The sequence below is a fragment of the Ambystoma mexicanum genome, chromosome 12 (assembly GCF_040938575.1).
Source record: "Ambystoma mexicanum isolate Mex_15411 chromosome 12, UKY_AmexF1_1, whole genome shotgun sequence".
NCBI lineage: Eukaryota > Metazoa > Chordata > Amphibia > Caudata > Ambystomatidae > Ambystoma > Ambystoma mexicanum.
In genome coordinates, this window is record NC_090936.1 from 1,239,362,845 (window position 1) to 1,239,507,023 (window position 144,179).

Sequence of the window (144,179 nt, forward strand, 5' to 3'; positions counted from 1 at the left end):
ATTGCGGGCTGCCTGCGTGGTGGTAGTGGCTGTGCTGGCGGCCCTTGCTGGCCCTGCCTTGGCCTCCTCCTCCTGCGTCTCCTCCGTGCGGCCGGTTGTAGTTGGTGTTCGTCTTCTTCTTGGAGTCGGAGCACTTGCAGTGCTATCAGGTCCCCCAGGGCCAACATCGCGAGTCCTGCCGGTAGCATTTCGGTGTGGTTGTGGGAGGAGACTGGCTGTGCAATTCATGTGTTTTCAGGCTGTATGGCCTCCACCTGTGGTGATTCATTCCACCTGTGCAAACTGCTCTCCCCTTTGGCCGAGCACGTCACGCGCACAACGCTGCAAATCGGGGAATGGTATCTTGCTATTGCTATCATGTATTTGTACCCGATGGGCGTGTTGGATTGGTTGTTATGTTCATTCGGCTATGGTCCCATTGTTTCCCATTCTATCTGTCAGTCGCGAACAGACTTGTGAAGGGTCAGTGGAACGTAGTACTCGAGTAACGGTGGGCCCTCATGCATCACTGTACCGAGTTGCAACGACGGGCGGGGCGTCCCATTCGTGGGTGAAGGCAGTTGCCATTTTCACACACAGCCGCACTCGATGGAATAATTAGTGATTTCAAACGGCCACAGATGCCTTTTCGACGTGATGTTGCAAATGAGGAATTCGAAGGGCGGCGCTTTCGGTTATCAGCTGGCGGCGAGGAGATGCCCACAGGTCTGACTGCAAATATGACGTTCTATTGTTCAATGTCCTTGAGACAGGGCCCATGGCGAGGGAGCAATGACTGATATGAATAGTTTGGGATGCGCATTAGCTACGTGGCCGATGAGGCCGGCCGTTCCCAAATACATGTTACTTCACGACACTTGAATTACGGGCTGGGGCACTGTGGATTTTGCAGGCTGCATAACGCACAGACTCAATGGATGTTTCTAATGTCATGTGAGTAAATATTCAGGCGTTTTGATCCCGGGATGAGGGAATGATGAATGGATGCATGGGCAGGTGATTTGATACAGAGTTTGCCATGTACAGGGCTTCTTGGGATCTATCCGCCTCCCCTACGCTATGTGATGCAGGGCTGCCATAGTGGGACCATCGTCTATCTGGCCTTGTTGAGCCCTCCCTGTCTCGAGGCGCCCTCAGACACTTGTGTCCATGCACGTTGACATTCCCATCTGATGGATTCTGTTTTGACAGACGCATGCACAGGTACACTCGTTTGTGATGGTGTTTGCACCTCGATATAGATGGTTATGAGTCGCAAGTGGTTTTGGGGTGGTGATGATCCTTTTGAGTGGGCTAGCATGCATATGGCTGTGGATTTCGTGTGATCATTGAAGTGAGTTGTTGGAATGTAGTTCTGATGGCCATTCTGTTCTTTTTCTTTTCTTTTGGTTGACAGGTATCTCCTCCCCTTTTGCCACTGCCATCTGTATGCCACTCCTGCAGATGGATTTTACTCCCGACACCTGCTGCTTCGTGTTAATCGGTGGAGCAGCATTACGATCTTATGGGACGATCGCCAATGGCCCACATGCCCTTACGCAGTACTGGTGTCTCGGAGCAACATTTCGGCCTTTCAGCTGGACTAGTGCCTCCCCATTGGGACAGCCCTGCGGTTCTGTGCGCTTCCATGTTGCCTTTTCGTACGTGAATGTGGCTCTGTGTACCATGGGGGTACAGGGCGACACACAAGTAGTGGCTGGTCATTTCTTGCGGATGCAGCCCACAATGGTGATTAGTGTTTTGGAGTTCATGGCCTGATGGCTGTATGGGCTTGGTGTCTTTGATGTGCATAAATTGCTATTCTGATTTGGCCCGTGTAGCGTTTTTCTTTGCAAGTGATGTGGCATATGCCTATTTGGGGGGCGATGTATTGTGAGGGGATCTGCATTGGGTTCCAGCTTCGGGGTTTAGTTGCGTGGTACTGTACTGGGCGCGTTTGCCTACTAAGCCCGTGAGGTCAGGGATGGGGGCTGCCTATATGACTGTTTGGATGTTGTCATGCTCAGGGGCGGGGGATTGGGTTTTGTGTAACAGATGCCGGTCAGCCAGGTGGACTGGTGGAATGATGTGATTTTCGGAATGTTGCTGGGCACAGGTGCCTGTGTTTGCGTGCGTTTCTTGGTGGGGGACTGTGGTCATGTCCATTGGGATGGCTTCTGTATTCGTGCCATCTGTGACCTGCAGCTCCCATTGGCCCCTCTTGTGTTGCTTTTGTTCGTTGGCATGCATGGGTGCTTTGTACATTTCAATGGTTGCATTGTGACTTCATTGCACCTACCGGGAGTTGTACTTTGTGGGCAGGGAGAGGTGTACAGGCACTCAGTGGGGCCGTTTACGGTTGATTCGCGATGCCGTACTTCTCGCCATGGCGGAATGGTACATTCCGCCATGCCTGATGGCGTTAGGTACATGTCCGCTAGGGTCGGAATTGGCGTACCGTTGCACCATGGTGGTGTTTGCGGTTTGGCATGGCGCGCGCGCGCGTGCTTGGTGCAGTTAGCGTTGGCGTTCACTACGGTGTCGCTAATGGCTTCGTACTTTGCGGTGACGGGTCATAGTCGCACCGAGCGCTATTCGATGGCGGTATTGCATTTCCGCCATCGTTTTTCGATTTCCGCCAGGGTCGTAATGAGGGCCAATGTATCTAATCTTTCAGGCCTGGATGGCCACCCATGGCCTCTGCATGAATGACAATAAAACCGAGCTTCTGATCATAGGATCCCCAGCTAACCTGAATAAACTCAACACAGATTATGCCTCCTTCAATATCAATGGGAACAATATCCTAGTGGCTAAAGAGCTAAAAACATTAGGTTTTTCTCTAGATTCCACACTCAATTTACAAAAACAAGTTAACGCCACAGCTTTGGCTACTGCCTATACTGGTAAATTGATAAGGGCTTGCAAACCTCTGCTCTCTAAGGAGTGTTACCTTACACTTGCCAGAGCCCTCTTCCTGTCCAAGTTGGATTATTGTAAGGGACTCTACTTAGGTGCAAGTAAGTACGTTATCAATAAATTACAAATCCTGCAAAATAATGCACTTAGGACTGCTTTGAGTATATCAAGGAAAGAACATATCTCCCAAACAAGAAGACAGCATAAATGGCTGTCGATCAAGGATAAGATCCAACTCAAAAACATGTCTCATGTACAAATCCCTGAACCATGTAGCCCCTCCATTCTTAACTGAAAAATTCAACATCAGATCTTCAGTATGGGTCACCAGGTCATCAAATACCTCCTGTCTGGTAGTCCCAGGTACAAACAAAAAAAGCAGGAAGAAACAGTTTCCCAGTTATGGCAGCCCAGCTATGGAACTCACTCCCACCCTCCCTAAAGATGACCCAGTCTTTCTCTGACTTCAGAAGAAAATCTATCTTATGGCAAACTAAGAAGTACCTACGCCAAGAATAGGTTTTCAGCACCGCCAAGGGCACATACTGTACATAATCTATCTCTGCACTGCTATTGTTCCCATGACTGGACATCACCTGTAACCAATTGTCCTACTCATTGTTTTATTGTATTTTTCTGTATTCTGTGATCATGCCTATCTGTAACACTTGTAACGGTTCCAAAGCGCCCCGATACCTCCAGGTTCAGTGCGCTATAGAAATAAAACAAACAAACAAACAAACTTCTACAGAGTTCCTGCAAAGCCTAACAATTAAAGCATTCAGGTGAATTCTTCATTTATCAATGATATGTCTGTAGGGTGACCAGATGCCCCAGTTTTGCCAGGACTGTCCCAAAGTTCAGCAATCTGTCCCCCTGACCTCAGGGTTTTTGATTTAAAAACCCCATCCTGGAAGAAATGAGTTTCAACCTCCTTTTTACAAACAGACCTCTTCGTTTTTTTTCTATACATTAAATAAACATAATTGGTGATTTAATTGTAATGCCTGAAGCCAACCGCCCTTGGGTGGACTTGAACCACCATCCTATCAGTTAGCACCCGATAGTACTAACCAATTGTACCACAGACACTGCTCGGATAAACTGCTTTCCAGACAGGACTACAATATCAATCTGAGCAAAAGCACCTTTGTATTTAGTGTCCTTAAAGTCACAGGTATATAACAGTATAAGCCCAGAGTAAATGCCTAGAATCACAACACCACTCGCACCCGACCACTCTGTTTTCCCCAGTACTAAAGTGTAATCACAGCTGTCAGTCACTGTCGTGGGTTAGTCCTGCTTTTATATCGTTGGCCTATCCAGTTTCTGCTTAAGAAACACTGTGCTACACGCATACGACTGATCACCACTGCCAAGGCCAATTATGACCAAAAGACCATTGCCAAGGCCAACAATGATAGCATAGCCCTCTTCAATGCTATCAAGAACTACATCAACATTCTGCCTGACCTACCTGTACAATAATCCATAGAAATATCCAATGCAATCAAGCCTTTCTCCTTCATCAAGGTCAGTATGACCTGCCAACACATAGACGCTAACGCCACAACTGACAGCACACTACACATCCCATCTCCAAACACCAAAACTACCTGGACACCTTTCAAGACACTCACTATTGAAGATCTCACTGGCACCTTAGCATCCCTCAAGTCAACATTGCACATGGACGTAATCCTCTTTTTCTGTACGCAAGATCCTTCTGGCTGAAGCACTCCCCCGAGACCTAACAATCATAAACAGCTCCCTTACCCAAGGCATCCTCCCCTAGTCCTTTGAGACTAGACAAATCCTCCCACTTCTCAAGAAACCAACATTGGATCCTGACGACATCAGAAACTACCGCCCCATCACCCATCTTCCCTTCATAGGTAAGATCCTTGAGAAAGCAGTAGCCACTCAAATCCTCCAACACGTCGAGATTAACAATCTCCTTCAGTCCTACAAATCTGGCTTCAGAACAAGATGCAGCACAGAAACAGCTAAGCTATCATCAAGGTGATCAATGATTGCTGTAAAACATTTAATGATGGCCATCCTTGCTTCCTTGATATCTCAGCAGCATTCAAAACAGTAATCAACAAACACTCACCAAAAATCTACATTTCCACATGGGGATATTTGAGTTCATCCTCAGCTGCTTCAAATACTACCTTGCTAAAGGCCGCCAGTTCATACAAATGGATTCCTCTAGATCACCAACCCTACCAATCACCTGGGGAGTCCCGCAAGGATTTGTCCTTTCCCCCGTGATCTTCGATCTTTAGATGGAACCACTTGGAACTCTCCTCACTTCACACAACATCCACACCCACCAATACGCAGATGGCATGCAGATCTTCCTCAAGAGTTCCTCCCTCAAAGGAATCCACAGGCTTAAGGCCGCCTCACATTGATCCTTTCACGGATGTCTAGTGCTTACCAGAAGCTGAACCCCTTCAAGACTGAATTCCTACTGCTGACTAACAACTCCTAACACCCTGACATCCATAACTTGCTCTATGCTATGCTTCTCAAGAATTCAAACCCCAGCTGCCCACCTGCGCCAAATCTCTTAGGTATGACACTGGCAGACACCTCTCCTTTAAACCCAACATACCAAGGAGGACACAAACAGCTTAGTAACAACTCGCTCTCCTGTGAAAAATCAAGCCTTTTGTCCCAGAAAACAACTTCAGATCTACTGTCCAGGCCTTGGACCTCTCACACCTAGATGATGGCAATGCCCTTTTGGAAGGCCTCCCAGTGACTACCATAGCACCCCTGAGAGGTGTCCTGCATGCTGCAGCTCGTCTTATCTCAAATGACTCTGCACATTCGACCACATCACCCCGACACTCATCCTGCTGCATCACCTACTAGGCTGCTACCCTGAAATCCCCAAACTTCCTTAATGAGAAACTCTGTATCTCCTGAGGCCTACAATACACAAGAAGCAATGATAAATGCAGACTTGAACTCCGGAGGTGCAGGAAGGCGAGAACCAGAAGACAGGTCTTCTGTGTCTACAGCCCACGACTCTGGAATCTCCTCCCATCATCATTAGAGTTGGCCTATCACTTCTAAAGTTCAGGGAGAAGATCCTTCTCTTCAGGGAATTTCTCCCCTTAACTCCTAGGTCCACACATTAACCACTTCACACCCTATCAGAGACTAGGTGAACTGTCCCCCAATGTTTCCTCCCCGGTTGGTGTAGATCCCTTGCTGCTAAATAGTGTATACTGTCCCTCCCCTATTAGCTGCCCTTTCCCTCATTGTTCTGCTTCCCTCACCATTTTCTTCCCCCTACAGCCACGCCCGCATCTTGGCATCCTCTTAGAACTCGGCCGTACCTTTCAGAATCTGCAAGGAGCTGGCCAAACCTGCTTCAGTCTCTACCTCTCCTGTTCCCTCCAAGGCCCTTTGCACATCCTTAGCATCTCATTTCACCACTAAAACTCAGGATATTCTGTCCACTCTCTCTTCCTCTACCTCCTCTTTCTCTCCCTTTACCTTTCCAGGCCCCTCTCTGGCTGGTTCTCCTCCTTCCACTGGTTCACTCCCCACAGTGTTTCTAGACAAGTCTGATCTATGAAAGTCTTGTCAAAGCTGGTGCTCCCCTGCTCCTTCAGAACCATCAAGGACCACATTGACACCCTTGCCCCAGCCCTGGCCGATGTCTGCAATCACTCTTTTGCCACTGGAACCTTCCCCTCGCCCCTTAAGCACTCCCTTGCAAACCCCCTTCTTAAGAAGCCTTCTGCCTATCTTTCCTCTCCAGCAAACTATCGGCCAATCTCTCATCCTGGGCAAACTCCTGGAAAAGCTGGCCTTCTCCCAGCTTAATCTACATACTGAATCTGCTGGCTGTCTCCATGACCACCAGTCTGGCTTCAGAGCAGCCAGGAGCATGGAAACTGCTCTCCTGAACACCCATGAAGACTTGCTCTCCAACCTTTACTCTAACCTACATTCTGTCCTCATTCTCCTTGATCTATTCTCTGCTTTTGAAACGGTTAACCACGCCATCCTGCTCAATTGTCTCTGAGACAACCTGGGTATCTTTGGTTAGGCCCTTGCCTGGTTGACCTTCTTTCTCACTGATCGACCCTCCAAGATCCAACTTGGGTCTTTCCTCTCATCTATCTCTCTCTACTTGTGGTGTTCCCCAGGGCTTTAACCTCTCTCCCTGGCTATTTAACCACTACCTGTCACCTCGGGCCTCGGGCCAACTGCATCTCTACTTTCTGCCCTAACTTTCAGTGTTATGCGGATGACAGCCAGTTTTCCTTCAGGCTCCCCTCAGCCTCCACTGCTTCTTCTCTGATACCAGACTGTCTGTCCACTATTCAGGAATGGTGTGCCTCCAACGATCTCTGCCTTAATGCCAGTAAGACTGAGATCCTCCTCATTGGGACTCTTGCTCCAGCCTTCCCGCACTCTGGCCACCCACGCTGGGCCCTCAACCTGCTCCTTCCAGGGAGGCTAAGAACCTTGGGGTCATCTTCGACTCCACCCTCTCCTTCCCTCCTCACATCTCTGACGTCTCTAAGAAGTCACACTATCAGCTGTACCTCCTCATGGGTATTCTTCCTTTTCTCTCTTTCCCCCCGAAGCTCACTGTTTCCAGAGCCCTGGTCCTCTCTAGGCTGTACTACTGCAACAGCCTCCATCTAAATCTGCTTGCCTCTACTCTTCGCCCTCTACAAATTATCCAGAACAGGACAGCGCAGGACAGCGAGACTTGTCCATGGACTCAAGCCCAGGGATTGTATCTCTCCAGCCCTGAAATCTCTTCACTGGCTCCCTGTGGCTGCGAGGACCACACTATGGGCCTCATTACACGGTAGGTGGTAAGGGCACCGGTACCGGTAAACCCTTACCACTCTATTCTGAGGTCCCTTTGCGGGTTCCCACCTTAACGGCTGGTTTTACCAGCCGTTAAAGATTGGACCCGCATAGGGACCTTGGTGCTAATTACGGTACCGCAATTTGCAGTACCGTAATTACCGCCATCCCCATTCCCATTGAGCCCTATGGGGCAAAAATGGGAATGGGGAAGGGCCATGGAGAAAGGAGGAATTACTGCCCCGCCAGCCTTGGAATGGGGTGGTAATTCCCCTTTTCTCCATGGTGGTACCGGTATGGTACCGGCGGAAACCATGGTGCCAATAGCACCATGGTTTACCGCATAACGTGTAATGAGGCCCTATATCCAATGTTGTCTTCCTAAGCATCTTCCTTTTCAAGCCCTCCGTTCATCCACCTCCAACTCTCTTAGGGTCAGACGCTTCTCCAGGCAGAGAGTGGGGGGTAGATCTCTGTCCTCAGCTGGGAGTTCCCTCTGGAACAGCCTCCCTGCCTCTCTCAATCTTGAGCAGGACCACCTAAGGTCCCGGAAGCAACTCAAGACCTTCCTTTTTAATTACGCTTTCTCTCTCCCTCTCCTTTGCTGATGTCCATGTCTGCTGCACATACTGGTTACCTGGCCACCCACTGAATTTAAAGGACCAGGCTCCTGCATGACTGGTTGCCCTTGCACTGCCTTTGGGCCCCGCAACCACTTAAGGGGCTGTCTGCAACCGTACAGTCCCCTGACTCTCTACACTTATGAGCCACCTGCCGCCTACACTTACTAGCTACTTGCACTCTCCCCTCCGGCACTTCTCTCCTCCACCCCACGCACTTGAGCGATCTGAATGACACAAGGCCTAGTAAGATTGTTGTTTTGTCGTCCTTCTGTCCTCCCTTACTTGTCTTGTTGTGCCTAGAAACACTTGTGTACAGGTGCGTTATAAATGACTTATGAAAGGTCAGTGCAGTTGATAGAGCATAATGCATTTTCAGATCATTTTGAAGGACTTCATTTTTATGGAGAAAGCCTACATTATTATTCCTTTGGAAATATTGGCCATGTCAATCACCAATGCTACATGGTAAGCATGCAGTAACGGGAGGGATATGCATGATTCAATAGGTATTCCCACATTTTGGAGTGCCATTACATTCCACTGTGGAAATGTGGTATTAACACATGGTAACAGTATATGCCATAATGCACAGTGCAAACAAACTAGGAATTTGGTGGATGTTATATGTGTAAATGTTTGTCTTCACATAAGTGTTTTCATGTCCAGATGCAGCCCTCCTTATTACTCTACCCTCCACTCACAATTCTCCACAATCACACACTGGGACTTATTACGAATTTGGTGGTAATTTTATTCAGCCAAATTACCACCAAACTCGTTTACCATTACCACCATTTGGTCTCATGGGTTTACTCCTTCAATACAATTGGTGGCAATTTCCCATTTTTGGAGTGCTCAGGGCTCCATGTGGAATTTTGGTGTATATATATATATCAATGGCAGAAGTATTGCAGGTTAAATATGCCATTTTGCAAAGGTTAAGTGACTGTTTTAACTCCAGCTTGTTGCTGTAGGGAAATTGTCCACTTTGCCTCCAAAGTTATAATTTGGCTGTGCGAGAAAAACTGTGGTAATTTCGTTACTGCCAAACATAGTGGGGGTCATTACGACCTGGGCGCAAAGGGATACCGGGCACCGGTAAGGACACCGGTGCCGGTAATCCCTTTGCGCCCTATTCCAAGGTCCCTTTGCGGGTCCCGCTAAGGCCGCCTGGTTTTAGCAGGCGTTAAGGACGGGACCCGCAAAGGGATACCGGGATCAATAACGGTACCGTAATTTACGGTACCGTTATTGCCGCCTTCCCATTGAGCCCTGTGGGGGCTCAAATGGGAATGGGGGTTGACATTTTCAATGGGGAGTTACCGGTCCCGCAAAGGTCGGACTAGACCGGTAAGTCCCCATTGAACCAGGGCGGACACGGTACCGGTAATGGTGCTAGTCATGGCGCTAATAGCACCATGACTAGCACCAACCTCGGAATGAGGCCCAATGGCTGTAACAGAATAACCACAATTTGTTCCCTGCACTGCTGAACTTGTAATGAGACCCAATACATAGGGTTTTTCCCAATGCCCCACATCCAAATCTATGCACTAAAATGGTGTGCCATTAAATAAGTGCAGTGAAATCCAAATTTCCTTATATACCATTTGCAATGCATTGGTGCGCAAAATGTATAAAATTGTCTAACCATAGTAAAAGCGTTAGTACACTGCAATCAAAATGCGAATATCTGCCTTTTCCATTTGCAAAACAACCCGTTTCTGTAGGAAAAATGACCACAATACAATGACAAAGATTAAAAGTGACACCATTACTTAAGTGTTGCTTAGCTTTAAAAATAAAAAAAGCATTATCCAATTTAAGGCTATCAAAATACTGTGCAGCTTTTTGACAACGTTTATTTTCTAAATTAATCACCAACACGTTTGTTTTTGCTCATTTTAGAACAAGCTGAATGCGAGGTTTCACTTGCAACTGCATGTTTTGTTTTCCCCTTGGCTGTAGTGACGCCAGTGTTATCTAGGGAGAGGTCACTTCCAGCCTGGGAAGGGCTATTGTAAAGCAGATGCTCCTGGGCTCAGGGGAATTTAGCACCTAATTACAACACCTGGCTTTGCATTCCTTAGTGCTGTGGAGGAGGGGGGATGGTTGCTGCAGCCATTGCTGTAGAACAAACATTTGCAAACTTGCCTGTTCTGAAAGGTTTCAGTAAAGAAGGCACTTTAAGTGGGCACCCGTGTTTTTGATTTTATCTAATCTGGGGCAGCCGAGGATAGCAGGACTCTCATAGTATGGGTATTTTTAAACAGTATTAGCAGCCCCAGCCCTTTTCTATATGTTTTCACAGAGGCATGCCATTCCTATCTGCATGGCCAACGTTCTGTACTGATGTACTGCGCATGAGTGAAAGGCATATAATACATGAATTGCAGACATAACTCCCATTTTAAAAATAACTGTAACGATGGTTACCAAAATGCAATATAATCATAAATGCTACAATGCTAAAAATGACAAACATTTTTTTGATTGTGACAAAATGACATTTTATTTTTCACACAATTGAATATTTGCATGAAACGATAAGATTTAATACTGGCTGATAGAAGGATCAAATGAACAAAGTTGCTGACATTCTACAGTGTTCAATGGCTCTCTGCTCGTTTATTATACATAGTTATCATGAAAGACTTGTGTATAGGCGCGTTATAAATGCCATATCATATCATATCCTATCATCTTTCAAACCGTTATTTCAAACATTTTCCATTTGGGATGCATCAATGTTGTGAACTTTCTGCAATACGTTGTTCACAATTAATCTTTGCAAACCTTACTAAAAGCTCAAATATATTTTGACCAGAGCTTTCAGGTTTCTCAGCTCCATGTGTGTGTGTAAACCAACCAGTTCTGTCTTTTTCTAAACTTATAGCAGTTGTATGACACTGAACTGAGAAACTTGAAAGCTCTCATTGGTGTGCATTTTAACCCACCATCGCCCAATACAGCACTGTCAACCATTCAACCTTTCAATAAGTAAAATGCTAGACAATAAATGATATAAATGTCTAATTGTCAGCTGCGCAGAGAATATTGATTCTGCTATTCACCTGCTATTCTAAAGTTATTGATAAGGAAACTGGGGTACAGTGAAATAAACAAAAATAAATGGCAGAGTTTGCACAGTATTTCCAAGTCGGAAATTTTGTATTGAACTTATGAGTTATTGTTCCATGGCCATGTCGTAGAAACTGGAGAGGAAGGAGGTGAGGAGGTGCAACCTCCGAGACACCTTTGACTCTCCCTCCCCATTGCCCTGTTGGCGCTTTGAAACAGAATTAATTTGCTGTATTTTCCTTCCAAAGAAGCAGGTGAGTGCAGCCTTCCTTGTTGCTCCATTTTACCCATTGTATTGTGTAAAAATAATTCTAGGCCCTGTGTGCCTGCACCCCCTCGATCCCCGGCGTCTCTTCCTGGTTTCCCTCTCCCTCCCGCCTCCCGACTCGCCCACCGCCTATGATTGGCAGAAAACACCAGTTGCTTCGGGTCTAGCGATCCATATCCCCCCTACCGCCTCCCAGTGTCTCTCACCTGTTGCCCCAATGAGGTGTGCCCTGGTCAATTCACGCTCCCTACCAGCACACACCTTAGATGTGCAAGACCTTATCATTAGGGACAACATTGAATTACTGATACTAAGTGAGACCTGGCTGAATGAAACCTCTGGCCCCGCCCTGGCCCTCGCCATCGCGAGTGGCTACACCTTGTTTCAGGCAGGACCGCTCCTCTCATAGGGGCGGTGGGGTAGCTGTCATTGCTAAGGAGACTCTATCAGAAGGATTGAAGGGGAACTTGTGCAGAATTCAGACTACCTTCAGCTCAAAATGAGGCTCTCCCCCAAGTGTACCATCTCGCTCCATGTCGTTTACCACCCACCTGGCCCTATCACCGATTTTTGTGAAGCACTAATCCACGCGCTCTCCGACAACCTAATAAACACATTTAAAGTCATACTCCTGGGTGATCCCAAGCTAGGGCTTAATGACCCTAACGATGCCCACACCACTGCCCTGAATAAAGTCTTATCTACCCTAGGGTTCACCCAAGCCACCTCTAAGCCTAACCACATTAAAGGTTGCACGCTCGATTGGGTGCCTCACCATAACTGCTCCCTCTTGGTCACCGATATTAATCCCATTCCATGGTCTGACCACCATTGCATTAAATTTGACCTCATTGCCTCCAAAGGGCCCCCTAAGCCAATGATCCCTCTCCCTGCAGCACACTCGAGGAGCTCCCATCAGCTCACCATATACCAATATCACTTTCAGAAATGTGTTCTCTGTAATTGTTAGGGGGTGGCATCAGCGTAGCCCCAGACTTCAGCGCCATATAACACTGCTAGCGCCATATAATGCTGCTGCCTTAGCCTGCGGTACGTATAGCTTCAGGGCCGGGCATATTGCACCCCTTCCGTGCCCAGCATGTTAGGCTTTCAGGGCCCCACTGTTTTGTTTGTAATAGAGTGTTGGCTTTGGCAACCTGACCAACCCAACGACCCCCACGTGAGAACCGAGTTCCCAGAAAATCATACCAACCCACTTCTTCTAGAATTGTACCCCCACCTCGAATTTCTATGGTTTGATTCCAAATGATTTTGATGTAAAGACCATAGCCTTAGTCTTTGAGGCATTTACCTCCAGCCCAAATTTACCACATTCATCTGCTAGAGTGGACAGGGCAAGGCACAGTCCCATAGGAGTGGTGAACAATAGGACTGCGTTGTCAGCGAAAAACAAAACTGGGATGTGGTTCCATCACAATCTTGGCAGATCCGTGCTCACCGCCAACAGTCACTCAATAATAGAGTTAATATACAAACAGAATAATACCGGAGCAAGGACACAACCCTGTGGGACCCCTCGGTCCACTCTGAAAAATGCTGTGCGTTTGCCTCCTCTCCCACAGCAGACAGTTGTGTATTGTCATTATACAAGAGTTGGATCGGTCGCAAAATTCACTGGGGATATTCTTGGCATGCAAAACTGCCCGCAGGGTTTCTCTAGGGACGCTGTCAAATGCTGCCTTGAGATCCACGTATACACCATATAAATTGGTGTTTGCGATTCTCAGTTGTTTTTGGAGCACTAAGTAGAACCGGAAGCACTTATGTATCATGTGCTTTCCTGCCTAGAACCAGGCCTGAAGATGACTCAATTGCTTGGTATCATCCACCCATGCCACTAGGTGCCGCAGCAGGACTTTAGCAAATGTCTTTCCTGTGGCATCCAGTAAGGTAATGTGTCTATAATTTCCCTGGTCTGCCCGGCCATCCTTTTTGTACATGCAGACTATTACTGCTGATGTCTAGGTATTAGTCACCCAGTCACTCTGCATTACAGTGTTAAATGCCATGGTTAATACTAGGGCCCAAATTGCAAGCATGCTTTTATAGAGACCCACAAGCACCCCATCGGGTCCCGGCGCTTTACCTGCCTTCTGTACTCTTATAGCCCTCTCCACTTCTGCGAGTATGAATGTTAAGTTGCCAAGTCCATCATGCACAGGTCCAGTCCCCCTCCAATATGGGACTCATACATGCTCCCTTCCCTTTAGATTGAAATGAGTACAAACCTTCAAAGTGGGCATACCATCTGGTCGGGCTTATACTTTCAGGGTCGATTGCATCACCCTTTATATCCATATCCGTAATAAGATGCCAGACCCAACTTGGTCCTCACTCTGCACACATTTGATCAGGGTAGGCCATCTACCTTTTAGGTACTGAGATTTCTTACTGGCTGTGATCTTCTTATATACACTCCGTAACCATTGTACATGAGCTCCATCTACCTGGCCAGTGCCCCTCAGGCATGTGACCAGGGCCTGCTTTGCTTCCCCGCACACCTTGTCGAACCAGAAGTTCGATTTTTTACCCTCCTGTCTTGGTCACCTTTCCGGCATGGTCAGGGATTCTCCTAGCTACTCAATTAAAGTGAGATAACTTGCACGTTTACTTTCAAGAGAGGTACTTGCCTCACAAATGCACTTGTGCAGCACTATACATTTACTGTATCAAACTGGAGCAAGATCAACCAGGTTCAGGCCCACCCATTTCACAGAGCGCCTGGCTTTACCATGAACCATCACGGACACTGCCCTATCCACTGTCAGGTCTGGCTCAGGTGAAAGGTCTTTAATTGGAGAAGTATCAGCATATGACCGCTCTCTAAGCACCCTGAAACCCTTCTATTATCTGCCAGTCTGATTCTGACACTAGGGCACAATCTATTCTAGAGTGACCTTCCGGGCCCATAAAAGTATACCCAGCTGGTTGGTCAGTAGCAAACCGGCCATTGGAAAGTCTGAGTCCAGCATTATACAATCTTCTATCAATCTCTGAAGCGGCTGGGTGTAATCTATGCGGGGCATACTTTCTCTGGGCCGAATGGCTGCCAGAGAATTGACCTTATTTGGATTAACACTGAAGATTGGCCTTTGATGGTAAATGTCCCTATACTAAATCGCAATGAGAGTGACGGCAAGCCGCTCACGAGTTCCATCTGTTTAGTCACCTGCGTTATAGCACACCAATTCAATGCATCCAGATCTGTAGGGATAGACAGTGTGGAATGCAACAAGAAGGGTAAAATGGGGAGACGTGTTGGTGAAAAAATCTCAAACCCAAAGTGTATCAGACCATCATACACGAAATAGAAGCAATTAGTACCCTTCCATTTGGTTCTATAACCATTTTGGATTATTATAAAGTTATGACACAAAGTCTTCAGGATGCATTCACCAGGCCTGTCAGACAAACCAAGCATAAGGAGTAAGCAAAGGACGGGTGGTTCGACGAGGAATGCAGAGCTGCCAAGTGTGATTTAATATGCTGTCTCAGTGAGGGCACACTGGTAAATCTGCACAATCCCAGGTCTGCATACAAATCTTTGATTCTGAAGAAAAAGGCAGACTTTAACCAGAATAGATGGGACAAGTTGCACTCTGCATGTGTAAATGGCAACTCCCATCAGTTCTGGAAAATGGTTGCACTTTAAGATCGTAATGCTCCCAATGCCCTCCAGTGCATCATACCACCTTCATGGCGCAAGCACTCTGGGAAGCTGTGCCAAGTTAGGGCAGACCAGCTGGAGGAACGCTTAAAATCAGAGAATATGCTCCCCCCATTTGCAAATGCCTTGGTCCTTACAGAGAGGCAGGTAGAAAGAGCTATACAAGCACAAGCTAAGGGTAATCTATACAAAGATGAACCCTCAATATTGGCTCCCTTATGGTGCTGTGCCTTTAATGTAGCAATGGAAAACAGGGCAACACCAAGGTCATGGAGGAATGTGTAAAAAGTTCTGATCTTCAAGAAGGGGACAGGGAACAACCTGGGAATTACCGCCCCATTTCACTTCTAGATGAGGCTGGGAAAATGTTTGCCAAAGCTATCCTGGAGCGATTACAGAACTGGGAGGAATCAAGAGGGTTCATTAGCCACCTACAAGTTGGTTTTTGGAAAGGGTACAGCACAATAGATCAGAGCTTCCAATTCCATCTAATCCTGGATAAATAGTCAGCCCTTAGTCGTGTCAGGATATTTGCGGTCTTAGTAGATCTAAAGGACACTTTTGACTGTGTTCCCAGAAATTCCCTGTGGCAAGTGCTAAGAAACAAAGGTATCCCCCAGAACTTCTTGATCAAAATCCAACAGCTCTATACTGATAACACATTGTTTGTATGCTGAGGTTTGAGGGGCGAGTTGACAGACCCGATTGCTTTTCAGAGAGGTGTCCGGCCAGGCTGCATGCTAGCCCCACTCCTCTTAACATTTATATCAATGAGGTTATTGACCCACCTAGATTGTGCAGCAGCAGGCTCCCTGCACTGTTATTTGTGGATGATGCAGTGTGGCTGGCCACGTCCCCAATGTGTCTTAAGACCACTCTGGCAAAGTTCATTGACAAATGCAATGAATTGGGTCTGGAGCTCAATAAAGAGAAAACAAAGACACTTGTCATCAGACCTCGCCTGGCACAATCCTTGAGCTTGACATTAAGGTGGATTGAACAAATCTAGAACATGTCCTATCCTATGACTACCTTGGAGTCAGGTTCATGGACAACGGTTTGCGGTTGCAGTAGGTAACTAACGCAATGGCCACTCGTAAAATGTGTTGTGGCGGCATAGGGCATTTTTACCAAATGCATCACAGCAATGCCATTAGCCAATTCCTGCTATTACACCGGATGTAGGCCATTTCCTTGTCACTATATGGGGCTGAGATATGGGGACACATGGGTTTCGAAATCTCTGGCCATTGTTGAAAGGACATTTTTAAAAATGCGATTCATATTACCAAGTTCTTCGCCTAGCACTAGTATATTTATGGAATGCAACCTTCAACCGGAGGAAGATCAAGCATTGGATGAGGATTTGGACCTCGCCGGATTTGGCCGTATATAAAGATGCCTTGGTGCATATTTTGTCTCTAGTGGGGTCCAAGTCCCTCCCATGGTTCGGATAAGTGAAAACAGAATTATCTAAACTGAATCTGGACCAGTACTGGAGAACTGAAGCGACAGATCAAATGCGCAGGTGGTACCCTCTCCCATTGCAGGTTAGAAGAGGAATGCACCGCTCTTAATACCGTTTTGTATTATTTATTGTATAAACCTGATTTGGGGCTTGAGCATTACATGGACCTGATTAGCCCGAGAAATGTCTGGCCGCTATATATATATACAGTTCTCTCTCAATACTCTAAAAGTGGGATCTTTTACACAGAATTGGCCAGGGTCAGGGGGTTCTTTGATTCTGTCATAAAATGACTGGAAAAAAGACAGACACTGATTGTTTGATGCAGGTAATGTTATGTTATGAGTGAATATTTTTTTACCACACAGTGTAGTAACTATGTGTTCCACTTTTCTTATCAGCCAATCAATCCGTTATTATTTTGTTTTACCTCAACAGTTATCAAGGGATTGGAAAGTGTAAATTATAGTTCCCAAGCAGTTATAAGCACTTTTCTTGTACAAGTGCTTAATTTCTTCTCTTAGCACCGAGTAATTCACTTAGAAAATGTTCACTGACTGTTTTTTAGCTAATTTAAATGTTCTGCCCTAAACATGCTTGGGTAGGGTTTAGTGTAATGCTTCAATAAGGCATAGAGAAGCAGTTTGTTTGCTTATTCAATTCTTGACAAATGCCTTGTTTTTACTAGAGTTGTGACTTACTGAGGTGATCTGTATTCATGGGCTTGGGGGTTGGCCATCTGAGGAAGAAACACATCCTTTCTCTTTTTGGGGGTGAGGGAGTTAATTATATTTATGTGCAGTCTTTAATATCATTAATATCACACACTATATCTGCTGTGACGTGTTCATCATCATACACCATCTCCATGGGGACTTAAACATAATATGTATCACACACTATCTCTGGGAGGGACTTTAACATCAATGAAAGCCCTCACCATCTCTGTAAGGACGTTATTATCATTATAATCGCATGCTATCTCTGTAGGAACTTGAGCACTAGTGTTATGATACAGAATCTCTCATACGTATCATGTACCATCTCTCTGGGGACATTAACATCATTATAAATCACACACCATAACTGTAGGACATTAACACTATGTTAACTACTTACTACCTCTGAGGGGGACTTTAACGTCATTTTTAGCCCAAACCATCTTTGCGAGGATTATAACACCATTCTAATCAGATATTAAAACGAGTGTTAAGATAAAATGTCACTTTGGTTCTTTGACATCATTGTTCTCACACACCATCTGTGTGGACCTGAACATCAGTATCACAAAAAACAATCTCTACAGGGTCCTCAACATCGCCAACATTGCACACCATTTATATGGGGACATTAACATCATGATAATCACACACCCTCAATGTAGGGACTTAAACATTAGCATTATGAAACAACATCTCTGTGGGATCTTTAACACCATTTTCACACATCATCTATGTGAGGACTTTATCCTCATCACATACCATCTCTATGGGGACCTTAATACAATTTATATCACCTATTATCTCTCAGTGGAACCTCAATGTCACTAATAGTCCACACCCCCTCTGTGAGGACTTTAGCATCATTGTAATCACACACCATCTCTCTGGAGCCTGCAGATATTACTATTAAAACAATCTTTGTGTGGACGTTTACTTTACCATAATCACGTACCATCCCTTTTTGGAAATGCCACTTTTGTCCCAAAGAGGACAGTAACATCTCTATCATCACACCAATCCGAGAGAGGCGATGTGGTTCAGTGGGCAAGTATGTGACCTTGTAGCAATCCAAATCTCTGTTGCCCAGTGGACCACAGTATGTGGTGCTTTATTATTCACCTCATCATTATTTGGGGTGTTGTAATAGGGTTTAATGCCCGAATGAAGTTCTGTTAAGTGAATATCTTACAGGAAGTGCAACAACATTACCATCCATCGGTTGTATGTCTCTAGGATGTGGAACAGGATCAGGAACAAGTTATGTACCTCTGTCAAGACCTGAAAGAATCTTTGCACACCATCCCTGTGGGAATGTATCATTACTACAATCGCACACCATTCTTACAGTTACTTAAACCTCATCATCATCATCATCATCATCATCATCATCATCATCACAGAAATAGGGGGAAGTTATCATCATTGTATTGTCACTTGTTAAGACTAAATTGCCCTCATCACACACCTCTGTAAGGACTTAAATTTCACGGACATCATACCATCCATGATGCAACTCCAATATCCGACATCGCACGCCATCGATGTAGGTACTTCAATTCCACGATCATCACATACCTCTTATCTAATGAATATAACACCCATTACGCACGTCTCTGTGGTGACTTAAATATCCCCAACAAAACACACCATATCTGTGGCAACTCCAATTTCACAGTCATCACACACCATCTCTGTGAGGACTTCAATAGCTTAATCATCACACAACATCTCTGTGAGGACTGTAGCATGTCCTTCTTCATTCACCCCCTCTTTTGGGACTTAAACATTTGTGACATCACACATATTGTCTGTGGTCACTAAAAAGCATCTTTTAAACCTTAATGTCATCCTCATTCACATCACACAACATCCAGGTGTGAACTTTAACACCACAATGTCCACACAACATCTTTGTGGGGACTTCAATGGCATGATCATCACACAAAACCCCTACAAGGACAATAAAACTCAGCTCATCACACATAAAATCTGTTAAACATCCCAAACAACATATACTTTATGTGTGTACACTCAAAATCTCACAGTCATAACACACCATCTCTCTGGGGACTTCCGTAGCACAATCGTCACACACCATCTCTGTGAGGACTTTACCATACCCCTCCTCTCTCAATCCCACTGAGACCTAAACATTTCTAATATCCTACACAATGTCTTTGGTTACTTACACATCTCTGTTGGTCCTTAATGCCATGCTTCACTCTCATCACACAACATCCATGTGGGGACTTTAAAACCACTATATTCACACGCCATCTCTGTAGGGACTTTAATGCCATGATTATCACACACCATCACTGTGGGTACTTTTAGTGCCACCATCATCACACACCAGCACTATGAGGACTTTAAAACCACACTCATCAACAACATCCCTGAGGAGGCATTCATCTCACGGTCAAAATAGATCAGCAAAATACACCATCCTAAATCAGAGAGCAGATAGTAACACCATTATATCATGCCATTCTTGTGGTAGGGCCTATTGTAAAGGTTACATTTATGACTGTGAACCCAGGAAGCCTACATCTCAATCACAGATTCCTCTCTGTATGACATAGTGGGAATCACAATCAAACATTTAAAACCCTGAAGCAAAAGGAATGTGGCTACTGGTCAAATTAAGTGTATTTAAGTGAACATGCAAATGGGACTTGGACCGAAATGAAAAATATTAAAACGATACCTTATTGTCATTGTAATCACACACCATCTCTATGGGGATCTTATCATCATTGTAATCACACACCATCTCTGTGGGGACTTTAGGGTTATCATCATCACTTGCCATATCTGTGGGGACCATATTTTGTATTTGTATTTTTTGTATTGTATTTAGATTTATATAGCGGCTAATGCCCAAGCGCTTAACAGCACCGCCTTGAAACACTTGTGTAAAGGCGTGTTATAAATGCCATATCGTATAATATCACCATAATTACACACTGGTCAAATTAAGTGTATTTAAGTGAACATGCAAATGGGACTTGGACCAAAATGAAAAATATAAAAATGAAAAATATTAAAATATATTCACTGTAAATCGTCTTAGATTCCTTAAATTACTTATATTTGAAGATTCAATTCTGTAATTAGTTTGTGTTGTTTTAAAACAACCATATCTACATTTGAAAATGAATGCCCAAGCGCGAACAGCCACATAATTACACACTGACTGAACAGGGCAAGGCACAGTCCTAATCACACACACCATCTCTATGGGGATCTTACCATCACTGTAATCACACACCATCGTTGTGGGGACCTCAACATGATTGCAAGTACACAATGTCTCTGTGGGGAGCGTTTCATGATTATCGCACACAATCTCTGTGGAAAATGTAACTTTTCCATAAACAAACATGACCCCTATAGGAAAGTTAACTCCACTATTAGTATACACATTCCAAAAGAATAAAGCAACATCATTTCCATTACACCATTTCTAAAGAGGAGATATGAGTTAGCAGGGAGGTGATGCCTGTGAAAAAATGAAAGCTGAATTTGAATTAATTATTCCTCTTTGGCCACAGTGTGCCAGCCTGGGTCAATCGAGTCATCTCCTGGGTCGCAGTTATCTTTTCTGGAACATTTTAAGTGTTTATAATAGTGTTTAATGCCAGAAACTAGGTGCCTTTTTAAGGTTTAATGCAAATTAAACATCTTGTGGGAAATGCCAAACCATCAAAATGCACCTGTTGTGATAGCTATAATGCAGGCAGGTACTCACATGTATGAATACAATTGTATAATGTATATTGAGTATTATAAAGTAAGCATTTATCCATTTGCTTATGGGGCAATCCATCCCAAATAAGAATAATAAAGTAAGTCCCCACAAGGATGGTAACACACGTCCAAATCCCCGCAAAGATGGTACCGGACACGCGAGTAAAAATAAGCATTTTTGCAAATATGAAGTTGGATCCTTTATTGTGAATTTTTTCTGAACCTAGTTCTGCTATTAGCCAATTTCTAAAACATTGGGAAAGGATAGTCCCCACAAGGCAGGTCCCCACACATAGTCCTCACAAGGTAGGTAAAACGTGTATGTGTGTGTGCGTGTCATGATCTCTGCTTCCAAAAGATCAGGACTTGCCCGACTCCCTTGGAAGCAGACCCATAACCCCGGTTCCGAGTGCCAACCAGTCCCAATTGGGACCTTTTGGACCCTGTCCTGGCGCCAGTGGCACCAGGCTCATAAAGATGCCCAGACCCAGCGCTGGAAGCGCCGGGCTCATAATGCTTGGGTGGACTTACCTGCAGCAGAACATGCTGCTTACTTACCTGCCAGTTGAACCCCTGATCCTCTTCCGTTTGGGACTACTTTTCCTGTTGGGTGGGGCAGGAGCCACTCCCTAGGTTCAGAACACTGGAACTCTTCTGGAAAGCAGGAACTCTTTTCTTAGGCGTGGCTGTGGAAGGAGATACCTAAGCACTACAGGAGGCTATTTAAACCACACCCGATGGATGAATCTTGCTTTGCGTTATTCTGCATTCTCTGCAGCAGAACGCTCATCGTGTCTTCTGCTTCTGATCCTGGGCCTAAGGGAACAAAGGCTTACCATCCTGGAATCCAGTCTTCAGCAGCACCTGTAAAGACAAAGAAAGAACAGGTTAGCACTACGGTCTTCAGTGGCAGTGCATCTCTTACCTGGTCCATCGGCTGTCACCAACGCCTCGCGCTGCATTCCGGCATCTGAAAGACAAAGGCTTACCTACTCTTCGCATGCTCCGGAGGTCTTCGCACTGCATTCCGGAATCTGAAAGACAAAAGCTTACCAGCTCTTCGCACGCTCCGGAGGCCTTCGGCGCTGCATCCCGCATCTGAAAGACAAAAGAAGGTGCGTTTAAAGACATTGGGCAACTTTATTACTCACGTGCCATTACTCCTTCCCACGCCGAATCCAGTGGGTATTCCAGCACCCTTCAGCTTCTCTAAAGCTCCGAACTTGTACCTGCAAGATAAAAGGGACAGTTAGTGCGCATCGTGAAGCAGGCTACAAGCGCTTACTTACGTGCTTCCAGGCCCTTCTATTCCTCACGCGGGTTCGATCCTCAACTCTCATCAGCCCGCCATCCGCCATCGCCGGAACCCTGCAAAACAAGAGATATCATTACAAAAGACTTTTAAGACATTTGAAGTGCCCAGAACTTACCGTTCGTGCAGTTAACGATGGACAGCAGTCCTCTGAGGTCAAGAAGCCTGCACCCTTATCCAGTGAAGAAACTGGTTACGGCACCCTGCCCCGAGGCAGATGGAGAGCTCGGCGTTCACTTACCTAAGACATCTTACTCTTCGAGTCAGACATACAGTGCACAGAGGTCCAGCCCAAAGAGCCAACCGTGTGTTACACATCACCTTTGAAGATACGGCATTCACCCAGTCAAGACCGGCGCCTCTGCGGGAATCAGGTGAGCGTTACAGAACGCAAAGCAAATCGCAAAACTCCCACCCAGGCGCTATGGAAACCTCGGATACCGACCAGCTAGCCCAGTTACTTGGGGAACTAAGAGCAGAAGTGCATGCAGCCCGTCAGGAAACGAATGCTCTAAGAAGGGAACTGATTATTTCCAAGGAGCGAACAGACAATCTCGCTAGACAATTGCTACAGTCACAAGCCGGACAAACTCCGTTACCCGCATCAGGGGCAAATCTTCCTTCAACATCCTCTACGAACCCAGTGCAGATCAACCTACCGGGGAATGTACCTCTGGCTCCGCCCGAACGATTTTCTGGTGACCCAAAGAGGTTTGCAGTATTTATTAATCAGTGCCGGTTGCACTTCTTATGCCGGCCAGCAGCCTTTCCACTGATCAAGCTAAGGTAGCTTTCGTGCTTTCGTACCTTAGTGGCAATGCGGCAGACTGGTCGATCCCTCTAGTTAATCAAGATGATACGGTTCTCCATGATTTTCGAGCTTTTCAGCTCAATATGGAAAAACTGTTTGCAAGACATTCACAGGGGCAGGCCTTGGACAATGAGCTCCTTTCATTGCGACAGGGTAATCAAGACCTTTTGGCTTATATTGCGTCTTTCAACAGACTGATAGTGGAAACTCGATGGCCTGAGGACAAAAGGATTACGCTGTTTTATAGAGGTCTACGTGGAGAGCTCAAAGATGTGTTAGCCCAAGTAGTGAATCCCCCGCAAGACTGTTCGGACTATATTGACTTAGTCGTTCAAATTGACCACAGACTGCAGAACAGGAAGGCCGATCGTTCCAAGTTTGATGCTCGAGTATTTTCCAAACCACCAACTCCTACCAAAGGAGTAGACTCCGGGAACCCATGCAAATAGGGGGCCTGAAAGGACCACTAACACAAAAGGAGCGGGAAAGGAGAAAACAGCTGCAATTATGCCTCTATTGCGGAAACTCGGGGCACTTTCTTCGAGACTGTCCGGTGAAACCAGCCAAGAAGGCAGTAGGAGCTGCAGTTACCAGGGTCACAAACTCTGAGCAGGGAAACGACCTCGCCCGACAAGAATAGAGGTCCTCTTACCGAGCGTTAAAACCAGTTCCGTGACCTCGCATTTCGTGATACCTATGGTCCTCATTAGCCCTGAACATCTGGATCGATTACATGCGATTGAAGCTAACGTCGACAGCCGTGCCATCGGCAATTATGTGGATCATGAAATGGTTTTGAGGATGAATCTGACTCTTTGTCCAAAGGCTGTAAAGGACGTCATTACTACGGTGGATGGTACGGAGATAGCCTCCGGACCAGTAACGCATACCACCCAAGAAGTGACGCTAGTAAGTCAAGATGGACACCATGAGAAGATAGTGTTCGATGTGATCAAGGCCCCCCAGTTCCAGATTATTCTAGGAATTCCTTGGTTAGAGAAGCACAATCCTCAGATCGATTGGCGAGCAAGAACGGTTCAGTTTCCAGAATGTGTCTCCACTTGTCACCCTTGACCTGGTGTTGCACTGGCAGCAATTTCCTCGGAGGCTCCTCAGTTACCTCCTGAATACCTAGAATTCCAAGATGTTTTCCGGAAGGATCAGGCTAACTCTCTACCTCCTCATAGGTCTTATGACTGCCAGATAGACCTGATACCTGGATCTACTCCTCCTTGTAGTAGAATTTATGCCCTCACCGAGCCTGAGAATCTTCACCTCCGACAATACCTGGATCAATACCTAGCGAATGGGTTTATTCGTCCTTCCAAGTCCCCTGCTTCCTCAGCTTTGTTCTTCGTTCCAAAAAAAGAAGGGGACCTTAGAACTTGTATAGATTATCGCGCCCTGAACCAGATCACCGTTAAGAATAGATATCCGTTACCTTTGATCCCTGAACTCCTGGACCAAGTCAGAAAAGCATGCATATATACAAAGCTGGATCTTAGAGGAGCCTACCACTTGGTACGAGTAAAAGAGGGCGATGAATGGAAGACGGCCTTCCGCACCAAGTATGGGCTATTTGAATATCAGGTCATGCCCTTCGGACTTTGCAATGCCCCGGCTGCCTTTCAATATTTTATGAACGATGTCCTCAGAGAGCTCATAGATGTGTGTGTTGTTGTTTACATTGACGACATCCTCGTTTATTCTTCATCGGAAACTGAACATCGGAAACACGTGAAAATGGTCCTCGAGAGTTTGCGTCAACACAAACTTTTCGCTAAATTGGAAAAATGTGTTTTCAACGTGACTGAAGTTGAATTCTTGGGATTCATATTATCACCTAGCGGAGTGCGTATGGATTCAAAGAAGGTCGATGCAATTCTCAAATGGCCATCGCCATCCTCCGTAAAAGGTGTTCAAAGCATGTTATGCTTCGCTAACTTTTACCGCAGGTTTATCCCCGAATTCTCTCGAATAGTCCAGCCCATCACCGCCTTGTTAAAGAAAAACAAACGTTTTGAATGGTCTACCGAGGCGGAACAAGCTTTCCAGGATTTGAACACTAGATTTATCTCTGCACCGATCTTAAAACATCCTCGCCCAGAACTCCCCTACATCGTTGAAACTGATGCTTCGAGCCTTGCCATGGGGGAAGTTCTATCACAAAAGGACCCAGTAACCAATCAGTTGCATCCCGTGGCATTTTGGTCCCGCAAATTCTCGCCTCCTGAAATCAATTACACTATTACTGATAAGGAACTTCTAGCTATCAAGTCCGCCTTTAAGGCTTGGCGGCATTATCTTCTGGGGGCCCGACACACCGTTACTGTGATTACAGATCACCGAAACCTGCAATATTTGAAAACCGCAAAAGCTCAATCCTCTAGGCAACTCCGTTGGGCACTATTCTTTGCCGAGTTTGACTTCATAATTACCTATCGACCTGGTACAAAAAACGGTAAAGCTGATGCCCTTTCTCGGATGGGAGTGGAAGAACATTTCATCAATCCTAAACCTGTACCTATCATTCCCGAACAAAGAATTCTAGGTGTAATCGCCACACAATCCATAGAGGAAGTTAAGGATAAAGCCAGGCTACTGGTAACTCCAGCAGACATACAGAATTGGCATCTGCAGGGAAAGGACTTTACGGTGAAGGACAACCTATTATATTTCCAAGAACGGTTATACCTGCCCAGCACAGATTTACAGAAAAAGGTAATCTCTTGTTATCACGATTCTTTAATGGAAGGACATCCCGGTATGACCAAGACCTCGGAAAAGATCAAGCGCTACTTCTGGTGGCCGTCTTGGAAAAAAGATATCAGAGACTTTATAATGTCCTGTGGAGTATGAGCCCAAAACAAGAGTCAAAAGGAAAAACCAGCCGGCCTCTTACGCCCTATTGACATCCCGCCTCGCCCTTGGCATACGCTTTCTATGGACTTCATCACCGATCTACCTCCATGCTCCGGATACAATACGATCCTAGTAATCGTGGACCTATTCTCCAAGATGGCGCATTTCATTCCACTCAAAGGCTTACCAACAGCAGCAACTCTGGCCCGAGAATTTCTCGAAAACATCGTCCGACTGCACGGTTTTCCTTCAGTTCTAATTTTTGGATCGAGGTAGTCAATTTATTTCTCATTTTTGGCGAAGTTGCTGTCAGTCGGCTCAAATTGATGTGAGACTTTCGACCAGCCACCACCCTCAAACCGACGGACAAACCGAGAGGACCAATCAAACTCTGGAACAGTATTTGCGCTGCATGCTACAACAAACTGAAAAAACTTGGAAAGATATCCTTTGGATAGCCGAATATGCCTACAATAACTCTGTCCACTCTGGAACTGGGAAGACCCCGTTTTTTCTTTTATACGGTAGTCACCCTCGAACCTCGGAGTTGGATCCACTCCAAGATCTTGGAACACCAGCAGTAGACCACCTGCATTCTACAATCACCCAAGCCTTTAAGGAAGCCGTTTCTCACCTTCAAAGGGCTAAAGAACAATATAAGAAAGGAGCAGACCAACATCGGAAGGAAGCCCCCCAATATCAAGTAGGAGATCAAGTCTGGTTATCCACCAAATATCTACCTCTAAAAGGACCACGCACATTCAACCCAAGATACCTTGGTCCCTATTCCATCACTACCATAGTAAATCCAGTAGCGGTCAAGTTGGACTTGCCCCCTCACATGAAGATACATCCGGTCTTCCACGTCTCTCTATTAAAACCCGTGCAACCTCAAACCTGACTAACTACATCTCCAAAACCTATTCTAGTTGATGGAGAACTCGAGTTTGAAGTCAAAAGCATCCTGGATTCCAAGATCTCCAAATCTAAACTATTTTACCTGATTGACTGGAAAGGCTACGGTCCCCAAGAAAGATCCTGGGAACCTGCAGAATATGTCCACGCGCCTCGTCTAATCAACAGATTTCATCGAACATTTCCTAACAAGCCCAAACCCCCGGAGAAGCCCGGTTTGGGAGGGGCCTTGAGGGGGGGTGCTGTCATGATCTCTGCTTCCAAAAGATCAGGACTTGCCCGACTCCCTTGGAAGCAGACCCATAACCCCGGTTCCGAGTGCCAGCCAGTCCCAATTGGGACCTTTTGGACCCTGTCCTGGCGCCAGTGGCACCAGGCTCATAAAGATGCCCAGACCAAGCGCTGGAAGCGCCGGGCTCATAATGCTTGGGTGGACTTACCTGCAGCAGACCATGCTGCTTACTTACCTGCCAGTTGAACCCCTGATCCTCTTCTGTTTGGGACTACTTTTCCTGTTGGGTGGGGCAGGAGCCACTCCCTAGGTTCAGAACACTGGAACTCTTCTGGAAAGCAGGAACTCTTTTCTTAGGCGTGGCTGTGGAAGGAGACACCTAAGCACTACAGGAGGCTATTTAAACCACACCCGATGGATGAATCTTGCTTTGCGTTATTCTGCATTCTCTGCAGCAGAACGCTCATCGTGTCTTCTGCTTCTGATCCTGGGCCTAAGGGAACAAAGGCTTACCATCCTGGAATCCAGTCTTCAGCAGCACCTGTAAAGACAAAGAAAGAACAGGTTAGCACTACGGTCTTCAGTGGCAGTGCATTTCTTACCTGGTCCATCGGCTGTCACCAACGCCTCGCGCTGCATTCCGGCATCTGAAAGACAAAGGCTTACCTACTCTTCGCATGCTCCGGAGGTCTTCGCACTGCATTCTGGCATCTGAAAGACAAAAGCTTACCAGCTCTTCGCACGCTCCGGAGGCCTTCAGCGCTGCATCCCGCATCTGAAAGACAAAAGAAGGTGCGTTTAAAGACATTGGGCAACTTTATTACTCACGTGCCATTACTCCTTCCCACGCCGAATCCAGTGGGTATTCCAGCACCCTTCAGCTTCTCTAAAGCTCCGAACTTGTACCTGCAAGATAAAAGGGACAGTTAGTGCGCATCGTGAAGCAGGCTACAAGCGCTTACTTACGTGCTTCCAGGCGCTTCTATTCCTCACGCGGGTTCGATCCTCAACTCTCATCAGCCCGCCATCCGCCATCGCCGGAACCCTGCAAAACAAGAGATATCATTACAAAAGACTTTTAAGACATTTGAAGTGCCCAGAACTTACCGTTCGTGCAGTTAACGACGGACAGCAGTCCTCTGAGGTCAAGAGGCCTGCACCCTTATCCAGTGAAGAAACTGGTTACGGCACCCTGCCCCGAGGCAGATGGAGAGCTCGGCGTTCACTTACCTAAGACATCTTACTCTTCGAGTCAGACATACAGTGCACAGAGGCCCAGCCCAAAGAGCCAACCGTGTGTTACACATCACCTTTGAAGATACGGCATTCACCCAGTCAAGACCGGCGCCTCTGCGGGAATCAGGTGAGCGTTACAGTGCGTGTGCTTGTGCGTGTGCGTGTGTGTGTATGTGTGTGTGTGTGTGTGTGCGCGTGCAATTATTTTTCCAGCATGATCCCGGGCAACAACATCTTCCTTTGTTTTACTTTCCTTTGGACTATTGTCACAACTGTAAGTAGGGGTTTATATGTCGAGTTACTATACCCCGCCGCTGCTTTCAGTTCCTTTAAAGGGTAAACTCCTATCTCTTCTGTAGTTACACTCTTAATCTCAGACAAGGCAAGAGGAGCTCAGGTCTCAATGCCCTCTCCCTAATGCTGATTAAGCATCCACTCCTCCAGTGGTGGGTCCTCCCTCTCCTCCCTCTCCTCCTGGTACATCTTCCAAAGTTCTAAAATTGGCAGCCTTTTCTCTAATTTCTTTCCCGTCTACGCAACGTGCACATATGTGGTCATACCACCTTTGACAATGATCCCTCTTGTGGCAATGGTATGAGCATTTTATCAGCTGTGCCCTTTACCCATTCTGCACTGTACTGTTTGAGTTGGCGCATGTTTTGACAGTGTCTTACAAAAGTGCATGAGAGAAGTGTCCTCCATAATGACTGTCGATACTTACCAGATCGTTAAATAAACCTCTTATTTTATCTTAAATCACCACCTTCCATTTTTTAAAACAACAAATATGAACAAGCACCATCAATTGCCGCTCAATCCGCTTTTAATTCATTAACCTATCTGTCTTTTGATTGGTGCCAATCGTTTACTACACCTTAACTTCAAACACTGTTACTTTCAACCTTTCACAGTTCTATTACTTCTTGATACTTCACACAACAAACAATACTTCAAATAATTACACACTACACATTAATAACCACTGTGATAACCTTTGCTTTATTATTAACAATTTATAATAAGGGGTATACTTCTCTCACCTCTACTTATTTTACCCTATATAGGGTTATAGACGTCACCTTTCACTGTCCTGACCATGCATATTCCCTTTTTATTAAACCTCCCGTTGGAATTTGAGACGTCTTCTTCTAATTCCCTTGAACTAGGAATAATTAGGCGTTTCTTTATCTACAAAAGATTTCCCGTTACTCAAAATGTCAAAATCCCGCCCCTTTATATTGCCATTTCCCTTAGTCTACTTACATTAGTTAATCAACTCGTGGCCTTCGGTATTGACTCCTCCTTCTATCCGACCACTTCACCTTCTGTCCGCAGAGTGCCCGTGGAAACTGAGCAGGGATTTCTTCAAAGAGAGACCTGCCCACCGTCTCGATAGTTAATCCTATCGGCCGCTCTCCACACGAAACTCCCCAATCTTCGAGCTAATTTCGGAGGATGCCCAATCGTCTGAAATACTGTAGCCAAACTGGTTTGGATCTTGAAACCATCCGCACTGCTACCACGTGAGCTTATCACCCTTAGGAACGTGCATATGGAATGGATGGAATCACACCAGAGTAATTCTGACTGCAAATAACAGAACCAACTCAGGAAGATGTCAAAGTACTGTTTTATTAACAATTATCTAAAACTGGGAGGTTACAACGAACATCAACGGACGGACGCTCAATGATCTCCACACAAAATACAATACTTACAATGATAATGCCTCAAAGTGAAGTCATACTACGTGGCAATAGTGAAAAAATCTATCGAGGGTTGGGATTTGTTAAAGGAGACATCTAAGTATACATTTCTATAGTATCTAGGATTGTTACTGGCTGTCCTTTATCAGGTGAACAACGTATGCCTACCTCTAAAAACATGTAATTTCAGGAACATTTCGATACACATTTTCTCATTGGTCTTCAAACTGTAAGGTCCTTTTTTGTATGGACTGATATAATTGGTTGGTACACTTGTGCCATGTCTGGAATATTCAGTTTATTTAACAGCACGTATGCCCAGACCCAGGAGCAAGGAGATAGGACCTGAAACTACCTCACCAACCAATTAGCCCAGCATCCCTCATCTCCAATGCATTCTGCCATGAAATTGTCTTTGTACTTGGCCTTGCAGAGTATCCTTGTCTTGAGAATGCACAGGAGTGAGGGCACTCGCTATTGTGTCTGGAACTCCATGTTCAAGCTCTATTTCCATCCTTGGCTCACGTAACAGAAGACCACGATTTGGTACATTTTGCAGCTTTTAAATGCTCTAAATGAATTAATACTCGGCATCCTTTGTGTTTTTTCTTGCACCTTAAGGTGAGAAGGTTCATCCTCTCCATACTGGTTCTTCTTCAGAATAGATGATCTTGCTTCTTGAATCTTGACTCCAGGCCAGGCAGCCTCGCCATGGAGCCACGAGACTTTTATTCTTGCTGCAACACAGTTTTCCATTCCCGCTTCATGGGTTCTGACTTACTTAATTCATGATGCCAATGTCCAGTTTCTGTCCAATGGTGGCTTTGCCTGCATTCTATTCACTGCTCATAGCTAGCTTCTATGATGACTTAATCTACCTTGCGTTTCAGCGCCTGAACATTTATTGAACGGTTGGTCTCTGCAACACTTCGTGCATGTGTAATCATATTCTTTTATACTTGAAAGTTCACTTTATCCTTACTTCTCCATTGGCCCTCTAGGATCCATACATCATCTTCAGCCAGTGTCTCGAGAGGTCGTGCACAATTTCTTATGACGTCACTAGCTCTTCTTCTTTGCACCTTTTCATATTCCTTCAGGCAGTTCCTCCCACAGGTCATCGTCACTAAAGGGGTAATTTCAATAAAGTTCTCTTAATGGATATCTTCTTCCAAACTCTCTCTGTGGTATTGGCACAATGGCTGGTGTCAAACACGTCACGGTCTCATTTCTCAAAGGGGTGTAGTACACAGCTTTCAGGGGAAGTGTTGTACACAGCTTTTAGGGGAAGGAGGAATTATAGTACACAGCTTTCAGGGGCTGGGGGAGTGCAGTGGGATTCCTTCGAGGGTGAGGTGGAAGTGATGTGCACATCTTTGACGGGTAAGGCGGTTTAGTACACATTCTTCTGGGGTGAGGGAGGAGTCTAGTGCACAGATATTAGGGGGTGAAGGACACAGATTTCAGGGGGCCTACGTTGCCTGTTCTCAAGGAGACCATTGAGAAAGTCTCCCTTTGCCGGGACTCTGACAGCCCTTCATGTTCCTTTGGCCATAGTCGGGGGATATTGCCTGAACTCCAGCCCCAATCCCCAGTCCCCAAATATCATCATACATCTTGGCTTGTCGTCCATGCCCCCACACTGCTCTGCTCCCCCAGTGGGACATAACTGCCCAAAGCGCTAATGACGCAGGTACAGTGGACGTTTCCTTTTTGCAACCAATACTGGGGGCCCTTCAGGTAGAGGGGGAGTGTAGAACACAGCCTTCCTGGGTGAGAGGGGAGGGGAGTATGCAGCCTTCGTGGTCAGGGGTGAGTGCAGTTCACAGTCTTCACTGTTGAGGAGGGAGTCCAGTTAGGATGGTATTTTCCCTGTGAGTGAGAGACAGGAGCAGATCTGGCATAGGTGATAAGGTGTGGATTTTCACAGGAGATTAACTTTATATTGTGTTGCTTGACTCCTTTTGTTAATTTGAGTTTTAAAGTTGACATGTGTGGCAATTTGGAGAGTGGGGAGTTTGGTGTAATGTGTGAGTGATGGGAACGCTTTATAAAGCCATGGTCGCACTTGTGGACGTTGTGCACCTTTGTTGAGGAGGGTTTCTGACATCCACGCCGAACCCTGCAGGGTTCCATGTAGACATTGACCGACTTTGGCCACCAGATGGGATCTTTGTGGGCAGAACATTTGTCTGGCAGCGGGGAGGACCCGGAGGGCACCCCCTGGATGAATATAGTTACAATGGTCGGGTGACATGTGTGCCAATCTAGGCCTATGAGGACTGAACCCTATGATGCTCTGAGGGCAGTTTATATATAGCGCTCCATGGCAGATTCCTCCTGCTTTTAAGGGCTGTAATAAGATCTGTTGGGTAGGGCCTGGTGTTCTAGATGAGTGGTCTCGGGAAAGGAAGAAAGGTGCAGCCTTCATCCGTCAATTGACGCATGGTGTTAGGAAGAAAATGAACCTATCTCACCCCCCTAGGCGCTTTAGGGTGAGGCGAAATCCATGAGGAGACCTGTGATGTGCCAAGGGGCAGGTGGTGCGTACTTAGAGAGAGACCCCGCACAGCCATGATATTATGTGAATTGTAGATGTTTAGACTTAGTGCAGGCATATAAACAGACGCCATTTTGTAGCTATGGCAGAAACCTAGGGCTTTCCATGACAGCCGTTAGACACAGACTGCGAACCTGATGACGAAGTCTGAATTGGCCCAAGCGCTGATGAGAGAGAGAGACCCGCACTGCCAATTTCCACAGAAACCCTCCTTTGTTCTAAAGCTGTTGCCAATAGTTTATTCCGAGAACAATGTATCCTGCAAGGCCATGAGACAGTGCTAGGCACCTCACTGTACGTGTTATCACAACCAGGCCAGAGCAAGCCTCTTACACCACCCAGCCAACTACAAGTTATATCTCCTACAACTGTCTGAGTCCCAAGACCCCTGAATCCCGCGATACCAACTGACCCCAGGCCACCGACCATAAACCAGTCAACTATAAAAGATCTAAGGGAATGGCCCCCCTATCGGTACTTGACAATGGCATGATTTGCAATGCGAGGTGCAGGGAGGGATAAATTATAGTTCAAAAGTGAGGGTGGAAGCCTTGGAAGCCGGACAACGCAACGGGGATGAGTGAAATGTGTGGGGGTACAGTGACCTCGAGCCTCCCCCTCTACCAGTCCATGATCATGCCAGGTGCCCTTTGTAATGATAGAGTAGCACTGTTAGAATAATATCACAAATTGTCTTTTCAACTTTGATTCCCTGGAGACGATGAGCCCAGCAAACCCCACGTGTTGGAAGCCGTAGGTACGGGGCTGGGGCCATTGGCCTGGCATGCCCTATGGAGTAAGCTGATCATGCATAGGGTCACACCAACCAGCCGCGCAGTTTTTTACTGTATATGAATGATGCTGCGTCCCCTTTTATGCTCTTGCTTGCACTCTTTTTGCTCAGAACGTTCCATGGAAGCAGTGTTCTTTGCTGGCACACCCATTTTTTGGATAATTAAAATGTATTATCCTTGCAAGAATCTCTTGTCCTTTTTTTCCTAGGGGGCTGTTTCTTTCTGGTGTGAGCATTTAGGGGCGTACCTTCAATGGTGGGCTCTGTGCTTCACTTGCATGGGTGCCTGCCGGAACAGCCTGCAGTAGGAGGTGTTGGTGATTGTGAGATTGGAGTTGGAGACCCCCGTAGCTTTACACGACCCAAGCAGCCGCTAACACTCAGGTGCTTGCTCCACCTACTTAGGCAGCCCAGGTCCCATTCCTCTACCTTATGTCCCTCTATGCTAAGAACAGTCCCACAAGCCCTGCAGGGCCCCGAAATACAAGAACCAGTGATACCAGTAAAATACACAGCAGGCACCTGGGAAATGCCAAAGCACAGCAGGCCCCTCGAAAATGCCAAAACACAGCAGGAACCTGGCAAATGTCAAAGCACAGCAGGCACCTGGGAAATGTCAAAACACAGCAGGCACGTGGAAAATGCCAAAGCACAGCAGGCACCTGCGAAATGCCAAAGCACAGCAAGCACCTGGGAAATGTCAAAACACAGCAGCACCTCAGAAATGCCAGAACACAGCAGACACCTGGGAAATGCCAAAACACAGCAGATACCTGGCAAATGTCAAAGCACAGCAGGCTGCTGGGAAATGCCAAAACACAGCAGGCACCTCACAAATGCCAAAGCACGGGAGATACCTTGGAAATGCCAAAACACAGCAGGCATCTGGTAAATGCCAACACACAGCAGACACCTCGGAAATGCCAAAACATAGCAGGCACCTGGGAAAGGCCAAAACTCAGCAGACACCTGGGAAATGCCAAAACATAGCAGGCATCTGGGAAATGCCAAACCACAGCAGACACCTGGGAAATGGCAAAACACAGCAGACGCCTGTGAAATGCCAAAACACAGTAGACACCTGGCAAATGCCAAAACAGGGCTGACACCTGGGAAATGCCAAAACACAGGAGGCACCTTGGGAATGCCAAAACACAGCAGGCACCTGGCAAATGCCAAACCACAGCAGAAACCTGGCAAATGCCAAAACATAGCAGGCACCTGGGAAATGCCAAAACACAGCAAGCACCTGGGAAATGCCAAAGCATAGCATGTACCTAGGAAATGCCAAAACACAGTAGCACCTCAGAAATGCCAAAGCACAGCAGATACCTCGAAAATGTCTTCGAAAATGTCACAGCAGACATCTGGGAAATGCCAAAACACAGCAGGCACCTGAGAAATGTTAAAACACAGCAAGCACCTTGGAAATGCCAAAACATAGCAGGTACCTCAGAAATGCCAAAACGCTGCAGCGCCTCATGAATGCCAAAACACAGCAGACACCTCGGAAATGTCAAAACACAGCAGGCATGGGAAATGCCAAAACACAGCAGACACCCCAGAAATGTCAAAACACAGCAGGCATCTGGGAACTGCCAAAACACAACAGACACCTCGGAAATGCCAAAACATAGGAGACAACTCAGAAATGTCAAAACACAGCAGGCATCTGGGAACTGCCAAAACACAGCAGGCACCTGGGAAATGCCAAAACACTGCAGGCACCTGGAAAGTGCCAGAACACACCAGACACCTGCAAAATGTTAACACACAGCAAGCACCTGGGAAATGCCAAAACACAGCAGGTACCTGAGAAATGCCAAAACACAGCAGACACCTGGAAAATGCCAAAACACAGTAGGCACCTGGAAAATACCAAAACACAGAAGACTCCTGCAAAATGTCAACACACAGCAAGCACCTGTGAAATGCCAAAGCACAGCAGGCCCCTGGGATATGCCAAAACACAGCAGGCACCTCAGAAATGCCAAAGCACAGCAGATACCTTGGAAATGTCAAAACACAGCAGGCATCTGGTAAATGCCAAAACACAGCAGACACCTCGGAAATGCCAAAACATAGCAGGCCCCTGGGAAATGACAAAACTCAGCAGACACTCGGGAAATGCAAAAACACAGCAGGCATCTGGGAAATGCCAAAACACAGCAGACACCTGGGAAATGCCAAAACACAGCAAGCACCTGGGAAATGCAAAAACAAAGCAGGTACCTGGAATTTGCCAAAACACAGCAGCACCTCAGAAAAGCCAAAACATAGCAGACACCTGAGAAATGCCAAAACACAGCAGGCATCTGTGAAATGCCAAAACACAGCAGCCACCTCGGAAATGCCAAAACATAGCAGACAACTTGGAAATGACAAAACACAGCAGGCACCTGGGAAATGCCAAAACAAAGCAGGCACCTGGAAAATGCCAAAACACAGCAGGCACCTGGGAAATGTCAAAACATAGCAGGCACCTGGGAAATGCCAAACCTAGCGGGCACCTGGGAAATGCCCAAACACAGCAGACACCGGGGAAATGCCAAAACGTAGCAGGCATCTGGGAAATGCCAAAACACAGCAGTCACCTGGGAAATGCCAAAACACAGCAAGCACCTGGGAAATGCAAAAACATAGTAGGTACCTGGACATTGCCAAAATACAGCAGCACCTCAGAAAAGCCAAAACACAGCAGACATCTCAGAAATGCCAAAACACTGCAGGCATCTGTGAAATGCCAAAACACAGCAGACACCTTGGAAATGCCAAAACATAGCAGACAACTTGGAAATAACAAAACAGAGCAGGCACCTGGGAAATGCCAAAACACAGCAGGCACCTGGAAAATGCCAAAAACACAGCAGGCACCTGGGAAATGCCAAAACATAGCAGACACTTGGGAAATGCCAAAACACAGCAGACACCAGGGAAATGCCAAAACAGTGCAGGCACCTGGGAAATGCCAAAACATAGCAGGTACCTGGGAAATGCCAAAACACAGCAGCATCTCAGAAATGCCAAAACAAAGCAGACATCTCGGAAATGCCAAACCACAGCAGGCATCTGGGAAATGCCAAAACACAGTGGGCACCTGGCAAATGCCAAAACAAAGCAGACACCTCGGACATGCCAAAACACAGCAGGCATCTGGGAAATGCCAAAACACAGCAGACACCTCAGAAATGCCAAAACACAGCAGGCACCTGGGAAATGCCAAAACACGGCAGGCATCTGGGAGATGCCAAAACAAAGCAGGTACCTGGTAAATGCCAAAACACAGCAGACATCTGGGAAATGCCAAAACACAGCAGACACCGGGGAAATGCCAAAACGTAGCAGGCATCTGGGAAATTCCAAAACACAGCAGTCACCTGGGAAATGCCAAAACACAGCAAGCACCTGGGAAATGCCAAAAACACAGCAGGCACCTGGGAAATGCCAAAACATAGCAGACACTTGGGAAATGCCAAAACACAGCAGACACCAGGGAAATGCCAAAACATTGCAGGCACCTGGGAAATGCCAAAACACAGCAGGCACCTGGAAAATGCCAAAAACACAGCAGGCACCTGGGAAATGCCAAAACATAGCAGACACTTGGGAAATGCCAAAACACAGCAGACACCAGGGAAATGCCAAAACATTGCAGGCACCTGGGAAATGCCAAAACACAGCAGCATCTCAGAAATGCCAAAACAAAGCAGACACCTCGGAAATGCCAAACCACAGCAGGCATCTGGGAAATGCCAAAACACAGTGGGCACCTGGCAAATGCCAAAACAAAGCAGACACCTCGAAAATGCCAAAACACAGCAGGCATCTGGGAAATGCCAAAACACAGCAGACACCTCAGAAATGCCAAAACACAGCAGGCACCTGGGAAATGCCAAAACAAGGCAGGCATCTGGGAGATGCCAAAACAAAGCAGGTACCTGGTAAATGCCAAAACACAGCAGACATCTGGGAAATGCCATAACACAGCAGGCACCTGGGAAATGTCAAAACACAGCAAGCACCTGGGAAATGCCAAAACATAGCAGGTACCTCAGAAATGCCAAAACACTGCAGCGCCTCATGAATGCCAAAACACAGCAGACACCTCGGAAATGTCAAAACACAGCAGGCATCTGGGAAATGCCAAAACACAGCAGACACCTTGGAAATGCCAAAACACAGCAGACACCTCAGAAATGTCAAAACACAGCAGGCATCTGGGAACTGCCAAAACACAACAGACACCTCGGAAATGCCAAAAAAATAGGAGACAACTCAGAAATGTCAAAACACAGCAGGCATCTGGGAACTGCCAAAACACAGCAGGCACTTGGGAAATGCCAAAACACAGCAGGCACCTGGAAAATGCCAGAACACACCAGACACCTGCAAAATGTTAACACACAGCAAGCACCTGGGAAATGCCAAAACACAGCAGGTACCTGAGAAATGCCAAAACACAGCAGACACCTGGAAAATGCCAAAACACAGTAGGCACCTGGAAAATACCAAAACACAGAAGACTCCTGCAAAATGTCAACACACAGCAAGCACCTGTGAAATGCCAAAACACAGCAGACACCTGGGAAATGTCAAAACACAGCAGACACCTGCAAAATGCCAAAACAAAGCAGACACCTCGGAAATGCCAAAACACAGCAGGCATCTGGGAAATGCCAAAACACAGCAGACACCTCGGAAATGCCAAAACATAGCAGGTACCTAGGAAATGCCAAAGCACAGCAGGCACCTGGGAAATGCCAAAAAACAGCAGGCTCCTGGGAAATGCCAAAACACAGCAGGCACCTGGGAAATGCCAAAACAAAGCAGGTACCTGGGAAATGCCAAAACACAGCAGACATCTGGGAATGTCAAAACACAGCAGGCACCTGGGAAATGCCAAAACACAGCAGGCACATGGGAAATGCCAAAACAAAGCAGGTACCTGGGAAATGCCACAACACAGCAGACATCTGGGAAAGCCAAAACACAGCAGGCACCTGGGACATGTCATAACACAGCAAGCACCTGGGAAATGCCAAAACATTGCAGGTACCTTGGAAATGCCAAAACACTGCAGTGACTCATAAATGCCAAAACACAACAGACACCTCGGAAATGCCAAAACATAGCAGACGACTCGGAAATGTCAAAACATAGCAGACACCTGGGAAATGCCAAAACACAGCAGGCACCTGGAACATGCCAGAACACACCAGACACCTGCAAAATGTCAACACACAGCAAGTACATGGGAAATGCCAAAACACAGCAGGTACCAGAGAATTTTTTTTATTTGTATTTTTTTTATTTTTTTTTATTAGTTCATTACAAACTTTTAAAATACAAATTTTGAATTACAGGAATTCCACAGTAAAAAATTCCACAGTAAAAAATTCCTCAGTAAAAAAAAAGACAAAGAAAGAGGAATAAGAAACAAAAGAAAGTACAAGAAGACAAGCGAACTTAGAGAAAGAATGAATACGGGTGGTTCTTCCGCTTAATCTAAAAATAGAGAGATGAAAAGTCGTACTATTTCAAATGGTCCAAGAAGCTAATTTTAGGCTGAACAAAGACGGTAGATGAGATGCACCCTTCGTCCAGATTCATATGTTATTTCCCTTCGTTGTTTAGGCACTTTTCCAAATTCTCTAAAAAGAATGTCAGTGCAAAAGTTACTTGTTTGATGTCTCCTTGATGGAGCAGACTTCACACTATTTCTGCGCTTCGGCATGTTGCCAAGACATTTACCTTTTTAAGAATGGCTTGCCTTAGTCCGTCAAACTTTGGACATATCAGGACGAGATGTTTCAGGGTTTCTTTGTCTTTTTTACAAAACCGACATTCATCATCGGTTATTACTGATTTGTTCCAGATGTTTGTTTTTTCCTTAGTGCAGTACAAATTTAGGCGAAACAGCATAAAAGTTCTTCTTTTATGATTAGAAGGGAAGAGTTCCAAATATTTAGGAAGTTTCAAGGTTTGTCGAACTTCTATGGGCGCGTTCTTCATGCAACGATGTGCTCTTCTCAGTTCCGACGTTTCAGTCCAGTCTTGATCCCATCGTTTGTGTTTTTTTTTTTTTTTATTGTTTGGGTTGTTAATGAGTGTATGTAGGTCTGTTGCCAGATCACTTAGAATTTTTGCGCATGATTCTTTCCACATCAGGTACCTGAGAAATGCCAAAACACAGCAGACACCTGCGAAATGTCAACACACAGCAAGCACCTGGGAAATGCCAAAACACAGCAGACACCTGGGAAATGTCAAAACGCAGCAGGTAACTGAGAAATGCCAAAACACAGCCGGCACCTGGGAAATGCCAAAACACAGCAGGCACCTGGGAAATACCAAAACACAGTATGAACCTGGGAAATGCCATAACACAGCAGCACCTGGGAAATGGCAAAACACAGAAGGCACCTGGGAAATGCCAAAACACAGCAGGCACCTGGGAAATGACAAAACACAGCAGGGAAATGCGAAAACACAGCAGGCACCTAGGAAATGCCAAAACACAGCAGGCACCTGGGAAATGCCAAAACACAGCAGGCACCTAGGAAATGCCAAAACACAGCAGGCACAGCAGGCACCTGGGAAATGCCAAAACACAGCAGACCCTGGGAAATGCCAAAACACAGCAGGCACCTGGGAAAGGCCAGAACACAGCAGGCACCTGGGAAATGGCAAAACACAGCAGGCAACTGGGGAATTCCAAAACACAGCAGGCACCTGAGAAATGCCAAAACACAGCAGGCAGTAACAAGCACAGCACTTACAAATACTTGCTAAAGTGCACACTTGGTGGGGGGTGCGCAGCACAGACAGAGAATAAAAACACATGTGAGGGGTCTTGAAAGACACCCGGTTTTGGATTGTAAATGGGGTTGTAAATGACACACTGTAAAAGTGATGTCTACAGAATTGCAGAACACATCTTTATGATGCACAAGTAGATACAATGATGTGCCACGAGCTGGGGTGGACTGGCCTTCAGGGAACTCTGGAGATTTCCAAGTAGGCCATTGCACCCTGGCCTTGGGTTGACTGGCCTTTCAGGGACTCTGGGGATTTTCCAGTAGGCCTCTGTGCCCTGGCCTGGGGTGGACTGGCCTTCAGGGAACTCTGGAGATTTCCAGTAGGCCTCTGTGCCCTGGCCTTGGGTTGACTGGCCTTCAGGGAACTCTGGAGATTTCGTAGTAGGCCATTGCACCATGGCCTGGGGTGTACTGGCCTTTTGGGGACTCTGGGGATTTTCCAGTAGGCCTCCCCACCCTGGGCAGGGGTGGACGGGTCTTTAGGGAACGCTGGAGATTTCCCGGTAGGCCTCTGCACCCTGGGAAGGGGTGGACTGGTCTTTAGCGCACTCTGGAGATTTCCCAGTAGGCATGTGCAAACTGGGCAGGGATGGACTGGCCTTTAGTGAACTCTGGGGATTTTCCAGTAGGCCTCTACACCTTTGGGCAGGCGTGGACTAGTCTTCAGGGAAGTCTTGAGATTTCCTGGCAGGCCTTTGCGTCCTGGGCCTGCCAGGAAACCTATTTTATTTCCATATATTCTCATAACAAAAAGGGCTGGGCTTGCTGAACATGTGTAATGTGGGGCCACTTTCAACATTATATCCAGGGCCTCTTTTGGTTCCCGGTACATCAGCCCCTGCAGATTGCAGGTGAGTGATGGAGTCACTACTGACATGCGAAACTCACAGCCTCGGTATGAGATCCTCCCTTTGGCACTTGAACTCTTAATTGTGAGACTCAGGGGTGGACTGGCCTATAGGGAACTCTGCAGATGTCCCAGTAGGCCTGTGCACCCTGGGCAGGTGTGGGCTGGCCTTTAATAAACTCTGGAGATTTCCCAGTGGGCCTCTGCACCCTGGCATGGGGTGGACTGGCCTTCGTGGAACTCTGGAGATTTCCCTGTAGCGTCTGCACCCTGGCCTGGGGTGGACTGGCCTTCGGGGAACTCTGGAGATTTCCCTGTAGCGTCTGTACCCTGGCTTGGGGTGGACTTGCCTTTAGGGAACTCTGGAGATTTCCCAGAAGGCCTTTGCACCCTGGCATCGGGTGGACTGGCCTTCAGGGAACTCTTGAGATTTCCCTGTAGCGCCTGCACCCTGGCGTGGGGTGGACTTGCATTTAGGGAACTCTCGAGATTTCCCAGTAGGCCTTTGCACCCTGGCAGGGGGTGAATTGGCCTTCAGGGAACTCTAGAGATTTCCCTGTAGCGTCTGCACGCTGGCCTGGGGTGGACTTGCCTTTAGAGAACTCTCCAGATTTCCCAGAAGGCCTTTGCACCCTGGCATGGGGAGGACTTGCCTTCAGGGAACTCTGGAGATTTCCTGGTAGGCCTCCCCACCCTTGGCAGGGATGGACAGGTCTTTAGGGAACTCTGGAGATTTCCCAGTAGGTCTTTGCACCCTGGCCTGGGGTGGACTGGCCTATAGGGAACTCTGCAGATTTCACAGTAAGCCTGTGCATCCTGGGCAGGTGTTGACTTGCCTTCAGGGAACTCTGGAGATTTCCCAGTAGGCCTCCCCAACCTGGGCAGGGGTGGACGGGTCTTTAGGGAACTCCCAGATTTCCCAGTAGGCCTCTGCACCCTGGGCATGGTGGACTGGTCTATAAGGGAACTCTGGAGATTTTCCAGTAGGCCTCTGCACCCTGGTCTGGGGTTGGACGGGTCTTTAGGGAACTCTGCAGATTTCCCAGTAGGCATGTGCACCCTGGGCAGGGGTGGATGGGTCTTTTGGGGAACTCTGGAGATTTCCCAGTAGGCCTTTGCAGCCTGGCCTGGGGAGGACTTACCTTCAGGAAACTCTGGAGATTTCCCGGTAGGCCTCTGCACCCTGGGCAGGGGTGGACGGGCCTATAGGGTACTCTGGAGATTTTCCGGTAGGCCTCTGCACCCTGGGAGGATTTCCTGGTAGGCGTCTGCACCCAGGGCAGGGGTGGACGGGCCTATAGGGTACTCTGGAGATTTCCCGGTAGGCCTCTGCACCCTGTGAGGATTTCCTGGTAGGCCTCTGCACCCAGGGCAGGGGTGGACGGGCCTATAGGGAACTCTGCAGATTTCCTAGTAGGCATGTGCACCCTGGGCAGGGGTGGATGGGTCTTTTGGGGAACTCTGGAGATTTCCCAGTAGGCCTTTGCAGCCTGGCCTGGGGAGGACTTACCTTCAGGGAACTCTGGAGATTTCCCGGTAGGCCTCTGCACCCTGGGAGGATTTCCTGGTAGGCCTCTGCACCCAGGGTAGGGGTGGACGGGCCTATGGGGTACTCTGGAGATTTCCCGGTAGGCCTCTGCACCCTGGGAGGATTTCCTGGTAGGCCTCTGCACCCAGGGCAGGGGTGGACGGGCCTATAGGGAACTCTGGAGATTTCTCTGTAGGCCTTTGCACCCTGGGTCCACAGGCTTACCAGGAAATCTCCAATGTTCCCTGTAGTCCAGTCCACCCCTGAGGGGGGTGCAGAGGCCCACAAGGACATCTCCAGTGTTCCCTGTAGGGCAGTCCCCCGCCCTGGCCAGGGTGCAGGGGCCTACCGGGGCATCTCCAGTGTTCCCTGTAGTCCATTCCACCCCTGAGGAGGGTGCAGAGGCCTACCAGGACATCTCCAGTGTTCCCTGTAGGGCAGTCCACCCCTGGCCAGGGTGCAGGGGCCTACCGGGGCATCTCCAGTGTTCCCTGTAGTCCCGTCCACCCCTGAGGAGGGTGCAGAGGCCTACCAGGACATCTCCAGTGTTCCCTGTAGGGCAGTCCACGCCTGGCCAGGGGGCAGGGGCCTACCGGGGCATCTCCAGTGTTCCCTGTAGTCCAGTCCACCCCTGAGGAGGGTGCAGAGGCCTACCAGGACATCTCCAGTGTTCCCTGTAGGGCAGTCCACCCCTGGCCAGGGGGCAGGGGCCTACCGGGGCATCTCCAGTGTTCCCTGTAGTCCAGTCCACCCCTGAGGAGGGTGCAGAGGCCTACCAGGACATCTCCAGTGTTCCCTGTAGGGCAGTCCACCCCTGGCCAGGGTGCGGGTGCCTACCGGGGCAACTCCAGTGTTCCCTGTATTCCAGTCCACCCCTGAGGAGGGTGCAGAGGCCTACCAGGACATCTTCAGTGTTCCCTGTAGGCATTGATAGAAGTGTAACAAAAAAGTAGTGGAATTGTGACTGCGGCCGGGGACAGAGTAGGAAAGAAGGGAGCAACGTGCAAAACATTTTTCAAGGGTTGCAGTCATGATGGTTGATAGACAATCGCGTTGAACGGATTTCAGTTCAGCTGAAACTGATGTGCTTTAACTTCACAAAGAACAGTCCTGGAATGGTGAAAATGGTTGCAAAAAGTATCAAAGCTGTTAACAGTAAAACTTAAAGTATTTTAATGCCGCTCCCAACCGTTCCCGCTCACTTCGACCACTGTCTGTAGGCCAGTAGGGGGGCTCTGCGCTGCTGTTAAGTTAAAAAGGCTTTATATATTGTTGGAGAATAGAAATGCCTTTTTTCTTTCTGAGAGGGGAGGTGTGGGGGCTGCGCATTGCTCGTGGTGGATGAAAAATAATCCCCGGCCCACCAGCTCACAGCGGGGGCCGCCGGGCCCCTCCCACCACTCACTCTCAATTATCGCATATTATTCAATTAATTCTGTAATTGGGCTGCGAGGGATGCGAGCCCCCCTCTGGCGGGAACACATCCATTAAGTCCCCGGGCCATTATTACAGTGGCTGCAGAAGTTTGTAAAGGAGAATATCTCTCATTAATCACACGGCGGCGGCACTTGGGGTGTCAGCGCGGAGGCTGTGGGGCGGCTTCTGGCGATTGTGGCTCTGACAGAGTGCGCGCAGCGCTTCTCCTGCTCCGGGATATGATGGATGCTTCGCGGCGCTGACCTTTATCCGCGGACGCGCAGTAATAAGGCGGGCCGGCCTTTGTCTGCCCAGGACAATGGGCGTCATTAAGGACGCCGGGTCCCCAATATGCCCCAGTGCTGGGGCAGCGCGGGGTCCCCGATTGGTCGCCATTGCGGGAGGTGTCAGGAGAGATGCATGGCCGCAGTGCTGCACTCAGCACCACTGCTGTGAGGGGACGACGGCCCACCTGACCCAAGGAGACCTGCGCGCAAACAATGGCCCCCCAAGCAAAGGGGGGAGCGCCTCGCCGAAGATGCATCGGCCGGCGGCCAGAGGGCAGCCTTTCAGCCCTTCAAGTCTTAGAAATGTCGCCTGGTTCCGGACAATGCGTACACACCCAATTAATCAAGGGGAGAGGGGTGTTTAGGGCCTACACGGGCACGGCTGTGGATGAGAATGGGGGTCTCATATGTCCTGGCCACTGAGAGCGCGTGCCCAGGCCGCCTTCCCTCTCGGCCCCCCCTGAAGCCAGCCGGCCTTGCGGGAAGACCCTTCCTCTGTGTCGGGGGGTTCATGCGTGGAGGGGGACCGTCTCCTGCGGAAGATCTGCTCTTCTTGGGGTGCCCTCGGGGAGCTGGAGAAGGCGCCACCCTCAGGAAAAGAACAACAAGTTGACAAACTAGAAATACAACGGGTGCGCCGGGAAACACACATCTTACATATGGGAAATAGCGCCAATTTCTTCTGTATGTGATATAGCGCCAATTTCTTCCATATGGGATATAGCGTCAATTTCTTCTGTATGGGAAATAGCGTAAATTTCTTCCGTATGGGATATAGCGCCAATTTCTTCCATATGGGATATAGCGTCAATTTCTTCTGTATGGAAAATAGCGTAAATTTCTTCCGTATGGGATACAGCGCCAATTTCTTCCGTATGGGAAATAGCGCCAATTTCTTCCGTATTGGAAATAGCGCCAATTTGTTCCGTATGGGATATAGCGCCAATTTCTTCCATGTGGTAAATACCGCCAATTTCTTCCACTTGGGAAATCGCGCCAATTTCTTCTATATGGGAAATAGCGCCAATTTCTTCCACGTGGCAAATCGCGCCAATTTCTTCCGTATGGGATATAGCGCCACTTTCTTCCATATAGACGTCACGCTCTTGACAGCCTATGGATCTTTGGTCAGAATTCACCCTGGATGCTCCCATTGGAGCTCATTTGGCGGATTGTAGCCGGTGTCTCCAAACGTTCTTTCCTGTCTGCGGCCTCGCTGCCCTACATCCTGTGGGGTCTGGTAGTGGGAGGGGGCGTCCGATGAGACGCTCTGCCCCCCCCCACCCCCCAGCACCCAGCAATTAGGGCGAAAGTGGGTCAATGTGCGTACATGAGTGCCCATGCCGCCCCCGATTCTGGAGCTTAAATAATGTATTGTTTCGGTCTGGAAGATGCCCCGCAACCTCCCTGTCACCCCCGTTTCACAGCGTCAGCGCCAACGAGCAGTGGCGGCTGTTTGGGGGGCGTAGGGGGGTGGGGTGGCCAGAGGTTCGGCCCACCCTTCTGCTTACGAAACCTTGGGATGCGGGCACTCGGGTTTGGGAGGCAAATGAGGCTTCATAGAGTTGATCACACATTCATGGAGCACGCGTGATGAGCTGGAGCGCGCGGTGAGTGCTGGCGCGCTCGGCACTTTCTCAGCGTAGGCCAGGCCTTCACCTGGGAATGGAGCCAGAGGCGGCAAGGCCCTGTTGCCATGCTTCATGGTACACTGACTGATGCCTCCATTTCACATCTTGAGGTTCAGGGAATGGTCTAAATCTTTATCTGAGTGTTTGTAAAGTGGGCACGCGTGCCCACCTTCAGCGCTCCAGCCTATGAGCACTCAGCCTGGCGGTCGTGCCACCTGCGCACCGGCGACACTGTCGGGACGGGTATTGCCCCCACATCTCGCTAGGAGGGCCATGCCAGATGGGCACGTGGACTACATTCAGGATTGGGCAGCGACACCAATATAACACGCATTGGCAAAGCCAACCGTTTTGCCCCTTGTCTTGGCATGGGATAGACCTGTGCCGGGCACTGTCATAATGGGAATGATTAGCAGCAAAGAAGTGGGCACCACTTTGTAATCTTTACTCGGATACTGATTTTTTAGAAAATTAGTTTCTTATGTGATTTCTTGTCCAAAAATTGTAAGAGGGAGCCAGCTGAGATAAATGAGGAGACACCCAAATCTAAACTCAACTAAAAAAGCAAAAGACCAAGTACACAACTAGGTCACTCAACTGCTCTCCAGAAAACCCAACCGGGTACATTGATAATGCAAATTCATCAAAAGTTTAATGTATTTCCGAAATTATATGTTCACATATAATAACCACGTTAGTCCATTGATTTTTCAAAAAAAGAGAGTTTTTATCAACAAATAGTTGCGTGAAGGCATAGTAATCTGCCTCGTGGTGTGAGGCGTTACCAATATTTCCTTAGCGAGGAAGGAAAAGCCACTTAACATCTCATGTCAGACAAAAACATTTGCCAATGCATTTCGGATTCATATATCCTTCTTCAGGGCAAGTCTGCAAATTGTACATGTGTCATATCATAATATTCCAAAATTAATGTATCGACAATAATTAAATGAATAAAGTAAATAACATACCAATAATTGTTGTGGTGGAAAAGGTCAAAATTGATAGATGCGGATAACAGGAAACAGAAGGAGAAGAAGAAAACAGCAGTGAGAGGGCTGATGCATATAAAATTGGCAAGAAATAAAAATTCGAATAGCATTTACCTGACTGAGTAGTAAAGTGCTTGCATGCGTGGTGGCTTGGTGTGCGAAAACATGTGGACGGCAGTGAACTGCCCGGGAAAATGTCAGCGCCGTAGCGCAGCCTTCGGAATAGGCTGAAATGTAATGAAAGTACCATAAGCTATGGAAGCAGACAGGTACGATCAGTATAGATAAATCTTTAAGAAGGCTTACCGTGTGACCAGCGAGCGATAGAACTGTTCCTCTCGCTAGCTCACTTGAAACTGCGATGCACGCATCGGCGCGTTGTCAGGACAACGCCTCTTGAATCTACCACGTGACCGCGTTCCCGAAGGACTCGCGGGTAGGGATAACAGACTGTGTGTGGATCTCCGGAAGGGAGTGCAAAGTCAAAAAATAATTTACATTCTACCAAAAGGTAATCACGGAATAATGGTGACTCAAAATTATCAATAATGAAAAACATGGAAATAGAAGAAATACTGCCAAAGTAAAGAGGAGTAAAGACAAGCAGTAGCCAAAGGTATGAAAGTGAGATGGCAATTAAAATGGTGTCCAACCCAGAGGCGGGCTGCTAAATATGTTAAGCACAGTATACATAATATTAGTAACACATGGTTGTGCCCACCTTCAGCGCTCCAGCCTATGAGCACTCAGCCTGGCGGTCGTGCCACCTGCGCACCGGCGACACTGTCGGGACGGGTATTGCCCCCACATCTCGCTAGGAGGGCCATGCCAGATGGGCACGTGGACTACATTCAGGATTGGGCAGCGACACCAATATAACACGCATTGGCAAAGCCAACCGTTTTGCCCCTTGTCTTGGCATGGGATAGACCTGTGCCGGGCACTGTCATAATGGGAATGATTGCCATAAAATGGCCACAGGCTGTAAGAAGATGGTATTAGGTCAATAGAGCTTTTTAAAAAAACGAAATAAAAAAAAAAAACATTTAGAAAGACTGCTCTGTGACGGCTGTGAGCTGCTGTGGACTGACAGGCACGACAGGAACCGTCGACCCGGCATATGTGTGTCCTGCATGTGTGTTTGAGTGTGTCTTACGTGTTTGTATATTTTCCGGGCGTGTGGGGGTGCTGTGGGAAGGGGGTTTAGGGGGGAAACCCCCTGATTTTGATCAAATCCCATCGGGCGATGGTGGATAAGGGTGCAGGTGGCGAGTGGGGGTGAGGGATGAGGCAATGTGGGTTTTCGCTTTTCATAGGTTCCAAAATCGGCTAAAAAACATCAGTCTTTTTGTTAAGCGACCTAAAAAAAGCAACATATGACATAGAACCCCGAAGATAGCAGCACCTGGCAAATGCCTGCATACAATCCAAAATTGTTGCCTTTGCCAATGCTTGTTTTTGTCTAGACTCCACTGCAAGGGACTGATATGAATAACTTGGCTGCAGGAACATCAGTTTTAGACATTTTTATTACACAAATTGCACATTTATCGGAAGGGTTAAGCCATTAACTCTCAGCAGACTGCTTCCTAAAACCCACTGGAAAGCTACAGTTTGATGTCACTGCTTGATAGGGGTAGCTAAGAGAGAACCCAGGAGGCCGTGTTTAGGGTAGGGAGGTGCAGACAGTGGGTGGGAAGGGCCAAGGGGGATTATCCTGGGCAGTCAATGGGTGGGTAAATAACCAAACAACACCTACACGCTCTGTGCCCCGCCTCGCATGCCACCTCCCTCCGATCTGCTCAACAAGGCACATGCTCTTGGGCTTTCGTGACAATCTGGGGAGTGCCTGGAGGAGAACCTGTGTGAAGGTTTCTGGCAAAGAAACTTTCAAACACATGGCACTTGTAACATTGGTTAAAAATGCAAGTTGAACAGTAACATATGTCCTAAATCTGTCTCTTAGACTCCCAAAAAACGGTTCCTTTGGGTATTGCCCAATTGGCCTGCAGGCCAGTCTGAGGCTGCACTCACTGATCTTATGTTTTGGGGGGCGGAGGTGAGTGTCAGAACATGCCCCTTGACGGCAGGTGGGTAGATCCCTCGCTAGCCGCTAACAGGCAGACCATGGCCCCTTGACGGCAGGTGGACTTTAACAGTTTATTAAGAAGCCACACTCAACACAGGGAGTTCATTCCCTCTCCACTCACATTCTTATTCAACAAACTATTTAACAGATTTAATTTTTCAGCCTTATCTCAGACGCGTATTATGCCCTTTGAACCCCTCTCTCCAGAGCTAACAATGAGTCGAGCACCAGGCCGGTGTACGGGAAGTACATTGGTATTTAGTAATAGAAATTAGCACGAAAAGGTCCAAACACCACTTTATCAGTGGCACAACACAATCAACTTCTCTCAGCATAAACAAATTTAAAAAAGTGAGTTAAAAAGAACACAGACACAATTCTTCCCTTTCTGTAAATATCACTTCACAAAATAATTACACTGATCAATAAAGAAGGCTCTTATACACTGGGAAGTGAGCTTTGTTAATTTCAGATTTTAACAAAATCTACCCGTAGTGTTCTGCCAAACGGGGAATTAATTAAATTAAACATTTTGTTTACATAGGCTAAGGATCTACACAGTTTTGCCCGCCCGCCCACTGTAAAGGGAAATGATTCAAGGCAAGCAGACTCGCCCACCTTTTGGTTTTCCTGGGCTTAGTTCTACTTACATAGCAAGCCTCTGTTTAAGGTTCAAGAAAGCCAGCTGCATCTCAGGACACTCTGGAAAGATAGGGCAAGGGTCTGGTCACTCCATTCTCAACGATGGCCTCCGGCTTTCCACCATAGGACCCAGTCAGCTTTGAGGCCTTCAAAGAGAAAGACAGCTCCACCCATATTCACTCTCAGCAATGTCCTCTGGTGTCTCCTTACAGCGGTCAGATGGTAAGTTTCAGCAGCATCCCTAAAGGTCTATCTCTTCTCTCTGTCCTCCTGTCTTTCTCCTTTTTTGCTCTCCTCTCAAACCCATCCTCCAAGTCAGGATTGGTTTAGGAGTTTGGAGCAACATATGGCCATTCCCATTTGTCACCATCCTTTGTACTCCTTTCAAAATTTTGGGAAAAATTAGTTACGTATCACAACTTCATAATTTTACTAGCAACTGCCAGACTAAACATATTTTCTGTTTCAGCTAATCATGGGGAATTAGATAAGCCGACCACCAAATCTGTATCATGTAGCACGGCCATGTGGCACCTTTCTGCCATTTCCATAAAAAGCAGAACAGTTATGAATATGTACGTTATTAAACATATCCCTAATTTCTTTTTCCACCCGTTCACCAACTGTCACATTCGGAACATGTTCAGATCAGCCAGAAACCTAGTTTAACTGGCCCTTACAGTTCCCAGAGTCACAGGAAGATCAATTTTATATCCCCAAAATCGCCTGGAAAGTACCTAAAAAATGGCACATAGCAGGCAGACCATAGTCACTTGATGGCAGGTGGGCAGAGTCCCTCGCTACCCACTGGCAGGCAGACCATGTTCCCTTGACAGCAGGTGAACAGAGTCCCTCGTTACCCACTGGCAGGCAGACCATGGTCTCTTGATGACAAGTGGGCAGTCCCTTGCTACCCGCTCAGAGGCAGGCCAAGGCCTCTTGATGACAGGTGGGCAGTCCCTTGCTACCCGCTCAGAGGCAGGCCGTGGCCTCTTGACGGCAGGTGGGTAGAGTCCACTTGCTACCCGCTGGCAGGCACACCATGTTCCCTTGACGGCAGGTGGACAGAGTCCCTCGCTACCCGCTCAGAGGCAGGCCATGGCCTCTTGATGACAGGTGGGCAGTCCCTTGCTACCCGCTCAGAGGCAGGCCATGGCCTCTTGACGGCAGTTGGGCAGAGTCCACTTGCTACCCGCTGGCAGGCAGACCATGGTCCTTTGAGGGCAGGTGGACAGAGTCTTTCGCTACCCGCTCGGAGGGAGGCCATGTTCCCTTGACGGCAGGTGGACAGAGGCTCCTTGCTACCCACTGGCAGGAAGACCATGGTTTCTTGATGGCAGGTGGACAGAGTCCTCTCTACCCAATGGCAGAAAGGTTTTCAGCTGACAACAAAAGATGGTCGTCAATAGCACGAATAAAAGGCAGTTGCCAACCCTGGAGCGCCGTAACCGCCAACCCTGGAGCGCACAACAGCCAACCCTAGAGCGCGCAACCACCAAACCTGGAGCGCGCAACTGCGAACCCTGGAGCGCCGAAACCGCCAACCCTCGAGCACGCAACTGCCAACTATAGAGCTCCGCAACCGCAAACCCTGGAGCGCGCAACCACTAACCCTGGAGTGCCGCAACCGCCAACCCTGGAACGTCATAATCGCTAACCCTGGAACGCCGCAATCGCCAACCCTGGAACACCGCAATCGCCAACCATGGAACTCCGTAACCGCCAACCTGGAACGCTGCAATCGCCAACCCTGGAGTGCCGCAACCGCCAACCCTGGAACGTCATAATCGCTAACCCTGGAACGCCGCAATCACCAACCCTGGGACGCCGCAATCGCCAACCCTGGAGCGTGCAATCAAGGCACCCAGATACAAAGCGCCTTATCCGAGGGAAGAAGTCCAGATGGAACGTAGGGACCACACGTGTCCTGCAAATATTCACAGACGGTTCAGCGATAGCTACACGTGTACCTGTGATCATCATAACGCAGCATCACATGTGTGGCCTAAATATGTTATTGGGTACACACTGCATCATAGAACCGTGTGCATGCCCGCCTCTTAAAGGAATAACCGGCTGCATGCCGTCCCTTCTGGCACAGGATAGCACGCCTCACATTTAAACATGAATTCCTGCCGAGGGGGACATTACTGGGTGGTAACGGCCCAGAGTCCAAGTGAAAGGGCCGAGCGATGAAGCGGCAGTGAAAGCTCTCCTGTGAGGCTATTGTGGCTATGAGCAGGGGGCAAGCTCCCCAGGGTGCTAATCCCAAACGCGCTCTGATTGGGTGATGGTGTCACCACCAGGTGCTAACACTGATTAACATGCAATCCCCGTATCCCCGACACTGCTGCCCAGGGTGCTGTCACCGCCGCGCAGCCGCAGGAGTTCCCTCGGGCTGTGCCCTGGGCAACTAACACAGGTTGACATGTGCTTGCATGTTGGCATCAGAACCCCCACCATCGCCCTGTGCGCCCTATCTGGCCAGCAATCGGGAGAGATTTCAATTCTAATGATGTGTTGGTTATTGAGGGATAATGCCCTTGACATTTTATCTCCACTTCCGGCGGGCCCTTGTTTGCCAGACGGCAGCTGTGCACACAGAGCTCCGCACATTCAGTGCCTGCTACCTTATCTGCGGCCGTAAACTGCTCGAAAACAATCACACTGGGGGCCCTGCGCTGGGATGGCGGGTGGGGGACGGGCGGGGGTCGGGGGGTGGCGGGGGCTTCTTTGTTTTGTTTGGTCAAAACTCCTGGGGCAGACTCTTTAAAAAAGCATTAAGGGGACTGCTTTTAATAGAAAATATAATGTTTTTTTAAAAGACTTGGCCCCCCTCCTGGACATCTTTTGGGTCCTTTTGGGTGTACTAACTCTAACTCCTAGGTAGGGGGGCCCAGAAACAATATTTTATACTCAAGGTGGGGGGGCTCAGTATGAAAAAGTTTAAATACCACTGGCATAGACTGATGTGGGCTGCTGCGTGCACACAGGTGCACAAAGGGGCATGTGCAGGTCTGCTCTGTCCGCTGCACGGGCAGGCCCAGGGATTTGGGGTCTGAACTGCGGCACAGCCACGTCAGCAGGGACATGACCATCAAACTGCTGTGAGCACACGTGTAAGCAGGCCTCATCTCTTGCATGTCGACAATATGAAACAAGTGTCCACGAAAACATGGGTGGCCCGTTGCACATTGGCGTGAATGGCAGCACATGTTACCCCCCCCACTCAACAAATCATGACACATGGGATGTAGATTTGCCAGCTGCTGCTGAAGAGCTGCGAGTGATTAACTTGCTGAGCTATCGTGCTTGCTTCAGAGGTCTCCTGTGTGCAGAAGGTTTGTGAGATTATCCATGCCAGAAAAAAGCCTCAATGCTGGTCCATGGGAAAAAATCTCAGGTGCCACTAACATGTTCTTGTGTCATTGGAGTGGGAATATCAGTTGCTTTAAACCATCAATGTTATGGTGAGTTTGAAAAAAAGTAAGGGTAAACCCATCACCCTGCAATAATATGATTGTAGAAAAAGGCATGTCATCTTAAAATGCACACATGCACAGCGCCAACTAAAAGCCATCCCTGGAACTTCATCTCCAGATCAGAGCCACGCAGCAAGGCATTATGGGTATGCAAATTAGCTGAAAAGCTGGCTCTTACCCCATATAAGGACCCACTGGGGATCACAAGTGCGGTGCATGCTGGCATCCGTGCGATTGAAGCATTGTGGAGAGCGGGACTCAAACGTGGCCCTCTCTACACCATCCCACTCTCAGCCTGGAGACAGTGACATCACTTCCGGGCCCTTCATCCCCATCGCTGATCTAGTGCAGGTGCGAGAAGCGCTACTCACTCAGATAACCGTTCAGACCACACCCAGATGACAGCATTGAAGAGATCCGGCTGTCACCAATTGAACAAGTTGACTGACTGCAACCTCGAAGAACGCTGATGACATCATGACTGACATCATAACCGCAGCTAAAATGAGCAGCCGTGCAAATACAGATGGAAGCCATTGGTCCATTGAAGTGAATGGAAAAAGCAGCACAAACTCAAACACACAGAGAAAGGCAAGCAGCCTGATCTTGCGGGAGAATGCCGGCCAGGCTTCCAGCGCAGACACCATGCACAGCCTCACCAGGGACACTGAGGGAAGATGACAGCTGCAGGGAACACACACCGGAAACCTCCAGAATTTCCAGCAACACAAGACCCTGTTGTGGTCTCCACACACGTGATCTGGACCTTCTAGACAGTGCCTATTCATTCAAACCAGACTGAGAGGCTCGTTCCCATCGAAGCAGAGGCAGGAGGATAGAAGAGTAACACAGGTTCAAAGCTGAATATTCTGTCTCAGGGCCTAGGACATCAGGGATGCGGGAACATGCAGCACCTTTGGGGTCATTCCCACTACCTTGAATAGTTGCACTTGCCCTGGTAACTGCCCAAAGCTCCGAGGCTGAGATGACCCTTTTTGCCTAATCGCTATCCACTGTCCACGCTGAGCCCACACTGTTTTGCACCGGCCAATCACCTTAAGCTAAACTGCAAGCGTGTAGTCTGAACACATAGAGGTGGTCTCAGGAGGAGCCACCAGATTAGGCTAACCCAATGAGTGCGCTAACCCATTATGGAAAATGTATGTAGTTCACCTCCCTAACCAGGGACATAACCTCATTTTTTTGAGGTCAGTCCTTAACAAAACTGGGCGACAGGCGCCTGGAGAACGCTTGAAGAATATTTCATTGTTCATTCTGCAATCCCTGGCATTGATTTCCTGATAAAGACATTGAACTTTGTCCTATGGGCGGGTCTTCCGTTCTTGTGGCAGGGGATTTCCAGGGCCCGGTTCCTCTTGCATGTAAGCGGGGAAACTGATAACAGTTCCCTTGCCACTATTACATTTGCGACATGTTTCCTATTCACCATCAATACCATATTATGGCTCAATATAAAACCGTTTTATAACAAACGAAGGCTGCTTTGACTTTTACTCAACCAGGGGTTGCACACAAGCAATTTATTGAATACACAATTAAAATGTTGACAAGTACAATACATAACAAGAAAATTGTTTGACAGTACATGACAAAAAACATAAATTCAAGAAAGAAGTGCCCAAACTTGTTCAAACTTTGATTGATTGGCTGACCAATAACCCATACCTTCAATTGACAATACTCACAACTGTGTGGGATGAAGGCAATGCAATGTTGTGACATCAATCCAAATGTTTATGTATACATACATTATACAACAGAACCCAACATGTTTCTGCCACACATTGCTATACTGCCTGACATTCTTCAGGGGCAATATGGTATGCACATTCCTCTTCAAGATAGAATCATGTGATCCTCATCCGAATGGAACAACGATCTTCAGTGGACACTAGCAAGAGAGTCTCTCCATTCACCAAACTACAACAGACCAAACCAAATAACATCACTAGACCCCTAGATCACGAGTCAAATTCACTAACACACTCTAAATGCAGACAAGAGACCAAACCAAATTACATCACTAGACCCCTAGATCACGAGTCAAATTCACTAACGCACTCTAAATGCAGACAACAGACCAAACCAAATAAAATCAATAGACCCCTAGATCACGAGTCAAATTCACTAACGCACTCTAAATGCAGACAAGAGACCAAACCAAATTACATCACTAGACCCCCTAGATCACGAATCAAATTCACTAACGCACTCTAAATGCAGACAAGAGACCAAACCAAATTACATCACTAGACCCCTAGATCAAAGTCAAATTCACTAACGCACTCTAAATGCAGACAACAGACCAAACCAAATAAAATCAATAGACCCCTAGATCACGAGTCAAATTCACTAACGCACTCTAAATGCAGACAAGAGACCAAACCAAATTACATCACTAGACCCCCTAGATCACAAATCAAATTCACTAACGCACTCTAAATGCACACAAGAGACCAAACCAAATTACATCACTAGACCCCTAGATCAAAGTCAAATTCACTAACGCACTCTAAATGCAGACAAGAGACCAAACCAAATGACATCAACAGACCCCTAGATCACGAGTCAAATTCACTAACGCACTCTAAATGCAGACAAGAGACCAAACCAAATGACATCAATAGACCCCTAGATCACGAGTCAAATTCAATAACGCACTCTAAATGCAGACAAGAGACCAAACCAAATTACATCAACAGACCCCTATATCAAGAGTCAAATTCACTAACACACTCTAAATGCAGACAAGAGACCAAAACCAAATTACATCAGTAGACCCCTAGATCACGAGTCAAATTCACTAACGCACTCTAAATGCAGACAAGAGACCAGTCCAAATTACATCAACAGACCCCTAGATCATGAGTCAAATTCACTAATGCACTCTAAATGCAAACAAGAGACCGAACCAAATTTCATCACTAGACCCCTAGATCACGAGTCAAATTCACTAAAGCACTCTAAATGCAGACAAGAGACCAAACGAAATAACATCACTAGACCCCTAGATCACGAGTCAAATTCACTAACGCACTCTAAATGCAGACAAGAGACCAAACCAAATTACATCAAAAGACGCCCTAAATTACGAGTCAAATTCACTAACGCACTCTAAATGCAGACAAGAGACCAAACCAAATTACATCACTAGACCCTCTAGATCAGAAGTCAAATTCACTAACGCACTCTAAATGCAGACAAGAGACCAAACCAAATTACATCACTAGACCCGCTAGATCACGAGTCAAATTCACTAACGCACTCTAAATGCAGACAAGAGACCAAACCAAATTACATCAACATACCCCTAGATCACGAGTCAAATTCACTAACGCACTCTAAATGGAGACAAGAGACCAAACCAAATGACATCAATAGACCCCTAGATCACGAGTCAAATTCACTAACGAACTCTAAATGCAGACGAGAGACCAAACCTAATAACATCAGCAGTCCCCTAGATCGAGAGTCAAATTCACTAATGCACTCTAAATGCAGACAAGAGAGCAAACCAAATTACATCAACAGACCCCTAGATCACGAGTCAAATTCACTAACGCACTCTAAATGCAGACAAGCGACCAAACCAAATTACATCAACAGACCCCTAGATCACGAGTCAAATTCACTAACGAACTCTAAATGCAGACGAGAGACCAAACCTAATAACATCAGCAGTCCCCTAGATCACGAGTCAAATTCACTAACACACTCTAAATGCAGAGAAGAGACCAAACCAAATAACATCACTAGACCCCTAGATCACGAGTCAAATTCACTAACACACTCTAAATGCAAACAAGAAACCAAACCAAATTACATCACTAGATCCCTAGATCAGGAGTCAAATTCACTAACGCACTCTAAATGGAGACAAGAGACCAAACCAAATGACATCAATAGACCCCTAGATCACGAGTCAAATTCACTAACGAACTCTAAATGCAGACGAGAGACCAAACCTAATAACATCAGCAGTCCCCTAGATCACGAGTCAAATTCACTAACGCACTCTAAATGCAGACAAGAGAGCAAACCAAATTACATAAACAGACCCCTAGATCACGAGTCAAATTCACTAACGCACTCTAAATGCAGACAAGCGACCAAACCAAATTACATCAACAGACCCCTAGATCACGAGTCAAATTCACTAACGCACTCTAAATGCAGACAAGAGACCAAACCAAATGACTTCAATAAACCCCTAGATCACGAGTCAAATTCACTAACGCACTCTAAATGCAGACAAGAGACCAAACCAAATGACATCAATAGACCCCTAGATCACGAGTCAAATTCACTAACGAACTCTAAATGCAGACGAGAGACCAAACCTAATAACATCAGCAGTCCCCTAGATCACGAGTCAAATTCACTAATGCACTCTAAATGCAGAGAAGAGACCAAACCAAATAACATCACTAGAACCCTAGATCACGAGTCAAATTCACTAACGCACTCTAAATGCAGACAAGAGACCAAACCAAATAACATCACTAGACCCCTAGATCACGAGTCAAATTCACTAACACACTCTAAATGCAAACAAGAAACCAAACCAAATTACATCACTAGACCCCTAGATCACGAGTCTAATTCACTAACGCACTCTAAATGCAGACAAGAGAGCAAACCAAATTACATCAACAGACCCCTAGATCACGAGTCAAATTCACTAACACACTCTAAATGCAGACAAGCGACCAAACCAAATTACATCAACAGACCCCTAGATCACGAGTCAAATTCACTAACGCACTCTAAATGCAGACAAGAGACCAAACCAAATGACATCAATAGACCCCTAGATCACGAGTCAAATTCACTAATGAACTCTAAATGCAGACGAGAGACCAAACCTAATAACATCAGCAGTCCCCTAGATCACGAGTCAAATTCACTAATGCACTCTAAATGCAGAGAAGAGACCAAACCAAATAACATCACTAGAACCCTAGATCACGAGTCAAATTCACTAACGCACTCTAAATGCAGACAAGAGACCAAACCAAATAACATCACTAGACCCCTAGATCACGAGTCAAATTCACTAACACACTCTAAATGCAAACAAGAAACCAAACCAAATTACATCACTAGACCCCTAGATCACGAGTCAAATTCACTAACGCACTCTAAATGCAGATAAGAGACCAAACCAAATAACATCACTAGACCCCTAGATCACGAGTCAAATTCACTAACGCACTCTAAATGCAGACAAGAGACCAAACCAAATTACATCAACAGACCCCTAGATCACGAGTCAAATTCACTAACGCACTCTAAATGCAGACAAGAGACCAAACCAAATTACATCAACAGACCCCTAGATCACGAGACAAATTCACTAACACACTCTAAATGCAAACAAGAAACCAAACCAAATTACATCACTAGACCCCTCGATCACGAGTCAAATTCACTAACGAACTCTAAATGCAGACGAGAGACCAAACCTAATAACATCAGCAGTCCCCTAGATCACGAGTCAAATTCACTAACGCACTCTAAATGCAGAGAAGAGACCAAACCAAATAACATCACTAGAACCTTAAATCACGAGTCAAATTCACTAACGCACTCTAAATGCAGACAAGAGACCAAACCAAATGACATCAATAAACCCCTAGATCACGAGTCAAATTCACTAACGCACTCTAAATGCAGACAAGAGACCAAACCAAATGACATCAATAGACCCCTCGATCACGAGTCAAATTCACTAACAAACTCTAAATGCAGACGAGAGACCAAACCTAATGACATCAGCAGTCCCCTAGATCACGAGTCAAATTCACTAACGCACTCTAAATGCAGAGAAGAGACCAAACCAAATAATATCACTAGAACCCTAGATCACGAGTCAAATTCACTAACGCACTCTAAATGCAGACAAGAGACCAAACCAAATAACATCACTAGACCCCTAGATCACGAGTCAAATTCACTAACGCACTCTAAATGCAGACAAGAGACCAAACCAAATTACATCAACAGACCCCTAGATCACGAGTCAAATTCACTAACGCACTCTAAATGCAGACAAGAGACCAAACCAAATTACATCAACAGACCCCTAGATCACGAGACAAATTCACTAACGCACTCTAAATGCAAACAAGAAACCAAACCAAATTACATCACTAGACCCCTAGATCACGAGTCAAATTCACTAACGCACTCTAAATGCAGACAAGAGACCAAACCAAATAACATCACTAGACCCCTAGATCACAAGTCAAATTCTCTAACGCACTCTAAATGCAGACAAGAGACCAAACCAAATAACATCACTAGACCCCTAGATCACGAGTCAAATTCACTAACGCACTCTAAATGCAGAAAAGAGACCAAACCAAATTACATCACTAGACCCCTAGATCACAAGTCAAATCACTAACGGACTCTAAATGCAGACAAGAGACCAAACCAAATAACATCACTAGACCCCTAGATCACGAGTCAAATTCACTAACACACTCTAAATGCAGACAAGAGACCAAACCAAATAACATCACTAGACCCCTAGATCACGAGTCAAATTCACTAACGCACTATAAATGCAGAAAAGAGACCAAACCAAATAACATCACTAGAACCCTAGATCACGAGTCAAATTCACTAACGCACTCTAAATGCAGAGAAGAGACCAAACCAAATAACATCACTAGAACCCTAGATCACGAGTCAAATTCACTAACGCACTCTAAATGCAGAGAAGAGACCAAACCAAATAACATCACTAGAACCCTAGATCACAAGTCAAATTCACTAACGCACTCTAAATGCAGACAAGAGACCAAACCAAATAACATCACTAGACCCCTAGATCACGAGTCAAATTCACTAACGCACTCTAAATGCAAACAAGAAACCAAACCAAATTACATCACTAGACCCCTAGATCACGAGTCAAATTCACTAACGCACTCTAAATGCAGACAAGAGACCAAACCAAATAACATCACTAGACCCCTAGATCACGAGTCAAATTCACTAACACACTAAAAATGCAGAAGAGAATCCAAACCAAATAACATCACTAGCACACTAGATCACGAGTCAAATTCACTAACGCACTCTAAATGCAGAGAAGAGACCAAAGCAAATAACATCACTAGAACCCTAGATCACGAGTCAAATTCACTAACGCACTCTAAATGCAGAGAAGAGACCAAACCAAATAACATCACTAGAACCCTAATTCACAAGTCAAATTCACTAACGCACTCTAAATGCAGACAAGAGACCAAACCAAATAACATCACTAGACCCCTAGAACATGAGTCAAATTCACTAACGCACTCTAAATGCAGAAAAGAGACCAAACCAAATAACATCACTAGAACCCTAGATCACGAGTCAAATTCACTAACGCACTCTAAATGCAGACATGAGACCAAACCAAATAACATCACTAGACCCTTAGATCACGAGTGAAATTCACTAACGCATTCTAAATGCAGACAAGAGGCCAAACCAAATAACATCACTAGAACCCTAGATCACGAGTCAGATTCACTAACGCACTAAATGCAAACAAGAGACCAAACCATATTACATTACTAGACCCCTAGATCACGAGTCAAATTCACTAACGCACTCTAAATGCAGACAAGAGACCAAACCTAATAACATCAGCAGTCCCCTAGATCAGGAGTCAAATTCACTAACGCACTCTAAATGCAGACAAGAGACCAAACCAAATGACATCACTAGACCCCTAGATCACGAGTCAAATTCACTAACGCACTCTAAATGCAGACAAGAGACCAAACCAAATAACATCACTAGACCCCTAGATCACGAGTCAAATTCACTAACGCACTATGAATGCAGAAAAGAGACCAAACCAAATAACATCACTAGAACCCTAGATCACAAGTCAAATTCACTAACGCACTCTGAATGCAGAGAAGAGACCAAACCAAATAACATCACTAGAACCCTAGATCACGAGTCAAATTCACTGACGCACTCTAAATGCAGAGAAGAGACCAAACCAAATAACATCACTAGAACCCTAGATCACGAGTCAAATTCACTAACGCACTCTAAATGCAGAAAAGAGACCAAACCAAATAACATCACTAGACCCCTAGATCACGAGTCAAATTCACGAACACACTCTAAATGCAAACAAGAAACCAAACCAAATTACATCACTAGACCCCTAGATCACGAGTCGAATTCACTAACGCACTCTAAATGCAGACAAGAGCCCAAACCAAATAACATCACTAGACCCCTAGATCACGAGTCAAATTCACTAACGCACTCTAAATGCAGACAAGAGACCAAACCAAATAACATCACTAGACCCGTAGATCACGAGTCAAATTCACTAACACACTAAAAATGCAGAAAAGAATCCAAACCAAATAACATCACTAGAACACTAGATCACGAGTCAAATTCGCTAATGCACTCTAAATGCAGAGAAGAGACCAAACCAAATAACATCACTAGAACCCTAGATCACGAGTCAAATTCAATAACGCACTCTAAATGCAGAGAAGAGACCAAACCAAATAACATCACTAGAACCCTAGATCACGAGTCAAATTCAGTAACGCACTCTAAATGCAGAAAAGAGACCAAACCAAATAACATCACTAGACCCCTAGATCACGAGTCAAATTCACTAACGAACTCTAAATGCAGACATGAGACCAAACCAAATAACATCACTAGACCCCTAGATCACAAGTGAAATTCACTAACGCACTCTAAATACAGACAAGAGGCCAAACCAAATAACATCATTAGACCCCTCGATCACGAGTCAAATTCACTAACGCACTCTAAATGCAAACAAGAGACCAAACCATATTACATTACTAGACCCCTAGATCACGAGTCAAATTCACTAACGCACTCTAAATGCAGACAAGAGACCAAACCTAATAACATCAGCAGTCCCCTAGATCACGAGTCAAATTCACTAACGCACTCTAAATGCAAACAAGAGACCAAACCAAATTACATCACTAGACCCCTAGATCACGAGTCAAATTCACTAACGCACTCTAAATGCAGACAAGAGACTAAACCGAATTACATCACTAGACCCGCTAGATCACGAGTCAAATTCACTAACGCACTCTAAATGCAGACAAGAGACCAAACCAAATTACATCAACAGACCCCTAGATCACGAGTCAAATTCACTAACGCACTCTAAATGCAGACAAGAGACCAAACCTAATTACACCAACAGACCCTAGATCACGAGTCAAATTCACTAACGCACTCTAAATGCAAACAAGAGACCAAACCAAATTACATCACTAGACCCGTAGATCACGAGTCAAATTCACTAACGCACTCTAAATGCAGACAAGAGACCAAACCGAATTACATCACTAGACCCGCTAGATCACGAGTCAAATTAACTAACGCACTCTAAATGCAGACAAGAGACCAAACCAAATTACATCAACAGACCCCTAGATCACGAGTCAAATTCACTAACGCACTCTAAATGCAGACAAGAGACCAAACCTAATTACACCAACAGTCCCTAGATCACGAGTCAAATTCACTAACCCACTCTAAATGCAGACAAGAGACCAAACCAAGTAACTTCACTAGAACCCTAGATCACGAGTCAAATTCACTAACGCACTCTAAATGCAGAGAAGCAACCAAACCATATTACATCACTAGACCCCTAGATCACGAGTCAAATTCACTAACGCACTCTAAATGCAAACAAGTGACCAAACCAAATTACATCAACAGACCCCTAGATCACAAGTCAAATTCACTAACGCACTCTAAATGCAGACAAGAGACCAAACCAAATTACATCAACAGACCCCTAGATCACGAGACAAATTCACTAACGCACTCTAAATGCAGACAAGAGACCAAACCAAATTACATCAACACACCCCTAGATCATGAGTCAAATTCACTAAAGCACTCTAAATGTAGACAAGAGACCAAACCAAATAACATCACTGGACCCCTAGATCACGAGTCAAATTCACTAACGCACTCTAAATGCAGACAAGAGACCAAACCAAATAACTTCACTAGAACCCTAGATCACAAGTCAAATTCACTGACGCACTCTAAATGCAGAGAAGAGACCAAACCAAATTTCATCACTAGACCCCTAGATCACGAGTCAAATTCACTAACGCACTCTAAATGCAGACAAGAGACTAAACCAAAAAACATCATTAGACCCGGAGATCACGAATCAAATTCGCTAACGCACTCTAAATGCAAACAAGAGACCAAACCAAATTACATCACTAGACCCCCTAGATCACGAGTCAAATTCACTAACGCACTCTAAATGCAGACAAGAGACCAAACCAAATAACATCACTAGACCCCTAGATCACGAGTCAAATTCACGAACACACTCTAAATGCAAACAAGAAACCAAACCAAATTACATCACTAGACCCCTAGATCACGAGTCAAATTCACTAACGCACTCTAAATGCAGACAAGAGACCAAACCAAATAACATCACTAGACCCCTAGATCACGAGTCAAATTCACTAACGCACTCTAAATGCAGACAAGAGACCAAACCAAATAACATCACTAGACCCCTAGATCACGAGTCAAATTCACTAACGCACTATAAATGCAGAAAAGAGACCAAACCAAATAACATCACTAGAACCCTAGATCGCGAGTCAAATTCACTAACACACTCTAAATGCACAGAAGAGACCAAACCAAATAACATCACTAGAACCCTAGATCACGAGTCAAATTCACTAACGCACTCTAAATGCAGAGAAGAGACCAAACCAAATAACATCACTAGAACCCTAGATCACGAGTCAAATTCACTAACGCACTCTAAATGCAGACAAGAGACCAAACCAAATTACATCAACAGACCACTAGATCACGAGACAAATTCACTAACACACTCTAAAAGCAAACAAGAAACCAAACCAAATTACATCACTAGACCCCTAGATCACGAGTCAAATTCACTAACGCACTCTAAATGCAGACAAGAGAGCAAACCAAATAACTTCACTAGACCCCTAGATCACGAGTCAAATTCACTAATGCACTCTAAATGCAGACAAGAGACCAAACCAAATAACATCACTAGACCCCTAGAGTCAAATTCACTAACACACTCTAAATGCAGAGAAGAGACCAAACCAAATAACATCACAAGAACCCTAGATCACGAGTCAAATTCACTAACGCACTCTAAATGCAGACAAGAGACACAACCAAATAACATCACTAGACCCCTAGATCACGAGTCAAATTCACTAACGCACTCTAAATGCAGAAAAGAGACCAAACCAAATAACATCACTAGAACCCTAGATCACGAGTCAAATTCACTAACGCACTCTAAATGCAGACATGAGACCAAACCAAATAACATCACTAGACCCCTAGATCACGAGTGAAATTCACTAACGCACTCTAAATGCAGACAAGCGACCAAACCAAATAACATCATTAGACCCCTAGATCACGAGTCAAATTCACTAACGCACTCTAAATGCAACCAAGAGACCAAACCATATTACATTACTAGACCCCTAGATCACGAGTCAAATTCACTAACGCACTCTAAATGCAGAGAAGAGACCAAACCAAATTACATCACTAGAGCCCTAGATCACGAGTCAAATTCACTAACGCACTCTAAATGCAGACAAGAGACCAAACCAAATAACTTCATTAGACCCCTAGATCACGAGTCAAATTCACTAACACACTCTAAATGCAAACAAGAGACCAAACCATATTACATCACTAGACCCCTAGATCACGAGTCAAATTCACTCTAAATGCAGACATGAGACCAAACCAAATAACATCACTAGACCCCTAGATCACGAGTCAAATTCACTAACACACTCTAAATGCAAACAAGAGACCAAACCATATTACATTACTAGACCCCTAGATCACAAGTCAAATTCACTAACGCACTCTAAATGCAGACAAGAGACCAGACCAAATTACATCACTAGACCCGCTAGATCACGAGTCAAATTCACTAACGCACTCTAAATGCAGACAAGAGACCAAACCTAATTACACCAACAGACCCCTAGATCACGAGTCAAATTCACTAACGCACTCTAAATGCAGACAAGAGACCAAACCAAATTACATCAACAGACCCCTAGATCACGAGACAAATTCACTAACACACTCTAAATGCATGCATATATGGGCTCCTTCAATCACACCTACCTGCATCTATCGCCGTCAGTAAGGTGCGCTGCCATGGAAATAAGAACACACACAATACATGTGTATCATTTAAACAGGGTCACTTTCTGTCTCAACACCTAACATGACGATATATACAACGCAAAAGGAACCGGAAGACCCCTTAATCTAGGGAGCCAACTCCTCGATCTCAAAGCGACACAACCTTACCTAAAAAATGATAAGAACACCCTGGACTATAGTTAACCCTGCTACTTTGCCATTACAGTATCAACATCCGTCACCAGTGAGAGCCACCAATATCACACGTGACCCTTTGATTTTAAAAGTGACATGCATAAATCACATACAACATGTGGCTGTGACTAATTTAGCCAGCAACATGCAAAGGGGACTTAACACCTGTCACCCACATGATGCCTGAATATTTTAGGACGCACGCCCTCACTTGGTGACATAAACCCCCTGCTGCCCTAGAGATAATGGCGGTCTCCTCATGTGAGGTAAACAGCACACTTTACAGCTTCGTTCTTACCCAGAGAGAATGGCTGAGTGGTTCTGATCCGGAGGTGCACTTCCACGGATGGCTACTAGGTGGAGCTGTGTCAGAATCAGCAGAATCAGCCTGTTGCACGGTCCCCTGCCAAGCACTGGCAGTGGGCGAGGCCATGCCATGCTCTGAATGGGATGTGTCTGTTTACCCACTGACAGCTGAAAGCACCAAAGAGCAAGAAATATAGGGCCGACATTCCATGATAAGGGCCAATCATGCATGTGGTGAACAGTCCTCCGCGTGCAGTGTTGTTTTCATGACTGTGTTCTGTTCTGCATTTAAACCCCTGTGTCCGTGCAGAGTATACACCCTACCACACCCGCCTGCCACCCCAAAGGAATGCACAGGAACCGCGCCTCTCCGCTCACATGAAAAGTCGATGCTGGCGGACATGCTGTCGTATATTCTACACGCAGCGGATGGGGGAGGCGGACGTGGCCCTAAAGCTCCGCCACCCGCTTATGCTGAACATTCAGGAACACGGCTGTCACATCGTGATCCGTGTGACAAAGACAATACACACGAGGCGGGGACACGCCTGTGCAAAGAGGTGGGGAGGAGGTGGGCCGCTCGGTGGACCCCGAGATTCCACGCTGGAGAGTGAGAAGAAAGGGTGTACCTGTCCCCCCTCCCACCCTCCCATCCTATTGCTTTATCTTTCCCCAAGTGAACATTTTGAAATGTGATTTTCTGTACCCTCAGAACGAAATACGGCGCGTTAAGTGATTTTTTTTTAACCCTTGAAAAGATAAATGTTTCATTTTCATCCCTAAAATAAAAAAACCATGACCAGTCCGCGATCTGAGGTTACCTCATGCCGTATTACAATCCGAATTCTAAACCAATTGTAATTAAAGAGGCATACTCCCTAAACCTATTCTAATTCCATTCCAAAGCTGTTCTGCAGTAATCCCTTCCCGACACTTGCTTGGCCACTTACCACCCCCTCCCCCTCACAAGGCGTTCCCTGGACCAAACCCTAAACCGAAGTAGATGAGACCTTACAAGACAATAGGCTGGGAAACTATTATGCTGGAAAACAGAAACAGTAATGAAGAAGTATAAAAGACAAAGATGTTGCCGTTTTTTATAAGGAAAACAATGTAGATTGAATGTGAATGATAAAAGTAAGGTTTAAGATGTAAACCAAATGCATTTTAATAAAAAAAAAAAAAAATGAGACAGTAGGCCATCCTTGCTCAAACCCCGAGGTCATCCTTGCTCACGCCCCTAGGTCATCCTTGCTCAAACCCGAGGTCATCCTTGCTCACACCCCTAGGTCATCCTTGCTCAAACCCCGAGGTCATCCTTGCTCACACCCCTAGGTCATCCTTGCTCAAACCCCGAGGTCACCCTTGCTCGATCAGCGAGGTCATATTTGCTCAAACAGAGAGGTCATCCTTGCTCAAACCCCGAGGTCATCCTTGCTCACACCCCTAGGTCATCCTTGCTCAAACTCCGAGGTCATCCTTGCTCACACCCCTAGGTCATTCTTGCTCAAACCCCTAGGTCATCCTTGCTCACACCCCTAGGTCATCCTTGCTCAAACCCCGAGGTCATCCTTGCTCACACCCCTAGGTCATTTTTGCTCAAACCCCTAGGTCATCCTTGCTCAAACCCCGAGATCAGCTTTGCTCTTACCTCTAGGTCATCCTTGCTCAAACCCCTATGTCATCCTTGCTCAAACCCCGAGGTCATCCTTGCTCGATCAGCGAGGTCATCCTTGCTCAAACCCCTAGGTCATCCTTGCTCAAACCCCGAGGTCATCCTTGCTCAAACCCCGAGGTCATCCTTGCTCACACCCCTAGGTCATCCTTGCTCAAACCCCTAGGTCATCCTTGCTCAAACCCCGAGGCCATCCTTGCTCGATCAGCGAGGTCATCCTTGCTCAAACTCCTAGGTCATCCTTGATCAAACCCCGAGGTCATCCTTGCTCGATCAGCGAGTTCATCCTTGCTCAAACCCCGAGGTCATCCTTGCTCACACCCCTAGGTCATCCTTGCTCAAACCCCGAGGTCATCCTTGCTCACACCCCTAGGTCATTCTTGCTCAAACCCCTAGGTCATCCTTGCTCAAACCCCGAGATCAGCTTTGCTCTTACCCCTAAGTCATCCTTGCTCAAACCCCTATGTCATCCTTGCTCAAACCCCGAGGTCATCCTTGCTCGATCAGCGAGGTCATCCTTGCTCAAACCCCTAGGTCATCCTTGCTCAAACCCCTAGTTCATCCATGCTCTATCAGCGAGGTCATCCTTGCTCAAACCCTGAGGTTATCCTTGCTCGATCAGCGAGGTCATCCTTTCTCAAACCCCGAGGTCATCCTTGCTCACACCCCTAGGTCATCCTTGCTCAAACCCCGAGGTCATCCTTGCTCACACCCCTAGGTCATTCTTGCTCAAACCCCTAGGTCATCCTTGATCAAACCCCGAGGTCATCCTTGCTCGATCAGCAAGTTCATCCTTGCTCAAACCCCGAGGTCATCCTTGCTCACACCCCTAGGTCATCCTTGCTCAAACCCCGAGGTCATCCTTGCTCACACCCCTAGGTCATTCTTGCTCAAACCCCTAGGTCATCCTTGCTCAAACCCCGAGATCAGCTTTGCTCTTACCTCTAGGTCATCCTTGCTCAAACCCCTATGTCATCCTTGCTCAAACCCCGAGGTCATCCTTGCTCGATCAGCGAGGTCATCCTTGCTCAAACCCCTAGGTCATCCTTGCTCAAACCCCGAGGTCATCCATGCTCTATCAGCGAGGTCATCCTTGCTCAAACCCTGAGGTCATCCTTGCTCGATCAGCGAGGTCATCCTTTCTCAAACCCCGAGGTCATCCTTGCTCACACCCCTAGGTCATCCTTGCTCAAACCCCAAGGTCATCCTTGCTCACACCCCTAGGTCATCATTGCTCAAACCCTGAGGTCATCCTTGCTCGATCAGCGAGGTCATCCTTGCTCAAACCCTGAGGTCATCCTTGCTCAAACAGAGAGGTCATCCTTGCTGAAACCCCTAGGTCATCCTTGCTCAAACCCCTAGGTCATCAGTGCTCAAACAGTGAGCTCATCCTTGCTCAAACTCCGAGGTCATCATTGTTTGAACAGTGAGGCCATCCTTGCTCAAACCACAAGGTTATCTTTGCTCGAACAGAGAGGTCATCCTTGCTCAAACCCCGAGGTCACCCTTGCTCAAACAGAGAGGTCATCCTTGCTCGATCAGCGAGGTCACACTTGCTCAAACAGAGAGGTCCTCCTTGCTGTTACCCCTAGGTCATCCTTGCTCAAACCCCGAGGTCATCAGTGCCCAAACAGTGAGATCATCCTTGCTCAAACTCCAAGGTCATCATTGCTTGAACAGTGAGGCCATCTTTGCTCAAACCACAAGGTTATCTTTGCTCGATCAGCGAGTTCATCCTTGATCAAACCCCGAGGTCATCCTTGCTCACACCCCTAGGTCATCCTTGCTCAAACCCCGAGGTCATCCTTGCTCACACCCCTAGGTCATTCTTGCTCAAACCCCTAGGTCATCCTTGCTCAAACCCCGAGATCAGCTTTGCTCTTACCCCTAAGTCATCCTTGCTCAAACCCCTATGTCATCCTTGCTCAAACCCCGAGGTCATCCTTGCTCGATCAGCGAGGTCATCCTTGCTCAAACCCCTAAGTCATCCTTGCTCAAACCCCTAGGTCATCCATGCTCTATCAGCGAGGTCATCCTTGCTCAAACCCTGAGGTCATCCTTGCTCGATCAGCGAGGTCATCCTTTCTTAAACCCCGAGGTCATCCTTGCTCACACCCCTAGGTCATCCTTGCTCAAACCCCGAGGTCATCCTTGCTCACACCCCTAGGTCATTCTTGCTCAAACCCCTAGGTCATCCTTGATCAAACCCCGAGGTCATCCTTGCTCGATCAGCAAGTTCATCCTTGCTCAAACCCCGAGGTCATCCTTGCTCACACCCCTAGGTCATCCTTGCTCAAACCCCGAGGTCATCCTTGCTCACACCCCTAGGTGATTCTTGCTCAAACCCCTAGGTCATCCTTGCTCAAACCCCGAGATCAGCTTTGCTCTTACCTCTAGGTCATCCTTGCTCAAACCCCTATGTCATCCTTGCTCAAACCCCGAGGTCATCCTTGCTCGATCAGCGAGGTCATCCTTTCTCAAACCCCGAGGTCATCCTTGCTCACACCCCTAGGTCATCCTTGCTCAAACCCCAAGGTCATCCTTGCTCACACCCCTAGGTCATCATTGCTCAAACCCCGAGGTCATCCTTGCTCGATCAGCGAGGTCATCCTTGCTCAAACACTGAGGTCATCCTTGCTCAAACAGAGAGGTCATCCTTGCTGAAACCCCTAGGTCATCCTTGCTCAAACCCCTAGGTCATCAGTGCTCAAACAGTGAGATCATCCTTGCTCAAACTCCGAGGTCATTATTGCTTGAACAGTGAGGCCATCCTTGCTCAAACCACAAGGTTATCTTTGCTCGAACAGAGAGGTCATCCTTGCTCAAACCCCGAGGTCACCCTTGCTCAAACAGAGAGGTCATCCTTGCTCGATCAGCGAGGTCACCCTCGCTCAAACAGAGAGGTCCTCCTTGCTGAAACCCCTAGGTCATCCTTGCTCAAACCCCAAGGTCATCAGTGCCCAAACAGTGAGATCATCCTTGCTCAAACTCCAAGGTCATCATTGCTTGAACAGTGAGGCCATCTTTGCTCAAACCACAAGGTTATCTTTGCTCGAACAGAGAGGTCATACTTGCTCAAACCCAAAAGTCATCCTTGCTGAAACCCCTAGGTCATCAGTGCTCAAACAGTGAGATCATCCTTGCTCGAGCAGTGAGATCATCCTTGCTGAAACCCCTACGTCATCCTTCCTCGAACAGTGAAATCATCCTTGCTCAAACTCCGAGGTCATCATTGCTTGAACAGTGAGGTCATCCTTGCTCGAACCACAAGGTTATCTTTGCTCAAACTGAGAGATCATACTTGCTCAAACCCCAAGGTCATCCTTGCTGAAACCCCTAGGTCATCAGTGCTCAAACAGTGAGATCATCCTTGCTCGAGCAGTGAGATCATCCTTGCTGAAACCCCTAGGTCATCCTTGCTTGAACAGTGAGATCATCCTTGCTCAAACCCCGAGGTCATCATTGTTCGAACAGCAAGGTCATCCTTGCACGAACCACAAGGTTATCCTTGCTCGAACACAGATGTCATACTTGCTCAAACCGTGAGGTCATCCTTGCCCGAACAGTGAGGTCATCTTTGCAAGAACAGTGAAATCATCCTTGTTTAAACCATAAGGTCATCCTTGCTTGAACAGTAAGGTCATCCTTGCTCAAACCCCGAGGTCATCCTTGCTCGAACAGTGAAATCATCCTTGCTTAAACCATAAGTTCATCCTTGCTTGAAGAGTAAGGTCATCCTTGCTCAAACCCCGAGGTCATCCTTGCTCAAACAGTGAGATCATCCTTGCTCGAACAGTGAAATCATCCTTGCTTGAACCACAAGTTCATCAGTGCTTGAAAAGTAAGGTCATCCTTGCTTAAACAGTAAGGTCATCCTTGCTTGTACTGCAAGGTCATCCTCGCGGAAATAGCGATGTCATCCTCACCCGAACAGTGAAGTCACTGTCACTCAAACAGCAAGATCATCCGTGCTCGAACAGCAAGGTTATCCTTGCTCAAACTGTGAGGTTGTCCTTGCTCGAGCAGCAAGGTCATCCTTGCTCGAACAGTGATCTCATCCTTGCTTGAACCATTAGGTCACCCTTGCTCGAACCACACAGTTATACTTTCTCAAATTGTGAGCTCATCCTTGCTCAAACTGTGAGGTTGTCCTTGCTCGAGCAGCAAGGTCATCCTTGCTTGAACAGTGAGGTAATCCTTGCTCGAACAGTGATCTCATCCTTGCTTGAACCATTAGGTCACCCTTGCTCGAACCACACAGTTATACTTTCTTAAATTGTGAGGTCGTCCTTGCTCAAACTGTGAGGTTGTCCTTGCTCGAGCACCAATGTTATCCTTGCTTGAACAGTGAGGTCATCTATGTTTGAACCTCTGTTGCATGAACCTCAAAGAAAGTGTGAAAGCTGCAACTGGGTCGAACAAACTGCAATGTGGGTGATTCGAGTTTTGCTCAAACTAGTCCAAGCAGGCCTGTGCTGGCTACCCTCAATTGGCTCACGTGTAAATAAACACGATAACATAGATCATTGTGTGCGTGTGCAGCACGTGCTGTGGCAGATATTAGGCAGAATCCTGTGCAGTGCCCTTAGGGACCACTACACACAATTAAGACTACAGGTGGCAATACAAATTTTACCTTTGGTACAAACCTAGACTACTATGTTAAAGTGGTAGCAGTAGTGGGAGCAGCCAGGCTTATCTCAAGAGTATATGAGCAGTAGCAGAGATTACACAAAGGGACCACAATTACTGTGACTCAAGGATTCAGGTAAAAATTATAAGTACATTTATTATTAAACCATTTGTTATAAACACAACACTTCTATTAATTCGAAATCACACGTAAAATATACTACAACCAACCAATTCACTTTGGTACACTCTAACTCAAGGTAAGTACCCTACATTTTAACGGACTGGTGTTGCGAAACAAAAGACGTTACCGGGAATACGAATGAAATCACTTTTTGACAGTAATGACAATTCGGTCTTACTAAAGAAACGCGTATCCGTGGCAAGAAATGTTACCAGGGCAAAAACACACTTAGCACCTGAGTTACCCAGAGAGAGTTGAGGGCAAAAATCATAGGCAATACTTTTGTCAAGGCAGACAGGATCAGAGTACACTCTTAGACAGAAATTCAAAAGTCAATAGGCCGGAGCCAGTGTCAAGTGGAACCGGGTTCCTGTTGTCGAGGGTCACACAGTCAGATAGTTCACGATTCAGCATAGCCAGGAGTACTTAGATATTGTCAACAGAGGAAGCAAAACTTATAAGAAGGAGGGAAGACAAGGACAAGCCTTGGAGGCGAAGAAAAGGGGTTCACCCGAATTCTTCAAGCAGAACACAGTACCTTATTCAATGAAGAAGCTGGTGCCATGGCAGTTGTTCCTGGTAGTTTCCTGCAGACCCGCGGTTCCTGGAGCTTCGGTGCGAAGGAGGACATCTGGAGGGGTCTGCACCACACAGGGATGAGTCCGGCAGCAGCGACGGTGAATAAAATGTGCGCTCCTTAAAAACAGGAGAGGCTCTTCAGATGGCTATCTGGACCACTACAACTGTGTGCAGCGATTTCGACCAAGAAGAGGATCCTCTGGCTGTGGAAGATGAGCTGGTTATCCCCACCAGGCCCAAGGGAAGAAGACTCCGGACTGGATCTTCTCTGGTCGTCAAAGGGTAGATAGCTCAGGACTGCAGCAGGGCTTCACCTGGACGGGGTAGTTGCAACAGCCGTCTTCTTCTCCGCTTCTCTTCAGTTCCTTGTAGTTCCAGTGGTGACTCTGACTTCTAGCCCAGGGGACCTGCCTTTTATGTGAAAATCCCCCATTCACACAGCCTGGCTGTCAATCACGCAGCAGGGGGGTTGTCCAGCCCGGCCAAACACCTCACCCAATCATGGCAAAGTGTGACTTGGGTTTCCTAGGATACCCTGGGCCTCATTACGACCCTGGCGCTAAGGGGTCTGCGCCAGCGTTAGCTGCGCGGACCCCTTACCGCCAACTACGAGTTCCCGGAGCGCCATGGTCATTTTTCCGCCCGCTTTTTGCGGGCGGAAAAATCCATGGCGCTCTGGGACCTTGGTGTTAATTACGCCACCGTACTTTACGGTGGCGTAATTAACTCCTTCCCCACTCCCATTGAGCCCTATGGGGCCGAAATGGGAATGGGGAAGGGTAAATGGGTCAATGGGGACTTACCGCCCCGCCGACCTCGGAATGGGGCGGTAAGTCCGCCATCCGCCATGGCGTAAAGGGACTTTGCGCCATGGCGGAAAAGTCCGCCGATGGCGGAAAAAATCCGCCAGGGTCGTAATGAGGGCCCCTGTGCAGGGGATGACTACACCCCTCCCTCACATTCAGCCCACCTAGACACCCAGGCGCCTGGAGGAAGGCTTCTTGGCAGAAGCCCGCAAAAAGACAGTGAACAAAGAATGCAAACCTGGTTTGCCGTGCAAAGTAAAACACAAGAAGCACTTTAACAAAAATAAATGGCGAATAAACACGACCGGAGCCAAAAGAAAGTGTATTTGGTCAAGCGGGTTCATGTTCGAGGCTTATATAATAGTCTAAAACAATACCATGTTTATATAGTATAATCGTGGTAGAAAAGTTAGGGTAGATACCACTGCCACCAGCCAAGCCTAAATGTTAAAAGAGCGAAACAATGCTCTAGGAGGTACAGATAAAAAGGGCTAAGGATTAACCCTTTCCGGTACTCCATGTAAGATGGGGTGTACTGGATCTGTGGTTAAATGACTAGGTAAAGGGGGACTGTAGTCAGCCTCAGAAATGGAGTTGGTGGGAAGTCTAAAAGACAACCCTGTGTCACTGCACTGAAGGTGCTGTGTAACACGCAAAATAAGTGGGCTACTGAAGTGGTGTACTCCAGAGTCCACAATCACAAAAACAGATGAAATACACATGGCAAAACACAGGAAAGAGTGGGAAAAAGAGGCACACTCTTACCAGGTGAAAACAAAACTCCAGAAATCCAGCAAAGCTGCTGGGGGACTCACTAGGTGAGGGAAATTAGCCATAAAATGAGAATTCTCCCTAACACTTGCCCCCCGGACTAAGGGACAGGAGGATTTAATCCACTCCAGGATGGATCTTATACCTCTAGTCGGTTATAAACACCCTAGAGAGACCATCAGCATTTTGGTGGTGACTTCCTGCTTTGTGCTCAATGGACAAATCAAATCCTTGTAGGCAGATTGACCATCTGAGTAAACTTGGGTTTTCCCCTTTCATTTGCATCAGCCATCTCAAGGGTTGGTGGTCAGTCTGAATGATGAAGGTAGATCCATACAAGTATGCTATAAACCTCTTCAGTGACCACACAATAGCAAAACATTAGCGTTCTATTGTTGCCCACCTTGTCTCAGGATCCTTTAACTTCCTGCTGATGAAACAAATGGGGTGTTCCCTACCTTTCTCATCCAGTTGACTAAGGACTGCACTTATACCCACATTAGAAGCATCAGTTTGTACAATGAAGGGTTGGTGATAGTCAGGAGCTCCTAGGACTGGAGCTTGACAAAGGGCTTTCTTCAGACCTTCAAATGGCTTGATTGCACTCCTCATTCCAGCTGGCCTTTTTTGGGAATTTGGGAGAGGATATGACATTCAAGGGAGAAGCTATGGTCCCATAGTTCTCTATGAAGTTCCTGTAATACCCAGTGAGACCTAAGAAGGCTCTCACTTGGGTTTGAGTAGTAGGGGTGGCCCAGTTTTGCACAGCTTCAATCTTACTGGGCAAAGGCCTTATTTTATTTCACCACCTCCTACCTCATGTCCAAGGTAGACCACTCTACTCTGACCAATTTGACATTTGCTTGCCTTTATGGTCAGCTGGGCCTGTTCCAGAGCCTGCAATACATATCCTAGGTGTTCAATATGTTCTTTCCGTGTAGGGTTGAACACTGCAATGTCATCCAAGTATGCCATGCAGAAGTCCTCCAATCTATTCAGAACTTGATTGACCATCCTCTGAAATGTAGCAGATGCATTCTTTAGTCCAAAAGGCATTACCTTGAATTGGTAGAGGTCAGCTGGGGTGGAGAATGCAGTTATCTACTTGGCATGGTCTATCAGGGCCAATAGCCTGAGGTTAGGTCACTTGTACTGAGGTTTGTGGCTGCACCAAGTCTATCCACCAGCTCATCTGTCCTTGGCAAAGGATGGGCATCAGTCATGGTGACTGCATTTAGAGCTCTATAGTCCACACAGAATCTCAACTCCTTGGATCCTGCCTTTGGTACAAGCACAACCGGGCTAGACCATGGGCTAGTAGAGGGCTCTATAACCCCGAGATCAAACATCTTGTTGACTTCATTCCTTATATGGGTTCTTACATTGTCTGACATTTTGTACCCCCTTTTGACAGGCAAACAGTCACCAGTGAGTATGTCATGCTGTCCCGAAGGGGTCAGGCCTGGTGAAAGTGAGAACAGGGAGGCAAACTGATTTAACAGTACCTTGCACTCCTCCTGCTGGTCAGAGGTTAGACTGGAAGAGGGATTAACTCCTTCCACTTGCTCATCTAAAGGTAAGCCTCTGAGGAGGTCAGGCAGAGGTTCAGTCTCCTCCTCCTGAACTGAAGCTAGAATCAGAGCTTCTATGTCAGGTCTAGAGATATAAGCCTTTAAACGGTTGGTGTGAAAGACTCTGGGAGCCTCCTTAGGATTGCCTAAATCCACCAGATAGTTCACCTCTCCAAGTTTACCCACAACTTTGAAGGGCCCTATCCATTTGTCCTGCAAGGCCCTCTGCCTTGTGGGGACCATAACAAGAACAAGCTAGTCTTGAGAGAACTCAACCATGTTAGCCTTCTGATCATGCCAATGTTTGACCAGAGCTTGACCAGCCTTCAAGTTATCACTTGCCTCTGCCATCATGTGTGACATTCTCCTCAAGAGACCTGTCACATAGTCAGTCACTCTGACTGGCTTGGGGGAAGGAGCACTCTCCAACCCCTCCTTAATCAGGGCCAATGGACCTCTGACTGGATGGCCATAGAGAAGTTCGAAGGGACTGAATCCTACTCCCCCCTGAGGGACATCTCTATATGCAAAGAGAAGGCAGGGCAGTAGAAGGTCCACTTTATTCTAAGGGTTTCTTCTAAAGCACCTATCATCTTCATAGTTCTGTTAAACCTATGCACTAATCCATTGGTTTGGGGATGGTAGGCAGTTGAGAACTTGTAGGTGACTCCACAGTTTTTCCACATGGCTTGCATGTAGTGGGACATACGATTTGATCCCCTGTCAGATATCACCTCCTTAGGAAAACCTACTCTGGTAAAAATACCAAGTAGGGCCTTAGCCACAGCCTGAGCCGTAACAGTCCTCATAGGTATGGCTTCAGGAAATCTAGTGGCATGATCCAGTACAACCAGGATAAATCTGTTGCCTGAAGATGTGGGAGGGTCAAGAGAGGACCAACAATGTCAATCCCAACCCTCTCAAAAGGAACTCCCACCACTGGGAGAGTCACCAAGGGCGCCACATTCTTGGCTCCACCCTTGCCAGAGGTTTGGCTTCTGAACCCATTTTAGGCCAGTAGAAGTAAAGAGAGAGCCTTTCCTTGGTCTTCTTAAAACTTAAGTGACCAGCCAAAGGTATCTCGATGGCTAATTGCAGAAACTGGAGTCGGTTCACTAGAGGTACTACAAGTTTCTTGCAGTCTCCTGTGGTTGGCTCAGTCGGTTCTCTGTAGAAGAGGCCATCTTCCCAGGGCAACCTATACTTCCTAGGCTCAGTCCCATTGAGCTGAGAAGTTGCGTGTAGGCGAAGACCTTCCAGGGTAGGACACTCTCTTTGTCCTTTGCAGAAATCTGCCCTGTTGGGTCCACCTTCTTCCAGTAAAGACTGCAGCTCAGGATGGTCAACAGGGTCAAGATCTCCTACCAGAGTAAGAACTTCTTCTAGATCTGATTCCTTAGTATCTACCGGAACCACACAGGGTTGAACCTCACACTCAGCCTCAGCTGGTGGAGGAGTCACAGATGTGACTTTGGACAGTCTTGGAGATGTCCTTCTGGGCACAGGAGTGCTTGCTGGTTTCTTGGTGGCAGACTTGGGTTTCCCCTTTGTCTCTTTCTGTCCTGCAATAGCAGTAAGTAAGTCCTGTGGACTTGGGGTGATAGTTTTCTCTATCATGTCCCCAGGAGGGCCTCTCAAGGTTCTCTCCCTTGCAGACCTTGTGAGCGCCTGCTTCCTTCTGATGGGGGACCTTGGGGTACTAGACACAACTCCAAGAGTTTTAAGGTCATTACCCAGCAGGACCCTCCTAGGTACGTTATTCTGCACACTTACAGGTATTCTGACAGTCATGTCATTACACTGGATGAGAGCTGGTAACTGGGGAACCATTTGCACAGGGCCTCCAGCTAACCTGGTTAAGTCTTTGGGTGCCTTAGCAACATCCTCCACCTTGAAAAAACATTCATCAACCACAGTTATGCTGGCTCCAGTGTCTCTGATGGTAGGGGTTTTCTTACCATTCACAAGAACACTGTCTTTGTAATACTCAATAGTATTATCTGGGATTGAGTTATAGACATCTAAGTTCTGTTGTTCCCACAGACCCAAGGACACTAAAGAAACACTAGCTGAGACTCTCATGGGCTCATCAGCTAGTAACCAAAAGTTTCCACTGCACATAGGTACTTCATCCACCTGGGAGAAGGCTAAGGGGACAGTGTGGACCCCTGAAGGTTTACCCTTACATCTGGGATCTCCTTTCACATGGTCAGTTAACCCACAAACAAAGCATTTCCCAAATGTTCTTGTTCTGACCTCCATATGGTTTGGGACCAGGTGGTACACTAGCCTGATTCGGTTTCCCTTGTGGCGTACCCTGGCTATGTCTGTGGCCCTCATCTGGATTGGAGTTATTGGAATTCTCTTTTTTGTCTTTCTTGGGCTGTGTCCCCTCATCCTTTTTCTGAGTAGCCCCAGAATCCTTGTGGGTAGCCCTGTTGGCAACCCACAAGTCAGCAGCCTTAGCTAGCTTCTTAGGATCTATCTCCTTTGAATCAGCCAAGTGCTGTCTAAGCTCAGGAGAGCAGGCATCAAAAATAGACTCCAACATCACAAGATGCCTCAAACCTTCATAAGTGTTCACTTTGTAACCCTTAACCCAAGCATCTAAGTTTTTCAAACATTCACACACCCAGGTAGCCCAAGGGGTACCATCATGCTTTTTGAGGGTTCTAAACCTCTTAAGATACTGGAAAGGGGTCTTCCCAAACCTAGCTATTAATGCTAGTTTCACACACTCATAATCCTGTTAATACTCCTCCCCCAACTCCATTACAGCATCACTTGCAACAGGGGGAAGCCTAGAGAAAAGCCAAGGAATCAATTGATTCCCTGAGATACCTTGAATCCCATGATTGGACTCAAACATTGCTAACCAATCCAAAATATCAAGTTTAGTCTCATACATACCAATCATTTCCTTTGGCATGCGGGGTCTCTTAGACTGGCAGACCTAGAAGATCATGGGAGAGAAGCATTTTCCACAGACAGTTTCTTCATCTCTAGTTCATGATTCAGCTCCATTTCTCTGAGCCTTCATTCTTGATGTTTCATGGCAGTTTGTGCATCAATACGTTTCACTTCTATTCAAGTCTCATTTTCTCAAGTGCAAAAAACTCAGGAGTAAGTGCAGGACCTGTGGGGGTCCCTGTGGACAGAGATTGTGCTTTCTGAGCAGGCAAGGGAGTTGCAGGGTTTCCTTACAAGGACTCATCTACTTCTTCAAAAGTAACACTCTCAGAATCAGAAACATCAGTATCCACATTTGCTGGAGGGGTAGGCCCTTCTGACCTACTCCCCATGTGAAAACAAAGAAATTGATATGAGGCCGGGAAGCCCAAAGGAAACACACCAACACAGGTTACAAAAAACATACAAAGTGCTTTATTCAAAAGCTACAACAATTACCAAAAAGTCAATTGACAAACGGATAGCTATTCGGCTCTCAGAGTAACAGAACGAACTTCAACGAGAGTTCACTGCGTTAGTGTGAGAGACCGTACATTGGGATACTCGTGCTTTTATACTTTTTATCCAGCTCAGGCCAACCCCCTCGCGGGTTAACCATTCTTAGGACCAGGCCTAGGGTTCCTTGCCAGGTCAATCCCCTAATGTATGCATTTCGATCAGTTTCGCTGATACAGTTGTTCATTTACACATAGGTCAGGGATAGGACAAGGTCTCAGTTCGCGACCCCAACAAGTGGCCTGTGGGCATATTATTTATTCATGTGTGCGGAGGTCACAACGGCCAAAATTCCACTCGAAATGTCATTCGGCCTCCATTTTGATGTTCAGGGTGACTTCCACATTACAAGAGAACCTAAAATGGCGGCTAAATCCAAGATGGCGATTTACACAGAACATTAAGGTCAAGACCTTGCCGCGGAATCTATTTACACAATGTTTTAGACAACTTGGCGTAGGCCAACACACATTCAAACAATGCAATAGGAGGTATAATATTGTTTCGATTCCGACAGACCCTCCTTTTGGCCTATGCCAAGTGCTAAACATCATTCCTAATACTTTTGAAAATAACTCCATGTGTTATCATCCATAGATTCCGCATCATTGTCTGTAATGTCTATAGCCATAAGGTCGTTCATAAAAACCTCTTGTAACATGAATTCTTTAGATGCTGTATCTGGGGTATAAATTTTATGCCCTATTGCGCTCACTGCTTGGGCACAACATCCCCCTAACATTCCACATATACTTGGGAGGCATTGAAAACAGCAACAAAGGAATAGCAGGATCCCCAAAATAACCAGAATAACAGAAAGCACCCTCCAACTCCAAAATCGTAAAGAATCCCAGAACCAAGTGCTGAGGTTCCAGTCTCCTACAGGGATATGTACTTCAGAACTAAGAGTATGCAAGTTCTGTATTGCTTTAAAAATTGTTGGCGAGGAGTCTGGTACGAAAACACAACAAGCGGACCCGACTAATTTGCATACTCCACCTCGTTCTGCCAAAATGACATCTAATGCCATTCGATTTTGGAGTGCTACCAATCTTATTGCTTTTTGCTCTAAGGTCATATTGTAGAGTATGTCCGTGGTCCGGTTGATCGTTCTCTCCAGTACCCTTGCTAATCCCCTAATGTTCTCTGAGTTTGTTATTTGTCCCCAAAAGGTCACAACTGATTTCGCTATGTCTCCCAATACTTGCCCAGGGGTATCTCCGTTCTCGTCTCGCCGAGCCTTAGAAATCTCTAATGTACTTTCTACAAATACCCCGGGTAACAATATTCCTAAATAACAGGTTCCCTGCCAATCCTTGGGCAACCAGGGAAATGCTAAACTACCACAAACAAAATAAACAGCCCCCCCTACATACAGAGGGCTGTTTTCCCCAGTCAAATTTACAATGTTTTTACAAGCTTCAAAATCTCCCATTGGCCTAGTGCCATTTCTCTGTACACAGAAGGGAACCGAGTCAGGACTATGATTTATAGAATAAGAGGGAGGTACAGCGTCCTTATTGCCTATTGGAGCCATTTTAAAGGAAATCAGAGTTTGAAAAGGAAGAGATAGTTTATCAGACGGCCTAATAGAAGCGACGTTAGGTTAACTTCTATTTGCGAAAAGCGAGCATCCCAGGGGAGTCAATTCACGTCTCTCGAAATCATTCAAATTAGTTCCATCAAAAATCCCTGAGATGCTATCATTCCATTGGCCAAAGAATAGTGCTCTAAGAGAGGCATAGCAAGCAGTCGTTAAAGGTAGAGGATGTATATACCATCCCAGTCCCTTGTTCCCATGTTGCGGTAAATGAGTACAAATCCAACAATTACTCTTATTAAAAATGGCATGAGTAGCATTCATTACTATCATCAGAGTGTTATTATGATACTTTTGTCTATGTTGGGAGTCTCTAGGGGACAGAGTGTGAAGGTGTACAGAGGGGGTCAAAACAGTTGGTACAATCTCGGTCGGTAATAAAGGTTTCAGAGGATAGATTTCTTCAACATACCAAAGTCCTACAGCAGTAGTTGCAAAAATAACAATTATCATTATCAACACACAGCAGTACGTTTTCGGGGCCCAGACACATTGTTCATTGTCCAATTTGGTCACCCCCTTATTCACAAGTCCAATGCGGGGGGCAGCAGCGGAGGTGGCAGGCATCGTAGTTCCTCAATCGACGACCCCAATGTTCGTTGCTGGCGACGCTACGGTCGTGCGATTTCTTAGTCCTTCCCAACCCAAGCCAGCAGAATCCCTTTTTTGTTCAACAAAACTTTCTCCTAACAAGAGGATTTCCAATCACTTCCTTTTTCCGATTGCACGCAAAACTCGTGCCATAGTTCTATTTCCTTGGTCGAAGGTTGTACCTGGTGGTACCCAAAATTGTCTGGTCCGGAAGTAAAGTGTTGTCACTTCCTGAGGGAAGCGACGTGTCGGAGGCGACGGAAGTCGCAGAGCTCGAAACAGTGTTTTCCGCAAGTGATTTTTCAAGAGAGTGCAGAGACGAAATGGACTGTTCCCCAAGCTCCACGGGCTCAGAGAACTTCTCTGACGCACTCACAGCGCTGTTTGCTACTCCAAGATCAGAGACTGTAGCATCAGCGAGGGGATCTGCTTCTTCTGTAACGTGTGGCGTTGGGTGAGGAAGTTTCTTGACGTGCGTCGCATGAATCCAGTTCTTCTTTCCAGCCACCCGCACTGCTGTCCTGGTGACCAATAACACCTGGTGGGGTCCCCGCCAGCGAGGCGCGAGACAGGAAGACCTCTCGTAGGCCTTCACTAGGACCCAACTTCCAGGCTGTATATCGTGTCCTTGGCCCGTGAACCGTACAGGTAGAGCTGAGTGTACCTGGTGATAAATGAAATACAGGTTTTTAGTTAACTGGTTACAGTAGTCTACAAGTAATACATTTTCCATCTCTCTCAGGGCTTTAGGTTTTGGGAGACCCCAAATGTTAGCAGGTCTCCCCATCACTACTTCAAATGGAGAAAACCCAGTCTTCGTTTGAGGTGTGGTACGCATAGCTAATAACACGATAGGTAAGGCATCTGGCCATTTTAGTTTGGTATCAGCACATGTTTTTGCAAGTTTATTCTTTAAAATACCGTTGTGTCTTTCCACCAACCCAGCGCTTTGAGGATGTCTAGCTGAGTGGAATCGTTTCTCGATACATAGGGCTGTGCATTTCTGCAAAATTACTGCTGCGATAAAGTGGGGACCATTATCCGACCAGATTATCCTTGGGAGCCCAAATCGAGGAAAGAATTCTTTTACCATAATCTTTGCAGTGGTCATGGCGGTAGCATCTTTGACGGGGAAAGCCTCGACCCATTTACTGAAGGCACAAATAATTACAAGAACATATTTTAGATTATTACATCGTTCCATCTCAATAAAATCAAAGTGAATGACCTCGAAGGGAACAGAAGGGGGCCCAAAGCTTCCCCTTGGAGTCACTGTCCCCTTACCCACATTGTGCTGCAGGCAGATCATACAGTTCTGGACGTGCCTCTTCGCAGTCTCCAGAATCTTGTCATTTATCCAAACATGTTCTAACATTTTCGTGATCTGCTGGGCACACACATGCCTAGGACCGTGTGCCATCGTAACCATTGCCAATACATATGAATCAGGGAGCAACCATTTCCCTTCGGATGCATCCACCCAACACCCTTCATCATCCAGTTTCCCCATTCCTTCGGCCCACCTTTTAGATTCTTCTAATGTGGCATCAGTTTGAATATCTCGCACAGACCCAATACCTTCATCCATTATGCAAGCAATGTGTACTGACTATCAGTATATATATTTACTCTACGCCCTTGAGAAAGTTCACAAGCTCGGGTCAACGCTATAATCTCTGCGGCCTGCGCGGAGTTATGCGAAATTCTCTTAGTTTCGACAACTTTGCTCAATTTAGTAACTGCATAAGCAGCTGTAGATGTACCATCTGAAAGTTTGAAGCAGGAGCCATCACAAAACAGCTCCACTTCTGCATTATCCAAAGGAGTATCTATGAGATCTATCCTGCCCTTTGTTTCTTGTTCAGTGGTATACAGGCAGTCATGTAATTCTTCGTCACCGCAAACAGTGTTTTGCGGGAAAGGTAAGAGTTCAGCCGGATTAAGAACACAACACCTCTTAATTTGGATATGAGGGGCAAACAGAATTAGTTCATACCTTGTTAACCGCGCAGAGGTGAGGTGTTGCGTTTGGGTTTTGTTCAATAGAATATCAACAGAGTGAGATACCATCAAAATCAAATCATGGCCTAGGACCATTCCCTCACTCTGTTTTACAGACGCGGCAGCAGCAGCGACAGCGCGCAAACATCTTGGCAAAGCGCATGCGACAGGATCAAGGGCGGAGGAGTAGTAGCCGCACGGCCTATTCTTCCCTCAGTGTTCCTGTCTTAACACAGCCAAAGCACATCCATCACATTCATGCACAAACAACACAAAGGCCTTGTCATAATTTGGAGTACTCAGAACCGGTGCCGAACATAGCGCGGTTTTGAGAAGCTCAAATGATCGTTGATGTTCCGATTCCCATGGCAGTGGCAGAGAAATGCCCTTCTTCGTCAGAGCCAACATCGGCTTTATCACTAGTGAGAAGTTTGGGATCCACAACCTACAGTAAGAAGCCATACCTATCAGGGCTCTGACTTCTTTCTGTGTATTTGGAACAGACATGCCAGAAATGTGTTTTATTCTTTCAGGTGTCAATCTTCTCCCCTCCTTTGACAGGAGGTAGCCTAAATAGGCAACCTCCTGACAACAATATTGAAATTTTTTAAGCGAAGCTTTGTGACCATTTTTAACTAGATGAACAAGCAACAGTACAGTGCCTTTGTTACAAGCACTCTCAGAGTCTGCAGCCAAAAGCAAATCGTCAACATATTGAAGCAGCGTGCAAGTAGGTGGCAATTCAAGGGTGTCGAGCTGCTCTTTCAAAGCTCTACTATAAATGCTGGGACTTTCAGTATACCCTTGAGGTGCCCTTGTAAATGTAAATGAGCGTCCCCCCAAGTTGAACGCAAACAGATATCTGCTTTCTTTATGTATAGGAATACTAAAGAAAGAGTTTTTTAAATCCACAACGCTGAAGTGCGTAGCCGTAGCAGGGATCATTGTCAATATCGTCGTCACATCGGGCACAATTGGAAATTGTGGGGCGACCACTCTGTTAATAGCACGAAGATCAATTATGAACCGGTATGCAATTGCATTGTCGCCTTTCTTATATACAGGCAAGATCGGACTGTTACACAAACTACCTGTAATCTCCTCGATCACCCCACGATGCACAAAATCGGAGACAATGCATTTCAAAGCACGTTCGCCCTCGACTGATATTTTATACTGCGGAATGCGTGGCAGTTTCACTCCATGTTTCAGAACTATTTTAACGGGCTCAATCTGTAACACCCCGACATCATTGTCGTCCACCGCCCACAAACATTCCGGGACAATGCTAAACTCGGGAGGTAAAGGTCGAATCAAGAACTGAGAATTAGGAAGTTGCTGTGGTGAAACCGTCAGCCGTACTCCATCCGAAGAACAATGAATTACTGCGTTCAATTTCTTTAACAAATTCAACCCCAGCAAATTCTCTCCACAGTTTGAAGTGAGAAGAAAAGGACAATGGTCCGTAAAGGGACCCAAAGAAACGGATACCGATGCAGAAACCGGACAGACAGTTTGTATACCAGAAAACCCTACGGAAACATTTGTCTGCCCTGACAATGGGATGTTGGAACCCGAGAATGATCAATGGAGCACTTCTGTGCTCCAGTGTCAATCAAAAACTGGTGTTTCCTATTCCCTACTAATAATTTAACGTAGGGGCCTTTCTGATTAACGGGGATAGATGAAGGTTCCAAACCCTGCTTCGGGCAATCCTAATGAAATAGAGTATTGTCGAAAGGAAGCTCTTCAGAAAGGTAGGCAGCAGAAGGGTGATCAAATATGTTCCTCGAGTCCATACTCGAGGTCTGATTTTCCTGTGAAAAAGGTTGCTGAGGATCTTGTAAAAGCTGACCTCTATCTGGGCCCCCTGCTCCAGGGCGGCCCCTAGGTCGTCTACCCATACCCCCAAACGCACTGTTTGACCTCTGGCGAAGGACAGGGCACTGTGCTCACCAATGACCTTCCTGGCGGCAATAAGCACATTGATTAATATTCACCGGACCCAAAGGAGCATTTCCTTTTGGGACATACTGACCTCTAGTCTGTGTCGTGCCTCCTCTGGGGTTTCTAACAATTTGCTGTAATAATACTTTGGTTTTCAAATCTCCCTTTCTCTTTTCAATTTTTTCCTTCTCATTATTAACACGGTTCTCATAATACTGAGCCATGTGCAAAACCTCAGATTGAGATTTTGCCTGCCAAGCGCTCTCAGAGGACATAATCTGTGACTGGATGTCAGGCAACAATCCACGTACAAATTTGTCCACGAACAACCTTTTCCCTGACTCTGTACCTAAATCCTGTCCACTGAAGTCAGAAAATACCTGCTCGAATCTATTAAAAAATTCGGTGGCGCCTTCAGTTTTCCCTTGGGCACAGGCCGTAAGCTTGTCCCAAATAATCCTTTTCTCTGGAATTCTAGTTTTCTGTTTAGCGACAATTCTATCAGGCAAAGTAATTATTACCTGTGGTGGTTTCTCACCAGCTGGTCTTTCCCCATCAATTCTTATCATATTAGCCCACGTATCTCCCAACCCCGGCACATCGTCTATTGTCCGAACCTGTTTCCATACATCTACGGGTAGGAGTACAGGGAATAAAAAATCAATGTCACTCAAGGTGAACACAGAGGACTGCAAAACGGACTCTATTTCTTTGTAAAACCCCGTCGGGTTTTTCCTGATATCGGGAACTGATTGTCTAATTGTGTTCACTTCCTGTCGTGAAAACGGGACGTGAACAAATTGCGATACATAATGTGCAGGGATATCCACAGCGGGGGCACCAGTCCCAGCGTTGGCGGGGATCTCAACTTTTGGGACAAAGGTCGGAGGAACCTCTCTCATAGGCAACTGAGATATAGGTACCTCCGGCCGCTTACTAAGCAACAGGGCCAGGTCGAGCGCTAAGGCAGCTCTAGAAGTATCGGGCGAAAAAGCCCTTTTACAAATTCCCAATAATTCTATGGGGCAACTAACCCTCTTTCTTACACATTCTTCTTGCAGGTGCTGTACCATCACCTGAATTACCTTTCTTTGCATTTCTGCTGTATAATGACTATACCTGTCATATACTTCATCTGGCGGAATCGATGAATCCGAGATCCATCGAACCGCATCTTTAGTACAAATTCGTACTTCCTCAGGTGCCGATCTACGGCATGGAAGGAACTGTGTCTGTACATATATTCTATCGTCTTCGTCGTCCTCATCTTGTGACTTTTCAAAGTCTTTCCTAAACTCAAACAATTTTTCAACATGCCCATATACTTTCTGCTCTGTATCCCTCGAAAGTGCCAAAGCATTCAGATCTCTCACCCCTTGTGGAAGATCTGAATTTTGTAATCTACCCCACATCACACACAAATGAGTCCCCAAACCTTCGATAAAAACATTTTTCTTGGGAAAACTATTCAAATTAGATAATGTAGAAAAAACATTAACTTGATCACCTTTCTCCATGCAATGCTTAGCCCACGCAAACAATTCCTGTTTCTTATCTACAGAAACAGTACTATGAGTCACAATCTTTGATCCTGCACCTGGATCGACTTCAGTCAATACGGGGCCACTCGGGAGCGGAGGTATAGGTAAATTTAATAAAGGTGCAACTATAGGTGTAGAAGGTAGGCGCGGTGCGATAGGTGGAGGAACAACAACCAGAGGACTAGGAACAATAGGTTGTACAGGGGGAACAGGAAAAACAACAGGAGCAACAACAGGAATGGGCAGAGCGCCCAAAATAGGAGCATACGGAGGTGGCGCTGAGGCATCAGGCCTGCGTTCATTTAATAACTTCTCGATGAATTCCTCAGAAACATGGAAATCTTTAGAGGGGTAAATTTTCTGGATCCCGAGTGAAAAAGCTCTATCCATATTTTTAACTGATTCTGAACGTTTTTCTTTATCATATAATAATGCTTTTTCGGCGTTTGTTTTATGACGACGTGCATGTTTATCCCTACTTTTAAGCGGCTGTTGTGCTTCTTTTTTCCAATTCTGTAACACATCAAAGGCTGGTGGTCTGGCCTTTTTCTTTAACAAGATCTATTCTAAGTATTCAATACGGGAGATCTCAAAACTGCCGTTGATTGGCCACTGAAATTCAGAGGCATGTCTGGTCTGTCTGTGCCAAATATCATTAAATACTATGCTTTCAATGCCATACTTACAGTACATAGTACACGCTGGCGACCCCTCCTGTGGTGCCGGGCGGCTAAATTCCAAGGATTGTCGATCGCTGCGGAACAGAGCCCAAAAGCAGCTAGACAATTTCCCAGGCATTTCACCAAAAATTGGTGTTACCTGGTCAATAATCGTGTCTGCAGATACAATACGCCAAATTCAAATTGTCAGGGTTAAATTAAGAGCCGGGTCACGACTGCACCTGACCAAACCTAAGGAGGACCGTACGGTTTATCAAAGAACTTACCTAACGAATTTTACCTTGTGTTTGGTGGTTTCGGCAAATCTGCCCACCTCAAAATTTGGACCCTCGTCAAGATGCCGTGTCAGACCACACGACTATCGTCCAAGAATCGGATCGTGCAGCGCTGCCGAGGTATCGCGTCTCGATCGGTCGGGCCCGCAGAATCACACCATCCGATCCCGGTTCGATAGTTTGCGTCAACCTTCAATGATCCGGCATCAATCTTGAGGGTCCCTATTCGGGCGCCAACTGTGAAAACAAAGAAATTGATATGAGGCCGGGAAGCCCAAAGGAAACACACCAACACAGGTTACAAAGAACATACAAAGTGCTTTATTCAAAAGCTACAACAATTACCAAAAAGTCAATTGACAAACGGATAGCTATTCGGCTCTCAGAGTAACGTAACGAACTTCAACGAAGGTTCGATGCATTAGTAAGAGAGACCGTACATTGGAATACTTGTGCTTTTATACTTTTTATCCAGCTCTGGCCAACCCCCTCGCGGGTTAACCATTCTTAGGACCAGGCCTAGGGTTCCTCGCCAGGTCAATCCCCTAATGTATGCATTTCGATCAGTTTCGCTGATACAGTTGTTCATTTACACATAGGTCAGGGATAGGACAAGGTCTCAGTTCGCGACCCCAGCAAGTGGCCTGTAGGCATATTATTTATTCATGTGTGCGGAGGTCACAACGGCCAAAATCCCACTCGAAATGTCATTCGGCCTCCATTTTGGTGTTCAGAGTGACTTCCACATTGCAAGAGAACCTAAAATGGTGGCTAAATCCAAGATGGCAATTTACACAGAACATTAAGGTCAAGACCTTGCCGCGGAATTTATTTACACGATGTTTTAGACAACTTGGCGTAGGCCAACACACATTCAAACAATGCAATAGGAGATATAATATTGTTTCGATTCCGACACTCAGACTTTGCTTGCCTATTAACTTTGCAACCAATTCGGATTTCTTTCCTTTACCAGAGAGACTCCTCTCCCTACACATGAGTCTCAAAACCTCAGCAGTGTAGTCTAAGAGACCCTCTTCAGTGTAGCTTTCCATATTTGACATGAATTCTCAGTTAAATAGAATTAGTGGTGTTAATCTTGTGGTTAGTTGAACCCAAGCAATAGCAGCACTCTAAGTGTAATCACTCTACTTCCAAATCCTCACAGCTGTGCACCAGTGTTAGGCAAAATCCTGTGCAGTGCCATCAGGGACCACTATACACAATTAAGACTACACGTGGCAATACAAGATTTACCTTTGGTACAAGCCTGTACTACTATGTTAAAGTGGTAGCAGTAGTGGAGCAGCCAGGCTTATCTCAAGAGTATATGAGCAGTAGCAGAGATTACACAAAGGGACCACAATCACTGTGACTCAAGCAAACACTGACTCAAGGTTTCAGGTAAAAAATATAAATACCTTTATTTTTAAACCATTTGTTATAAACACAACACTTCTTTTATTTCAAAATCACATGTAAAATACACTACAACCAACCAATTCACTTTGGTACACTCTAACTCCAGGTAAGTACCCTATGTTTTAACGGAACGGTGTTGCGAAACAAAAGACGTTACCGGGAATACGTATGAAATCACTTTTTGACAGTAATGACAATTCGGTCTTACTAAAGAAACGCGTATCCGTGGCAAGAAATGTTACCAGGGCAAAAACACACTTAGCACCTGAGTTACCCAGAGAGAGTTGAGGGCAAAAATCATAGGCAATACTTTTGTCAAGGCAGACAGAATCAGAGAACACTAGTTGACAGGAATTCAAGTGTCAATAGGCCGGAGCCAGTGTCAAGTGGAACCGGGTTCCTGTTGTCGAGGATCACACAGTCAGACAGTTCAAGACTCAACGTTGCCAGGAGTACTTAGATATTGTGAACAGAGGAAGCAAAAGTTATAAGAAGGAGGGAAGACAAGGGCAAGCCTTGGAGGCGAAGAAAAGGGGTTCATCCGAATTCTTCAAGCAGGACACAGTACCTTATCCAATGAAGAAGCTGGTGCCACGGCAGTTGTTCCTGGTAGTTTCCTGCAGACCCTCGGTTCCTGGAGCTTCGGGGCAAAGGAGGACGTCTGGAGGGGTCTGCACCACACAGGGATGAAGACGGCAGCAGCGACAGTGAATAAAAGGTGCGCTCCTTAAAAACAGCAGAGGCTCTTCAGATGGCTATCCGGACCACTACAGCTGTCTGCAGCGATTTCGACCAAGAAGAGGATCCTCTGGCTGTGGAAGATGAGCTGGTTATCCCCACCAGGCGCAAGGGAAGAAGACTCCGGACTGGATCTTCTCTGGTCGTCGAAGGGTAGATAGCTCAGGACTGCAGCAGGGCTTCACCTGGACGGGGTAGTATCAGCAGCCGTCTTCTTCTCCGCTTCTCTTCAGTTCCTTGTAGTTCCAGTGGCGACTCTGACTTCTAGCCCAGGGGACCTGCCTTTTATGTGAAAATCCCCCATTCACACAGCCTGGCTGTCAATCACGCAGCAGGGGGGTTGTCCAGCCCGGCCAAACACCTCAGCCAATCATGGCAAAGTGCGACTTGGATTTCCTAGGATACCCTGTGCAGGGGGTGACTACACCCCTCCCTCACATTCAGCCCACCTAAACACCCAGGCGCTTGGAGGAGGGCTTCTTGGCAGCAGACCACCAAAAGACAGTGAACAAAGAAGGCAAACCTGGTTTGCCGCGCAAAGTAAAACACAAGAAGGACTTTAACAAAAAGAAATGGTGAATAAACCCGACCGGATCCAAAAGAAAGAGTATTTGGTCAAGCGGGTTTATATTCGGGGCTAATATAAAAGCATAAATCAATACTACGTTTCTATAATATAATCGCGGTAGAAAAGTTAGGGTAGATACCACTGCCACCAGCCAAGTCTAAATGTTAAAAGAGCGAATCAATGCTCTAGGAGGTACAGATAAAAAGGGATATGGAGTAACCCTTCCAGTACGCCATGTAAGATGGATTGGTGTACTGGATCGGTGGTTAAATGATTAAGTAAAGTTAATGGCAACTTTACCCTTTTTCTTGGGGACTGTAGTCAGCCTCAGAAATGGAGTCGGTGGGAAGTCTAAAAGACAACCGTGTGTCACTGCACTGAAGGTGCTGTGTAACACACTAAAGAAGGGGGCTACTGAAGTGGTGTACTCCAGAGTTCACAATCACAAAAACAGATGAAATGCACATGGCAAAACACAGGTAAGAGTGGGAAAAAGAGGCACACTCTTACCAGGTGAAAAAAGTAACTCCAGAAATCCAACAAAGCTTCTGGGGGACTAACTAGGTGAAGGAAATTAGCCATAAAATGAGAATTCTCCCTAACAGCAGATTTGTGGTTTCACACTAGTGCCAGTGATAGATGGTATTGTAACCAACTCAGTGGTGCTGATTGTATCGAACATAGCAGGGTGAAAGCTGATTGGCTCCTGTGGGTCACATGCACGCGGTTCCGGCCATTAAGTGACCCCATATCTTAAATCCTGGGCCTGATAATGCTTCTTAGTTATATCAACATTGCATACACTTGGCCAGGCATGGCTCAAAGTGTCCAGCAGACTCAGCAGTTTTCTAGGAGTTGGCAGGGTGCATGTTCTTATCTGAGATGTTGTAAGTGCTGGCCTGGAGGTGCCTTTCAAAGTGTGACACTTCTGGGGCCATACCTTTGCCGGAAAGGCACCCCAGGGAGGCTCTGTTTGTCTTTCCAGTTGTAATATTCCAGCGCCAAAACGTCTCCCTTACACTTGACGCCCAGGAGTGATGGGGTGCAGTGCCTCGGCACGGCTTCCCGCACGCCCTAGAATTGTGCCACCATCTTCATCCGACATGAAATGTCCTTGCAATGAGATCCCAGACATGCAGCAAGGGGTGCAAGATCCCAGACATGCAGCAAGAGGTGCAAGATCCCAGATATGCAGCAAGGGGTGCAAGATCCCAGACATGCAGCAAAGGGTGCAAGATCCCAGACATGCAGCAAGGGGCGCAAGATCGCAGACATGCAGCAAGGGGCTCAAGATCCTAGAAATGCAGCAAGGGGTGCAGAATCCCAGACCTGCAGCAAGGTGTGCAAGATCCCAGACATGCAGCAAGGGGTGCAGGATCCCAGACATGCAGCAAGGGGTACAAGATCCCAGATAGGCAGCAAGGGGTGCAAGATCCCAGACATGCAGCAAAGGGCGCAAGATCCCAGACATGCAGCAAGGGGCGCAAGATCCCAGACATGCAGCAAGGGCCACAAGATCCCAGACATGCAGCAATGGGTGCAAGATCCCAGACATGCAGCAAGGGGCGCAAGATCCCAGACCTGCAGCAAGGGACACACCATCCCAGACATGCACACGGGATGCAAGATCCCAGACATGCAGCAAGGGACACACCATCCCAGACATGCACACGGGGTGCAAGATCCCAGACATGCAGCAAGGGCACAGGATCCCAGACATGCAGCAAGGGGTGCAAGATCCCAGCCATGCAGCAAGGGTTGCAAGATCCCAGACATCCACACATGCAGCAAGGGGTACAAGATCCCAGACATGCAGCAATGGGTCCAAGATACCAGACATCCAGACATGCAGCAAGGGGCATAAGATCCCAGACATGCAGCAATGGGTGCAGGATCCCAGACATGCAGCAAGGGGTGCAGGATCCCAAACATGCAGCAAGGGCACAAGATCCCAGAAATGAAGCAAGGGGTGCAAGATCCAGACATGCAGCAAGGGGTGCAGGATCCCAGACATGCAGCAAGGGGTGCAAGATCCCAGACACGAATCAAGGGATGCAGGATCACAGACATGAAGCAAGGGGTGCAAGAATCCAGATAGGCAGCAAGGGGTGCAAGATCCCAGACATGCAGCAAAGGGTGCAAGATCCCAGACATGCAGCAAGGGGTGCACGATTCCAGACATGCAGCAAAGGGTACAAGATCCCAGACATGCAGCAAGGGGTGCAAGATCCCAGACATGCAGCGAGGGGCACAAGATCCCAGACACACAGCATGGGGTGCACAATCCCAGACATCCAGACATGCAGCAAGGGGTACAAGATCCCAGACATGCAGCAATGGGTGCAAGATCCCAGGCATCCAGACATGCAGCAAGGGGTGCAAGATCCCAGACATGCAGCAAGGGTGCAGGAACCCAGACATGCAGCAAGGAGCGCAAGATCCCAGGCATGCAGCAAGGGGCGCAAGATCCTAGACATGCAGCAAGGGGCAAAAGATCCCAGTCATGTAGCAAGGGGTGCAAGATCCCAGATATGCAACAAGGGGTGCAAGATCCCAGTCAAGCAGAATGGGGTGCAAGATCCCAGACATCCAGACATGCAGCAAGGGTCACAAGATCCCAGACATGCAGCAAGGGGCACAAGATCCCAGACATGCAGCAAGGGGCGCAAGATCCCAGACATGCAGCAAGTGGCGCAAGATCCCAGATATGCAGCAAGGGATTCAAGATCCCAGACATGCATCAAGGGGTGCAAGATCCCAGACATGCATCTAAGTGTGCAAGATCCAAGACATGCAACATGGGGTGCAAGATCTCAGGCATGCAGCGAGGTGCGCAAGATCCTAGACATGCAGCAAGGGGTGCAAGATCCCAGACATGCAGCAAGTGGCGCAAGATCCGAGACATGCAGCAAGGGTTGCAAAATCCCAGACATGCTGCAAGGGGTGCAAGATCCCAGACACGCAGCAAGGGATGCAAGATCCCAGACATGCAGCAAGGGGTGCATGATCCCAGACATGCAGCAAGGGGTGCAAGATCCCAGACATGCAGCAAGGGGCACAAGATCCCAGACATGCAGCAAGGGGTACAAGATCCCAGACATGCAGCATGGAGTACAAGATCCCAGACATGCAGCAAGGGAGCAGGATCCTAGACATGAAGCAAGGGGTGCAAGATGCCAGACATGCAGCAAGGGGTACAAGATTCCAGACATGCAACAAGGGGTGCAAGATCCTAGACATGCAGCAAGGGGTGCAAGTTCTCAGGCATACAGCAAGGTGCACAAGATCCTAGACATGCAGCAAGGGGTGCAAGATCCCAGACATGCAGCAAGGGGTGCAAAATCCCAAACATGCAGCAAGGGGCACAAGATCCCAGACATGCAGCAAGGGGTGCAAAATACCAGACATGCAGCAAGGGGTGCACAATCCCAGACATGCAGCAAGGGATGCAAGATCCCAGACATGCAGCAAGGGGTGCAAGATTCCAGACATGCAGCAAGGGGCGCAAGATCCCAGACATGCAGCAAGGGGCACAAGATCCCAGACATGCAGCAAGGGGGGAAAGATCCCAGACATGCAGCATGGAGTACAAGATTCCAGACATGCAGCAAGTGGTTCAAGATCCCAGGCATGGGGAAAGAGGTGCAACATCCCAGACATGCAGCAAGGGGTTCAGGATCTCAGACATGCAGCAAGGGGCGTAAGATCCCGAACATGCAGCAAGGGGCGCAAGATCTCAGACATGCATCAAGGGGTGCAAGATCCCAGACATGCAGCAAGGGGTGCACGATCTCAGGCATGCAGCAAGGGGTGCAAGAACCTAGACATGCAGCAAGGGGTGCAAGACCCCAGACATGCAGCAAGGGGTGTAAAATCCCAGACATGCAGGAAAGGGCGCAAGATCCCAGACATGCAGCAAGGGGTGCAATATCCCAGACATGCAGCATGGGGCACAGGATCCCAGACATGCAGCAAGGGTGCAAAATCCCAGACATGAAGCAAAGGGCGCAAGATCCCAAACATGCAGCAAGGATTGCAAGATCCCAGACATGCAACAAGGGGTGCAAGATCTCAGAAAAGCATCAAGGGGTGCAAGAACCCAGACGTGCAGCAAGAAGTGCAGGATCCCAGACATGCAGCAAGGGGTGCAGGATCCCAGACATTCAGCAAGGGGTGCATGATCCCAGACATGCAGCAAGGGTTGCAAGATCCCAGGCATGCAGCAAGGAGTGCAATATCCCAGACATGCAGCAAGGAGCGCAAGATCCCGGGCATGCAGTAAGGGGCACAAGATCATAGACATTCAGCAAGGGGTGCAAGATCCCAGACTTGCAGCTAGGAGCGAAAGATCCCAGACCTGCAGCAAGGGGGCAAGATCCTAGAAATGTAGCAAGGGGCGCAGGATCCCAGACATGCAGCAAGGGGTGAAGGATCCCAGACATGCAGCAAGGGGTGCAAGATCCCAAACATGCAACAAGTGGTGCAAGAGCCCAGACATGCAGCAAGGGGCGCAAGATCCTAGACATGCAGCAAGGGGGGCAGGATCCCAGGCATGCAGCAAGTGGTGCAAGATCCCAGACATGCAGCAAGGGGCACAAGATCTCAGACATGCAGCAAGGGGTGCAAGATCCCAGACATGGGGCAAGAGGTGCAACATCCCAGACATGCAGCAAGGGGTTCGGGATCCCAGACATGCAGCAAGGGGTGCAAGATCCCAGACATGCAGCAAGGTGATCAATATCCCAGAGATGCAGCAAGGGGTGCAAGATCCCAAGCATGCGGCAAGGGGCACAAGATCCCAGACATGCAGCAAGAGGTGCAAGATCCCAGACATACAGCAAGGGGTGCAAGACCCCAGACATGCAGCAAGGGGTGCAAGATCCCAGACATGCGTCAAGGGGTGCAAGATCCCAGACATGCAGCAAGGGGTGCAAGATCTCAGGCATGCAGCGAGGTGCGCAAGATCCTAGACATGCCGCAAGGGGTGCAAGATCCCAGACATGAAGCAAGGGGCACAAGATCCGAGACATGCAGCAAGGGCCGCAAGATCCCAGACATACATCAAGGGGTGCAAGATCCCAGACATGCAGCAAGGGGTGCAAGATCCCAGACATGCAGCATGGAGTACAAGATCCTAGAAATGCAGCAAGGGATGCAGGATCCCAGACATGCAGCAAGGGGCACAAGATCCCAGACATGCAGCAAGGGGTGCAAGATCCCAGACATGGGGCAAGAGGTCCAACATCCCAGACATGCAGCAAGGGGTTCAGGATCCCAGACATGCAGCAAGGGGTGCAAGATCCCAGACATGCAGCAAGGGGATCAATATCCCAGACATGCAGCAAGGGGTGCAAGATCCCAAGCATGCAGCAAGGGGCACAAGATCCCAGACATGCAGCAAGGGGTGCAAGATCCGAGACATGCAGCAAGGGGTGCAAGATCCCAGACATGCAGCAAGGGGTGCAAGATCCCAGACATGCATCAAGGGGTGCAAGATCCCAGACATGCAGCAAGGGGTGCAAGATCTCAGGCATGCAGCGAGGTGCACAAGATCCTAGACATGCAGCAAGGGGTGCAAGATCCCAGACATGCAGCAAGGGCCGCAAGATCCCAGACATGCAGCAAGGGTTGCAAAATTCCAGACATGCAGCAAGGGGTGAAAGATCCCAGACACGCAGCAAGGGATGCAATATCCCAGATATGTAGCAAGGGGTGCAAGATCCCAGACATGTAGCAAGGGATCCAATATCCCAGCCATGCAGCAAGGGGGACAAGATCCCAGACATGCAGCAAGGGGTGTAAGATCCCAGACGTGCAGCATGGAGTACAAGATCCCAGGCATGCGGCAAGGGTGCAGGATCCCAGACATGCAGCAAGGGGTGCAAGATCCCGGACATGCAGCAATGGGTGCAGGATCCCAGACATGCAGCAAGGGGAGCAAGATCTCAGGCATGCAGCAAGGTGCGCAAGATCCTAGACATGCAGCAAGGCGCGCAAGATCCCAGACATGCAGCAAGGGGTGCAAAATCCCAGACATGCAGCAAGGGGCACAAGATCCCAAACATGCAGCAAGGGGTGCAAAATACCAGACATGCAGCAAGGGGCGCACAATCCCAGACACGCAGCAAGGGATGCAAGATCCCAGACATGCAGCAAGGGGTACAAGATCCCAGACATGAAGCAAGGGGCGCAAGATCCCAGACATGCAGCAAGGGGCACAAGATCCCAGACATGCAGCAAGGGGGGGCACGATCCCAGACATGCAGCATGGAGTACAAGATCCCAGACATGCAGCAAGGGGTCCAAGATCCCAGGCATGGGGCAAGAGGTGCAACATCCCAGACATGCAGCAAGGGGTTCAGTATCTCAGACATGCAGCAAGGGGCGTAAGATCCCAGACATGCATCAAGGGGTGCAAGATCCAGACATGCAGCAAGGGGTGCATGATCTCAGGCATGCAGCAAGGGGTGCAAGATCCTAGACATGCAGCAAGGGGTGCAAAATCCCAGACATGCAGGAAGGGGGCGCAAGATTCCAAACATGCAGCAAGGGGTGCAATATCCCAGACATGCAGCAAGGGGCACGGGATCCCAGACATGCAGCAAGGGGTGCGAAATCCCAGACATGCAGCAAAGGGCGGAAGATCCCAGACATGCAGCAAGGAGTGCAAGATCCCAGACATGCAACAAGGGGTGCAAGATCCCAGAAAAGCATCAAGGGGTGCAAGAACCCAGACATGCAGCAAGAAGCGCAGGATCCCAGACATGCAGCAAGGGGCACAGGATCCCAGACATGCAGCAAGGGGTGCATGATCCCAGACATGCAGCAAGGGGTGCAAGATCCCAGACATGCAGCAAGGAGTGCAAGATTCCAGGCATGCAGCAAGGGGCACAAGATCATAGACATTCAGCAAGGGGTGCAAGATACCAGACATGCAGCAAGGAGCGCAAAATCCCAGACCTGCAGCAAGGGGCGCAAGATCTTATAAATGTAGCAAGGGGCGCAGGATCCCAGACATGCAGCAAGGGGCAAAGGATCCCAGACATGCAGCAAGGGGTGCAAGATCCCAAACATGAAACAAGCGGTGCACGATATCAGGCATGCAGCAAGGGGTGCAAGGTCCTAGACATGCAGCAAGGGATGCAGGATCCCAGACATGCAGCACGGGGCACAAGATCCCAGACATGCAGCAAGGGGCACAAGATCCCAGACATGCAGCAAGGGGCGCATCCATGAATGAAGACTGTGGCTTTACTGGGTATTGGATCCAGGAGGTCCTACTCTAGATCTCCAGATATACCATGCTGGGAATCTGTCTCACTGCAGGTCTATTGCCCAACCCAAGGTCATTTCATGAGATAATGTGACCTGTGACCTGTATCTCCACCACACATCCTGCAAGAATGATAACGCACCCGGATACCTAATGGAGATAACAGAGACCACATGCTCCCTTCTCCAGCTGCACCAGTGTGCCTGTCTTCCTCTCCAGCAACGCTATTAGGTATCTATCCTCCTATCTATGTAGAACCCCAAACGTCGTGGGTCTGACCTTCCATCCTCTCTATGGAAAGACGGATCCCTCATCTGATTAACATTGTGCATTGCTGGTCCATTAATAGGCCCATCCCATGTGTGTCTGACCTTCTACAGTGCATTGCTGATCCATCAATGGGCCCATCCCATGTGCGTCTGACCTTCTACAGTGCATTGCTGGTCCATCAATAGACCCATCCCATGTGCGTCTGACCTACTACAGTGCATTGCTGGTCCATCAATAGGCCCATCCCATTTGTGCCTGACCTTCTACAGTTCATTGCTGCTCCATCAATGGGCCCATTCATGTGTGTCTGACCTTCTACAGTGCATTGCTGGTCTATTAATGGGCCCACCTCATGTTTGTCTGACCTTCTACAGTGCATTGCTGGCCCATCAATAAGCCCATCCCATGTGTGTCTGACCTTCTACAGTGCATTGCTGGTCCATCAATGGGCCCATCCCATGTGTGTCTGACCTTCTACAGTGCATTGATGGTCCATTAATGGGTCCATCCCATGTGTGTCTGACCTTCTACAGTGCATTGCTGGTCCTTCAGTAGGCCCGTGCCATGTGTGTCTGACCTTCTACAGTGCATTGCTGGTCCATTAATGGGCCCATCCCATAAGTGTCTGACCTTCTACAATGGATTGCTGGTCCAATAATAGGCCCATTCCATGTGCGTCTGACATTCTACAGTGCATTGCTGGTCCATCAAAAGGCCCATCCCATGTGTGTCTGACCTTCTACAGCGCATTGCTGGTCCATCACTAATCCCAACCCTTTGGTGTCTGACATTCTACAGTGCATTGCTGGTCCATTAATGGGCCATCCCATGTGTGTATGACCTTCTACGGTGCATTGCTGGTCCATCAAAAGGCCCGTCCCATGCGTGTCTGACCTTCTACAGTGCATTGCTGGTCCATCAATAAGCCCATCCCATGTGTGTCTGACCTTCTACAGTGCATTGCTAGTCCATCAATAAGCCCATCCCATGTGTGTCTGACCTTCTACAGTGCATTGCTGGTCCATCAATGGGCCCATCCCATGTGTGTCTGAACATCTACAGTGCATTGCTGTTCCATCAATAGGCCCATCCCATGTGTGTCTGACCTTCTACAGTGCATTGCTGGTCCATCAATGGGCCCATCTCATTTGTGTCTGACCTTCTACAGTGCATTGCTGGTCCATTAATAGGCCCATCCCATGTGTGTCTGACCTTCTACGGTCCATTGCTGGTCCATTAATGGGCCATCCCATGTGTGTCTGACTTTCGACAGTGCATTGCTGGTCCATCAATAGGCCCATCCCATGTGTGTCTGACCTTCTACAGTGCATTGCTGGTCCATTAATAGGCCCATCCCATGTGTGTTTGACCTTCTACAGTGAATTGCTAGTCCATTAATGGGCCAACCAATGTGTGTCTGACCTTCTACATTGCATTGCTGGTCTATTACTAGGCCCATCGCAAGTGTGGCTGACCTTCTACAGTGCATTGCTGGTCCATTAATGGGCCCATCCCATGTGTGACTGACCTTCTACAGTGCATTGCTGGTCCATCAATAGGCCCATCCTATGTGTGTCTGACCTTCTACAGTGCATTGCTGGTCTATTAATGAGCCCATCCCATCTGTGTCTGACCTTCTACATTGCATTGCTGGTCCATTAATGGGCCCATTCCTTCTGTGGCTGACCTTCTACAGTGAATTGCTGGTCCATTACTGGGCCATGCCATGTGTGTCTGACCTTCTACAGTCCATTGCTGGTCCATTAATAGGCACAACCCATGTGTGTCTGACCTTCTACAGTGCATTGCTGGTCCATTAATGGGCCCATACCATGTGCGTCTGACCTTCTACAGTGCATTGCTGGTCCATTAATAGGGCCATCCCATGTGTGTCTGACCTTCTACTGTACATTGCTGGTCCATTAATGGGCCCATTCCATCTGCGTCTGACCTTATAAAGTGCATTGCTGGTCCAATAATAGGCCCATACATGTGTGTCTGACCTTCTACAGTACTTTGCTGGTCGATTAATGGGCCCATCCCATATATGTCTGACCTTCTACAGTGGTGCATTGATGGTCCATTAATGGGATCATCCCATTTGTGTCTGACCTTCTACAGTGCATTGCTGGTCCATTAATAGGCCCATCCCATGTGTGTCTGACCTTCTACAATGCTTTGCTGGTCCAGTAATGGGCCCATCCCATGTGTGTCTGACCTTCTACAGTGAATTGCTGGTCCATTAATGTGCCAATCCCATGTGTGCCTGGCCTTCCACAATGCATTGCTGGTCCATTAATGGGCCCATCCCATTTGTGTCTGACCTTCTGCAGTGCATTGCTGGTCCATCAATAAGCCCATCCCATGTGTGTCTGACCTTCTACAGTGCATTGCTGGTCCATCAATAAGAACATCACATGTGTGTCTGACCTTCTACAGTGCATTGCTTGTCCATCAATGGGCCCATCCCATGTGTGTCTGAACATCTACAGTGCATTGCTGTTCCATCAATAGGCCCATCCCATGTGTGTCTGACCTTCTACAGTGCATTGCTGGTCCATTAATAGGGCCATCCCATGTGTGTCTGACCTTCTACGGTGCATTGCTGGTCCATTAATGGGCCATCCCATGTGTGTCTGACTTTCGACAGTGCATTGCTGGTCCATCAATAGGCCCATCCCATGTGTGTCTGACCTTCTACAGTGCATTTCTGGTCCATTAATAGGCACATCCCATGTGTGTTTGACCTTCTACAGTGAATTGCTAGTCTATTTATGGGCCAACCCATGTGTGTCTGACCTTCTACATTGCATTGCTGGTCTATTAATAGGCCCATCCCTTGTGTGGCTGACCTTCTACAGTGAATTGCTGATCCATTAATGGCCCATCCCATGTGTGTCTGACCTTCTACAGTGCATTGCTGGTCCATCAATGGGCCCATCCCATGTGTGTCTGACCTTCTACAGTGCATTGCTGGTCCATTAATAGGCCCATCCCATGTGTGTCTGACCTTCTACGGTCCATTGCTGGTCCATTAATGGGCCATCCCATGTGTGTCTGACTTTCAACAGTGCATTGCTGGTCCATCAATAGGCCCATCCCATGTGTGTCTGACCTTCTACAGTGCATTGCTGGTCCATTAATAGGCCCATCCCATGTGTGTTTGACCTTCTACAGTGAATTGCTAGTCCATTAATGGGCCAACCCATGTGTGTCTGACCTTCTACATTGCATTGCTGGTCTATTAATAGGCCCATCGCAAGTGTGTCTGACCTTCTACAGTGCATTGCTGGTCTATTAATGGGCCCATCCCATCTGTGTCTGACCTTCTACAGTGCATTGCTGATCCATCAATGGGCCCATCCCATGTGCGTCTGACCTTCTACAGTGCATTGCTGGTCCATCAATAGACCCATCCCATGTGCGTCTGACCTACTACAGTGCATTGCTGGTCCATCAATAGGCCCATCCCATTTGTGCCTGACCTTCTACAGTTCATTGCTGCTCCATCAATGGGCCCATTCATGTGTGTCTGACCTTCTACAGTGCATTGCTGGTCTATTAATGGGCCCACCTCATGTTTGTCTGACCTTCTACAGTGCATTGCTGGCCCATCAATAAGCCCATCCCATGTGTGTCTGACCTTCTACAGTGCATTGCTGGTCCATCAATGGGCCCATCCCATGTGTGTCTGACCTTCTACAGTGCATTGATGGTCCATTAATGGGTCCATCCCATGTGTGTCTGACCTTCTACAGTGCATTGCTGGTCCTTCAGTAGGCCCGTGCCATGTGTGTCTGACCTTCTACAGTGCATTGCTGGTCCATTAATGGGCCCATCCCATAAGTGTCTGACCTTCTACAATGGATTGCTGGTCCAATAATAGGCCCATTCCATGTGCGTCTGACATTCTACAGTGCATTGCTGGTCCATCAAAAGGCCCATCCCATGTGTGTCTGACCTTCTACAGCGCATTGCTGGTCCATCACTAATCCCAACCCTTTGGTGTCTGACATTCTACAGTGCATTGCTGGTCCATTAATGGGCCATCCCATGTGTGTATGACCTTCTACGGTGCATTGCTGGTCCATCAAAAGGCCCGTCCCATGCGTGTCTGACCTTCTACAGTGCATTGCTGGTCCATCAATAAGCCCATCCCATGTGTGTCTGACCTTCTACAGTGCATTGCTAGTCCATCAATAAGCCCATCCCATGTGTGTCTGACCTTCTACAGTGCATTGCTGGTCCATCAATGGGCCCATCCCATGTGTGTCTGAACATCTACAGTGCATTGCTGTTCCATCAATAGGCCCATCCCATGTGTGTCTGACCTTCTACAGTGCATTGCTGGTCCATCAATGGGCCCATCTCATTTGTGTCTGACCTTCTACAGTGCATTGCTGGTCCATTAATAGGCCCATCCCATGTGTGTCTGACCTTCTACGGTCCATTGCTGGTCCATTAATGGGCCATCCCATGTGTGTCTGACTTTCGACAGTGCATTGCTGGTCCATCAATAGGCCCATCCCATGTGTGTCTGACCTTCTACAGTGCATTGCTGGTCCATTAATAGGCCCATCCCATGTGTGTTTGACCTTCTACAGTGAATTGCTAGTCCATTAATGGGCCAACCAATGTGTGTCTGACCTTCTACATTGCATTGCTGGTCTATTACTAGGCCCATCGCAAGTGGGGCTGACCTTCTACAGTGCATTGCTGGTCCATTAATGGGCCCATCCCATGTGTGACTGACCTTCTACAGTGCATTGCTGGTCCATCAATAGGCCCATCCTATGTGTGTCTGACCTTCTACAGTGCATTGCTGGTCTATTAATGAGCCCATCCCATCTGTGTCTGACCTTCTACATTGCATTGCTGGTCCATTAATGGGCCCATTCCTTGTGTGGCTGACCTTCTACAGTGAATTGCTGGTCCATTACTGGGCCATGCCATGTGTGTCTGACCTTCTACAGTCCATTGCTGGTCCATTAATAGGCACAACCCATGTGTGTCTGACCTTCTACAGTGCATTGCTGGTCCATTAATGGGCCCATACCATGTGCGTCTGACCTTCTACAGTGTATTGCTGGTCCATTAATAGGGCCATCCCATGTGTGTCTGACCTTCTACTGTACATTGCTGGTCCATTAATGGGCCCATTCCATCTGCGTCTGACCTTATAAAGTGCATTGCTGGTCCAATAATAGGCCCATACATGTGTGTCTGACCTTCTACAGTACTTTGCTGGTCGATTAATGGGCCCATCCCATATATGTCTGACCTTCTACAGTGGTGCATTGATGGTCCATTAATGGGATCATCCCATTTGTGTCTGACCTTCTACAGTGCATTGCTGGTCCATTAATAGGCCCATCCCATGTGTGTCTGACCTTCTACAATGCTTTGCTGGTCCAGTAATGGGCCCATCCCATGTGTGTCTGACCTTCTACAGTGAATTGCTGGTCCATTAATGTGCCAATCCCATGTGTGCCTGGCCTTCCACAATGCATTGCTGGTCCATTAATGGGCCCATCCCATTTGTGTCTGACCTTCTGCAGTGCATTGCTGGTCCATCAATAAGCCCATCCCATGTGTGTCTGACCTTCTACAGTGCATTGCTGGTCCATCAATAAGAACATCACATGTGTGTCTGACCTTCTACAGTGCATTGCTTGTCCATCAATGGGCCCATCCCATGTGTGTCTGAACATCTACAGTGCATTGCTGTTCCATCAATAGGCCCATCCCATGTGTGTCTGACCTTCTACAGTGCATTGCTGGTCCATTAATAGGGCCATCCCATGTGTGTCTGACCTTCTACGGTGCATTGCTGGTCCATTAATGGGCCATCCCATGTGTGTCTGACTTTCGACAGTGCATTGCTGGTCCATCAATAGGCCCATCCCATGTGTGTCTGACCTTCTACAGTGCATTTCTGGTCCATTAATAGGCACATCCCATGTGTGTTTGACCTTCTACAGTGAATTGCTAGTCTATTTATGGGCCAACCCATGTGTGTCTGACCTTCTACATTGCATTGCTGGTCTATTAATAGGCCCATCCCTTGTGTGGCTGACCTTCTACATTGAATTGCTGATCCATTAATGGCCCATCCCATGTGTGTCTGACCTTCTACAGTGCATTGCTGGTCCATCAATGGGCCCATCCCATGTGTGTCTGACCTTCTACAGTGCATTGCTGGTCCATTAATAGGCCCATCCCATGTGTGTCTGACCTTCTACGGTCCATTGCTGGTCCATTAATGGGCCATCCCATGTGTGTCTGACTTTCAACAGTGCATTGCTGGTCCATCAATAGGCCCATCCCATGTGTGTCTGACCTTCTACAGTGCATTGCTGGTCCATTAATAGGCCCATCCCATGTGTGTTTGACCTTCTACAGTGAATTGCTAGTCCATTAATGGGCCAACCCATGTGTGTCTGACCTTCTACATTGCATTGCTGGTCTATTAATAGGCCCATCGCAAGTGTGTCTGACCTTCTACAGTGCATTGCTGGTCTATTAATGGGCCCATCCCATCTGTGTCTGACCTTCTACATTGCATTGCTGGTCCATTAATGGGCCCATTCCTTGTGTGGCTGACCTTCTACAGTGAATTGCTGGTCCATTACTGGGCCATGCCATGTGTGTCTGACCTTCTACAGTCCATTGCTGGTCCATTAATAGGCCCAACCCATGTGTGTCTGACCTTCTACAGTGCATTGCTGGTCCATTAATGGGCCCATACCATGTGCGTCTGACCTTCTACCGTGCATTGCTGGTCCATTAATAGGGCCATCCCATGTGTGTCTGACCTTCTACTGTACATTGCTGGTCCATTAATGGGCCCATCCCATCTGCGTCTGACCTTATAAAGTGCATTGCTGGTCCAATAATAGGCCCATACATGTGTGTCTGACCTTCTACAGCACTTTGCTGGTCCATTAATGGGCCCATCCCATATATGTCTGACCTTCTAAAGTGGTGCATTGATGGTCCATTAATGGGTTCATCCCATTTGTGTGTGACCTTCTACAGTGCATTGCTGGTCCATTAATAGGCCCATCCCATGTGTGTCTGACCTTCTACAATGCTTTGCTGGTCCAGTAATGGGCCCATCCCATGTGTGTCTGACCTTCTACAGTGAATTGCTGGTCCATTAATGTGCCGATCCCATGTGTGTTTGACCTTCTACAGTGAATTACTAGTCCATTAATGGGCCATCCCATGTGTGTCTGACTTTCGACAGTGCATTGCTGGTCCATCAATAGGCCCATCCCATGTGTGTCTGACCTTCTACAGTGCATTGCTGGTCCATTAATAGGCCCATCCCATGTGTGTTTGACCTTCTACAGTGAATTGCTAGTCCATTAATGGGCCAACCCATGTGTGTCTGACCTTCTACATTGCATTGCTGGTCTATTAATAGGCCCATCGCAAGTGTGGCTGACCTTCTACAGTGCATTGCTGGTCCATTAATGGGCCCATCCCATGTGTGACTGACCTTCTACAGTGCATTGCTGGTCCATCAATAGGCCCATCCTATGTGTGTCTGACCTTCTACAGTGCATTGCTGGTCTATTAATGAGCCCATCCCATCTGTGTCTGACCTTCTACATTGCATTTCTGGTCCATTAATGGGCCCATTCCTTGTGTGGCTGACCTTCTACAGTGAATTGCTGGTCCATTACTGGGCCATGCCATGTGTGTCTGACCTTCTACAGTCCATTTCTGGTCCATTAATAGGCCCAACCCATGTGTATCTGACCTTCTACAGTGCATTGCTGGTCCATTAATGGGCCCATACCATGTGCGTCTGACCTTCTACAGTGCATTGCTGGTCCATTAATAGGGCCATCCCATTTGTGTCTGACCTTCTACTGTACATTGCTGGTCCATTAATGGGCCCATTTCATCTGTGTCTGACCTTATAAAGTGCATTGCTGGTCCAATAATAGGCCCATACATGTGTGTCTGACCTTCTACAGTACTTTGCTGGTCCATTAATGGGTCCATCCCAAATATGTCTGACCTTCTACAGTGGTGCATTGATGGTCCCTTAATGGGATCATCCCATTTGTATCTGACCTTCTACAGTGCATTGCTGGTCCATTAATAGGCCCATCCCATGTGTGTCTGACCTTCTACAATGCTTTGCTGGTCCAGTAATGGGCCCATCCCATGTGTGTCTGACCGTCTACAGTGAATTGCTGGTCCATTAATGTGCCGATCCCATGTGTGCCTGACCTTCCACAATGCATTGCTGGTCCATTAATGGGCCCATCCCATTTGTGTCTGACCTTCTGCAGTGCATTGCTGGTCCATCAATAAGCCCATCCCATGTGTGTCTGACCTTCTACAGTGCATTGCAGGTCCATCAATAAGAACATCACATGTGTGTCTGACCTTCTACAGTGCATTGCTTGTCCATCAATGGGCCCATCCCATGTGTGTCTGAACATCTACAGTGCATTGCTGTTCCATCAATAGGCCCATCCCATGTGTGTCTGACCTTCTACAGTGCATTGCTGGTCCATTAATAGGGCCATCCCATGTGTGTCTGACCTTCTACAGTGAATTGCTGGTCCATTACTGGGCCATGCCATGTGTGTCTGACCTTCTACAGTCCATTGCTGGTCCATTAATAGGCCCAACCCATGTGTGTCTGACCTTCTACAGTGCATTGCTGGTCCATTAATGGGCCCATACCATGTGCGTCTGACCTTCTACAGTGCATTGCTGGTCCATTAATAGGGCCATCCCATGTGTGTCTGACCTTCTACTGTACATTGCTGGTCCATTAATGGGCCCATTTCATCTGCGTCTGACCTTATAAAGTGCATTGCTGGTCCAATAATAGGCCCATACATGTGTGTCTGACCTTCTACAGTACTTTGCTGGTACATTAATGGGCCCATCCCATATATGTCTGACCTTCTACAGTGGTGCATTGATGGTCCATTAATGGGATCATCCCATTTGTATCTGACCTTCTACAGTGCATTGCTGGTCCATTAATGTGCCGATCCCATGTGTGCCTGACCTTCCACAATGCATTGCTGGTCCATTAATGGGCCCATCCCATTTGTGTCTGACCTTCTGCAGTGCATTGCTGGTCCATCAATAAGCCCATCCCATGTGTGTCTGACCTTCTACAGCGCATTGCAGGTCCATCAATAAGAACATCACATGTGTGTCTGACCTTCTACAGTGCATTGCTTGTCCATCAATGGGCCCATCCCATGTGTGTCTGAACATCTACAGTGCATTGCTGTTCCATCAATAGGCCCATCCCATGTGTGTCTGACCTTCTACAGTGCATTGCTGGTCCATTAATAGGGCCATCCCATGTGTGTCTGACCTTCTACGGTGCATTGCTGGTCCATTAATGGGCCATCCCATGTGTGTCTGACTTTCGACAGTGCATTGCTGGTCCATCAATAGGCCCATCCCATGTGTGTCTGACCTTCTACAGTGCATTTCTGGTCCATTAATAGGCACATCCCATGTGTGTTTGACCTTCTACAGTGAATTGCAAGTCCATTAATGGGCCAACCCATTTGTGTCTGACCTTCTACATTGCATTGCTGGTCTATTAATAGGCCCATCCCTTGTGTGGCTGACCTTCTACAGTGAATTGCTGATCCATTAATGGCCCATCCCATGTGTGTCTGACCTTCTACAGTGCATTGCTGGTCCATCAATGGGCCCATCCCATGTGTGTCTGACCTTCTACAGTGCATTGCTGGTCCATTAATAGGCCCATCCCATGTGTGTCTGACCTTCTACGGTCCATTGCTGGTCCATTAATGGGCCATCCCATGTGTGTCTGACTTTCGACAGTGCATTGCTGGTCCATCAATAGGCCCATTCCATGTGTGTCTGACCTTCTACAGTGCATTGCTGGTCCATTAATAGGCCCATCCCATGTGTGTTTGACCTTCTACAGTGAATTGCTAGTCCATTAATGGGCCAACCCATGTGTGTCTGACCTTCTACATTGCATTGCTGGTCTATTAATAGGCCCATCGCAAGTGTGTCTGACCTTCTACAGTGCATTGCTGGTCCATTAATGGGCCCATCCCATGTGTGTCTGACCTTCTACAGTGCATTGCTGGTCCATCAATAGGCCGATCCCATGTGTGCCTGACCTTCTACAATGCATTGCTGGTCCATTAATGGGCCCATCCAATATGTGTCTGACCTTCTACCATGCATTGCTGCTCCATTAATAGGCCCATTGCACGTGTGTCTGACCTTCTACAGTGCATTGCTGGTCAAACAATGGGCCCATCCCATGTGTGTCTGACCTTCTACAGTGCATTGCTGGTCCATTAATAGGCCCATCCCATGTGTGTTAGACCTTCTACAGTGCATTGCTGGTCCATTAATAGGCCTATCCCATGTGCATCTGACCTTCTACAGTGCATTGTTGGTCCATTAATAAGCCCATCCAATATGTGTCTGACCTTCTACAGTGCATTGCTGGTCCATTAATGGGCCCATCCCATATGTGTCTGACCTTCTAAAGTTCATTGTTGGTCCATCAATGGGCCCATCCCATGTGTGTCTGACCTTCTATGGTGCATTGCTGGTCCATCACTAAGCCCATCCCATTGATGTCTGACATTCAACAGTGCATTGCTGGTCCATTAATGGGCCATCCAATGTGTGTATGACCTTCTACGGTGCATTGCTGGTCCATCAATAGGACCATCCCATGTGTGTCTGACCTTCTACAGTGCATTGCTGGTCCATCAATAAACCCATCCCATGTGTGTCTGACCTTCTACAGTGCATTGCTGATCCATTAATAGGCCCATCCCATGTGTGTCTGACCTTCTACAGTGCATTGCTGGTCCATCAATGGGCCCATCCCATGTGTGTCTGACCTTCTACAGTGCATTGCTGGTCCATTAATAGGGCCATCCCATGTGTGTCTGACCTTCTACGGTGCATTGCTGGTCCATTAATGGGCCATCCCATGTGTGTCTGACTTTCGACAGTGCATTGCTGGTCCATCAATAGGCCCATCCCATGTGTGTCCGACCTTCTACAGTGCATTTTTGGTCCATTAATAGGCCCATCCCATGTGTGTTTGACCTTCTACAGTGAATTGCTAGTCCATTAATGGGCCAATCCATGAGTGTCTGACCTTCTACATTGCATTGCTGGTCTATTAATAGGCCCACCCCTTGTGTGGCTGACCTTCTACAGTGAATTGCTGATCTGCCATGTGTGTCTGACCTTCTACAGTGCATTGCTGGTCCATTAATAGGCCCATCCCATGTGCGTCTGACCTTCTACGGTCCATTGCTGGTCCATTAATGAGCCCATCCAATATGTGTCTGACCTTATACAGTGCATTGCTGGTCCATTAATAGGCCCATCCCATGTGTGTCTGACCTTCTACAGTGCATTGCTGGTCCATTAATGGGCCCATCCAATATGTGTCTGACCTTCTACAGTGCATTGCTGCTCCATTAATAGGCCCATCCCATGTGTGTCAGACCTTCTACAGTGCATTGCTGGTCCATCAATGGGCCCATCCCATGTGTGTCTGACCTTCTACAGTGCATTGCTGATCCATTAATAGGCCCATCCCATGTGTGTCAGACCTTCTACAGTGCATTGCTGGTCCATTAATAGGCCCATCCCATGTGCATCTGACCTTCTACAGTGCATTGTTGGTCCATTAATAAGCCAATCCAATATGTGTCTGACCTTCAACAGTGCATTGCTGGTCCATTAATGGGCCCATCCCATGTGTGTCTGACCTTCTAAAGTTCATTGTTGGTCCATCAATGGGCCCATCCCATGTGTGTCGGACCTTCTACGGTGCATTGCTGGTCCATCAATAGGCCCATCCCATGTGTGTCTGACCTTCTACAGTGCATTGCTGGTCCATCACTAAGCCCATCCCATTGGTGTCTGACATTCAACAGTGCATTGCTGGTCCATTAATGGCCCATCCAATGTGTGTATGACCTTCTACAGTGCATTGCTGGTCCATCAATAGGACCATCCCATGTGTGTCTGACCTTCTATGGTGCATTGCTGGTCCATTGATGGCCCCATCCCATGTGTGTCTGACCTTCCAGAGTGCATTGCTGGTCCTTTAATGGCCCCATCCCATGTGCGTCTGACCTTCTACAATAGTTTTCTGGTCCATTAATAGACCCATTCTATGTGCGTCTGACCTTCTACAGTGCATTGCTGGTCCATTAATAGGCCCATCCCATGTGTGTCTTACCTCTAGAGTGCATTGCTGGTCCATTAATAGGCCCATCCCATGTGTGTCTGACCTTCTATGGTGCATTGCTGGTCCATTTAGGGCCCCATCCCATGTATGTCTGACCTTCTACAGTGCATTGCTGGTCCATTAATAGGCCCATCCCATGTGTGTCCGACCTTCTACAGTGCATTGCTGGTCCATTAATGGGCCCATCCCATCTGTGTCTGACCTTCTAAAGTGCATTGCTGGTTCAATAATTTGCCCATACATGTGTGTCTGACCATCTACAGTCCATTGCTGGTCCATTAATGAGCCCATCCAATATGTGTCTGACCTTCTACAGTGCATTGCTGGTCTATTAATAGGCCCATCCCATGTGTGTCTGACCTTCTACAGTGCATTGCTGGTCCATTAATGGACCCATTCAATATGTGTCTGACCTTCTATGGTGCATTGCTGCTCCATTAATAGGAACATCCCACGTGTGTCTGACCTTCTACAGTGCATTGCTGGTCCATCAATGGGCCCATCCCATGTGTGTATGACCTTCTACAGTGCATTGCTGGTCCATTACTAGGCCCATCCCATGTGTGTCAGACCTTCTACAGTGCATTGCTGGTCAATTAATAGGCCCATCCCATGTGCATCTGACCTTCTACAGTGCATTGTTGGTCCATTAATAAACCCATCCAATATGTGTCTGACCTTCTACAGTGCATTGCTGGTCCATTACTAGGCCCATCCCATGTGTGTCAGACCTTCTACCGTGCATTGCTGGTCAATTAATAGGCCCATCCCATGTGCATCTGACCTTCTACAGTGCATTGTTGGTCCATTAATAAACCCATCCCATGTGTGTCTGACCTTCTAAAGTTCATTGTTGGTCCATCAATGGGCCCATCCCATGTGTGTCTGACCTTCTACGGTGCATTACTGGTCCATCAATAGGCCCATCCCATGCGTGTCTGACCTTCTACAGTGCATTGCTGGTCCATCACTAAGCCCATCCCATTGGTGTCTGGCATTCAACATTGCATTGCTGGTCCATTAATGGGCCATCCAATGTGTGTATGACCTTCTACGTTGCATTGCTGGTCCATCAATAGGACCATCCCATGTGTGTCTGACCTTCTACAGTGCATTGCTGGTCCATCAATATACCCATCCCATGTGTGTCTGACCTTCTACAGTGCATTGCTGGTCCATCAATGGGTCCATCCCATGTGTGTCTGACCTTCTCCAGTGCATTGCTGGTCCATTAATAGGGCCATCCCATGTGTGTCTGACCTTCTACGGTGCATTCCTGGTCCATTAATGGGCCATCCCATGTGTGTCTGACTTTCGACAGTGCATTGCTGGTCCATCAATAGGCCCATCCCATGTGTGTCTGACCTTCTACAGTGCATTTCTGGTCCATTAATAGGCCCATCCCATGTGTGTCTGACCTTCTACATTGCATTGCTGGTCTATTAATAGGCCCATCCCTTGTGTGGCTGACCTTCTACAGTGAATTGCTGATCTGCCATGTGTGTCTGACCTTCTACAGTGCATTGCTGGTCCATTAATAGGCCCATCCCATGTGCGTCTGACCTTCTACAGTCCATTGCTGGTCCATTAATGAGCCCATCCTATATGTGTCTGACCTTCTACAGTGCATTGCTGGTCCATTAATAGGCCCATCCCATGTGTGTGTGACCTTCTACATTGCATTGCTGGTCCATTAATGGGCCAATCCAATATGTGTCTGACCTTCTACAGTGCATTGCTGCTCCATTAATAGGCACATCCCATGTGTGTCAGACCTTCTACAGTGCATTGCTGGTCCATCAATGAGCCCATCCCATGTGTGTCTGACCTTCTGCAGTGCATTGCTGGTCCATTAATAGGCCCATTCCATGTGTGTCTGACCTTCTGCAGTGCATTGCTGGTCCATTAATAGGCCCATTCCATGTGTGTCAGACCTTCTACAGTGCATTGTTGGTCCATTAATAAGCCCGTCCAATATGTGTCTGACCTTCTACAGTGCATTGCTGGTCCATTAATGGGCCCATCCCATGTGTTTCTGACCTTCTAAAGTTCATTGTTGGTCCATCAATGGGCCCATCCCATGTGTGTCTGACCTTCTATGGTGCATTGCTGGTCCATCAATAGGCCCATCCCATGTGTGTCTGACCTTCTACAGTGCATTGCTGGTCCATCACTAAGCCCATCCCATTGGTGTCTGACATTCAACAGTGCATTGCTGGTCCATTAATGGGCCATCCAATGTGTGTATGACCTTCTACGGTGCATTGCTGGTCCATCAATAGGACCATCCAATGTGTGTCTGACCGTCTACAGTGCAATGCTGGTCCATCAATAAACCCATTCCATGTGTATCTGACCTTCTACAGTGCATTGCTGGTCCATTAATAGGCCCATCCCATGTGTGTCTGACCTTCTACAGTACATTGCTGGTCCATCAATGGGCCCATCCCATGTGTGTCTGACTTTCTGTAGTGCTTTGCTGGTCCATTAAAAGTGGCTTCCCATGTGTGTCTGACCTTCTACGGTGCATTGCTGGTCCATTAATGGGCCATCCCATGTGTGTCTGCCTTTCGACAGTGCATTGCTGGTCCATCAATAGGCCCATCCCATGTGTGTCTGACCTTCTACAGTGCATTTCTTGTCCATTAATAGGCCCATCCCATGTGTGTTTGACCTTCTACAGTGAATTGCTAGTCCATTAATGGGCCAACCCATGTGTGTCTGACCTGTTACATTGCATTGCTGGTCTATTAATAGGCCTATACCATGTGCGTCGACCTTCTATAGTGCATTGATGGTCCATTAATAGGTCCATCCCATGTGTGTCTGACCTTCTACTGTACTTTGCTGGTTCATTAATGGGCCCATCCCATCTGCGTCTGACCTTCTAATGTGCATTGCTGGTCCAATAATAGGCCCATACATGTGTGTCTGACCTTCTACAGTACATTGCTGGTCCATTAATGGGTCCATTCCATATATGTCTGACCTTCTACAGTGGTGCATTGATGGTCCATTAATGGGTTCATCCCATGTGTGTCTGACCTTCTACAGTGCATTGCTGGTCCATTAATAGGCCCATCCCATGTGTGCCTGACCTTCTACAATGCATTGCTGGTCCATTAATGGGCCCATCCCATTTGTGTCTGACCTTCTACAGTGAATTGCTGGTCCATTAATGTGCCGATCCCATGTGTGCCGGACCTTCTACAGTGCATTGCTGGTCCATCAATGGGCCCATCCCATTTGTGTCTGACCTTCTACAGTGAATTGCTGGTCCATTAATGGGCCCATCCCATGTGTGTCTGACCTTCTACAGTGCATTGCTGGTCCATTAATACGCCCATCCCATGTGTGCCTGACCTTCTACAGCGCATTGCTGGTCCATTGATAGGCCCATTCCATGTGTGCCTGACCTTCTACAGTGCATTGCTGGTCCATTAGTAGGACCAGCCCATGTGTGTCTGACCTTCTATGGTGCATTGCTGGTCCATTGATGGCCCCATCCCATGTGTGTCTGACCTTCCAGAGTGCATTGCTGGTCCATTAATGGCCCCATCCCATGTGCGTCTGACCTTCTACAATAGTTTGCTGGTCCATTAATAGACCCATTCTATGTGCGTCTGACCTTCTACAGTGCATTGCTGGTCCATTAATAGGCCCATCCTATGTGTGTCTTACCTCTACAGTGCATTGCTGGTCCATTAATAGGCCCATCCCATGTGTGTCTGACCTTCTATGGTGCATTGCTGGTCCATTGATGGCCCCATCCCATGTGTGTCTGACCTTCTACAGTGCATTGCTGGTCCATTAATAGGCCCATCCCATGTGTGTCCGACCTTCTACAGTGCATTGCTGGTCCATTAATGTGCCCATCCCATCTGTGCCTGACCTTCTAAAGTGCATTGTTGGTCCAATAATAGGCCCATAAATATGTGTCTGACCTTCTACAGTGCATTGCTGGTCCATTAATAGGCCCATCCCATGTCTGTCTGACCTTCTACAGTCCATTGCTGGTCCATTAATGAGCCCATCCAATATGTGTCTGACCTTCTACAGTCCCATTGTTGGTCCATTAATAGGCCCATCCCATGTGTGTCTGACCTTCTACAGTGCATTGCTTGTCCATTAATGGGCCCATCCAATATGTGTCTGACCTTCTACCGTGCATTGTTGCTCCATTAATAGGCCCATCCCACGTGTGTCTGACCTTCTACAGTGCATTGCGGGTCAATCAATGGGCCCATCCCATGTGTGTCTGACCTTCTACAGTGCATTGCTGGTCCATTAATAGGCCCATCCCATGTGTGTTAGACCTCCTACAGTGCATTGCTGGTCCATTAATAGGCCTATCCCTTGTGCATCTGACCTTCTACAGTGCATTGTTGGTCCATTAATAAGACCATCCAATATGTGTCTGACCTTCTACAGTGCATTGCTGGTCCATTAATGGGCCCATCCCATGTGTGTCTGACCTTCTAAAGTTCATTGTTGGTCCATCAATGGGCCCATCCCATGTGTGTCTGACCTTCTATGGTGCATTGCTGGTCCATCACTAAGCCCATCCCATTGGTGTCTGACATTCAACAGTGCATTGCTGGTCAATTAATGGGCCATCCAATGTGTGTATGACCTTCTACGGTGCATTGCTGGTCCATCAATAGGACCATCCCATGTGTGTCTGACCTTCTACAGTGCATTGCTGGTCCATCAATAAACCCATCCCATGTGTGTCTGACCTTCTACAGTGCATTGCTGGTCCATTAATAGGCCTATCCCTTGTGCATCTGACCTTCTACAGTGCATTGTTGGTCCATTAATAAGCCCATCCAATATGTGTCTGACCTTCTACAGTGCATTGCTGGTCCATTAATGGGCCCATCCCATGTGTGTCTGACCTTCTAAAGTTCATTGTTGGTCCATCAATGGGCCCATCCCATGTGTGTCTGACCTTCTATGGTGCATTGCTGGTCCATCACTAAGCCCATCCCATTGGTGTCTGACATTCAGCGGTGCATTGCTGGTCCATTAATGGGCCATCCAATGTGTGTATGACCTTCTACGGTGCATTGCTGGTCCATCAATAGGACCATCCCATGTGTGTCTGACCTTCTACAGTGCATTGCTGGTCCATCAATAAACCCATCCCATGCGTGTCTGACCTTCTACAGTGCATTGCTGATCCATTAATAGGCCCATCCCATGTGTGTCTGACCTTCTACAGTGCATTGCTGGTCCATCAATGGGCCCATCCCATGTGTGTCTGACCTTCTACAATGCATTGCTGGTCCATTAATGGGCCCATCCCATTTGTGTCTGACCTTCTACAGTGAATTGCTGGTCCATTAATGGGCCGATCCCATGTGTGCCTGACCTTCTACAATGCATTGCTGGTCCATTAATGGGCCCATCCCATTTGTGTCTGACCTTCTACAGTGAAATGCTGGTCCATTAATGGGCCCATCCCATGTGTGTCTGACCTTCTAAAGTGCATTGCTGGTCCATTAATAGGCCCATCCCATGTGTGCCTGACCTTCTACAGCGCATTGCTGGTCCATTAATAGGCCCATTCCATGTGTGCCTGACCTTCAACAGTGCATTGCTGGTCCATTAGTAGGACCAGCCCATCTGTGTCTGACTTTCTGTGGTGCATTGCTGGTCCATTGATGGCCCCATCCCATGTGTGTCTGACCTTCCAGAGTGCATTGCTGGTCCATTAATGGCCCCATCCCATGTGTGTCTGACCTTCTACAGTAGTTTGCTGGTCCATTAATAGACCCATTCTATGTGCGTCTGACCTTCTACAGTGCATTGCTGGTCCATTAATAGGCCCATCCTATGTGTGTCTTACCTCTACAGTGCATTGCTGGTCCATTAATAGTCCCATCCCATGTGTGTCTGACCTTCTATGGTGCATTGCTGGTCCATTGATAGCCCCATCCCATGTGTGTCTGACCTTCTACAGTGCATTGCTGGTCCATTAATAGGCCCATCCCATGTGTGTCCGACCTTCTACAGTGCATAGCTGGTCCATTGATGGGCCCTTCCCATCTGTGTCTGACCTTCTAAAGTGCATTGCTGGTCCAATAATAGGCCCATATATGTGTGTCTGACCTTGTACAGTGTATTGCTGGTCCATTAATAGGCCCATCCCATGTGCGTCTGACCTTCTACAGTCCATTGCTGGTCCATTAATGAGCCCATCCAATATGTGTCTGACCTTCTACAGTCCATTGCTGGTCCATTAATAGGCCCATCCCATGTTTGTCTGACCTTCTACAGTGCATTGCTGGTCCATTAATGGGCCCATCCAATATGTGTCTGACCTTCTACCGTGCATTGCTGCTCCATTAATAGGCCCATCCCACGAGTGTCTGACCTTCTACAGTGCCTTGCTTGTCAATCAATTGGCCAATCCCATGTGTGTCAGACCTTCTACAGTGCATTGCTGGTCCATTAATAGGCCTATCCCATGTGCATCTGACCTTCTACAGTGCATTGTTGGTCCATTAATAAGCCCATCCAATATGTGTCTGACCTTCTACAGTGCATTGCTGGTCCATTAATGGGCCCATCCCATGTGTGTCTGACCTTCTAAAGTTCATTGTTGGTCCATCAATGGGCCCATCCATGTGTGTCTGACCTTCTATGGTGCATTGCTGGTCCATCACTAAGCCCATCCCATTGGTGTCTGACATTCAACAGTGCATTGCTGGTCCATTAATGGGCCATCCAATGTGTGTATGACCTTCTACGGTGCATTGCTGGTCCATCAATAGGACCATCCCATGTGTGTCTGACCTTCTGCAGTGCATTGCTGGTCCATCAATAACCCATCCCATGTGTGCCTGACCTTCTACAGTGCATTGCTGATCCATTAATAGGCCCATCCCATGTGTGTCTGACCTTCTACAGTGCATTGCTGGTCCATAAATGGGCCCATCCCATGTGTGTCTGACCTTCTACAGTGCATTGCTGGTCCATTAATAGGGCCATCCCATGTGTGTCTGACCTTCTACGGTGCATTGCTGGTCCATTAATGGGCCATCCCATGTGTGTCTGACTTTCGACAGTGCATTGCTGGTCCATCAATAGACCCATCCCATGTGTGTCTGACCTTCTACAGTGCATTTTTGGTCCATTAATAGGCCCATCCCATGTGTGTTTGACCTTCTACAGTGAATTGCTAGTCCATTAATGGGCCAACCCATGAGTGTCTGACCTTCTACATTGCATTGCTGGTCTATTAATAGGCCCATCCCTTGTGTGGCTGACCTTCTACAGTGAATTGCTGATCTGCCATGTGTGTCTGACCTTCTACAGTGCATTGCTGGTCCATTAATAGGCCCATCCCATGTGCGTCTGACCTTCTACAGTCCATTGCTGGTCCATTAATGAGCCCATCCAATATGTGTCTGACCTTCTACAGTGCATTGCTGGTCCATTAATAGGCCCATCCCATGTGTGTCTGACCTTCTACAGTGCATTGCTGGTCCATTAAAGGGCCCATCCAATATGTGTCTGACCTTCTACAGTGCATTGCTGCTCCATTAATAGGCCCATCCCATGTGTGTCAGACCTTCTACAGTGCATTGCTGGTCCATCAATGGGCCCATCCCATGTGTATCTGACCTTCTACAGTGCATTGCTGATCCATTAATAGGCCCATCCCATGTGTGTCAGACCTTCTACAGTGCATTGCTGGTCCATTAATCGGCCCATCCCATGTGCATCTGACCTTCTACAGTGCATTGTTGATCCATTAATAAGCCCATTCAATATGTGTCTGACCGTCTACAGTGCATTGCTGGTCCATTAATGGGCCCATCCCATGTGTGTCTGACCTTCTAAAGTTCATTGTTGGTCCATCAATGGGCACATCCCATGTGTGTCGGACCTTCTACGTTGCATTGCTGGTCCATCAATAGGCCCATCCCATGTGTGTCTGACCTTCTACAGTGCATTGCTGGTCCATCACTAAGCCCATCCCATTGGTGTCTGACATTCAACAGTGCATTGCTGGTCCATCAATAGGACCATCCCATGTGTGTCTGACCTTCTGCAGTGCATTGCTGGTCCATTAATAGGCCCATTCCATGTGTGTCAGACCTTCTACAGTGCATTGCTGGTCCATTAATAGGCCCATCCCATGTGCATCTGACCTTCTACAGTGCATTGCTGGTCCATCAATGAGCCCATCCCATGTGTGTCTGACCTTCTGCAGTGCATTGCTGGTCCATTAATAGGCCCATTCCATGTGTGTCAGACCTTCTACAGTGCATTGCTGGTCCATTAATAGGACCATCCCATGTGCATCTGACCTTCTACAGTGCATTGTTGGTCCATTAATAAGCCCGTCCAATATGTGTCTGACCTTCTACAGTGCATTGCTGGTCCATTAATGGGCCCATCCCATGTGTTTCTGACCTTCTAAAGTTCATTGTTGGTCCATCAATGGGCCCATCCCATGTGTGTCTGACCTTCTATGGTGCATTGCTGGTCCATCAATAGGCCCATCCCATGTGTGTCTGACCTTCTACAGTGCATTGCTGGTCCATCACTAAGCCCATCCCATTGGTGTCTGACATTCAACAGTGCATTGCTGGTCCATTATTGGGCCATCCAATGTGTGTATGACCTTCTACAGTGCATTGCTGGTCCATCAATAGGACCATCCAATGTGTGTCTGACCGTCTACAGTGCAATGCTGGTCCATCAATAGACCCATTCCATGTGTATCTGACCTTCTACAGTGCATTGCTGGTCAATTAATAGGCCCATCCCATGTGTGTCTGACCTTCTACAGTACATTGCTGGTCCATCAATGGGCCCATCCCATGTGTGTCTGACTTTCTGTAGTGCATTGCTGGTCCATTAATAGTGGCTTCCCATGTGTGTCTGACCTTCTACGGTGCATTGCTGGTCCATTAATGGGCCATCCCATGTGTGTCTGACTTTCGACAGTGCATTGCTGGTCCATCAATAGGCCCATCCCATGTGTGTCTGACCTTCTACAGTGCATTTCTTGTCCATTAATAGGCCCATCCCATGTGTGTTTGACCTTCTACAGTGAATTGCTAGTCCATTAATGGGCCAACCCATGTGTGTCTGACCTGTTACATTGCATTGCTGGTCTATTAATAGGCCCATACCATGTGCGTCTGACCTTCTAAAGTGCATTTATGGTCCATTAATAGGTCCATCCCATGTGTGTCTGACCTTCTACTGTACTTTGCTGGTTCATTAATGGGCCCATCCCATCTGCGTCTGACCTTCTAATGTGCATTGCTGGTCCAATAATAGGCCCATACATGTGTGTCTGACCTTCTACAGTACATTGCTGGTCCATTAATGGGTCCATCCCATATATGTCTGACCTTCTACAGTGGTGCATTGATGGTCCATTAATGGGTTCATCCCATGTGTGTCTGACCTTCTACAGTGCATTGCTGGTCCATTAATAGGCCCATCCCATGTGTGCCTGACCTTCTACAATGCATTGCTGGTCCATTAATGGGCCCATCCCATTTGTGTCTGACCTTCTACAGTGAATTGCTGGTCCATTAATGTGCCGATCCCATGTGTGCCGGACCTTCTACAGTGCATTGCTGGTCCATCAATGGGCCCATCCCATTTGTGTCTGACCTTCTACAGTGCATTGCTGGTCCATTAATAGGCCCATCCCATGTGTGTCTGACCTTCTACGGTCCATTGCTGGTCATTTAATGGGCCATCCCATGTGTGTCTGACTTTCGACAGTGCATTGCTGGTCCATCAATAGGCCCATCCCATGTGTGTCTGACCTTCTACAGTGCATTGCTGGCCCATTAATAGGCCCATCGCATGTGTGTTTGACCTTCTACAGTGAATTGCTAGTCCATTAATGGGCCAACCCATGTGTGCCTGACCTTCTACATTGCATTACTGGTCTATTAATAGGCCCATTGCAAGTGTGTCTGACCTTCTACAGTGCATTGCTGGTCCATTAATGGGCCCATCCCATGTGTGACTGACCTTCTACAGTGCATTGCTGGTCCATCAATAGGCCCATCCCATGTGTGTCTGACCTTCTACAGTGCATTGCTGGTCTATTAATGGGCCCATCCCATGTGTGTCTGACCTTCTACATTGCATTGCTGGTCCATTAATAGGCCCATTCCTTGTGTGGCTGACCTTCTACAGTGAATTGCTTGTCTATTACTGGGCCATGCCATGTGTGTCTGACCTTCTACAGTCCATTGCTGGTCCATTAATAGGCCGAACCCATGTGTGTCTGACCTTCTACAGTGCATTGCTGGTCCATTAATGGGCCCATACCATGTGCGTCTGACCTTCTACAGTGCATTGCTGGTCCATTAATAGGGCCATCCCATGTGTGTCTGACCTTCTACTGTACATTGCTGGTCCATTAATGGGCCCATCCCATCTGCGTCTGACCTTATAAAGTGCATTGCTGGTCCAATAATAGGCCCATACATGTGTGTCTGACCTTCTACAGTACTTTGCTGGTCCATTAATGGGCCCATCCCATATATGTCTGACCTTCTACAGTGGTGCATTGATGGTCCATTAATGGGCTCATCCCATTTGTGTATGACCTTCTACAGTGCATTGCTGGTCCATTAATAGGCCCATCCCATGTGTGTCTGACCTTCTACAATGCTTTGCTGGTCCAGTAATGGGCCCATCCCATGTGTGTCTGACCTTCTACAGTGAATTGCTGGTCCATTAATGTGCCGATCCCATGTGTGCCTGACCTTCCACAATGCATTGCTGGTCCATTAATGGGCCCATCCCATTTGTGTCTGACCTTCTGCAGTGCATTGCTGGTCCATCTATAAGCCCATCCCATGTGTGTCTGACCTTCTACAGTGCATTGCTGGTCCATTAATAGGGCCATCCCATGTGTGTCTGACCTTCTACAGTGCATTTCTTGTCCATCAATGGGCCCATCCCATGTGTGTCTGACCTTCTACAGTCCATTGCTGGTCCATTAATAGGCTCAACCCATGTGTGTCTGACCTTCTACAGTGCATTGCTGGTCTATTAATGGGCCCATACCATGTGCGTCTGACCTTCTACAGTGCATTGCTGGTCCATTAATAGGGCCATCCCATGTGTGTCTGACCTTCTACTGTACATTGCTGGTCCATTAATGGGCCCATCCCATCTGCGTTTGACCTTATAAAGTGCATTGCTGGTCCAATAATAGGCCCATACATGTGTGTCTGACCTTCTACAGTACTTTGCTGGTCCATTAATGGGCCCATCCCATATATGTCTGACCTTCTACAGTGGTGCATTGATGGTCCATTAATGGGCTCATCCCATTTGTGTCTGACCTTCTACAGTGCATTGCTGGTCCATTAATAGGCCCATCCCATGTGTGTCTGACCTTCTACAATGCTTTGCTGGTCCAGTAATGGGCCCATCCCATGTGTGTCTGACCTTCTACAGTGAATTGCTGGTCCATTATTGTGCCGATCCCATGTGTGCCTGACCTTCCACAATGCATTGCTGGTCCATTAATGGGCCCATCCCATTTGTGTCTGACCTTCTGCAGTGCATTGCTGGTCCATCAATAAGCCCATCCCATGTGTGTCTGACCTTCTACAGTGCATTGCAGGTCCATCAATAAGCCCATCCCATGTGTGTCTGACCTTCTACAGTGCATTGCTTGTCCATCAATGGGCCCATCCCATGTGTGTCTGACCTTCTACAGTGCATTGCTGTTCCATCAATAGGCCCATCCCATGTGTGTCTGACCTTCTACAGTGCATTGCTGGTCCATTAATATGGCCATCCCATGTGTGTCTGACCTTCTACAGTCCATTGCTGGTCCATTAATAGCCCCAACCCATGTGTGTCTGACCTTCTACAGTGCATTGCTGGTCCATTAATGGGCCCATACCATGTGCGTCTGACCTTCTACAGTGCATTGCTGGTCTATTAATGGGCCCATCCCATCTGCGTCTGAACTTCTACATTGCATTTCTGGTCCATTAATGGGCCCATCCCTTGTGTGGCTGACCTTCTACAGTGAATTGCTGGTCCATTACTGGGCCATGCCATGTGTGTCTGACCTTCTACAGTCCATTGCTGGTCCATTAATAGGCCCAACCCATGTGCGTCTGACCTTCTACAGTGCATTGCTGGTCCATTAATGGGCCCATACCATGTGCGTCTGACCTTCTATAGTGCATTGCTGGTCCATTAATAGGTCCATCCCATGTGTGTCTGACCTTCTACTGTACATTGCTGGTCCATTAATGGGCCCATCCCATGTGCATCTGACCTTCTACAGTGCATTGTTGGTCCATTAATAAGCCCGTTCAATATGTGTCTGACCTTCTACAGTGCATTGCTGGTCCATTAATGGGCCCATCCCATGTGTGTTTGACCTTCTAAAGTTCATTGCTGGTCCATTAATAGGCCCATCCCATGTGCATCTGACCTTCTACAGTGCATTGTTGGTCCATTAATAAGCCCGTCCAATATGTGTCTGACCTTCTACAGTGCATTGCTGGTCCATTAATGGGCCCATCCCATGTGTGTCTGACCTTCTAAAGTTCATTGTTGGTCCATCAATGGGCCCATCCCATGTGTGTCTGACCTTCTACGGTGCATTACTGGTCCATCAATAGGCCCATCCCATGCGTGTCTGACCTTCTACAGTGCATTGCTGGTCCATCACTAAGCCCATCCCATTGGTGTCTGGCATTCAACATTGCATTGCTGGTCCATTAATGGGCCATCCAATGTGTGTATGACCTTCTACGTTGCATTGCTGGTCCATCAATAGGACCATCCCATGTGTGACTGACCTTCTACAGTGCATTGCTGGTCCATCAATAAACCCATCCCATGTGTGTCTGACCTTCTACAGTGCATTGCTGGTCCATTAATAGGCCCATCCCATGTGTGTCTGACCTTCTACAGTGCATTGCTGGTCCATCAATGGGCCCATCCCATGTTTGTCTGACCTTCTCCAGTGCATTGCTGGTCCATTAATAGGGCCATCCCATGTGTGTCTGATCTTCTACGGTGCATTCCTGGTCCATTAATGGGCCATCCCATGTGTGTCTGACTTTCGACAGTGCATTGCTGGTCCATCAATAGGCCCATCCCATGTGTGTCTGACCTTCTACAGTGCATTTCTGGTCCATTAATAGGCCCATCCCATGTGTGTCTGACCTTCTACATTGCATTGCTGGTCTATTAATAGGCCCATCCCTTGTGTGGCTGACCTTCTACAGTGAATTGCTGATCTGCCATGTGTGTCTGACCTTCTACAGTGCATTGCTGGTCCATTAATAGGCCCATCCCATGTGCGTCTGACCTTCTACAGTCCATTGCTGGTCCATTAATGAGCCCATCCTATATGTGTCTGACCTTCTACAGTGCATTGCTGGTCCATTAATAGGCCCATCCCATGTGTGTCTGACCTTCTACAGTCCATTGCTGGTCCATTAATAGCCCCAACCCATGTGTGTCTGACCTTCTACAGTGCATTGCTGGTCCATTAATGGGCCCATACCATGTGCGTCTGACCTTCTACAGTGCATTGCTGGTCTATTAATGGGCCCATCCCATCTGCGTCTGAACTTCTACATTGCATTTCTGGTCCATTAATGGGCCCATCCCTTGTGTGGCTGACCTTCTACAGTGAATTGCTGGTCCATTACTGGGCCATGCCATGTGTGTCTGACCTTCTACAGTCCATTGCTGGTCCATTAATAGGCCCAACCCATGTGCGTCTGACCTTCTACAGAGCATTGCTGGTCCATTAATGGGCCCATACCATGTGCGTCTGACCTTCTATAGTGCATTGCTGGTCCATTAATAGGTCCATCCCATGTGTGTCTGACCTTCTACTGTACATTGCTGGTCCATTAATGGGCCCATCCCATGTGCATCTGACCTTCTACAGTGCATTGTTGGTCCATTAATAAGCCCGTTCAATATGTGTCTGACCTTCTACAGTGCATTGCTGGTCCATTAATGGGCCCATCCCATGTGTGTTTGACCTTCTAAAGTTCATTGCTGGTCCATTAATAGGCCCATCCCATGTGCATCTGACCTTCTACAGTGCATTGTTGGTCCATTAATAAGCCCGTCCAATATGTGTCTGACCTTCTACAGTGCATTGCTGGTCCATTAATGGGCCCATCCCATGTGTGTCTGACCTTCTAAAGTTCATTGTTGGTCCATCAATGGGCCCATCCCATGTGTGTCTGACCTTCTACGGTGCATTACTGGTCCATCAATAGGCCCATCCCATGCGTGTCTGACCTTCTACAGTGCATTGCTGGTCCATCACTAAGCCCATCCCATTGGTGTCTGGCATTCAACATTGCATTGCTGGTCCATTAATGGGCCATCCAATGTGTGTATGATCTTCTACGTTGCATTGCTGGTCCATCAATAGGACCATCCCATGTGTGTCTGACCTTCTACAGTGCATTGCTGGTCCATCAATAAACCCATCCCATGTGTGTCTGACCTTCTACAGTGCATTGCTGGTCCATTAATAGGCCCATCCCATGTGTGTCTGACCTTCTACAGTGCATTGCTGGTCCATCAATGGGCCCATCCCATGTGTGTCTGACCTTCTCCAGTGCATTGCTGGTCCATTAATAGGGCCATCCCATGTGTGTCTGACCTTCTACGGTGCATTCCTGGTCCATTAATGGGCCATCCCATGTGTGTCTGACTTTCGACAGTGCATTGCTGGTCCATTAATAGGCCCATCCCATGTGTGTCTGACCTTCTACATTGCATTGCTGGTCTATTAATAGGCCCATCCCTTGTGTGGCTGACCTTCTACAGTGAATTGCTGATCTGCCATGTGTGTCTGACCTTCTACAGTGCATTGCTGGTCCATTAATAGGCCCATCCCATGTGCGTCTGACCTTCTACAGTCCATTGCTGGTCCAGTAATGAGCCCATCCTATATGTGTCTGACCTTCTACAGTGCATTGCTGGTCCATTAATAGGCCCATCCCATGTGTGTCTGACCTTCTACATTGCATTGCTGGTCCATTAATGGGCCAATCCAATATGTGTCTGACCTTCTACAGTGCATTGCTGCTCCATTAATAGGCACATCCCATGTGTGTCAGACCTTCTACAGTGCATTGCTGGTCCATCAATGAGCCCATCCCATGTGTGTCTGACTTTCTGCAGTGCATTGCTGGTCAATTAATAGGCCCATTCCATGTGTGTCAGACCTTCTACAGTGCATTGCTGGTCCATTAATAGGCCCATCCCATGTGCATCTGACCTTCTACAGTGCATTGTTGGTCCATTAATAAGCCCGTCCAATATATGTCTGACCTTCTACAGTGCATTGCTGGTCCATTAATGGGCCCATCCCATGTGTTTCTGACCTTCTAAAGTTCATTGTTGGTCCATCAATGGGCCCATCCCATGTGTGTCTGACCTTCTATGGTGCATTGCTGGTCCATCAATAGGCCCATCCCATGTGTGTCTGACCTTCTACAGTGCATTGCTGGTCCATCACTAAGCCCATCCCATTGGTGTCTGACATTCAACAGTGCATTGCTGGTCCATTAATGGGCCATCCAATGTGTGTATGACCTTCTACGGTGCATTGCTGGTCCATCAATAGGACCATCCAATGTGTGTCTGACCGTCTACAGTGCAATGCTAGTCCATCAATAAACCCATTCCATGTGTATCTGACCTTCTACAGTGCATTGCTGGTCCATTAATAGGCCCATCCCATGTGTGTCTGACCTTCTACAGTACATTGCTGGTCCATCAATGGGCCCATCCCATGTGTGTCTGACTTTCTGTAGTGCATTGCTGGTCCATTAATAGTGGCTTCCCATGTGTGTCTGACCTTCTACGGTGCATTGCTGGTCCATCAATAGGCCCATCCCATGTGTGTCTGACCTTCTACAGTGCATTTCTTGTCCATTAATAGGCCCATCCCATGTGTGTTTGACCTTCTACAGTGAATTGCTAGTCCATTAATGGGCCAACCCATGTGTGTCTGACCTGTTACATTGCATTGCTGGTCTATTAATAGGCCCATACCATGTGCGTCTGACCTTTTATAGTGCATTGATGGTCCATTAATAAGTCCATCCCATGTGTGTCTGACCTTCTACTGTACTTTGCTGGTTCATTAATGGGCCCATCCCATCTGCGTCTGACCTTCTAATGTGCATTGCTGGTCCAATAATAGGCCCATACATGTGTGTCTGACCTTCTACAGTACATTGCTGGTCCATTAATGGGTCCATTCCATATATGTCTGACCTTCTACAGTGGTGCATTGATGGTCCATTAATGGGTTCATCCCATGTGTGTCTGACCTTCTACAGTGCATTGCTGGTCCATTAATAGGCCCATCCCATGTGTGCCTGACCTTCTACAATGTATTGCTGGTCCATTAATGGGCCCATCCCATTTGTGTCTGACCTTCTACAGTGAATTGCTGGTCCATTAATGTGCAGATCCCATGTGTGCCGGACCTTCTACAGTGCATTGCTGGTCCATCAATGGGCCCATCCCATTTGTGTCTGACCTTCTACAGTGCATTGCTGGTCCATTAATAGGCCCATCCCATGTGTGTCTGACCTTCTACGGTCCATTGCTGGTCATTTAATCGGCCATCCCATGTGTGTCTGACTTTCGACAGTGCATTGCTGGTCCATCAATAGGCCCATCCCATGTGTGTCTGACCTTCTACAGTGCATTGCTGGCCCATTAATAGGCCCATCCCATGTGTGTTTGACCTTCTACAGTGAATTTCTAGTCCATTAATGGGCCAACCCATGTGTGTCTGACCTTCTACATTGCATTGCTGGTCTATTAATAGGCCCATTGCAAGTGTGTCTGACCTTCTACAGTGCATTGCTGGTCCATTAATGGGCCCATCCCATGTGTGACTGACCTTCTACAGTGCATTGCTGGTCCATCAATAGGCCCATCCCATGTGTGTCTGACCTTCTACATTGCATTGCTGGTCCATTAATAGGCCCATTCCTTGTGTGGCTGACCTTCTACAGTGAATTGCTTGTCTATTACTGGGCCATGCCATGTGTGTCTGACCTTCTACAGTCCATTGCTGGTCCATTAATAGGCCCAACCATGTGTGTCTGACCTTCTACAGTGCATTGCTGGTCCATTAATGGGCCCATACCATGTGCGTCTGACCTTCTACAGTGCATTGCTGGTCCATTAATAGGGCCATCCCATGTGTGTCTGACCTTCTACTGTACATTGCTGGTCCATTAATGGGCCCATCCCATCTGCGTCTGACCTTATAAAGTGCATTGCTGGTCCAATAATAGGCCCATACATGTGTGTCTGACCTTCTACAGTACTTTGCTGGTCCATTAATGGGCCCATCCCATATATGTCTGACCTTCTACAGTGGTGCATTGATGGTCCATTAATGGGCTCATCCCATTTGTGTATGACCTTCTACAGTGCATTGCTGGTCCATTAATAGGCCCATCCCATGTGTGTCTGACCTTCTACAATGCTTTGCTGGTCCAGTAATGGGCCCATCCCATGTGTGTCTGACCTTCTACAGTGAATTGCTGGTCCATTAATGTGCCGATCCCATGTGTGCCTGACCTTCCACAATGCATTGCTGGTCCATTAATGGGCCCATCCCATTTGTGTCTGACCTTCTGCAGTGCATTGCTGGTCCATCAATAAGCCCATCCCATGTGTGTCTGACCTTCTACAGTGCATTGCTGGTCCATTAATAGGGCCATCCCATGTGTGTCTGACCTTCTACAGTGCATTTCTTGTCCATCAATGGGCCCATCCCATGTGTGTCTGACCTTCTACAGTCCATTGCTGGTCCATTAATAGGCTCAACCCATGTGTGTCTGACCTTCTACAGTGCATTGCTGGTCCATTAATGGGCCCATACCATGTGCGTCTGACCTTCTACAGTGCATTGCTGGTCCATTAATAGGGCCATCCCATGTGTGTCTGACCTTCTACTGTACATTGCTGGTCCATTAATGGGCCCAACCCATCTGCGTTTGACCTTATAAAGTGCATTGCTGGTCCAATAATACGCCCATACATGTGTGTCTGACCTTCTACAGTACTTTGGTGGTCCATTAATGGGCCCATCCCATATATGTCTGACCTTCTACAGTGGTGCATTGATGGTCCATTAATGGGCTCATCCCATTTGTGTCTGACCTTCTACAGTGCATTGCTGGTCCATTAATAGGCCCATCCCATGTGTGTCTGACCTTCTACAATGCTTTGCTGGTCCAGTAATGGGCCCATCCCATGTGTGTCTGACCTTCTACAGTGAATTGCTGGTCCATTAATGTGCCGATCCCATGTGTGCCTGACCTTCCACAATGCATTGCTGGTCCATTAATGGGCCCATCCCATTTGTGTCTGACCTTCTGCAGTGCATTGCTGGTCCATCAATAAGCCCATCCCATGTGTGTCTGACCTTCTACAGTGCATTGCAGGTCCATCAATAAGCCCATCCCATGTGTGTCTGACCTTCTACAGTGCATTGCTTGTCCATCAATGGGCCCATCCCATTTGTGTCTGAACATCTACAGTGCTTTGCTGTTCCATCAATAGGCCCATCCCATGTGTGTCTGACCTTCTACAGTGCATTGCTGGTCCATTAATAGGGCCATCCCATGTGTGTCTGACCTTCTACAGTCCATTGCTGGTCCATTAATAGCCCCAACCCATGTGTGTCTGACCTTCTACAGTGCATTGCTGGTCCATTAATGGGCCCATACCATGTGCGTCTGACCTTCTACAGTGCATTGCTGGTCTATTAATGGGCCCATCCCATCTGCGTCTGAACTTCTACATTGCATTGCTGGTCCATTAATGGGCCCATCCCTTGTGTGGCTGACCTTCTACAGTGAATTGCTGGTCCATTACTGGGCCATGCCATGTGTGTCTGACCTTCTATAGTGGATTGCTGGTCCATTAATAGGTCCATCCCATGTGTGTCTGACCTTCTACTGTACATTGCTGGTCCATTAATGGGCCCATCCCATCTGCGTCTGACCTTCTAATGTGCATTGCTGGTCCAATAATAGGCCCATACATGTGTGTCTGACCTTCTACAGTACATTGCTGGTCCATTAATGGGTCCATCACATATATGTCTGACCTTCTACAGTGGTGCATTGATGGTCCATTAATGGGTTCATCCCATGTGTGTCTGACCTTCTACAGTGCATTGCTGGTCCATTAATAGGCCCATCCCATGTGTGCCTGACCTTCTACAATGCATTGCTGGTCCATTAATGGGCCCATCCCATTTGTTTCTGACCTTCTACAATGAATTGCTGGTCCATTAATGGGCCGATCCCATGTGTGCCTGACCTTCTACAATGCATTGCTGGTCCATTAATGGGCCCATCCCATTTGTGTCTGACCTTCTACAGTGAATTGCTGGTCCATTAATGGGCCCATCCCATGTGTGTCTGACCTTCTACAGTGCATTGCTGGTCCATTAATAGGCCCATCCCATGTGTGCCTGACCTTCTACAGCGCATTGCTGGTCCATTAATAGGCCCATTCCATGTGTGCCTGACCTTCTACAGTGCATTGCTGGTCCATTAGTAGGACCAGCCCATGTGTGTCTGACCTTCTATGGTGCATTGCTGGTCCATTGATGGCCCCATCCCATGTGTGTCTGACCTTCCAGAGTGCATTGCTGGTCCATTAATGGCCCCATCCCATGTGCGTCTGACCTTCTACAATAGTTTGCTGGTCCATTAATAGACCCATTCTATGTGCGTCTGACCTTCTACAGTGCATTGCTGGTCCATTAATAGGCCCATCCTGTGTGTCTTACCTCTACAGTGCATTGCTGGTCCATTAATAGGCCCATCCCATGTGTGTCTGACCTTCTATGGTGCATTGCTGGTCCATTGATGGCCCCATCCCATGTGTGTCTGACCTTCTACAGTGCATTGCTGGTCCATTAATAGGCCCATCCCATGTGTGTCCGACCTTCTACAGTGCATTGCTGGTCCATTAATGTGCCCATCCCATCTGTGTCTGACCTTCTAAAGTGCATTGTTGGTCCAATAATAGGCCCATAAATATGTGTCTGACCTTCTACAGTGCATTGCTGGTCCATTAATAGGCCCATCCCATGTGTGTCTGACCTTCTACAGTCCATTGCTGGTCCATTAATGAGCCCATCCAATATGTGTCTGACCTTCTACAGTCCCATTGTTGGTCCATTAATAGGCCCATCCCATGTGTGTCTGACCTTCTACAGTGCATTGCCGGTCCAATAATGGGCCCATCCAATATGTGTCTGACCTTCTACCGTGCATTGCTGCTCCATTAATAGGCCCATCCCACGTGTGTCTGACCTTCTACAGTGCATTGCTGGTCAATCAATGGGCCCATCCCATGTATGTCCGACCTTCTACAGTGCATTGCTGGTCCATTAATAGGCCCATCCCATGTGTGTTAGACCTCCTACAGTGCATTGCTGGTCCATTAATAGGCCTATCCCTTGTGCATCTGACCTTCTACAGTGCATTGTTGGTCCATTAATAAGACCATCCAATATGTGTCTGACCTTCTACAGTGCATTGCTGGTCCATTAATGGGCCCATCCCATGTGTGTCTGACCTTCTAAAGTTCATTGTTGGTCCATCAATGGGCCCATCCCATGTGTGTCTGACCTTCTATGGTGCATTGCTGGTCCATCACTAAGCCCATCCCATTGGTGTCTGACATTCAACAGTGCATTGCTGGTCCATTAATGGGCCATCCAATGTGTGTATGACCTTCTACGGTGCATTGCTGGTCCATCAATAGGACCATCCCATGTGTGTCTGACCTTCTACAGTGCATTGCTGGTCCATCAATAAACCCATCCCATGTGTGTCTGACCTTCTACAGTGCATTGCTGGTCCATTAATAGGCTTATCCCTTGTGCATCTGACCTTCTACAGTGCATTGTTGGTCCATTAATAAGCCCATCCAATATGTGTCTGACCTTCTACAGTGCATTGCTGGTCCATTAATGGGCCCATCCCATGTGTGTCTGACCTTCTAAAGTTCATTGTTGGTCCATCAATGGGCCCATCCCATGTGTGTCTGACCTTCTATGGTGCATTGCTGGTCCATCACTAAGCCCATCCCATTGGTGTCTGACATTCAACGGTGCATTGCTGGTCCATTAATGGGCCATCCAATGTGTGTATTACCTTCTACGGTGCATTGCTGGTCCATCAATAGGACCATCCCATGTGTGTCTGACCTTCTACAGTGCATTGCTGGTCCATCAATAAACCCATCCCATGTGTGTCTGACCTTCTACAGTGCATTGCTGGTCCATCAATGGGCCCATCCCATGTGTGTCTGACCTTCTACAATGCATTGCTGGTCCATTAATGGGCCCATCCCATTTGTGTCTGACCTTCTACAGTGAATTGCTGGTCCATTAATGGGCCGATCCCATGTGTGCCTGACCTTCTACAATGCATTGCTGGTCCATTAATGGGCCCATCCCATTTGTGTCTGACCTTCTACAGTGAATTGCTGGTCCATTAATGGGCCCATCCCATGTGTGTCTGACCTTCTAAAGTGCATTGCTGGTCCATTAATAGGCCCATCCCATGTGTGCCTGACCTTCTACAGCGCATTGCTGGTCCATTAATAGGCCCATTCCATGTGTGCCTGACCTTCTACAGTGCATTGCTGGTCCATTAGTAGGACCAGCCCATGTGTGTCTGACTTTCTGTGGTGCATTGCTGGTCCATTGATGGCCCCATCCCATGTGTGTCTGACCTTCCAGAATGCATTGCTGGTCCATTAATGGCCCCATCCCATGTGTGTCTGAGCTTCTACAATAGTTTGCTGGTCCATTAATAGACCCATTCTATGTGCGTCTGACCTTCTACAGTGCATTGCTGGTCCATTAATAGGCCCATCCTATGTGTGTCTTACCTCTACAGTGCATTGCTGGTCCATTAATAGTCCCATCCCATGTGTGTCTGACCTTCTATGGTGCATTGCTGGTCCATTGATGGCCCCATCCCATGTGTGTCTGACCTTCTACAGTGCATTGCTGGTCCATTAATAGGCCCATCCCATGTGTGTCCGACCTTCTACAGTGCATAGCTGGTCCATTGATGGGCCCATCCCATCTGTGTCTGACCTTCTAAAGTGCATTGCTGGTCCAATAATAGGCCCATATATGTGTGTCTGACCTTCTACAGTGTATTGCTGGTCCATTAATAGGCCCATCCCATGTGCGTCTGACCTTCTACAGTCCATTGCTGGTCCATTAATGAGCCCATCCAATATGTGTCTGACCTTCTACAGTCCATTGCTGGTCCATTAATAGGCCCATCCCATGTGTGTCTGACCTTCTACAGTGCATTTCTGGTCCATTAATGATGGGCCCATCCAATATGTGTCTGACCTTCTACCGTGCATTGCTGCTCCATTAATAGGCCCATCCCACGTGTGTCTGACCTTCTACAGTGCATTGCTTGTCAATCAATTGGCCAATCCCATGTGTGTCAGACCTTCTACAGTGCATTGCTGGTCCATTAATAGGCCTATCCCATGTGCATCTGACCTTCTACAGTGCATTGTTGGTCCATTAATAAGCCCATCCCATGTGTGTCTGACCTTCTACAGTGCATTGCTGGTCCATTAATAGGCTTATCCCTTGTGCATCTGACCTTCTACAGTGCATTGTTGGTCCATCAATAGGACCATCCCATGTGTGTCTGACCTTCTACAGTGCATTGCTGGTCCATCAATAAACCCATCCCATGTGCGTCTGACCTTCTATGGTGCATTGCTGGTCCATCACTAAGCCCATCCCATTGGTGTCTGACATTCAACGGTGCATTGCTGGTCCATTAATGGGCCATCCAATGTGTGTATTACCTTCTACGGTGCATTGCTGGTCCATCAATAGGACCATCCCATGTGTGTCTGACCTTCTACAGTGCATTGCTGGTCCATCAATAAACCCATCCCATGTGTGTCTGACCTTCTACAGTGCATTGCTGGTCCATCAATGGGCCCATCCCATGTGTGTCTGACCTTCTACAATGCATTGCTGGTCCATTAATGGGCCCATCCCATTTGTGTCTGACCTTCTACAGTGAATTGCTGGTCCATTAATGGGCCGATCCCATGTGTGCCTGACCTTCTACAATGCATTGCTGGTCCATTAATGGGCCCATCCCATTTGTGTCTGACCTTCTACAGTGAATTGCTGGTCCATTAATGGGCCCATCCCATGTGTGTCTGACCTTCTAAAGTGCATTGCTGGTCCATTAATAGGCCCATCCCATGTGTGCCTGACCTTCTACAGCGCATTGCTGGTCCATTAATAGGCCCATTCCATGTGTGCCTGACCTTCTACAGTGCATTGCTGGTCCATTAGTAGGACCAGCCCATGTGTGTCTGACTTTCTGTGGTGCATTGCTGGTCCATTGATGGCCCCATCCCATGTGTGTCTGACCTTCCAGAATGCATTGCTGGTCCATTAATGGCCCCATCCCATGTGTGTCTGACCTTCTACAATAGTTTGCTGGTCCATTAATAGACCCATTCTATGTGCGTCTGACCTTCTACAGTGCATTGCTGGTCCATTAATAGGCCCATCCTATGTGTGTCTTACCTCTACAGTGCATTGCTGGTCCATTAATAGTCCCATCCCATGTGTGTCTGACCTTCTATGGTGCATTGCTGGTCCATTGATGGCCCCATCCCATGTGTGTCTGACCTTCTACAGTGCATTGCTGGTCCATTAATAGGCCCATCCCATGTGTGTCTGACCTTCTACAGTGCATAGCTGGTCCATTGATGGGCCCATCCCATCTGTGTCTGACCTTCTAAAGTGCATTGCTGGTCCAATAATAGGCCCATATATGTGTGTCTGACCTTCTACAGTGTATTGCTGGTCCATTAATAGGCCCATCCCATGTGCGTCTGACCTTCTACAGTCCATTGCTGGTCCATTAATGAGCCCATCCAATATGTGTCTGACCTTCTACAGTCCATTGCTGGTCCATTAATAGGCCCATCCCATGTGTGTCTGACCTTCTACAGTGCATTTCTGGTCCATTAATGATGGGCCCATCCAATATGTGTCTGACCTTCTACCGTGCATTGCTGCTCCATTAATAGGCCCATCCCACGTGTGTCTGACCTTCTACAGTGCATTGCTTGTCAATCAATTGGCCAATCCCATGTGTGTCAGACCTTCTACAGTGCATTGCTGGTCCATTAATAGGCCTATCCCATGTGCATCTGACCTTCTACAGTGCATTGTTGGTCCATTAATAAGCCCATCCAATATGTGTCTGACCTTCTACAGTGCATTGCTGGTCCATTAATGGGCCCATCCCATGTGTGTCTGACCTTCTAAAGTTCATTGTTGGTCCATCAATGGGCCCATCCATGTGTGTCTGACCTTCTATGGTGCATTGCTGGTCCATCACTAAGCCCATCCCATTGGTGTCTGACATTCAACAGTGCATTGCTTGTCCATTAATGGGCCATCCAATGTGTGTATGACCTTCTACGGTGCATTGCTGGTCCATCAATAGGACCATCCCATGTGTGTCTGACCTTCTGCAGTGCATTGCTGGTCCATCAATAAACCCATCCCATGTGTGCCTGACCTTCTACAGTGCATTGCTGATCCATTAATAGGCCCATCCCATGTGTGTCTGACCTTCTACAGTGCATTGCTGGTCCATCAATGGGCCCATCCCATGTGTGTCTGACCTTCTACAGTGCATTGCTGGTCCATTAATAGGGCCATCCCATGTGTGTCTGACCTTCTACGGTGCATTGCTGGTCCATTAATGGGCCATCCCATGTGTGTCTGACTTTCGACAGTGCATTGCTGGTCCATCAATAGGCCCATCCCATGTGTGTCTGACCTTCTCCAGTGCATTTTTGGTCCATTAATAGGCCCATCCCATGTGTTTTTGACCTTCTACAGTGAATTGCTAGTCCATTAATGGGCCAACCCATGAGTGTCTGACCTTCTACATTGCATTGCTGGTCTATTAATAGGCCCATCCCTTGTGTGGCTGACCTTCTACAGTGAATTGCTGATCTGCCATGTGTGTCTGACCTTCTACAGTGCATTGCTGGTCCATTAATAGGCCCATCCCATGTGCGTCTGACCTTCTACAGTCCATTGCTGGTCCATTAATGAGCCCATCCAATATGTGTCTGACCTTCTACAGTGCATTGCTGGTCCATTAATAGGCCCATCCCATGTGTGTCTGACCTTCTACAGTGCATTGCTGGTCCATTAAAGGGCCCATCCAATATGTGTCTGACCTTCTACAGTGCATTGCTGCTCCATTAATAGGCCCATCCCATGTGTGTCAGACCTTCTACAGTGCATTGCTGGTCCATCAATGGGCCCATCCCATGTGTATCTGACCTTCTACAGTGCATTGCTGATCCATTAATAGGCCCATCCCATGTGTGTCAGACCTTCTACAGTGCATTGCTGGTCCATTAATCGACCCATCCCATGTGCATCTGACCTTCTACAGTGCATTGTTGGTCCATTAATAAGCCCATCCAATATGTGTCTGACCGTCTACAGTGCATTGCTGGTCCATTAATGGGCCCATCCCATGTGTGTCTGACCTTCTAAAGTTCATTGTCGGTCCATCAATGGGCCCATCCCATGTGTGTCGGACCTTCTACGTTGCATTGCTGGTCCATCAATAGGCCCATCCCATGTGTGTCTGACCTTCTACAGTGCATTGCTGGTCCATCACTAAGCCCATCCCATTGGTGTCTGACATTCAACAGTGCATTGCTGGTCCATCAATAGGACCATCCCATGTGTGTCTGACCTTCTGCAGTGCATTGCTGGTCCATTAATAGGCCCATTCCATGTGTGTCAGACCTTCTACAGTGCATTGCTGGTCCATTAATAGGCCCATCCCATGTGCATCTGACCTTCTACAGTGCATTGCTGGTCCATTAATGAGCCCATCCCATGTGTGTCTGACCTTCTGCAGTGCATTGCTGGTCCATTAATAGGCCCATTCCATGTGTTTCTGACCTTCTAAAGTTCATTGTTGGTCCATCAATGGGCCCATCCCATGTGTGTCTGACCTTCTAAAGTTCATTGTTGGTCCATCAATGGGCCCATCCCATGTGTGTCTGACCTTCTATGGTGCATTGCTGGTCCATCAATAGGCCCATCCCATGTGTGTCTGACCTTCTACAGTGCATTGCTGGTCCATCACTAAGCCCATCCCATTGGTGTCTGACATTCAACAGTGCATTGCTGGTCCATTAATGGGCCATCCAATGTGTGTATGACCTTCTATGGTGCATTGCTGGTCCATCAATAGGATCATCCAATGTGTGTCTGACTGTCTACAGAGCAATGCTGGTCCATCAATAAACCCATTCCATGTGTATCTGACCTTCTACAGTGCATTGCTGGTCCATTAATAGGCCCATCCCATGTGTGTCTGACCTTCTACAGTACATTGCTGGTCCATCAATGGGCCCATCCCATGTGTGTCTGACTTTCTGTAGTGCATTGCTGGTCCATTAATAGTGGCTTCCCATGTGTGTCTGACCTTCTACGGTGCATTGCTGGTCCATTAATGGGCCATCCCATGTGTGTCTGACTTTCGACAGTGCATTGCTGGTCCATCAATAGGCCCATCCCATGTGTGTCTGACCTTCTACAGTGCATTTCTTGTCCATTAATAGGCCCATCCCATGTGTGTTTGACCTTCTACAGTGAATTGCAAGTCCATTAATGGGCCAACCCATGTTTGTCTGACCTGTTACATTGCATTGCTGGTCTATTAATAGGCCCATACCATGTGCGTCTGACCTTCTATAGTGCATTTATGGTCCATTCATAGATCCATCCCATGTGTGTCTGACATTCTACTGTACTTTGCTGGTTCATTAATGGGCCCATCCCATCTGCGTCTGACCTTCTAATGTGCATTGCTGGTCCAATAATAGGCCCATACATGTGTGTCTGACCTTCTACAGTACATTGCTGGTCCATTAATGGGTCCATCCCATATATGTCTGACCTTCTACAGTGGTGCATTGATGGTCCATTAATGGGTTCATCCCATGTGTGTCTGACCTTCTACAGTGCATTGCTGGTCCATTAATAGGCCCATCCCATGTGTGCCTGACCTTCTACAATGCATTGCTGGTCCATTAATGGGCCCATCCCATTTGTGTCTGACCTTCTACAGTGAATTGCTGGTCCATTAATGTGCCGATCTCATGTGTGCCGGACCTTCTACAGTGCATTGCTGGTCCATCAATGGGCCCATCCCATTTGTGTCTGACCTTCTACAGTGCATTGCTGGTCCATTAATAGGCCCATCCCATGTGTGTCTGACCTTCTACGGTCCATTGCTGGTCATTTAATGGGCCATCCCATGTGTGTCTGACTTTCGACAGTGCATTGCTGGTCCATCAATAGGCCCATCCCATGTGTGTCTGACCTTCTACAGTGCATTGCTGGCCCATTAATAGGCCCATCCCATGTGTGTTTGACCTTCTACAGTGAATTGCTAGTCCATTAATGGGCCAACCCATGTGTGCCTGACCTTCTACATTGCATTGCTGGTCTATTAATAGGCCCATTGCAAGTGTGTCTGACCTTCTACAGTGCATTGCTGGTCCATTAATGGGCCCATCCCATGTGTGACTGACCTTCTACAGTGCATTGCTGGTCCATCAATAGGCCCATCCCATGTGTGTCTGACCTTCTACAGTGCATTGCTGGTCTATTAATGGGCCTATCCCATGTGTGTCTGACCTTCTACATTGCATTGCTGGTCCATTAATAGGCCCATTCCTTGTGTGGCTGACCTTCTACAGTGAATTGCTTGTCTATTACTGGGCCATGCCATGTGTGTCTGACCTTCTACAGTCCATTGCTGGTCCATTAATAGGCCCAACCCATGTGTGACTGACCTTCTACAGTGCATTGCTGGTCCATTAATGGGCCCATACCATGTGCGTCTGACCTTCTACAGTGCATTGCTGGTCCATTAATAGGGCCATCCCATGTGTGTCTGACCTTCTACTGTACATTGCTGGTCCATTAATGGGCCCATCCCATCTGCGTCTGACCTTATAAAGTGCATTGCTGGTCCAATAATAGGCCCATACATGTGTGTCTGACCTTCTACAGTACTTTGCTGGTCCATTAATGGGCCCATCCCATATATGTCTGACCTTCTACAGTGGTGCATTGATGGTCCATTAATGGATTCATCCCATTTGTGTATGACCTTCTACAGTGCATTGCTGGTCCATTAATAGGCCCATCCCATGTGTGTCTGACCTTCTACAATGCTTTGCTGGTCCAGTAATGGGCCCATCCCATGTGTGTCTGACCTTCTACAGTGAATTGCTGGTCCATTAATGTGCCGATCCCATGTGTGCCTGACCTTCCACAATGCATTGCTGGTCCATTAATGGGCCCATCCCATTTGTGTCTGACCTTCTGCAGTGCATTGCTGGTCCATCAATAAGCCCATCCCATGTGTGTCTGACCTTCTACAGTGCATTGCTGGTCCATTAATGGGCCCATCCCATATATGTCTGACCTTCTACAGTGGTGCATTGATGGTCCATTAATGGATTCATCCCATTTGTGTATGACCTTCTACAGTGCATTGCTGGTCCATTAATAGGCCCATCCCATGTGTGTCTGACCTTCTACAATGCTTTGCTCGTCCAGTAATGGGCCCATCCCATGTGTGTCTGACCTTCTACAGTGAATTGCTGGTCCATTAATGTGCCGATCCCATGTGTGCCTGACCTTCCACAATGCATTGCTGGTCCATTAATGGGCCCATCCCATTTGTGTCTGACCTTCTGCAGTGCATTGCTGGTCCATCAATAAGCCCATCCCATGTGTGTCTGACCTTCTACAGTGCATTGCTGGTCCATTAATAGGGCCATCCCATGTGTGTCTGACCTTCTACAGTCCATTGCTGGCCCATTAATAGGCCCATCCCATGTGTGTTTGACCTTCTACAGTGAATTGCTAGTCCATTAATGGTCCAACCCATGTGTGCCTGACCTTCTACATTGCATTGCTGGTCTATTAATAGGCCCATTGCAAGTGTGTCTGACCTTCTACAGTGCATTGCTGGTCCATTAATGGGCCCATCCCATGTGTGACTGACCTTCTACAGTGCATTGCTGGTCCATCAATAGGCCCATCCCATGTGTGTCTGACCTTCTACAGTGCATTGCTGGTCTATTAATGGGCCTATCCCATGTGTGTCTGACCTTCTACATTGCATTGCTGGTCCATTAATAGGCCCATTCCTTGTGTGGCTGACCTTCTACAGTGAATTGCTTGTCTATTACTGGGCCATGCCATGTGTGTCTGACCTTCTACAGTCCATTGCTGGTCCATTAATAGGCCCAACCCATGTGTGACTGACCTTCTACAGTGCATTGCTGGTCCATTAATGGGCCCATACCATGTGCGTCTGACCTTCTACAGTGCATTGCTGGTCCATTAATAGGGCCATCCCATGTGTGTCTGACCTTCTACTGTACATTGCTGGTCCATTAATGGGCCCATCCCATCTGCGTCTGACCTTATAAAGTGCATTGCTGGTCCAATAATAGGCCCATACATGTGTGTCTGACCTTCTACAGTACTTTGCTGGTCCATTAATGGGCCGTTCCCATATATGTCTGACCTTCTACAGTGGTGCATTGATGGTCCATTAATGGATTCATCCCATTTGTGTATGACCTTCTACAGTGCATTGCTGGTCCATTAATAGGCCCATCCCATGTGTGTCTGACCTTCTACAATGCTTTGCTGGTCCAGTAATGGGCCCATCCCATGTGTGTCTGACCTTCTACAGTGAATTGCTGGTCCATTAATGTGCCGATCCCATGTGTGCCTGACCTTCCACAATGCATTGCTGGTCCATTAATGGGCCCATCCCATTTGTGTCTGACCTTCTGCAGTGCATTGCTGGTCCATCAATAAGCCCATCCCATGTGTGTCTGACCTTCTACAGTCCATTGCTGGTCCATTAATAGGCTCAACCCATGTGTGTCTGTCCTTCTACAGTGCATTGCTGGTCCATTAATGGGCCCATACCATGTGCGTCTGACCTTCTACAGTGCATTGCTGGTCCATTAATAGGGCCATCCCATGTGTGTCTGACCTTCTACTGTACATTGCTGGTCCATTAATGGGCCCATCCCATCTGCGTTTGACCTTATAAAGTGCATTGCTGGTCCAATAATAGTCCCATACATGTGTGTCTGACCTTCTACAGTACTTTGCTGGTCCATTAATGGGCACATCCCATATATGTCTGACCTTCTACAGTGGTGCATTGATGATCCATTAATGGGCTCATCCCATTTGTGTCTGACCTTCTACAGTGCATTGCTGGTCCATTAATAGGCCCATCCCATGTGTGTCTGACCTTCTACAATGCTTTGCTGGTCCAGTAATGGGCCCATCCCATGTGTGTCTGACCTTCTACAGTGAATTGCTGGTCCATTAATGTGCCGATCCCATGTGTGCCTGACCTTCCACAATGCATTGCTGGTCCATTAATGGGCCCATCCCATTTGTGTCTGACCTTCTGCAGTGCATTGCTGGTCCATCAATAAGCCCATCCCATGTGTGTCTGACCTTCTACAGTGCATTGCAGGTCCATCAATAAGCCCATCCCATGTGTGTCTGACCTTCTACAGTGCATTGCTTGTCCATCAATGGGCCCATCCCATTTGTGTCTGAACATCTACAGTGCATTGCTGTTCCATCAATAGGCCCATCCCATGTGTGTCTGACCTTCTACAGTGCATTGCTGGTCCATTAATATGGCCATCCCATGTGTGTCTGACCTTCTACAGTCCATTGCTGGTCCATTAATAGCCCCAACCCATGTGTGTCTGACCTTCTACAGTGCATTGCTGGTCCATTAATGGGCCCATACCATGTGCGTCTGACCTTCTACAGTGCATTGCTGGTCTATTAATGGGCCCATCCCATCTGCGTCTGAACTTCTACATTGCATTGCTGGTCCATTAATGGGCCCATCCCTTGTGTGGCTGACCTTCTACAGTGAATTGCTGGTCCATTACTGGGCCATGCCATGTGTGTCTGACCTTCTACAGTCCATTGCTGGTCCATTAATAGGCCCAACCCATGTGCGTCTGACCTTCTACAGTGCATTGCTGGTCCATTAATGGGCCCATACCATGTGCGTCTGACCTTCTATAGTGCATTGCTGGTCCATTAATAGGTCCATCCCATGTGTGTCTGACCTTCTACTGTACATTGCTGGTCCATTAATGGGCCCATCCCATCTGCGTCTGACCTTCTAATGTGCATTGCTGGTCCAATAATAGGCCCATACATGTGTGTCTGACCTTCTACAGTACATTGCTGGTCCATTAATGGGTCCATCCCATATATGTCTGACCTTCTACAGTGGTGCATTGATGGTCCATTAATGGGTTCATCCCATGTGTGTCTGACCTTCTACAGTGCATTGCTGGTCCATTAATAGGCCCATCCCATGTGTGCCTGACCTTCTACAATGCATTGCTGGTCCATTAATGGGCCCATCCCATTTGTGTCTGACCTTCTACAATGAATTGCTGGTCCATTAATGGGCCGATCCCATGTGTGCCTGACCTTCTACAATGCATTGCTGGTCCATTAATGGGCCCATCCCATTTGTGTCTGACCTTCTACAGTGAATTGCTGGTCCATTAATGGGCCCATCCCATGTGTGTCTGACCTTCTACAGTGCATTGCTGGTCCATTAATAGGCTCATCCCATGTGTGCCTGACCTTCTACAGCGCATTGCTGGTCCATTAATAGGCCCATTCCATGTGTGCCTGACCTTCTACAGTGCATTGCTGGTCCATTAGTAGGACCAGCCCATGTGTGTCTGACCTTCTATGGTGCATTGCTGGTCCATTGATGGCCCCATCCCATGTGTGTCTGACCTTCCAGAGTGCATTGCTGGTCCAATAATGGCCCCATCCCATGTGCGTCTGACCTTCTACAATAGTTTGCTGGTCCATTAATAGAACCATTCTATGTGCGTCTGACCTTCTACAGTGCATTGCTGGTCCATTAATAGGCCCATCCTATGTGTGTCTTACCTCTACAGTGCATTGCTGGTCCATTAATAGGCCCATCCCATGTGTGTCTGACCTTCTATGGTGCATTGCTGGTCCATTAATGGCCCCATCCCATGTGTGTCTGACCTTCTACAGTGCATTGCTGGTCCATTAATAGGCCCATCCCATGTGTGTCCGACCTTCTACAGTGCATTGCTGGTCCATTAATGTGCCCATCCCATCTGTGTCTGACCTTCTAAAGTGCATTGCTGGTCCAATAATAGGCCCATAAATATGTGTCTGACCTTCTACAGTGCATTGCTGGTCCATTAATAGGCCCATCCCATGTGTGTCTGACCTTCTACAGTCCATTGCTGGTCCATTAATGAGCCCATCCAAAATGTGTCTGACCTTCTACAGTCCCATTGCTGGTCCATTAATAGGCCCATCCCATGTGTGTCTGACCTTCTACAGTGCATTGCTGGTCCATTAATGGGCCCATCCAATATGTGTCTGACCTTCTACCGTGCATTGCTACTCCATTAATAGGCCCATCCCACGTGTGTCTGACCTTCTACATTGCATTGCTGGTCCATTAATAGGCCCATTCCTTGTGTGGCTGACCTTCTACAGTGAATTGCTTGTCTATTACTGGGCCATGCCATGTGTGTCTGACCTTCTACAGTCCATTGCTGGTCCATTAATAGGCCCAACCCATGTGTGCCTGACCTTCCACAATGCATTGCTGGTCCATTAATGGGCCCATCCCATTTGTGTCTGACCTTCTGCAGTGCATTGCTGGTCCATCAATAAGCCCATCCCATGTGTGTCTGACCTTCTACAGTGCATTGCTGGTCCATTAATAGGGCCATCCCATGTGTGTCTGACCTTCTACTGTACATTGCTGGTCCATTAATGGGCCCATCCCAT